Source organism: Aythya fuligula, chromosome 2, assembly GCF_009819795.1.
Source record: "Aythya fuligula isolate bAytFul2 chromosome 2, bAytFul2.pri, whole genome shotgun sequence".
Classification (NCBI taxonomy): Eukaryota; Metazoa; Chordata; class Aves; order Anseriformes; family Anatidae; genus Aythya; species Aythya fuligula.
In genome coordinates, this window is record NC_045560.1 from 109803807 (window position 1) to 109947985 (window position 144179).

General features: G+C 41.8%; 2 protein-coding genes across 4 annotated transcripts in view; both read left to right on the forward strand.

Annotated features, from left to right (window-relative positions):
* Nucleotides 1–26978: 26978 nt before the first annotated feature.
* COLEC12 (collectin subfamily member 12) lies at nucleotides 26979–120481 on the forward strand. Of its 2 annotated transcripts, none has more exons than XM_032180701.1 (10): nucleotides 26979–27123; nucleotides 37614–37664; nucleotides 104095–104217; nucleotides 110252–110350; nucleotides 112902–113948; nucleotides 115346–115834; nucleotides 116278–116414; nucleotides 117205–117314; nucleotides 119013–119158; nucleotides 120352–120481. In XM_032180701.1, the coding sequence occupies exons 1-10, from the start codon at nucleotides 27111–27113 to the stop codon at nucleotides 120369–120371; spliced, it is 2235 nt and encodes a 744-aa protein (XP_032036592.1). In that variant the 5' UTR covers nucleotides 26979–27110; the 3' UTR covers nucleotides 120372–120481. The 2 variants fall into 2 exon arrangements, with proteins under 2 accessions (XP_032036592.1, XP_032036593.1); XM_032180702.1 differs by having other exon boundaries at nucleotides 26980–27117.
* A 19369-nt stretch (nucleotides 120482–139850) lies between these two features.
* Nucleotides 139851–144179, forward strand: part of THOC1 (THO complex 1) — a 19141-nt gene continuing 14812 nt past the window's right edge. For both annotated transcript variants that reach the window (XM_032182656.1, XM_032182657.1), the window contains exons 1-8: nucleotides 139851–139923; nucleotides 140523–140596; nucleotides 140700–140760; nucleotides 141296–141362; nucleotides 142205–142323; nucleotides 143017–143065; nucleotides 143561–143656; nucleotides 143945–144027. In XM_032182656.1, the coding sequence (XP_032038547.1) occupies nucleotides 139876–139923; nucleotides 140523–140596; nucleotides 140700–140760; nucleotides 141296–141362; nucleotides 142205–142323; nucleotides 143017–143065; nucleotides 143561–143656; nucleotides 143945–144027 (597 nt within the window). In that variant the 5' untranslated portion in view covers nucleotides 139851–139875. The remainder of the gene's footprint in view (nucleotides 139924–140522; nucleotides 140597–140699; nucleotides 140761–141295; nucleotides 141363–142204; nucleotides 142324–143016; nucleotides 143066–143560; nucleotides 143657–143944; nucleotides 144028–144179) is intronic.

The following is a 144179-nucleotide window of genomic DNA, read 5'->3' on the forward strand; positions in this document are numbered from 1 at the left end:
GGTTTATTACTAGGAATGCAATCATCTCAGCTATTGGCATGTCCCTGGACCCTTCTTATTCCTACTTCCAGCCTTAAGGTTCCTTTGGAGCTTTTAAAGTCAAAAACTGCGTTTCCTTAACCCTTTTGAACTAATGTCTGTGACTGTGTGCATCATCTGGTTTATCTCCTGTGCTTTGTCTATGCCAGGAAATATACAGAGTCATGAAGAGTGCTCAGTTTTGCTTTTGATGTATGGCCACTTCTCTCAGATTTCAGCTGGATGTAGATGGGGTTGTGCTGAGCACAGGAGCCCTGCGATGGCTGGTTTGCTCCATAGGGGCTGGACCACAGGCTTGCATCCCATAGCCTCTATGTTTCTTGTTGCATTCTCCCTTTCCTTCTTTCTGTCCTCACAAGCACGCTGCTCTGCCCCATGCCTCCAGTTCCTCTTACATTGCCCATGCTTCCGACCACTGCAACACAGATAACTTCCTCCAGTGTCCTTCAGTGCCCCTAAATCTTTTGGGAAGCCAAGCTGTGGCTGGCCTGGACCTGTGTGCGTGCTATCTGGCCAGCCAACACACACAGGTGGGTGGATGAGGTGGCCCCTTCCAGACTGAACAAATGCTGAGCTCTGTCTGCCTCCCCTTGAGGAACAGATGCCCCTCCAGCTCTCATTTCTCTACAGGGACAAATGGTTTGATCAGACATTTAGGAACTAAACAATATCGAGCCCTGTGCCACTCTGTCAAATCTGACTGAAACTGGTGGACTGCATTACAAAGTTATCAAGAAAAGATTGAGAGCAGACAGATAAATGGTCATACAAATAGGCTGCAAAAGTCATGTAAGATTCATTTTCTTAGGAAGTCAGGCTGAAAATCTAAAAGCCTGGGTGGAGAATGACATCAGGGAAGCTGGACTTGGCTTCCTGATTCTTAGGCTCAGCCTGTGCATTGCCATAAATAACGCTGCTGACAGGCAGTTTTGGATTGCACAACAAATGGACCAGGGCAGGGCTACTCCATGGAGCAGAGCAAAACACAGCCTCTGTTCTTTCCTGCTCTTCTGCTCCTTGCTGCCAGATGCCTCCTCCTCCCCCTACCCTTACACAACCTGGGGTAAAGAACAGGCTTCTGAAGGAGAAATAAGTCCCGGTGGTTATTGCACCCCAGGTCCCCCAGCCCAGGAGACAGATGGCTTGTGCAAGGGGGTCTCACGCAGGCTGTGGCAGGGCTGAAATCCCCAGGTCTACAGGCGGTCCTGGTGTGGTCCTGATTCTGGGTCTTGTGTGCATTTTAGTTCTGGAGCACCTAAAACATCTTTTCCTCGAGGTGGTGTGAGTCCCCATGGTAGAAAAAGGCTACTTGCAAATTTGTAAAGATGTATACTCAAGTAACAAAAACATAAACTGGCTAAGACTAGAAAGGGATTTTTCTTGTGAAGCAAATTTCCCGGTGTATGGGCTCTTTACCACAACAGGCTTAACAGAAACTAGCAATTTTCTGGGCTCTTTGCTATATTCCATCTTCGTGGCACCTCCTTCATGTTGTGAAATGGAGCTCTTTTGGCACTGGAATTTTGTCACTCTTCAGATATTCTAATTATCTGCCCTAACAGGAGCCTCGTTTCCTAGTTCACTGTTTCTTTTTCCTCCCTTGAGACTGTTCCTGGCATCTGTTTCCACATCATTATGTGAACGCTGAGTACAAAAATGTCTTTAATGTTTTAGCAAGACTCTACCTTACTTATCGAGTAAATAAAAATCCGTAGATCTGCAGGAAAATCTACTGTCTTTTTCACTGACCCTTTTTCTCTCCAGGTTGAGTTTGAAAAACGCCTTGTAACACATATTAAAACCTTATGATTTCCTGTCTTTTTTTTTTTTTTTTTTTCTTTTTTCTTTTTCCCTCTTTGCCTGGCTCTTCTGATGTGGAGCATTGTTGGCTGCTGCTTCATTTATCTGCTCTCATCCACGTAAAGCCCAGTCCCACCTGATTGTGATGGAGGGAGAAGTGGGCGACTCAGCGTCTCACAGAATTAATCTTCAAGAGGAAAAGCAGAAATGTTAAATTTTGAAAAAAATAAACAAGATAAACTCATTGGATTACTGTAAATAGACCAGTGATTTCAAGGGCTGTATTTAGTTAATCTGAAAACTAGTGGCAAGGTCCAGAAAACTGCTTTTGTTTGCAGCCTGTCCTACAATGGATGCAGACTCCTTTCTCTGCAGAGAAAAGGGGACACGTATGCAGCAAATTAATTAAGTCATTTAAAATATTTCCTTTAGTAACCCTCCCCTGCACACTTTACTTCTATGTAAGACGACCTACATCCCACCAGACCTGCAGGACCCTCCACTGCACTCCCCAAGAGAGGGGCTGCTCCAAAGCCAGGAGCTGCAGGCAGGGGCAGGGGACTCACTGGGGCTCCCTAGAAGGGTTTTGCCATCCAAAACTGCCACCTCAGCAGCTGAAGCAGAAGCAGCAGCACGTCTGCCTGTCCAGAGCTGTGGCCCAAGTGAAGGAGGCATCCAGGCTGACATTATTTGGCTGTGCAGATGCTCTGCCCCAGGAGCTCTCTGCTTTGCTGCCTGCTTCTTGCCCTGGTACGGGCAGGGAACTGCTGCACATCTGGTTTGCTGTTGCTCTGTCAGGTTATGCTAAACCAAAACCCAGCCCCTCCATGTGTGCCTAAGAGATGTCCAAACACCCATTTTTAAACTCCTGAGTGGGCTCTGTAGCTCCTCAGCTGTCCCTTCATAAGTACAGGCTGAGCTACGTTGTGCCCACAAAGAGAAGCATGTCAATTTAGTGAAGAGGGTAATTGAGATTTTATTGAAAACACACATCAGAAAGAATGTTTGCTTAAAAACTGCCTCCCTGCACATAACTACAGGCTCTACCTTTTGCTTCCCACTTAGGAAAGAGCTAACCAAGCAGGAAGGATTTACAAGGAATGCTTATTAAGGAACAGCAGTTTCAAAGAAGAGTCAGGATCACAGCGTGCAGAAATGCTAACAGTGCCATTAAGCAGATCAGAGTTTCAGACAGACTAGCTGCCGTTTTGTGTTTGGCTATTTCACTCCTCAGAACTGATACCAGCCATTTCCCTTTTCTGCCCTGCCCAAGAGGACTATCTTGTATGTACATGTATGCATACATCAAAGTAAAAGTGAAAAAAGAAAAAAAAGAATGGAAAATATGCTGATCTTAACGTGAAAATGTCCATCCCACAGGCTTCCACATGGAGCAATTGCTATTTGCTTTTTCCTTACAAAGCATAGCCCCTTTCAAATTTAGTTACACATAAAGTAGGCCCAAACAAACCTTTAGAGAACAAATTCATTAGCTCCGTGGCACCTCATAAGACTGTGGAATCCATGAAAACCACATTCCTTGGATTCTAAAGCACTAGCCATCCCCGCTGCTCTTTCAAATAATGTTGGTTTTGCTGACTGTTCTCTCTGAGAGCCAGCAGAGTTGTCTAATTGTAAGTAAATAATCTTGAAACAAATCCGTGTTTGACATACTGTCATGCTAACATTTACTGTTTTGAAAAGGGGATTTACTTCAAGGATATTGAAAAATTCCATTGGTGTTTAAGAGGAGTAGCAACTGTGACCCTCCATAAATTAAAATGCTTGACCTTGCTATATGATATAGATGATCTGAAGTATTTCACGTGTAAAGATCAGAGAAGGCGGAAAGCAAACCCTCCTCATGAAGGTGTGGTATTATGTTCATGCAAACATCCACAAGGGATATAAAGGTTTTCAGGGGTTAGCTGTTTAAAGCTGAGACTCTTCAGCTCATGTGTAGCCCCATGAGCTTCTTTGGGAATACATAAGGTTGGTTATAAAGATCTATCCCTGAAGACTGCACTGCCAGGAGAGGACATTCAGGATAAATCCAGTGCTTAAGAAGGACACTGGTGCTACCATGATGTCAAAGTTCAAGAGCTCCATGAGCCCTTTGGACCACCTACAACCTGAGGCTGCCAAATCCGAGTCCTGTATTTTCAAGGGAAGAAGGAGTTGTGAACCCTAGGCTAAAAGTCTGGGGCAGGCAGCCTGAGCATGGCCCACCATTGCTCTTCTCACAGGGCAGGTTGGGATCATTCAGGGACTCAAGGTTCAACAGTCTTGAGTCCCTGAATGAGTCCCTCAGTCGATCATAAAGCTGTAGTAGTTGTGGCACCTGAGACAGTTGCCCGTAGCAAAGGGTTTGCTTAGCTGAGATGCCCTAACTCTGTTTCTCTGTCCCCTGTAGTATAAACCTAGCAATCTGGCATACTAGGAACTTCTGAAGAGCTCAGCAAGCTCTAGCATGAGGACACCACAGTAGCAACGCAATTACAGCAGTCTGCGTGGCCATGGTGCCTGGGGACCCTGACTCTGCACCTTGCAGAGGATCTACTAACACCCAGGATCACAGAATCACAGAATTTCTAGGTTGGAAGAGACCTCAAGATCATTGAGTCCAACACTAACACTAGACCTAACACTAACAGTACTCCACTAAACCATATCCCTAAGCTCTACATCTAAACGTCTTTTAAAGACCTCCAGGGATGGTGACTCCACCACTTCCCTGGGCAGCCCATTCCAATGTCTAACTACCCTTTTGGTAAAGAAGGATGAGACAGATGACATGGTACATCTGAATTGCAGACTCATCTCCTGCATAAACCCACACACAGGGTATTCTGAGAGTGATGCAAAGTTCCTGAATGTGTGTGCTTCAGCTTGTTAGACGTAGGCTGACACATTACTTTTCTTAAGAAGAAAGCCAGGTTGTATCAGCTCCTAGTACGAATGCTGAGTCCAACGTGCCTTTTGCTATTAGGTATAAGAAGACAAAAAAGTGACTAAATTTTGCTGCTGACTTCAGACTGAGAACAATTTAGAATATAATTTTTATATTATACTTTTACATGACTGAATACTTTTTTCATTATTACTGTGCATTTACTGTGCATAGAAGAGAGAGCTTTTGCCCATGGTATAATTTAGTTCTAACCTTTTTCATGTTGCCATTAGAAAGAAGTGACAAAAATGGCTTATTGTGAACAAATTTGATAGAAATACCCATGAGAAAAAAAAAATATATATATATATATATGTATGTTTTGTGACTAATGAAAACATTTAGGCCAACTATCCAGGTGTCTAATCCATACTATTAATAAGTTTGCCTTTATCCAAAAGCTCAAACTATTGAAATGTAGTCAGAGTGATGGGGGAATACAAAGTTTTGTTTAAATTCTTGGCTCCTTCAGGGAAAAAACTCACTTTGGATTTGTGTACCTCTGTTTCCATCTGAAAGTAAAATCCAAAGAAACAGGAGCTGGAACAGCTTTTGGTGTTGATTCAGGCGGTGCATGAAAAATCAGGTCAGTTCTCACTGGATCAGCACCAATTTCACCATTTCCAGTCAAAAAGTTATGATGCATGTTATTAAAATGCTCTCAGATGGGACTGTGTAAAACAGCTCCAGCATGTCACACCAGTTCTTCTGGAATTGCGCGCTACCCGTGGAGAGATCACTAATAAATGCTGCTAACAAATTTGCCCTTTTTGACCTCATGCTGTGAAGTTACCACAATAATTAAAAGAGTTCCTATATCAAATAACAAAGCCCCCTTTTTGACAGAGGAATGCGTAATGTTTGTAGATTTTCCTCTCCAGTAAGCTGTCAACATTTTCAAAGGCAAACAGGAAGATGTCTAGTGGTGAGATCACAAGATAGGGAGTCAGGAGGTCTAGGTTTATTCTTGGCCCTGTCACCATCACACTACATGACACACGGCTCTTCTTTGCCTTGTTTCCATCGTTCACCATGCAACAGCACTGGTACTCATGGATGTTGCAAGGCTGTGGCACTGGTAGCTCATATCCTTATTATTTAGGGAGGCTGGCGAAGGAGTTGTACAGACAAGTTGCATATGCAAAAGGCACATGCCTGTCAGGTCCCATCTCTACCCAGCATATGTGGGGAGGGGAAAACTGGGGGATCTGGGCTGTGTTATGTGCCCTGGGAGCGGGTGGCGATTAGGAAAGTGTTGGTAGCAGGATGTTTTTGCAGGCACCCACAGCTCCTGGGCATCTCCAGCAGTGCAAGTTTGCAGAAAGCTCCAATTGCCTCTGAAAAAACTGTGAAGTTTTTTGCCTCTCTGAAAAGTTGAGCTGCTTTGCCGGGAATATTAACTGCTCTCCCACAAACACATGTACTAGCCACGAAGGTGCCATCATAATAGTTGTCATTTAATCCAATGTTTGTCTTAAGCAATAAATTTTCAGCAACAATCCAATAATATTTCTGTGGGATCCCAAAAGGTTTCCTTTCTTCTTCTATTTTTTTTTTTTTTTGAAGCTGAATTAACTGTTACGTAATATAAGTTTATTTTTTTTCATTTGCTTCATAAATGATTTTTTGTTAGGCACAGTGGAAAAAGAACACCATATAACAATTCCAAATGAAGCCATCTGGCTTTGTGTTTGTCTAACAATGTTAACAAATATCCCACATTTAAAAGAAATATGAAGCACTGTTTCTGTGGTGTGTTCATTTACTTTATTTCGAGGGAGCATAACACTTACATACATATTTTCAATGAAGCACGTATTTCTTCATTTTTTTCCCATGATATTTCATGGCTCCATTGCCCGTGTTTCAGTGATCTCGTACTTCGTTGCGGTTAGCATTAATATACTCTGAAAGATGAACCAATTCTCTCAGTCATGACCTTACTGTGCAGTACCTCTGTGTGTGCTCCCAGCAGAAGGTAGCTCACCCAGCCAGGACAGCAGGTAAAACCCTTTACATCAAGAGAAAAGAGAAGGGAACTGCATTATCAAGATGCAACTATGCCATAAGCTCATGTTCTTAATTTACTTCAGAGCAACTTGTTTGTCTCTCTCATACCCTCATGGGTGTACCCTTCCAGCAAGCAAGTACAGTGGATGATGTAAGATAAAGATGCTCCCATATGGAAAATGTCTCTCTGTTGGCATTTTGATATTGCTTGTGGGAAAAAAAAAAAAAAAAAAAAAAAAAAAAAAAGAGCAGAAGGGATTTCAAGCTAAATTTGTGCTACTAGGAAAGTCTTACAGTTAGTCTACACCCAGTGTTCCTTAATGTGTGGTCTCCAAGACTTCAGAAGGGAGACTGTGAAACAATTGTAAAAAATTAAGACAACACTCACGCACACACATTCCCACAGATGCAAACAAGGGAGCAGGCAAAAGGAGTGGGGGGAATTAAAATTAATCAGTATGTTTTTGAAGCTTAGCCTTAGCCTTAGTATTTCGTTGTAGTGAAAACTATGTTGGCAATGCCATGCAAAGTGATCCTTGGACATTCCTCCCCCCAAATCATTACCTGGTACTTCAGTAAGGAGGACTGATAAACACAGGCAAGTGCCTTCAGTGAAGACACAACTTCCAGTGATAAATAGAGTTTTGTGTTTGCACAGCAAAAACACTTCATAGAGCTACATTACAAATACTCACAGTCAGAGTCTGTTGGCAAAATTTGTCAGTTTGGGAATTTCTCCTTTCTGATAAGACATATGCCAAGCACACTTCACAGCATAAGTCTTGCTGAAAGCGACGAGGAGGGAGACCAACCCTGACGAAGTAGCTCTGCTAGTAAGTAAAGATGGGCAACTCTGCACATGAAACCATGTTTTATTTTGGAGGGAATTGCATCCCTCTTGCATTCTCCCACTGGAGTTGGTGCCTGCCTGGATTATTATGCAGTGAACTGCCCCTTGTGTGAGCACGGGTGAGGATGGGCAATGTCCAAGGACTTGTGTTGCTGCAGCCCTTTTCTCCCATCTCTGAAGGAAGCTCCTGGTGCTGGATATTAGGAAATACAGGAGAGCTTCTGCAGGACACGTGTCTGTCAGGGTCTGCACCTCTTCAGGCCCAGCACTGACACAGCTGAGCAAGCAGAACTCTGTAGAAGAGCCAAGCTTTAAGACAAACAAACAAATATATAAAAGCAATGTTTATATATCCAGCTCCTAGTGTATATGTAGCACCCACCTACAGAAACCCTTCTGGAAATTATCATTTGTCCCACTTGAAGGATGAGAACAGCTTGTCATACTCATCGGCAATTGCAATTTGTTGTCCTCATTTACAAGAAAGAAGAAAGAGTCCAAGGAGCCCCTTGTCTTCAAAAGGCCAGGACCTGGGGCAGCCACCGGCAGTGGTGGGACTCCCGCAGATGTGAACGTGCTCTGTATCAAGCTACATGGTCTCATTCTGGGAATCCCAGCGTTTGCGTGTACGCACACATGTGCTTAGCTGATGCAACTTCAGTGCTGCTATCAACAACTTCGCTTCTTCTTTTTCATGGCCATCTGCAATTTTGACTCATTTCTTGCAAAACTGCCCTGCTAGCCATGCCTAGCTGTCTAAAATTAAAGATCCTAGCTGATCTTAGCTATCTTTTCCTTTCCCTTCTTTTAAACCTTACTGTGGATTCATTAATTCTGCCCTCTCTTCTGCTCTTGTGACTGCAAGGAGCTCAAATAGGTGTCCTAAAACAGGGAAGAAGAGCACAGAAAGAAGAGTACAGTACCATTTTCATGTAGGTTAAAGTGTCTGAGAGAGCACTGAAATCTTCTGTGGCTCTGCCTCAGACTTTCTCTTTTCCACAACTGCGGTGACACAAGTGTTTTCTTTGCCATTAGCTCACCATGTGGGAATCAGTGGCTTAGCATGCATAACAGTACAGCAAAAGTTTAGAATATACTACGAAGCTTAATGACAAAAATATGTGTAGAATCAAATAAATCAAAATCTTACTTTTGGACTGGTTTCTGTGGGCGGAAGGTTGTTCTTTCATTTCATTTTAAAGCCTTCGTTCGTTCTTGCAATAGTAAGCTGTTTTGTTTCTAATTTGGTCAACTTCACTGTTCTTCACATGCAATTATCTATAAAAAGCTAAAACAACACTAACCATTAGACAATGAATTTAAGATACCTCTTTGCTCTCTTGTCCCCTGATCCAAGATCTTTTCAAAAAGTATGTGATGTTTACAGTTTGATAGAAAGTGATATCTTTTACTCATCTCACAGGGCTTAGCACCCGGGGCCCCGTCAAATGTGTGTCTCTTAATCACTCAGCCAAACAGTTAAGCTGAGAAAGATGATTCTTTTTAACATAAACTCATAGAAATATGTCTTGTGGAGGCCTCTCGATATGATGTAATACAAAAAATATATATAAACATAGGAATTATTCAGTGAAGTTTTGCAGTCTTGACAAGCTATCCATTATGATGAATCTTTTTCCTGAGAGGGAATGCTAATCTTAGCATCAGAACAGAAAGAAAAGGGGGCTGCAAATATACACAAGTAGTTGAAATTTGTATAGACCTTCAAAACATTTCAGACAAAGAAAGCCCGTTGTATTTTGTATCAACACGTAGAGGACAGCAATAGGAACATCAGGGCTGGTACGAAAGGTGCAGGAGTGGGAAGGTTGAGGTGGGCAACCACTGAAGAGCTACAGGGGAAGCAGTCCATGAAGATCCCAGCAGATCTGTGGGCCACTCCTCAGGACATCAGATGGGGAAATGCAGAGACAGGATATGCTGGAGCAACTAATTATTCTCAACTCCTGGATGGTACAGAAGAAGCACATCTAAAAGCAGGTCATTGTCACCAACCCAAGAAGAAACCAGAAGATGTGGAGAGGACTTCATAGGTGGCATCCCTTGTCTTTTTGTAGGTCTCCCTGACCAACCAGGGAGTCTTGACCAGACCACCTGGATACTCACGTGTGGATCCCTGAATGCTGGATGGGCAGTTTAGGTATATGCCCTCGTCATGCTTGTCAGCATCAGCCTATAGGCACAAGAGTGAGAGTATGACTGAACTTCATTCAGTTTTCCAAATAAAATCAGCTTTCCCTCTATATGGCCTTGCCTTGATCTTTGCTACAGTGTTGCTGGTGTTATTTCCTACAGATGTATGGGATACTCTGGCTTTCAAATAGTTTTGTGTGTTGTTATGAATCAGTGATCAATCTGATGCCTGATTGCAATGATCACAGGCAGATTCCAACATAATTTGTCTCTAATACAGGTACAAAAAGGAGTTACACTTCTAAACCCATCATATATTTGTTTAACTGTATTGGACTTAAACAATTTTCAGCCAATAAAATAGAAAAAAAATTAATAATAATAATAATAAAAAATAAAATAAAAATAAATAAAGTAATCCTCTTGACATACAGTGAAATCCAGACTGTGCTGAAACCAGTGGCAAATATCCCATTGACTTCAGTAGGGCCAATATTTCAGTGACAGCTTCTGGTTTTCCAAGCTATTGAATGTGAAAGTTTAACGCAAAGGCTGTCTGTAAAGATGGTGCCTTACTAGTCTGTCTAGAACTAGGAGAGCTTCCTGATGGTAAACCACCATCAGAAGAGCAAAAGTAGTAAAAGTGCTCTAAAAGAACCTCTTCAAAGAGCAGCTGAATGTCAAGTAAATATTTAACAGCTTTTAAAGAATTAAACAATGAAGATTCCGGTAAGAGACAAAAAGCAAATAGGATCTTTTCCACTGACTTCAACAGCTGCTCACTTTGCCTCTCAGGAAACAAACAGCAATATCTGCATCTACATCTGCATGCATCCTTGAAATGTGGTCATTTCCTTCACATGCAGGTTTTAATAAATTGCCACCTTGTCTCAGAACAGTACCTAAAATACTGGCTGAGTTTTCCATCAAAATGTTTTCCAACACAGTAGTGCTCTTTTCATCAAAATTGAAACATTTTGAAATATGTTGATATAAATGAACTCCACCCCCAAAGGCTTTCAGCACAAACATTGACTATTGCAAGAAAATAAAATTCGTCATACCTTACAAAACTCATTTTGGCATTCTGAAATGATGATGCTATTTGCCTTCCATCCATTTTAAAATCACTTCTGTAACTAATGACATGTTATATACCAGTGCAGTTGGCATGACAACATAACATAATGTAGTACATACTAATATCACAGTTGAAATATTTTATTCCTTCACTGGGTGTTATCATCTTTTTAAATTATTACTGTGAAGTGCTATATGACACTGAATGAAACAGCTTTCCTTGATCACAGTGTCTCCTGTTTATTGCAAAGAACTGGTATGTCACTCCCATCCTAGTATTTCCTGTTTGTATTGGAACTGAACAATCTGATAAACAGTTTATAACCTACAGAAATAGGAGACATTTACATCTACAAGATAAAATGTTTCAATGAGCGAACAAAAACTAATACTAATGATTTTTTTTAAATCATAGAATAAAATGTAGTACCACTGAAGTCATATACTGTTTTCAAAATACTAAAACCTACATTAATAAATATCAATATAAATACGTAAAAACATAAAACAAGAAATACAGAAAATATTCTAAAAATTTAAACCACAGTTTTAAAGACAACCATGGGGATAGAGAAAATAGATTTCACATGCATTCTGTCTTTTGAGTCAAAATAAAATCATATTTGCAATGGCGAAATTTCCTGAGCACATAAATTCCATGTTTTGATCAGGACTGATACTACACAAACGAGTTAGAAGAATATTCCTCTTTACAAAGCACCACATGGCTATAAAACAGTGTGAGTCTAAGTAAGTATTCAATCAAAACTGCTTAAATTCACAATGGTATTAATAAACCATGAAGGAATTCAGTCGTCGTTCCAATATCAATTCATATTTCATCACTACATGCAGTGTAAGATTATATATAGATTTCTTAATGGCCAAATATGTTGCCCATCAGCATAATTGGGAGGTAAAACCGTGTAATTATATACAAACCATTTCAGTTCACCCTTGCCAAGAAAAACATTAACAAAAGCTTTGGCTGCATGACCAATTAATTCCCACAGAACAGTTAGCACATCAGACCATGAAGGAGGCTCTTCACCTGCCACCCTTGGGCTGGCCCTGTGGGGCCAGCTGGCCCTGCACTGGCTGCACATCTGTCTAGGTTTGAGTGTAAATGAGATCAGACATCAGCTGCTGGCAGATTATAGAACAATTAAAGATGGTCATTTACAAGAAATTCATGATCATGGGGCAATGAGGGTCTGAAGCCATTCTGCTGATTCTGCAACACCAGGGTCTACAAACAAGCAAACACTTTATGCTGCCTGAATACATCAGTCGTAAGGGTGTTTTGCCTGACCAGCATCAAGCTGCCACAAATCACCAAGAATAGAGATGTTAATGCGTAATTTCAGCTGTCACAAAATGATCCACTCAATAAGGTTCAACTGGACACATACAGAAGATTGACCTTTTCATTCTTTGCAATTATTATTTGCAGTCTCATTTTCACAAGACTTTTTTCCAATTCAAGTTACCTTTTGCTAAGAAAAAACTCATTATGACAACCACCACCACCACCCTGAAAAAGCTTCCAGTGGAATAAAACGCTGCAGCCTACTTGGTTAGCAAAGCAGATCATATCCTAGTGCTGCATTCTTCACCTTTGGATCCCACCATATAAGAAATCTACTTCAACATTTCTTGTCTGGTGATCAGATCCCCACAGCTATATCAGCGGACAAATTTATCTCCAGGATAATTACCTCCTGCAGCAGTTGTGTTTCTGAGGCAACTACCAAAGTCAGCAAAGAGCTCCAAGGTGCAGAAAATGGAGGGCTCATGGGAGAGTGTCTGCTTTTAGCTGGATAGTGGAAGCTGGATCATGGCCATCCTACGTAACACAGGACTATGTATTGTAAATGGGATCAGAGTAGAGAGAATTTTCATATTTGCTAGGTCAGAAGTTGAACTGGGACAGGCATCTATTCTGAGAAGACGTAAAAGGATTACAGTCCATATAACTTATGCAAAACACATGTTCTTGATTTAGCTTTGTTCCAGCAAGTTCCTCACAGGCACCTACTCTGCAGAGCAAGTGCATTTAAATCAGTTGAAACTGGGCTATCACTGACTTCCTTTCTAAATGCATAACTCTTCCCACTCAAATAAATACCTCAAATGCTATAACAAGATGATTTGTTTTGAATAAATGGCAAAGAGGGGCTTTACTGTAACTATTATTTTTTAAAAAAAAACTACTTCGGAACTAAGATGTTAAGGAAGTGGGTACATGAGCAAGCCCAGATAAGCACCCAAATGTATGGCTAAAAAACTGGCATTCTGGTCTTGTTGCTACTTGGGACATTTGTCAAGGCAGGGAAGTGCTGTTTTCTGAATGCTTATACACATTTAGAGCCTGGCCGTCTGTTAGTTCATCACCATTGTCACTTCTTCTGGAAGATGTTGAACATTTTTCCTAAATTGGAGGTTGTAATTCCATGTCCCTTTCCTTCTCCCCAAGAATACAAAAGGTCAAAGGCATCAGGAAGAGTTACCAGAAAGCATTGTAAGTCAGAAGGAGCTCACTCCCTCCAGGAGGAGGAAATGAGAGATGGCTACAGTTACGTCCAAGGATCACTTAGCTGACTGTACTTGCTGGCAGCAGCTCAGTTCCTCTCAGGCAAGCTAATGTTTGTTTCCATAGCCAGCAAATACAACCAGTTCTCACCCTCATCCCTAGAGGCAATGAGCTGCTGTTGAAGCAAGGCTCCACAAAGACAAATGAGCCAAAAGGGAAGGGGCAGGGAAGCAGAGACAGCTTACGTTCATAAGATGAGAAACACAGAGAAAAATTACAAAAAGGACAAAATCCATATGCACATTGGAAGGTTCTTCCATCAGCAGAGCCTGGGAAGTCTTTTCCTACCAAGTAAGTCCTCATATCTCATCCAAGCCCCAAATTTCTCTCTGGGAATGAGCATGGATGGGGCTTTTATTTCCCCGTGGTTAGTTTTGAATGACTCAAAACTTTTCCCTCCCTTTTCCCGTGGGACTGAAGGGCTACATCAACCACCAGCAAAACTTTGCATTCTGTGTTTCATTTCTGTGAAAGAAGAGGCATCTGGACCAACATGACATGGCTTACAAGGCTCAGCTTTCTTTAATTGCAAACACAAATGCTATCAATATGTAAAACAACACAATGACATAAAGTTAAGCCCTTTGGTTAGGTTGAAGGAGGCTTGCAGGGGAAAACAGAAATGCATGGTTTCATAGTAGATTCACTCTGTGCTGCCTTCACTACAGCATGTATATACTATTGCTTCTATGAGCTGGGCCAAAGCAAACTGCCTCAAAGCACCCTTTCTGAATTGCCACAAATGTCCTATACCTAATGTACATTAACATGGGCATATCTATAGTGAGTTCTTTTTTGGACATGGCTGGTAAGGTCAAGGGAGAGAAGACCACTGTCAGGAGCACCTGACAGTCTCCAAGCTGGACCCACAGCTGCATGTAGATGAGTCAATAGTAGCACATGCAATTAAGGCCAAGGAATGCCTTCTTCTTTACTAAGAAGGTTTCCCAGGCCTTTGAACCTAGCAGGTCAGGAAAATAAATAAATAAATAAACAAATAAACAAATAAAACTCTCAAAAGTGGCAAACAATTGAGTCAGTAGTCTCTTGGGAAACCTAGATGCATTCAAGCCCATGGAAGCAGATAGGGTTTCTCCAAGGGTCCCAAAGGAGATTGTCATGATGTTTCGTTGCACATCATCTTTACCATTTTTGAAAGGTCATGGAGGTAAGGAAGTACCCAATGGATGGAGAAAGACAGATGTTTCATCCAACTGTAAAAAAGGTAAGAAGGACAATCTGAGAAACTACAGGCTTGAAAGCCTTTTTCTGATCTCTGAGAAAATCCTTTAGCAAGTCTTGTTGGCTTCTGGGCAGCTAAAAGAGGGGAAGGTGACTGGGGACAAAGGATAAATCATGCCTGACCTCAGTGCCTTATGATGAAATGACCATACCTGATGATGAGGAAGCAGCAGTGGATGTCATTTACCTCAATTTTAGCAATGCTTTTGACATGGTCTCCCACAGCGTACTTATTTTAAAGTTAAGATGCTGTGGTCAAAGTGGGTGGACTGCTTAGATGGGTGAAATACTGGCTAGATATCCAGCTCAAAGAGTAGTGGTTAATGGTTCCAGCCCCTGTCTAGACATCACTTAAAAGTGAAGTCTATCCTATTTTATACTTTTATCACTGACCTGGAGGAGGTGATGGGGTGTAATTTCATAAAGTCTCCAGATGAAACCAAACTGTCTAATCACTGTGCACAGGAGCAGTGCTGGGTCCTAGGCAGATTGGAGGAATGGCTCAACCAAAATGTTTGGAAATTCAAGAACAAGTAGAATATTCTGCACATGAGATGGACTAACCCACTGCAATGGGGTGGGAACTGGTTTTCCAGGGAGCAGTTCTATGGGAAGGGCCCTGGAGGTTGTGGAGGACAGCAAGCTGAAGAGTTGCCCGCAGTGTGCTCTGGCAGCAAGAAAGGTTGTAGTGTCTTCCTGGGCTACATTAACAGGAGGACAGGCAGCAGATCAAAAGGTGCGATTTTCCTCTTTATTTGGCACTCATTAGATCATATCTGGACTACTGCAACCAGTTTGGAGCACTTTGGTACAAGAAAAGACAGTCAACTAGAGCAGTTCCAGTGGAGGGCCATCAGGATGGTCAGAATGGCCAGTCCCCTCCAACCGAAATGATTCTGTGTTCGAATTTTGTCATACACGTGAATTTTGTTCTTTGATACTTCTTTAAAACATTTCTGTGTATATTTCAAAATTTGTTTCTTGGCAAGTACTTTGACAAGATCAATTTACTGAATAGAAAAATGGGGCTTTATTGCACAGGTAAGTATCTCAAAGGGAAAAAAAAAAGAACATTGCAATCAAACCAGCTGCCGGTTACCAATTTTAAAGTACATTATAGAAAGTAATACAACACAAAAAGAGTAACCTTAAATTCAGAATATTAAATGGCAACACAAGAACCAAACTCCCCTGTACTTGAACCTGTAAATTGGCTCCAGGAACAGGAGTCAGGTGGTGCCTCTGGTGCCTTGTCTTGTTTTCATTGCCTGGGAAATGTTTATTGCTTGCACTGCGAATGGCACATGGGCTGAACACTGTCTGCTGCTGCTTCGTGCTTCACACTCCTCCCTATTCTTGTGGTTCACCATTGACCAGAAACCCCAGAGATCTCCAGATCATAAAGGAAAAGATTGAATGAACAGGTGTTCACATACTTGTTCTGCAGTTCATGCTGATTTTGGCAGGTTTTGACCAAAAATTGCTCTGTCAAGGAGTATACCTGTTCTCTTTCAGTGAAGAAAACAGTATTACAAATGGCAGAATGCAACCTCTGCCCTTAATTATTTTTTTTTATTTTATCAATGCATACCAGAACTCTTCTCTCTCTATCACAACTATCCCTGCAGTAACAACAGAGCTGGTGAGTAATAGGGAGCCAGCAGAGGCTTTGCTCTTGGTGTCTGTGCTTTTGCCTCTCTGAGATCACTCCTAAGTTCACATCCTATAGCTTTATCCCAGGCCATCCATCAGAACTGCTTGCTCAGAAAACAGTCCCTGCCAACTATAGCCACTTAAGGTTGATCTCCATCTGCTTTGGGGCTTTCTCCCAGGTCACCCAATTTCACAAGCTCTGTGCATCATCCAGGCTGGAAAGGGGCCTGCAGTGGGCAGAGAGCTCAAGTCCTCAATGTGCTCCCTGAACAGCTGCAGATGTGTTGCCAGATCATAAGGGAATTATTTTCAATCCCAGTACTCCACTGGAGCACCTGCATTGAAACGGGCTAATAACAGTGCTTGTTTGCTGAACATTAAACCAAAACGCATGGAATATCCTGTCCACATATATATGAGACTTTGCAAACCAGCTGTATGTTGAGAAGTCATCTTCCAAGTAGAGAAAAGGATGGTCTATCTTCTGTCCTGGTAGGTATGGATGGCTAACGTAAGACCAGCTGCCAAGAAAGGTGGTGTCATCTGTCATAAAGCAGTGGGTAAATAAGAGACTGGGGAGGACATGACTGGGGACCAGGAATTTCAGGGCTGCCTGTGACCAGCTGTGTCCTTAAACACTGTGACTCAAAAACAGCTCATGCAGATAATCTTTTGCTCAGGTAGGCTTGTGGGTAAGTTTAAGTGGATTTCAGAAAGATATGAGTGCACGTATGTCATTTCTCATATACTTCTCAAGTAGATGAAGCTCACTTCTCTGCTGGGGACATAGTTTTGTTGGCCTTTCAGAAAACCTGACAGCCTGGAGTGACAAGAGAAAGGTAAAAGTCAGTTTGTTCCCTCATGTCCTTTCCACAGATATCTCCAAACACATTTTGGGCTCTATCTTACCATTACAGGACTGCATGATAGATGGAAGATTAAAATCTCTGTCCACCATGGTCATTCTTTCTTCATTCCTCAACTGTTTTTGGCCTATTACTGAAAGTTACCCAATACTTTCCATTATAAGGGCCTTAGAGCTTTGCCAAAGTTCAGTCATTCTAGCTGTAATTTCTTCTGCTGGCTGGATGCCTCTGGCTGATTTTGTTTGGACCTCTTTTGATAATTTTTTTTTGGAAATTTTTCAGTCATTTCCAAGAAAGAACCTAGGGGAAAATGTATATATTGTTGCCTATGTCAAAAACTAACAGAAATTTTCTCTTAAAAACTCTTATTTCCCAGGCTTTGGAGCACAGTCCTGAAATTTGGTGAGTAGGTGATCTTTGCATCTGGAATGGCCTTTCCTCTTTCCCAGTGGAAGTCTGCAGAGCGTAGAGGCAAGATGCAAACCACAGAGTTGTATAGCAAAGAAAACGTTGAGTCTTTAAGAGCTCTGAGTCACTTGTTTTAAAGGTCGAAGAGTGTGTATGAGGGTTGAGGGAGAAAAGGCAGGGGAAAAAAGAAATTATTGTTTTCAAAGTTGGTGTCTTCAGTGCTAGAGAACAAGACTGACTCTGCCAGAGGGTTCCTGTGTGTTCCCCGGAGAGTCACTGTGTGAGTGACTGTGTGGGGTCTGCTTGGGATGGAGTTCATTTTCTTCACAGTAGCTCATGCAGTGCTGTGCTTTAAATCTGTGACCAAAACAGTGTTGATAACACCAAGGTTTTAGCAAAAGCCGAGCAGTGCTTGCACAGTGTCAAGGCCACCTCTGTTTTCCACACTGCCCCTTCAACAAGTAGGCTGGGGGTGGGCAAGAGACACAGCCAGGGCAGCTGACCCCAAATAACCAAAGAGATATTCCACACCATATGGCATCATGCTCAGCAAGAAAACAGGAAGGTTTTTTTTCCAAAGCAGTTGCTTCTCAGAGACTGACATTAGTCTGCTGGTGGGTGGTGGTGAGTGATTGCCTTTGCATCATGTTTTTTTTCTTCTTTTCTTTTTCTTTTTTTTTTTATTTTTCCCCTTCACTTACTAGACTGTCTTTATCTCAACCCACAGAGTTTTCTCACTTTTTCCCTTCCAATTCTCTCCCCCATTCCTCTGGGTGGGAGCAAGCAAGCAACTGGGTGGGTGCGGAGCTGCTGGTTGGGGTCAAGCCACCACAGCAACTCACCAACAACCAGCTCATCCTAGCTTGTCACTACCCATGTTTTTCTCTACAGTCCTGGCAGGAGTCCTATGGTGTTGTTTGTAAGTACTCACTCCTGCCATGGAAGTCAATGGGATCTAGCCTGCAAACCTGTGAAATACCATATATGACAGTAGCTGGATTGCAGAGTTTGTGTCATCTGCAGCACACAAATGTCCCAATCTCTCCATCATCCACACGTGAGACTTGGCTCAGAGTATGTCAGGATTGCTTTCTGTAGGTTTCACAAACATGGAAAGCAAGGTGAGGAAGGGCAGAAGCAACATTATGTGTAGCTGAGTTTCATGGATTCTCATGGAGTTGTGATTAGGGCTTTTAGACAGCCTTGCCAAGTGGAAGGTGGAAGGTGCCCTTGGGTCCATAGCTTAAACTTTGATTGTAACCCTGAGTACCCTGAGAAATCAAAGAGTTTCACATGAGGCACTACCTATAAGAGGACAAATTTTAATTTTAATCTTACTGTGGTTCAGTCCTATAAAATTGAGGTAATAATGCTCCTTATTGCTTGGAAAGACATTTGCAAAGTGTAATTAACATTTGTGAAATGTACAAATGCTACATTGATGATAGACATGGAGGAAATCAGTAAATTTATCTTCAGAGCAGAGCCCGAATATTAAAGTGAATGGGACCCAGAGGAACAATGAAGAGAAGATAAAATACTGAATGGGTGTTCACTAAATGGGTTTAGTCCCTTCTCTGTACTGAATAAAAGTGAGTACACTAAAGTAACCTAACATCCATATCAATACTTTTTATCAGTAGGAATAAATATGTCTTGTCAATAATCCCAAACACATTCAGGTAAATTAAGGTCACATGGGCAATCTTTCTTCTGACATTTGCTAGCTGCTGAGTGCTTGATTTCACAATCTCGGAAATGTTCTTTGACAGTAATTCTTTGTGTATGGTATTTATGAAGTTTGACAAAATGAAAAAGATATGGGATGTCTCCAAAGCTGTAATTAATAATTCAAGTGAATATCTAATGCCATGTAATCTATCTGAAATGAGACAGAAATACTTCATAGGAAGCAATTGTTGATAACACAATCTCAGAAGCTATTTATCATTACCTATCATTTGATTAATCTGTTCTCTTTGAAGACTGTTTAGCCTAAAATACAAGACCAACATAAATGCGGGGAAAAAAAAATACTTATTAGAGTGGCTATGATTTATTGTCATTTGGTGATCATTATACCCCAACAAGCAAAACGTCAAAGGTTCAACAGTCTCTATAAAAAGTAATTTACATACATTACAGATGTGTTCTACGTAGTAAGCAAAATACTTTACATTTGGAATCATGGTATTCCCAGATTTTCAAAGGTTTTTTTTTTCTGTTCTTTTTGAGCTAAACTCAGAGATGAGGAGTTGTAATTCAATATTCCCTTGGACCTACTTACACCCACTTGTTGAAGCGTCAGGGAGTCCTGGTGGGTGTAACTCACATGCTGAAGAGCCAAAGTACGTTGCAATAACATTAACTTAGTGAAGGGAGGATACACTGCCTTTTGATTTGCTTTTCTTGCTGTGTTCATCTCCTGTGGCCAAGCAGTGTACAAGGCATACACACTTAGCATCTGTGTGACTCTGAGGCCTGAGGAGAGAGGTTAGGAAGACCATAAAATTAGATGTGCTATGTGGCATTGGCATAACCAGTAAACTTTGGGAGAGGACACACAATGCAGTGTCACATTGGGGTCTGATAAAAAACTAGACTACACCAGCTCCCACTCTCTCTAGTGTCAGATGGCTTTACAAAGACACTCTGCACATCACCCTACATTTAGGAGAACTTGCACAGCTGTACAGGAGCATGCAGAACATGCCCACCCATCTGTGAACTATAGATAAAATGCATGGCGTGTAACCAGAACTGTAGGATGCTCCTCTGGGCTGAAAGAGCCAAATTCTGAGGATATTGCTGCTTGCAGGCTCCCACTGAAGATAACTAGAAGTGGAATGTCATTGGCATTTGAAGAGCCTCAAAAAAAGGCAAGATCTTTACCTCCTTCTGTCAACATGAGTCAAACCATGGCCAGTATTATTTTGATATACTCCAGCGAAAGAACTGACACAAACAGACCTTGGGCAGTGAGAAACTATTTCTGAGGAAATCAGAATTATTTTACTTTGTGTGTTGAAATAAATCAACACTATGAACAAAAAAAAATGTTATTATTAATCTATAAAAAGCTACTTCTGCAAGCATCCTAATAAAATCTAGCACTAATTATTTGGTCTTGGTTTTGCTGTCTTCAACAGTTAAGTATTCTAGCAGTAATGGAATTACTTTTTATTATATGAAATCTTGGTGCACAAAAATCAATTTTTATTGGCTTAAGTATTAAGCAGATGCAATAGCTACAGTTGTTTTCAGTAATTTTGACAAAATACTGTGCAAGGAAATTGGTCTATAAATTGCCAGAATATAATTTCCCAAACTTTCTGACCTGGAATGAATCACCCTTCATTCAAAATACAAAACAAGAAAAACAAAAACATAATGATGGTGTGTTTCATCAAATATAAAAAAATATGAAAAATAGTGGTCCATAAATATTGTCTGCAGGTAATAGTCATAACTGTACTTTTCTTTGCATTCCAGCAGTTTGTTTTTCTTTAAATGTAGGGCAATGTAACCATCTAGTCCATTTTAGAGCCCTGTCATGTTATTCCTCCAGGAATTTCAGCTTCTAAAAGAAAAAGATCACAGCAATCAACAGAATAAATAAATGAATAAAGGAAATGGCATGTGGGCCTTCACATGATCAACATTCAAACCATACCTAGAACACATACCTAGAGCAGAAGTCTGTCTCTCTGAGTAACTTTGGCATACTTAAAAGATAACCAGGTGTTTTGTTGCTTTCAGAATTTTCTTCAGCTTCCCAATTAATCAAAACAGTAAAGGAAAACAAACAAACAAACAAAAAGAAACCACTTCACTTGTCAGAGGCAAGTCTAGATAAAAAAATACTTTCAAATTATGATGCTAATTACCCAGAATAAGAAAAGGCTCATTTTGTGGATTTAACAAAATTATTAGTAAATAACTTCAGCATTTGTTCAGTATCATTTACAAACTCATTACCCAGATCCAAGGATAATATCTTTGCTCTAGGCACAGATCCAAAATGGTCATTAACAACAATATGAAACTGTTGTGGAGAAAAAGATTTATCATTAAAATATGTTATAATACTCAACTCTTACTTTTCAAATGCACATTTTGTATTGAGCCCAAATGGTATTTACTTCAGACAAATGATCTCCCACATATGGTTCCTGCATTACATGCAATTCTTTTCAATGATGCAGTCAAATTTTCTTCAGATTTTTTTTATTTAATTGTTGCCCTTCACATTGCATGTGGGCTCAGGCAATTAGAAGGCTGCCATTCAAAGAGAACGGCACACATATCTTTACATGCGTGGACCACATATTCCAGCATCTCTCTAAGATGCGCCAAATAGCTTGTGGTTTGAGAAGAAAAGAGTGATTCTGAAAAAAAATAAATAAATAAATAAAAAGGAACCATGTACATTTTGTTATTATATCACTTCAGCAAATTTTGCACAAATTGTTCAAAAATGTAAATAGAGAGATAAAATTTGCCTCTTTTCTTTTGAATCACCAACAAATTTGAACATGTTTTGCAGAGTAGAATAGAGTGTGAAATTGTATAAATGAACTTATTGTTATTCAAGAGAAGACTGTAGCAAGGAAAACAAGACCAGCTAACACCTGGTTGGCAAGCGCTTAAGGTCACACTATGCGACAGCAACTGTCAAGTTCTCACTTGGGTACCTCATTTCAGCATTCCATGAATACATTGTAATAGTTCTGTGTAACCGAGACATGTTAGATGGACATAAGATTTTCTAAACAAGGACAATTTGTTTAGATCCTCTAGATTCTGGCTGCAAAATGGGATCACTTTGTGACAGGCTGCCATGGCAGACTTGCAATAGCACAATTTTGTTAGTTTTTGCTATTGGATTAAAAAAACAGGTTTCATAGCTTTTGTCCTCAACTAGAGTAACAATAAGGTCCCTAGAATTAAGTATTTTTGTGAATGTAGATTTCCTAGGACACAGCCTAAATACATGTAGGTTCTTAAAAAGGAAAGAATAAGAAAATATGCTTGAAACTTTTTCTGAGATCAGTGGGTTTAACCAGAGAGGCAGTGGAATTGTGTTTGGCAAATGCCACGGCTTTGAATGAAATTTGAAAAACATAAAAAAGTATAAAAAGCTCAATATGCAGGACTGGGGACAATGCTCATAGGGCATAGGAAGAGAAAAGGAAAAGATGCCCACCAACAGGACCACCACACCATCTAGCTCTGAGCAGCCCCAGTAGTGCGATCTCGTTCCACCCAGAAGTGGTTCAAACCCTGGGACCTGTGATGCCACTTCCAACAAAATAATTCCTGGCAGGTTGGCTGCAGGAAGTGCCACAGGGACTGCTGTGTCTCTGTCAGCTTTTCCTGCTGCAGTACTGTCCTCCTGTACCTTCACTGTATCCAACCCTAGGGGACTCTAGCAGCCCTATAGAAAACTGCAGCCCATAACCCACTGCCCGAAGGTAGGATGGGGTATTTGTAGCCAAACTAAACATAAGAACTGTCCTTTGGAAGTACAGACCATCAATTTAAAGTGCTCATCCACCAAGAGCTGGACAATTGGGGTCATTTGGGGAGCTGCGTATGCAGGCAACTGAAACAAAAACAGTGGAAAGGAGACTGGAGAGCAGAGTCTATTTAGGGATAGAGACATGCTCTCGATGATTTTTAAAGCCAGTATTTCTAAGCAATGGTAGTAATTTTACACCAAAGGGCAGCTAAGAATCACCACACTGCTCTCTCACTCTCCCACCTCAAAAGGACAGGGGGAGAAAATATGATGAAAAAAGCTCATTGAGTTGAGATAAGGACAGGGAGATCACTCAACAAGTACTGTTATGGGTAAAACAGACTCAGTATAAAGGAGATTAATGTAATTTATTGCCTACTACTAACAGACTAGACCAGTCAGAAACTAAAAGCAAACTAAAACCACTTTCCCCCCATTCACCCTCTTCTATTTCCTCCCCCCAAGCAGTGCAGGGGAACAGGTTATGGGGGCTGTGGTCAGTCCCTGATGTTTTGCCTCCACCGCTTCTTCATGGTCCCTCTCTGCCCCTGTTCCACGTAGGGTCCCTCTCACATGATGCCATCCTTCACAAACTGAACCTGCAGGGACTGCCCACAGGCAGCAGCTCTTCAAGCACTGCTCCCACACGGCTCTGACCCACGGGGTCCATCCCCCAGGAGCAAACTGCTCCAGCACGGGTCTCCCACGGGTGGGCAGCAGCTCCTCCCAGATTCCTGCTCCTGCGTGGGCTCCTCTCCACGGGCTGCAGCTCCGGCCCCGGGCCTGCTCCTGCAGGGGCTCTTCATGGGCTGCAGCCTCCTCCAGGCCACATCCACCTGCTCCACCGGGGGCTCCTCCACCCATGGCGGGGCTGCAGCGTGGAGATCTGCTCCATGTGGGACCCATGGGCTGCAAGGGGACAGCCTGCTCCACCAGGGACCTCTCCACAGGCCACAGGGGAACTGCTGCTGCCTGCCTGGAGCACCTCCTGCCCTCCTGCTGCACTGACCTTGGGGACTGCAGGGCTGCTTCTCACTCCTCTCTCCCAGCTGCTGTTGCACAGCACGCTTTTTGTTTGTTTGTTTGTTTGTTTGTTTGTTTGTTTTTCCTATCTTCAATCTGCTCTCCCAGAGTCCCACCCAGCATCGCTCCCTGGCTCAGCTCTGGCCAGCAGCAGGTCCCTTTTGGAGCTGTCTGGAGCTGGCTCTGATCTGACATGGGGCAGCTGCTGGGCTCTGCTCACAGAGGCCACCCCTGCAGTCACCCTGCTAACAAAACCTTGCAATGTAAACCCAGTACAGTCATGCCAGTTGTTTGTTTGTTTGCTTGTTTTGATCTTCCGGAATTCCCCAGTTTCTTCAAACTGTGTTTGATGAAAGAGAGTATATGCTCCATAACATCAGCAATTCATTGCCATTAGGCTTGATCAACTTCCCCATGTCCATCAACCATCAGCAATCAGGTTTCCCTTTTTTGTGGGTTCATTAACCCTAGGGTTGATAATAAGGGTTGTGACAGTGTCTAACAGCTCTACCTTCTTCTGTCAGATGAAGATGAGTCAGTAGAAAGAAGGAACACTTCAGAAAAGAAAAAATAAATGCTTGGGTTTAGAGGAAAAATTTGACACATGAACAAGAGTGAAATGCGTCAATGAAAATGAAAACAATAGAACAGTTCACAGCTCATCTGAATTTCTTTGCTAACAGAGAGTTTAAAATTTTATCAGTAGAAGATCATCAACCATTTTAATATAGAAAGTATTTATGAGAAATTTGTTATGAAATACAAGTTATATGAATAAAAGAGGATATAGAAGCATAATTTAGAAATATGAAGTTTCTCACTATGTCTGTAATTATTAATTATTTTAAAGTCACAAGAATGGAGGTAGATTTGGGACCTAATGAATCAATCATAAATTTCTATATTAATTCAAAATACTCATAATTTTTCTTTCAGCTAGTAAAGAACACATTTTCTTCAGACACAGCAGTTCACAACTCACAGACCCATAAGTCTCCGCAATATTTGGTTGCTATTGCTTCGTTCACTAAAGCTGATCTCTGAAGAGTTAAAAGTGTTATCAGTAACTGCTTTTGAGGAATTTTCTAAATTCCTGCACATTCCTGCTCCTTGTGCGTTCCATGGTATCACAGTTTTAAAGTAATGCTCCTTTTCCTTTTCCTTTTCCTTTTCTTTTTCCTTTTCCTTTTCCTTTTCCTTTTCCTTTTCCTTTTCCTTTTCCTTTTCCTGCATTCCTTCAGCACTCGGCTTTCAATTAGAAATAGTTTTCCTTCAGAAAATGGGGCTTCATTATTGGATTCATCCAGTCCATGAAAATTAATGGAAAGATTTCTACTTGGATACATATCCATGGGCTTTGGCTCAGAGTCAGGATAGTTTTGTAGTTTGTGAAACTGAACAATATTGATTCTTCAAAACAAAAACTGTAAATTAAATTAGGATCCAAAATAAAACACATAAGTGACCAAGCATTATTTGGTCCTATAAACATTCTGAGTGCTGCTGTCCTAACCCAACACTCTGCTACAGGACATCCTTAACTACCTCATGACTACATTCAGATTTAAGTGTTGTACTAACGACATGTAGCAAAAATAGATATTTCAGTCAACTGCCAGTGTGCAAACTAAAAGCTGGGTCAAGTCTCTTTGATATCTGAGCCCTGCTTTAAAGTAGCAAATGGTTACTGCAGCTGGTGCACAAGTATTTTCAGCAACACCACACTGCAAGAGAACAGGTATCACTTCAGAGACAGCAAAACTCTCTCAAGTAATTGTCAACGCAAGGTAGCAAAAAAAATGAAGGGTCTTGAATTTCTAAATCCAGGCTTTAATTTTTGCTCTACAACGGTTACTTTTTGTGATTTTAATCTTCTGCTCCTTGCTCTGGTGAGACCCTTCCTGAGAGGTTTCCAGTGCTGTTTGACCTGGTGTTAAAGTAATGTTGGGGTACTGCACCATGACTGTTGCGGTACACATCGGAAACGTAGGCTGGCTGAAAAGACTACACAGCACAAACGCTTCTTTGGGCATCCCCCCATCCAACAGGCTGTGATACCTCTAACTGCAAAGCTGAGGTGATGTTGCCTGCATCTCCTTTCTGCAGCGGGAAAGCCTCTCTGACACCTCCACGACTTTGCTCATCCCCTGAACAAAACAGTGTGCATTGGTCGAGCTCTGCTTCATCAGCACTGACGTTAATTGTTAAAGCTGGACCATAAAGTGTTATCACTGCCTTCAAAAATCAAAAAAAGAGTAAGTTTGCCGAAAATCAGTGCGCCTCCCATGCAAACAGGAGTTGGTAGATGATCCGCTATTCCTGGCAGCATCCACAACTGGAGAAATAAAAGCCGCCTGGCCTGTCTATACCCAACCCCACAAGCATTCACACCCAACCTTCAGTCCGCACCCCGCACACGACCCCATGGAGCTCAGCAGGAGCCAGCAGGAGCTCAGCACGCCCCGCAGCCCCTTCCCAAGCGATGGGCGCTGGGGTTTCACCCAAAGGTCCCCCCTGGAGAGGGGAGACACCTCCGTGCGGGGAGGGACGTGTGACACCAGGTGACACCAGAATGACCGTCGGGAGGGCAGCAAGCCCCCCCAAAGCCCAGCACAGCCCCGCCTCGGGCTCTGCACGGCCCCGGCCGCGGCCCCTTCTCCCCGGGGCGGAGGGCGGGAGGCGGGGCCGGGCCGCGGCTCGGCGGGGCCGGGCCGGGCCGCTCGGGGCTGGCGGCGAGATCGCGGTGCCGCCGGCGGCCGAGGAGCCACGGCGGGCGGCAGGGGCAGCGGCAGCGGCAGCGGCAGCGGCCGGGCGTGTATGAGCAGCGGCACGGCGCCGCCCGGCCCCCGGCATGGCCCGGCTGTAGGCAGCCACCCCCCGCCGCGCCCCGTCCGTCCTATGCGAGCCGCCCCGGCGCCAAGATGAAAGGTAAAGGTAGGGAAAGCAGCGGGGGGAGCGCTCCGCCGCCCACACCACACCGGGAACCCAGCACCGGGAACCCAGCACCCGGCAGCGGGCACCGGGCACCGGCACCGGGCAGCCCCCGGAGCGCGGCGTCGCGGTGTCCCCTCGCCGCCCTGCTTTTATTCCCCCCTTTCCCCACCCGCCAGGAGTTTCGTTTCTCCCTCTTGTATTTCTTTATTTCCATCTATTATTATTCATTTCTTTTTATTATTATTATTATAACTTCTTCTTGCCGGCGTTGCGCGATGTTCGCGGTGTCGCTGCTGAACATCTGGCAGTGATTAGGTGCCAGCGGAGGCTTGAGCTGGCTTGTGAAATGCATTTGGCATATTTCTCCTCGACGTCCACCGACTGGAAAATATTTGGGCTTCGCTTTGCATCTGCTAAAGCTGAAACTTCGTCTCTTTTCCTATTTCCTTCATCCTCTTCCCCCCCTCCCCTTCTCCATTTAAATGGGTGAAGCGTGCCGCTGCTGCCGGCTGACCCCATCCTAAAAAGTTGTGACTGAGGTGTAGCTGGTAACAAACACGGCAAATTGCTACATCGTAGCCTAGTCAGGATATATCGGGGAGTTGCAAGGAAGCCTTCTTTTTATGAAAATTGATAGCCCTACGACAAAAGGCAGAGAGCCCTTGCACACCAGGCGATAGCTACGATGAGAACATCAAAGGACGTTACGGAAAGTTTAGGAAGTGCTGGGAAGTTTGGGAGGGTTGGGTCTCGTTTTGCTTCGGAGACAAAAATAAACTGGAAGGGTGGAAGGGAAAAAACACACACACAAGAAAATTGCTTTTGGGCACCAGTGTGCCTGTGCTTGGATTGCAGGGGTTGCTTCCAGATGCCAGGAGGGCAGTAAACATCATGATAGTTACACTGAGTTTCCAGAGCCCGGGACACCAAATGATGTGATTATTTATTCACATGCCAGAGTAGCTGCCCGAAGGGAGGAGAAGCCTTTATTTTATTTTATTTTATTTATTTTTTTTTTTGGGGGGGGGAGCTGTTTTGGGGGGTTTTAGTTTTGCAAGCCCCCCCAACCCCCTTTAAGTTACTTCTTGCCCTGTGATGTGATCTCTCCGCAAGACATTAAAAATAATGTATTTATAATGTTCTTTATAGGGGTACTCGTGCCAAAAGTTTTGTCATCAGCTTGTCATTATCAGCATAACTGTAGTGGCAGGAACAAGCCAAAACAATGGGAATCCAGGGATATAAGACCACGGGTGTTATCACTGAAAGCCTTACTTTCTGTTTTTGCTGGGGCTGAGACCCTGCTGGTTGTGTGGGGGAAGGCAAAGGGCAGAGGACAGCAATAATGTTTTTGGGTAGCCATGTGCTGTGATGCATGGCACCTGGGACCAGGGTTTGAATCCACTGAAACTAGCGAGCGTTTTGTTGTAGTTGTAAGTGGGTGTAGGACGTGGTCTGGCAAATTACAACTTCTGTCTCCTTCTGCTATGCCTCCGGTGCTCTTTGCAAAGTGAAGTGGCGTTTGGAGGGGCGATGTCACCCCTGCTGCGAGCACGTGCTGATGCCCGCGCCCTAGCGAGAGGGAGATGCTTCATTCTGCCTGCTAGCCATTGCCAGTCAGCTTCCCCGAAAGTGACCACAGCTGTCTTATTCTTCCTCCCTCACAGAATTACAAAAATCAGTAATAAAACATGCAAAAAAGAAGGTGACTGAGCTAATAACAAGAGAAGTGTAAGCCTTCAGACAAGTCATCAGGTCAAATGCTATTGCCGGTCTTATGGAAGCTATAGAGCCACAGCAAATTTTGACTCTGTGTTTTCCTTTTCTGGGTGCATATTTGGTTTTCACATTTTCTCTTTGAACTCAATGCTGGTGATAATTGTAGGACCTTAGAAGTCAGTGTAGCTACACATTTTTCTCAGTAACAAGATGATCTGTTGATTGCAGCTGTCTCTGTATCTACCCTCTCTGGAGAACAGAGGAATATCTAAATAATTACATCACTAAATATCTGTAAGGAATAAATTATATTTTCCATTGCTGGGATTTGTAAAGTGTTATGTTTTAAATCAGTAAAATAAATTGAGGTTTATGCTTAATACTCTTGCAGTTTTATTTCCAGCAAACTACACTGAGCTCACAAACTTTGTGATACATTTTAATAATAATTCATCTACTTTATAAAGGGACTCGACTGCTTTAGGGTCAGATGTATCTTTACCAAGTGATAAGTTTTCTTCAAAGTTTTAGTTATGTATTGGGGTGCGAAGCGGTATTTGTCGCCTAGGAAATAAATGAAAACAGCTTCCTCGGAGTCAAATAGCACTGCACGTTCAAAAACATTGGGCCCAATTTAAGGCAGGGATACGTGTTGTTCTTTCTATATATCCATTATGTATTTTGTAATTTGTATTGTAAACCAGATCTGCAGTCAGTGCAGGCGTGGCTGCTGTGGTTTTGCCATTTGAAATGTGGGTTTTGTTTGGGCAATGACAGACTACTGATGACACAGTTAAGGTGGTCCTTTGGGGCTCTTGCTCCGGGGTGGCAGCAGTGCTCCGCGGTTCGTGGCTAAGGCAGCCCAGCTGCTTCTTTCCACTGATCCTCCTCTGACCTCTTCCTAAGAGATCAGCCCAGAGTGCTAAAACCACCGCTTATGTCTCTTAACCCAGAGCCTGGATGTAATCTGCAGGTGGAACCTCCGCTTTCGACACTTGAACGTGCACTCAAAATTCTCCTGTTCTCTCTTGACTGCCTTGAAAATTCTTAAAGTAAATAATGCCTTTGGATGATGTCTGTCTTCTTGACAGATTTTGTCTTCTGAACCGTTTTGATGCCACTGCTATTTTAAAGAATAAAGCTAAATTTTCAAATGCTGGAGAAATGTGTCTCTCTCCCTCTCTAATCTTCTTGTGTATGAAATCAAATGAATGTTTGTCTGCAAATAGGTCTTCCCTGGATAGAAACAGCAAACTGCAAATTTCAAAAAAATCCAGTCCAGAACATTTTGCAGAAGCCAGAAGGCATCTGAAAAACAAGGATTAGAAGTGGAGTGATCCAGTAACCTCTACTTACTCCAGTTATAACAGAGTTTATATGAATATAGTGACATAAACATGAAACATATGCAAAAGCTCTGAGTGGTGTGTGTTGGACATGTCACAGGACCCTACTACAGAAGTTCAAAGGCATGAGCAGTTATAATAAATGTGTGATACAACGCAGAACAAATCCCGAGCAATGCTACTATACAGCCAGTGTATCCTGAATTGGCTGGTAGCAATAGAGGATTTTAAATGTGTGTGTGAGAAAGATGATCAGGCACGCACGTGTCAAAGGATATTCTCCTTAGCCACACAGATGAAAGAAAGCAGAGTTTTAGAAGCTGTGAAAATGCAAGGGAAATCTGTTACTGCACAAGTAGAAATATGACTGTACAACAGTAATGGCTCTTAAGCAGAATTAGCATATAAGCTATTTAGTATGGGGTTATTTTTGGTAAGAAGTTGTAACTGTGCATCTTAGCTTTCAATACTCTACTTTTCCCAGACACGTAGGACCAGGAATAGCACTGGGGAGTCGATCTGAGTGAAGAAGGCAGTTGTTTAAATCTCTCGTGGCTCTTTCTTCTGCTGCTTTGGAGAAGAGGAATTTATTCTAGGATGGTTTTGCTACAGCTGAGAGCTGAATAGAGCCCTTTTTGTCACAGCGGCTTTACGCTTGGTTTACATCCATAGCCAAAGGCCATTGTGCTCATACGTTCAAACACCTTTGCTGGCTTGGCTAGCAGGTAGGGAGGGAAACAGTCTTGCACAGAGATACAGGGCTTGCAGAGCAAAAACAAAGTCAAAGAAAGAAAGGGAGCTGGAAGAAATGTCAAGGATGAAGGCGATTCAGCACTACAAAGGATGTGTGCCCAGTTATCTTCAGATTCACAAAACACTCCTTATCCTGAGGTTCTCTCATGTCAAAACAGAGATTTCCCCGACGGAAAGCAAAATAAAGGCGCTTTTTAGCAGGCACTGAAAGTGAACATGATCCTCCTAATAATCTGAGTGTGGTCTGTGTGAGAGAGGGATCAGCGTAAGATGAATTGTCTTTGGAGTTTGACTGCTTCCACCTAAAATTGCAATCCCTTTTGGTGCATAAATTTGAGGTGAAGACTGGGACGTCGCTAGGAAACAAAGTGGATGACTTATGGGAGGCAATATAGAAGTATGTTGTTCAGGAATGCGTATGCTGTTTTAATGCTCTTGTTAATTGCCTCCTCCAACATGCAGACAGGGAGGCAAGAGTTTTCAGCGCACTAATGAGAACAGATCTGTTTGCCCTTAAATCATTACACTGAAATATGATATGATTTAAACCTTTAACTTCTAAGGTCAGCCCTCTGCACCGTGCAGCTGGTCCTGGCCCCAGCCGTGCAGCATTGCTCTGCAGCATTCATAGGCTAACAAGTTTTGTTCAGGAAAAAAAAAAAAACACTAATTATTCTCTTCATTTTGTGCCTAAAAAGCAAAACTAGAGCCATCATTCTTATACCTGAATCTCTTAATCTTCTCTTTTTTCCTTTTTTTTTTTTTCATTCTTATTGTGAGCTCTCACATTTTTTGACCTTAGGATTTGGGGTGTATACCAAGACCATAACACTGAAATGCTCCCATTTGCCATGACTGTTTTTTGTTTGTTTGTTTTGTTTATGCATGTGTTTGGTGATGGGGGATACAATCTTAGTCTTGGACTGTAAATCTCAAGGGAAGGTCTATGATCTGCAACCTCGCCTCTTGCTTTATTGTGGTATGAACAGCGGACCAGTTCCCAGATCTGAAGGACAGGGGTTGGGAAAAGCCTCAGTCTCCTTGCCAGGATCCAGGCTGAAGCGACATCCAAAAGGATGCTTGGGGATGCGTGGAGGTGGGCTTTCTTCCAGGGCTGCCTCAGCTGAACCTCTGCCTTAGCTTCTCCAAAGACCTACTGGAGCCGGCTGCTCTGCAGATGCCGAATATATATAACCCCCGTCCCAAGGAGCTCTCCCAGAGAGGAGGCAAAGGACTGGATGGAAAACATTGGTGCTGAGCTCAGAGCCAGCCATGGCAACGTGTTGGCTTGGGACTGCATCAGTAGGGAAGGGTTTTCAACATGGGTTGGGTTTTTATGAGGGAAAGCTTGTCAAAATGGAAGCAAAGAGGGAAAGATTTGAATATGAAAAGCATCCGTAAGGAAAAGGGAATGGAGAAAATCATAAGAAGAAGACAAGTGAAGTGAAGCATCTGTGAAGACAGAGAGGTTACATCCCGTTAGCAAAAGTAGGAGACTGTCCAGAGTAAAAGCTATGAAAACCAGTGCAAACCAATTAGGCTGATGAAGTCATCAACATCTGAAGGCTGCAGCTGTTTGCCGTGCTTCTGCTGGCTCAGTTTCACCTCTAGGTCAGCACTTTGAATGTAGGCTCCATTAATAGTGACCAGAAATGCATATAAATCTGGTCACTGCTCAAAAAGCTTTTGAAATGTGATATGAGAAAGATATTGGTGCTCACTGTGCTCTTCTGTCTGAACACATGTTAATATTACAGAAACCTCACAAGTGGACAAGCCTAGTGAGAGGGCTGAGATGGAGAAGGTGAGCAGAAACAGCTTTAGGATGCTCCAGAAAGTCTCTCCGGCCACCCTTTTTGCACGCACCCTTTTTGAGCAGCGTTCTGCATTGATGCTGGTTTATGGGATAAAGAGAGGAATATCATAATTTTCAACTACTGGGCATGGTGTCTTTCCAAATGGAAGGAGAGGAGAGGAGAGGAGAGGAGAGGAGAGGAGAGGAGAGGAGAGGAGAGGAGAGGAGAGGAGAGGAGAGGAGAGGAGAGGAGAGGAGAGGAGAGGAGAGGAGAGGAGAGGAGAGGAGAGGAGAGGAGAGGAGAGGAGAGGAGAGGAGAGGGAAAGGAGAGGGAAAGGAGAGGAAAGGAAAGGAGAGGAAAGGAAAGGAGAGGAAAGGAAAGGAGAGGAAAGGAAAGGAGAGGAAAGGAAAGGAGGGGAAAGGAAAGGAGGGGAAAGGAAAGGAAAGGAAAGGAAAGGAAAGGAAAGGAAAGGAAAGGAAAGGAAAGGAAAGGAAAGGAAAGGAAAGGAAAGGAAAGGAAAGGAAAGGAAAGGAAAGGAAAGGAAAGGAAAGGAAAGGAAAGGAAAGGAAAGGAAAGGAAAGGAAAGGAAAGGAAAGGAAAGGAAAGGAAAGGAAAGGAAAGGAAAGGAAAGGAAGTCTTCTTGATAATATTACGAATTTTACAGAGTTGCACTGGTATATAGCTATACAGCTCCCATTAAGCTGGTGGGAAATGCAGCACCCTTAACGATTAAAGCTCTTTGAGAACACACATTATAGAGAGATTTATTTTAAAGGAAACTCTTATACTGGATGTCATTGTTGCTGCAAATTAGTCTCACAGTCCCGAGTTCCCAGCATGGTACTTAGGGGTAAGTTGTAATGCGCTGTAAATCCAGTTTTCAGGGGGTTATAAATTAGCTTCTAAAATCTGAGGTGAAACTTGGCTCAACGATTTTCAGCCTGGATGCCTTCTTCTCTCCTGAAATATATTTCCATGGATTTTGAAATTTAGCGTGGAACATTTGTGCCTTTCCTTAATTAAAGACTTGAAACAAAGGTTCCTTTTTAAACCCGTGTTTACCACACAGAAAAGTTGTAGGAATAGATGAATACTATATGTCTGTAGCCAGCACACGACCCAGCATCTCTATAGTTCTGAGGTCCACTGAAGTTCAACATGGCTAAGTGCTGGTTCCTGCACTTTGACCACAACAACCCCATGTAGCACTACAGGTTTTGGGGCAGAGAAACACTACAGGATCTGGGGCAGAGTGGCTGGAAAGCTGTGTAGAGGAAAAGGATCTGGGGGTGCTGGTCGATGCTCGCCTGAAAATGAACCAGCAGTGTGCCCAGGTAGCCAAGAAGGCCAACGGCATCCTGGCTTCTATCAGGAATAGTGTAGCCAGTAGGACCAGGGAGGTGATCATCCCCCTGTACTCTGCTCTGGTGAGGCTGCGCCTCAAATACTGTGTTTAGCTTTGGGCACCTCACTACAAGAAGGACGTTGAGGCCCTTCGAGGCACCTTGAAGATGTCCAGAGAAGGGCTATGAAGCTGGTGAAGGGCCTGGAAGTCCGATGAGGAGCATTTGAGGGAACTGGGGTTGTTTAGTCTGAAGAAGAGGAGGCTCAGGGAGACCTTGTTGCTCTCTAAAAGTACCTGAAAGGAAGGTGTGGGGAGCTGGGGGTCAGCCTCTTCTTGCAGATAACTAGTGATAGGACAAGAAGGAATGGCCTCAAGTTGCACCAGGGGAGGTTCAGGATGGAAATGAGGAGACATTTCTTCTCAGAAAGAGTGGTCAGGCATTGGAAAGGGTAGCCCAGGGAGGTGGTGGAGTTACCATCCATGGAGGGGGTGTTTAAGGAAAGGCTGGATGTGATATTTAGGGACATGGTTTAGTGGGTGATATTGGTGGTAGGGGGATGGTTGGACCAGATGATCTTGGAGGTCCTTTCCAACCTTAATTATTCTATGATTCTATGATTCTATAAGTTAATTATCTTGAAATGGCTGAGCAGGGTGTGCTGTTAGAAGGTGACAGCTGGACATGTACATTAGCAGCTTTGCAAAACACCTCCCATATGCCAAAAAGGCACCCATTAAAGGAAAGGGATAAAATGAAAACATTTTCCCTAAAATCACACTGCACCAAAGACTCCTCAGGTCCTGTGCTGCTCCAGAAGGAGTGAGCAGTGCAGTGGTTATAGGACCTGGGTAGTCCCAGGGCCGATTTAGCATCCTTTTTGGCTCCAGGCCAGCTCTCTCTTACTTGACCTCAGCGCTGACTCAGAAGTGGCCCGTGATTAATTTATTTAAGATTTAAGAACAAGAACCAGAAATTACACAGTTCTAGTCAACAGATTTTTGCTTCGCCTCTAGCAAATTAATCAAATGAGAGTCCAATTTGTTTTAGATTAAATGAATTCCCTCTGTTCGCTGTGTTAATCCCCAGTTGAACTGCCTTCTTATAATTTCCACTCCCTTGAAGCATTGTACTGTAACTTATTTAACTCTACAACTGTATTAGAGGTGTTGCAGTAATAATTTATAACTGGAAGGCAAGCAGTATTTGGCATTTGTACTCGGTGTAGCGTGGATATTGCCAAAATATCTCAAAGCCTTTTTTAGAGGGGATCAGAGCTCTTGCTTTGTGCTGACTACCTACAATATTTGAGGTACTCCTGCTCAGCTACAGGTAGATAGCCACTTATTTCCAGCAGTTTGCTGTAAACTCCAGGTGACAATCTGTTGTAGGCCTCCAAGGAGACTCTTGTAAACCTGAGGGAACAGGAGGTCTCCAGTGGTCCTTCTCCTGTGCGGTTAAATACAGTTGGCTGTTTACATGCATTTCAGTTTCGCCCAAAGTTCACTTTTTTTAATGGGCTTCATTCTGCCAGAGCTTAGCAGAAGTCAGTGGAATAAGAAATTGCATTTTAACCAGCTTTTCTTTTTTCTTGTACTTTCCTGGTCTAGATTCTCTCTCTTTCAGCTTGCAACTCTGTAGAGCAGCCTATACCTAAACTATGGCTGGTCTTTCCAGCACCAAGGAGTAAATTCTTCTACCTGGGACATGAAAACAGATACTGCTTCATTAACTGCTTCAAAGAGGAGTCTGCCCTTCAGATTTTTCACCCAGGGAGATATTCCTTGCCTGTGTATAAATCTAAATCTATGTCGCAAAATGTTGCATTCATTCCAATCCTCTTTGGAACCAAGAAGGGTTAATTTAAAATCAAGTAAATTATTTCAAACTTAACCACTTTTGCTATGTCAAACAAAACTCTTACAGCAGTTGCAACTGTAAGTTGCCCATGCAACTGTATGGGCAGCACTGATGTAAAAAGCAAAATTTTTTGGTTTTTAATACCAGCCACAGTTGCTCACAATTCATGTATTTCTTCCACTCTGATCTCTGATACTGTCTTTAAAATCAGAAGTCATAGGCGCTTGGGGTGGAGGCACTTGATGATAGCCCAGGAGGAAAATCTTGGAGCTGTGGTGTGGGGTGAAGCCACAGGATCTAAGCACAGCCTGGCTGCATAAGTCAGATGTGGATTAGATAAACCACGTTGCCCTCCAGAGAAACGGGAGGTGATTGTGTTAGCAAGGGAAGGCAGAAAGCTGAGGGCTCTGGTGCTGTTATCTTTTTTTGTGCAGCTTTTATCTTTTGTGCAAGAAGGGAAGATTTTTACTGAGTAATTCACTGTGGGGATGAGAGGCTTGCTTGTTGGCTGTTAATAGTTGCTTGGTTTGTCAGGATTTGTCATGTTTTTTCAGGTGACTGTGTCTTCAGATAAGGTTTGGTATGATTGTGAGGTGTTGGGTTTTTTTCAAAACCAATCCTGATCAAAATGAGGATTTTGACCCTCATTTTGATCCTAAGGAGCTTCCACTGGTTCTTGCATTTCTTAAATGTACATCTGAAATGAGGGTCCAGCTGAAGACAGACAAGAGCACCTCTGACAGCGAGTGAAATGTGTAATTTCTGGTGAAGAACACAAGTTTTGAGCTGTTTTGTCAAAAGTGCTGTCTGAGCAAAGGGTGACGTTGTGTGAAATGATGCAACATCTTTCTTGGACTGCAACATGTCAGAGGGAGGCGTGGGTCAGATTTGTTCCTGGTCATACACCCAAAAATTTAGATTTTGCTGAGCCTGGATGAGGACCGTATATTTTCTTCACCTATCCTTCCAAGGCTGCAATGCAAGTGAAAGCATGGGTGCAGACGGATTTTGGAGGGCAGGGCTTGCTGTCAGCCCTTGGCATTTTCCGCAGCATCGAGGCAGGCTGGCACCCCTTGAGAAGCAGTGCCCTAGGTGTTGATTTAAGAGGGCCCTGGAGGCTTCCCCACTACATGAATAGGTGCATGCAGGAAGGGGAATGTTCTCTTCTTCTTCCCCCTAGAAATCAGGAATCTGAGGGCAACCTGGGCTTGGGTAGAACCTGGTTCAGGGAGCAGGCAGAGCTCTCACTTCCCTCTGCCTCAGCAGAAGGAAGGGTCAGGTTAGTAGAAGGAGGTTGAATGCACAAACACAAACATCCTTTTTATTAAAAAAAAAAAAAAAAAAAAAAAAAAAGTTGTGAGTGTATTTTTTCTGCTGATGCCAGCTTTTTCCTTTGTGTAATTGCTGCTGGAAGGAAGCGAAGAGAAATCGAGCTTCCGACAAAATACATTTGTGATTATTAGCATTTTACAGCTTGGTAGCTGGTGAAGATGAGAACAAAAAGGCTGAAACAGTTTTTATATTTGTCATCTGTTTGAGTTTGTCAGCTCTGTGTCCCGCCATTTAGGGGATCTTGCCTCTTTGGGCAAAGCTAGTGCACCTGTAACAAACCCTTCCCATCTTTTTCCAGTCGTAGTAGTAACCTGGTGCTGTATATTTCTTTCTTTCTCCAGACGATTTTGCAGAAGAGGAGGAGGTGCAGTCCTTTGGCTACAAGAGGTTTGGTAAGTGACAGCAGATCTTTCAGCTCACCATTGCTGAGTGCTTATGTTAAGTGAAGCAACTGCTATTAAAATCTCCCTTAGTGTCAGCATGAAAACATAGAGGTACAGGCCCATCATCAATGCCCATTCAATCTGATGTCTGCCTAGCAGCAGGTGTGATGAGAAACAAACCAATTAATTACTGGATCATTGCATGAAGTAGTGTTATGAAAAGCATGTTCACACTTCAACAGAGAAGTGTGCTGGCTGTAAAAAAAGAGTCTGAGCCTCTGAAACATCATCTGTGCCTTCCTTAGGCCCCAGACCGATGCACAGCATGGTCTGTAGGTATCTCCAGAGCAGTTGTATGGGACCTTCTGCATGCTCTCCAAAGTCATCATGACAGCTGAGCCAGGAACTATTCCAGTACTATTCGTGACAGCTGATCTCAAAAAAAAAAAGGAAGCAAAAGCATACAGTATAAATGCATTCTGATATCAAAATACAGTCCTGGTAACAAGAATCCCTTACCACAGCTCTATCTGCCCCTGATCTGGGGGATATGATGATCTGGGTGTGTTTGATTTAACCAAAACCTGGTTAAACTCTCCCATGTGGTGTTCAGGGATTGAGCATGTTCTTTGTTGTGCCTCTGTTGATGTAAGGGAACTTTTTTGCCTGTATTAACCTTTGAATGAACCCAAAGGTTGGACTTAATACGCTGCAGAATAATGTTTTATACACTACACTTTAAGCTAAAAAATTCCATATAGATAAAATCTTAAAGCAATGTTGATCAATATTTTTTTTTTCCCAATGCTTGTTCATTGAAAATGGCCTTGTTGTGGGAAGAAAGCAGGGCCATGTGTCTCTGAACAGGGATCAGCATCCTTCGAGACTGGAGCAGGAGTCACTTTCAGCAACCCCATTTGGCAAACAGATAGGAAAAGCAGGCTGAATTTAAAAAGAAAAAAGAAAAAATGTCAACAATTCCCTCCAGCCCAAGAGGAGCAGGGGGAGACACACTTGTGGCATAAGGAGTTGCAGTGGCTGGGAGGTGGGGATCACATTCGCATGACCTCTTCTACCCCCTGAACTACTCCACCACTCCCTGCTGTTGAGCTTTATTTTGGATAGGTCAGCCAACCACAGAGCCAGCATCTGTGGCTTGGAAAGTCCTGCCATACGGCTGCACATAGTTTGTTTCTTGCCTTTTTTTTTTTTTTTTTTTTTTTTTTTTTTCTGGATTAGGCCCCCGGAACAGCAAAAAAAAAATCTTGAGAAATGGGAAAAAGAATTTATCTGTTCATTTCTGTCACCTCCAGCTGAGGAGAATAAGAAATATTAGGGTTCATTAGCACCTATAAAAACAGCTTCCCTCTGTGTTGCCCACTAACTAACAGCCCCGTGTCAGCATGCTCTTGCAGTGAACTGCGAGAGGTTTCAGCAAGGAGTGTGTGTCCCACTATCCTCACAGTAAGAGTAATAGTTGTTGTGACCTGATGGGGTTTCTGGGTCTTGACTTGCTTTCCTCCCTTTCTTTTTCTTTTGCCCTGGGTAACATAGTGCTGCCCACAAGAGGTAGGTCAGATTTATCTGCACTTGTCCAGGAGTGCTGTTGCTCTTCCTAGGGCAGAGGGCAGGAGGAGAATGCCAGCATTTGTGGAGGTACCCACAGGGCACAGCCCACCTACAGGGTTATTTTCCCTCCCTTAGAAATCCTGATTTGATGCATTCCCATTTCTACAGTGACTGCTGCATCTCCAGCTACCCTCCAGGCTACATCTGGGGGGAACAGGAGCCATATGCCCTCAGCAGTGTTGGCTCCTCCATTCAGGAAGGTGACGTGCACATCTTTTGGAAACCTGAAATATGCTAACCATCAGAAAGGCATTTCATGTGGAGCACCACAGGTTGCTATTGGGCCTGAAATACAGCCAAGTAGTTTAAGACCAGTAGGAAGTGTTATGCCTGCTGTCCCAGCTTGTGTTCCTTCTTGGCCCTGTGTCCTCATTTGTAATACCAGGTAATATTGGGAGCATTCAGGTAATTAAAGATATTATTAAGGATAAAAGGAGAAGGATAAAGGAGAAACACACTATTACTAATGCTGGGGAAGAGGAAGGATGAAATATGCCTTTCATACCATTGAGAGGTTTTACATATCGCACTAAGGGATGTGGCTTGGTGATGGAACTTGGTGGGTCAGGTTGACACTTGGACTTGATCTTGAAGATCTTTTCCCACTCCCATGATTCTATGATTCTATGTTTGGAGAAGCCCAAGGCAAGAACCACGCTTTGTTATGCAAGCCTTTGACAGAAGGTCATTTTGAAAGGAGGCCTGTCCTGTCTGCTGGGTGGTGCTGTAGAAATCTCAGCACTTGTCGTATATAGCCACTGGAGTGAGCTAACAGCCGTAGCTATTTTGTTTCAGGAGCCATCACATAGCAGTTATACGAATATATTGTGACCAGAGGAGTCCCTGTCCACCCTGTTAGCACAAGACAGGGTAGGAAGACTGTGACTCAGGTGCCTTTGACTCCATCTTTTGTAAGAGGGAGGCTTTGTCTGAAGCAAAATGTGTTCCGAGAGGGAGATGGCTAAAGCACAACTTGTTCATAAAGAACATGGCTTGTGGTGAGTCACTGCTGGCAGCTGGGAACATGTGTTGGTCAGCATCTGGCACGCAAAGCCTTGACCAAACTGCTTTCCTCGAGTTCAGCTGAGGAGTTATTATTAGCTGCCTTGTTGCTGGAGCCTGTAGTTTGGTTCAAGGAAGGAAGAGATCTGTGAAGGGCAGGAAGCACTCTCAAGCAATACTCATTTTAGGGAAGAAGCTTTTGAAAAGCAGAGTGAATACTCACCATCCTGCCAGCACGCACCGCTTCCCCTTTCTCTGAACCTTTCTGTCCCTCCTCCTCAGATAAGCTGATTTGAGAGAATTTATCATGCAACTCTTTAGTCCACTGAACTCTAACTGGTTATATTAATCCAAACACACTAAGCACAACACAGTAACACATTAAATAACAATCAGCACACGTGTAGACAGCCTCGAGATCCTAGGAAAATACACACCAGCATTTTTTCGCTTTTGAGTACAGGACAAATTCACTGCAGGGGGTCAGGGAGGTGGAGGAAAACGCTCTTTCCAGCTGACTGAGGCTGTTTGCTTCTTCTCAATGGATGCTCCAGATGTGCAGGGATGCTGCCAGAAGAGCGCTGGCTGGTGGCTCGGCTGCCCATGGCTTCGGGTTGCTGCACTGAGAAAACTATGAAGCATGTTTCTTATCACTGTTACTTCATCATCAGTCACTGCTGAGGCTGCTTTGAAGTTATCTGCTCCAGATAACCAGCTGTGCCTCTCCACTGGCAAACCTCTACTGGACTGCCAGATTGCCACCAATGTTAACCTTTCCTTCAATCAGAGTTTTACACGCTCTACCCCCTCTTTGGGAAGGAATGAATGAAGAGAGGTCAAAACTTGCTCTTCCGAATTACACATTTTTGGGATGCTCAGGCTTGAGAGCTCATTTTCTAGATGGTAGGTATCAGGATGAAATCTCTTTATGTTCGGGTTTTGACTCTCTCCTCCGAGATTCTAGCTCTGATCTTAGTTGCAGGCAACGGAATTAAAGGGAACTAATGGACTTTGAGGTGGCAGGTCTGATCTTCCCAACTTCCAGCATTCCCAGATAAAAGACATATAGACAACAGTGAATTTTGTTCCTTTATGTTAATGTTTTAGAACTTAAATCCTACACTTAGAGTAATTACTGTATGAATTTCAATGTGAAGTTATTCATCAAATGTACATTGAGTAGTTTGGAGCTGTACCACAATATGAAATAAACAAAACCAAAGGGAATGGCCTTTGATCTGGTGCAAGCCCAGTTTTCATGTTCCAGAAAACAGACGTTCAAGAAATGAACTGAAAGTCCTGATGATGATGAGAAACCTCCCAAGGAAAAAAAAGATAGGGCCAGTAAGCTGCAGATAAGCAGAAGACTAAACAGTTCAAGTGAGATAATTAGCCTTTGCCCTCAAAAAACAAAGCCTGAATTGGAGGCCATAAGCCTGTCCTAAATATTAGGGCCCATCTCGTCACCTGTGCTCAGGACAACGTGTCAGGACCCTTCACCTTCCATGGGGGATGCAAGCGATGACTGAGTGGTGGTGTCCATTCCATGCAGTTACAACAAAGCTCCTGACCGTCATTCCAGCTCTGAGAATTAAATCTTAGGGATTCCTGGGCCAAGAAAGGACAAATCATCTTGCCACACATTGATGAAATCTGCTATACTAAAACGAGGCTGGAAAAAAAAAAAAAAAAAAAAAAAAAAAAAAAAAAAAAAAAAAACCAGGTTCTAAAACATAGCTAGAAAATATATTTTTTTCCCCCTATGATTGTCTTAGGGACAGCTGAACTTGATCCATGTAATAACCATTTTCTCACTTTATATTATTTATAATATTTTACACAGAGAGAAGCTGTATATCATTTGGTGTGTATTCCTTTGATAGGATACAACTGGGGAGTTTTTTAAAGAGTTTAAGGAGTTTAACTGCTGATGAAAGCCTTATGAACAGTTTACAGTGAAAAAAAATGAAAACTTTGAGATAGAAGACTTTTTCAGAAAATGATTTAAACTAATACATTTTTTTCCTGTCTATAAATAACAATTCAAACACGATCATGGTAAGCTTTTTTTAAAACTCGTGACTTGGATTTCTGTGATAGTTCAGAAATAACATTTATTCATTAACACTGCACAGACAGAATAATTTTAGTCTTTATCCCTGGATAAATCCAGGCCATTGTTCACATCTATAATAACATGCACAGAAAAATGTCTGGCATCAGTCTGGTGGTGAGCTATATCCACACAAACCTTAAGCCCCTGACGTGAAGAATAAATAAATAAATAAAAATCTAAGCTTTAGGAATTTGTCAACTTCTCTTTATGGTTTGTAAACGACCAGCAAGGGATTTCAGGTGCCACAAGCCACATACCTCTCTGGGCATTCTTCCACGTGTCTGCCTGCAGCGTGCAATTGTGTGGCTTAATAAAAAGTCAGGGGTCACCGTTACTCAGAAAGCCAGAGGAAAGCCTGGCGTGTCGCTTCCAGGTCAGCAATCTGGCCATGTGTATCAGATGAGAGGATTTTGTCTGCATGTGTCCTGGGGTAATTAAACCCACACTGTGTGGTGGTGTCGGCGTGGCTGTTCATTTTAGGCAAAAATATTTCATTTGGAGCCTCTGTTCCCATTGCAATGTCTCCTCAGGTGAGCCCAGCATCACCAGCTGCCCTGGGGCTGATGCTGGGGGCTGAGGAGTACACAGGCACTGTGTGTGCAGGAGTTTCTTTGTTTTTCTTTTCATTTTCAGGATGTATCCAGAGTACTGGGGCAGTTAGCAGGGAATTGAGCTCTAGATAAAAAAATAAAAAATAAAGAGGAACGTATGCAGGGAGCTGTTGTCAAGGTGCCTGCATACCTCTGGCTGTGTCCCTCCTCTGTCAGCAGCTTCTGTCTCTTACCATGTAGAAGGCACAGCTGATAAATAGATTGTCATTGATATATCCCAACTGCAAATACAAAACTGCCAAATCTTTCTGTGCTGGTAAAGACGGAAAGCAGTTGGCGCATCCTGACAAATCCATCAGCGTCAGGCAGTAATAGTGAGATCCAAAATGTTGACAGAGCTGTGTGTCCCAGGCTGACGTAGCCTGGAGCTGTAAGAGCTGTTGGGGTTGATGGGCATGGAGCTGCCCTTCTCCAACCTGTCCTGCTGTGCCTGGCTGAAGGCACTTCTCCTAATCCAAGCCCCTAAAGAGGCCTCTTAGCAGCAGAGTGGGTGACCAAAGTCATTCCAGCTGTGTGCTGGTCTGTAGGCAATCTAGTTTTTCTTTGTTATGGGTTTTTCCCAATCGAGTGCAATTAAAATTCTTGACGTGTTTCTTCCTATATTGCCTTTGCATGCCTGGAGTCATACCTGCTAAGTCAATCTCTGCCTTTCCCAGAGATGCATTGGAAGGTGGCATGGTCACCATTATGTGTAAATTTTGCTTTCTATTTTTCATTAGGGCTATAAAATAGGTGTGTGGGCTGAGCAGAGTGTTGTATTTACAAACAGAATGAAAGATGCTGGCTACACTGTAAGCAACACCTGGGGCTTTTGTATTTATTTTCCTGTAAACTAGCTGGACAAATAATGAAGCACTTTGCATCAGGTTGCTGCCAAAACACCTAGGCTGCATTTTGGACTGTTTAAGCTTCATAAGTAATTACCTGTGAGATTAATGTCATGGAAGGAAACTAAGAATTGTATTTTTGGCACCCAGTACGGTTTCCATGGAAAAAAGCAACACAGAAAAACTATGGAAGAAACGAAAATTTAAGATAAGAAGCCATGATAAGGAGGAAGGGGGAGATAAAATAGTTGGAGATGCCTGCTGGTGGGTTCTCCCAGTGTTGCCCTGTAGCTGTAGCACACATCAGCATTACTAATGTCCCTGGTGAACTTCCCTTGAGCTTTATTTAGAATACAAGTCTGCCTCTGTAGCCAGCAGCCGCCATACTTTGCTCTTTACAGCCCGCTGCTAACTATAAGGCTGCAAGTGCTCAGATCTGCCTAACTGATCCAAGGCTTTTCTGTACCTGCTTCAGAGCCATCCCACACCAGGAAGCTGCAGTGCTGTGCTTACTGCTGGTGTCACAGGTTTGGAGGAGGCACACTGGTGTACACTATGGCAGGGGATGAAGTTTTGCCTGGAGGATATGTTGTTAGATATACCTAGCAGCACTCAAACATAAAACCCCTACCTGTCAGGTGCTGCCTGCATTTGTGTCCCAGACGCCTTTTATTTCTTGGGATTTTCATCAAAATGTCCAGGAGGTCTAACACTGACATGCCAAACCTGATCCAGCAGGGCACTGAGCTCTTGGCAGACTCTCTTCAGCATCCCAGTGCGTCCTCAGAGCTGCAGTCGGTGTGAAGCAGTCCTGCTGCCATGACTTTGTCAGCAACTTGTGAACAGCAAGCATGCTAACAGCAAAGAGCTGGATGTTTTACTTAGCAGCTACCGAGATGAATAGTCGGCACAACTCAGCTTGACAGACGTGTCGCTAGACACGCGCACTGCCTGATTCAACAAGCTCCTAGCTGTCAGATTAGGAACAAAGGTGCCACAGAGTTTTGACATAAAATGCCATCTAATATTACGCCAAGCTTCTCTTGGACCCAGACCTGGTGGTCTCTGCCCTCTCCCACCCTCACACTCAGCAGCCCTGAGCCTGGCCAGCATCCTGGGATCGGTGACACCACCCATGCAATATGTCATGTTGTTGTACTTGGCAAATTCCATGATGATTTCAGGGAGAAAATCTTATGTGCGAGGATTGACTTCCATACAAAAACTTAATTTAGGGGATAGGCTGGGATTAATTCCACCTGCTTGGGAGCCTTTAAAGACACCCAGCCTTCAAATGGCAGTGGGAAGGAGAGACAGAGGCTATGTGAAGGGAGATCTGTGCTGAGCCAGAGCTTCTCATTCCTTGCCATTTTGAGTGACTGTACAGATCCTCATCTCCAGGTCTCTGTTTTACATGCAGAAATGCTGGGGAAAGCATACAAATGCTTCAGGAACAAAGCCCATGAGAGATAAAATGGATAGTGCAAATAGACTCAAAAAGCTTTTCGGGCTGTTTTTGCCTGTTGCAGACATTAACAAGGAACAGCACGCTGCTTCGCGAGGTTAAAAACTAAATCAAACTCCACTCTGCTGCAGCGCAACAGCTCAGCCAAAGGAAAGCTGGAATACAATATCCACCAGTCTCAATTAATCTTCTGCATATGGGTAAACCTAAGCAGAGCAGGCAGAGAGCCGACAAATTTCCGCTGGTCCCGCTTCGGCCCGGGAAGCGGGTGATGGGAGGGAGGCGCGAGCGGGAAGAGGCCTTGTTGGGTGCCTGGAGCCAACGGGGAGGCCTTGCGCAACAGGGAGCAGAGAGCTTCGTGTCCTGCTGATGCTCTTCAGCTCAGTCAGGAATGCATCTGGAAAATCCACCCGGCCAGAGCGAGAGATGGATGCCTTACGTAAATAAAACGTGCCTGGGTTTTCCATGGCGCGGCTAGTGGCTCTTAGTGGAGGCACCTGGAGGTTTTGTGGGAGCTCAAGTGCAAGACCAAAGGGGTCCACTTCTCTTCAGCCTGGCTAGGGCTCATTAGGAGATTTTGTTTTAACAGTCTTATCCAGACGTTTAGGTCCAGCTTAACTCAACCTAGGAGCAACTGATTTTTTCTGCAAGCCATCCTGTGATGCCACAAACAGGCAAGGCAGGCAGGTTTTCTTTTAAGGACGTGAGGGCACTAGGATCTGCTCAGCAGGGCTTCACCACATATGTTTCAAAACACGGCGTTTTAAAAGTTTGGAAAATGCCTATTGATTTTCTTCACGTAGGGTATTTCTGCGTGCTTGTTACCAGGGTCTTGGCCAGGAGCACGGAAAATTCCACCAAGTTTTATATTCTGAGTTAGCCTGGGAATGGGCATGCAAGCTTTCACTTGCCAGGCTTGTTAAGGTCAGTGGAGTCTACTCGGTCATGTTCAAAGGCAGAAAAAACACTAGCCTTGTATATTTTGTTAAGAGGCTAAGGCATGATTTCAGACCATCTGTGTGTATAGGGACAACTGGTAACTGGAAGATTTCTTATATACATTTCTGCTTTATTGTTTAACAAAGAGCAATCTCGTTACAAAAACTTAAGTAATACACGGAGCCAAGGGATATTTTTCTTCCTTCCTCCCTTCTCCCTGGAAGTTAATTGCTTTGGGTGGAAATACGACATATAATGCCCCATGTAACTAATGATTTCATTTTAAATCTGGCCTGGAAGACTCAAGTTTGGAGGGGAAGAGCTCTTGTCCTTAATTAACATTTTGCACAGGCTGAAGCCAGAGTAATCTGAACACCCACTGTCAAGTTTCAATGTAGCATCTGTGCACAGCTAAAGTCACTTCTCCCCAGAAGTTATTGCATATCACCGTTTGTGTGCGCGGATGTTTATATTTAAATGTATGTGCTCAGTTTCGTATGAATACATCCAGATTGGATTTGGGTCATTGTGTTGGACTACCTGGCAGCACAACTTCAAATATACAAAACCCAGACCCGCGGACATTTAGCTGTCGTGTAGGTTCCATCTGGAAACGTGTTCCGAGTGTGTTTCTGGGCGTGCTGTTCCCATGGTCAGGAAGGCCAAAAACCTGAGAGGTTGGTTCTCCTTCTCACCCTGTTCCAAGACCCCAGTTGAGAGTTTAGAAATCATCTTGCCACGCCAAAGAATGATGCTGCATGTATGCATTCCTAAAATGGGCCAGCTAAGCATTGCTCCATAACTTATTTGTCTCCTTCGGAAAACAGGTTTCTGCTTGATTAATGGTACTATGTGTTTAACCTCTTTCACAGATGTGTAAAAATGACCATATGTGTATTTTGGTGCTAGGGGAAGTTTCTTTATTAAGTGGACTAAAGGATATACAGCATGGCTCACTTCTAAGGAAAGGAGAAGCAAACAAACCAACATCTGGTTCTTCTGCTTATTGCAGAGGATTTGAAAAATCTTTCCTGACTATTAAAATATCTAAAACTGGTGCATTTTTTAAATAGTTGGTCACCGTTAGCTAAAATTAGGAGAACACTTTAAGGTGTCAAAATAATGACTTGAATGTGTGTGAGGACTTGAACCAACCAAAATAGCGGAGGAAACGGAGGAGGAACAGACACGTCTGTCTGGGTCATCAAACAGAACCAAATACAGACCATTTTTCAGGGGTCTGTAATTCAGCCCCTCTTTGTTCCATCCCTGCTGGTCTTTCCTCTGTCACGGATCACCCTCCATGCAGGTTCCAAATCTGCACGTGAAACCATCTCTGGGGGAGATCCCTTCATTTCTGTGGCATTCACAGCTCAAGGTGTGGTGCTTTGCAGAGATGCTGCTCTGGGGTGCCAAAAGGGAACCCCACATTCTGCTGTTTCTTCTCTAGCCACAGCAGGAGCAGAGCAGAGGTGACTCCTGTCCTTCTGCTCTGCCCATGGCCTGGAGTAGGCCAGCAGAAAGTAGAAAGCAGATCTCAGCCCTAGGCTCAGTGCTGAGCCCACCAAGACGATGCAGCAGGGAAATTTGGTAGCAGGAGGAAATGCCTGCCAGTGTCAGAGTAGCCTGAAAAACCCATAAACTTCACAGCTGGCCTCTTGCTTGAGCAGACCCTGACTCTGGGCTGGGATCGGAGAAGGGAGCTCAAGTTTTAACCCCTCTGCCCAGCACGTTTCTGCTCCACTCACTGCCACGTGGGATGGGGGCAGTTAGCCGGTGTTTTGCCTTTGCAGCAGTGGCCACATCTGTGGCTCTGCTGCAGCTTTGCATCCCAGCTCCTGAGCAGCTCGTATTCGTGGCAGATGGCTTTGGGAAAAGCGGCGTTGTGGGGCTGTATTTTGTTCTCAGCCATCTATGCGAGAGGTTACTGTGAGCGGTTCTGTGATTTATTAGAGAGAAACGGGGCTGTGTTCACCACAACAAACCCTTTCTATTGCACTTGGTTTGAATAGCAATTGAGCTTCTAATCATGTCTCCAATGGAAAGAGGACTCCTTGTGAAGTCCGTCATTTATTGCAAAGAAAGAAATTTCACATGCCTGAAACCAGATGACCTAAAAAAAAATATAAATCAAAATTCAGAATAATCATAAGAGCTTCAAGAATAAGTATTTGTCCAGCAGGAGTTCAAGGTGGCCTAGGAGAGATTTAGGGGAAGTCTCTTTGTAAAGGGAAGCAGAAGAGCTGACAGTGAAATTAAAAGGCAGCCTATGTCAAAGCAGTACTTACGTCACTGCAGTTCTCTCGATTTGGAGCTTGCTGGTTGCGCTGATGTGGCACTATAATTTAATCACTTTATTTTATTTTTCCCCCTTCTGGGAGGTTTCTAAAACACTCTTTTAGAAAGAAAAATAAATAATCTCTAATGTCTTTTCAGTTGTTCTTCTGGGAAGACTTGTGGTGAGTTAAAAGAAAATACTCAGTGAAGCTGTGAATGGGAGACATTTCCAGGGTGGGTGTGTTTTGAGGTTTGTTTGGGTTTTCATAATACTCTACTCCTATGTTTTTTTTTTTTTTTTTTTTTTTTTTTTTTTTTTTTTAATAGCTTTCAGATGCTTTTAATACAGTGGAAATTCAATTAAGAAACTCCTCCAAATTCCACAAGTTATGGGAGCTTTGTGGAGCGACGTGTTATAGGACCATCTCAGCCACTGTGGCTGATCCCTGAGGACAGTTCTCTGGTCCTGCAGCCTTTACTTGGGTGAATTCACAGCAAGGAGTTCTTTTGCGGACATTTTCTTCTCCTTTTGCTTACAGATCCATATTCAAAATGGATTTGTAATCTCAAAATTGTCGTAGGCAATTGGACACTGGAGTTAGGAAAGCTGAATGGGGTCAGATTGGGTCTCTCTCCTGCCCTGTGCTGAAGCGCGGTGCTGACAGCAGCAAAGAACAGAGGAAGATGCTGCAATGTGTGTGAGATGCTCTGGGACTGCAGTATCCATCGTGAGAGTGTATCCACAATTTTTTGGATGCCACTCGGCACAGTTCATATTTCCGAGCCCATTCATCCAAAGCAATGCAAATTGCTCCAACTGCTCCCGCACTGCTTGGAATTGCTTTTATTTTACATGCTGTGCTTTACTTCATCAGCGCAGGGCAGGCACGCTGCAGGACGGGGTTAAAAACATCTGCAGCTTGGAAACCAGCGGCGTTCCCGGGAGAAGGCGTGAAGCTTGGGCAGTGCTGACCTGTTTCCTGCTTTTGTTATTATTTCTGCTCCGTAACCGAATCTCGGCCGGAGCTGGCACGGACGGGTGTGAGCCCGGTGCAGCTGTGTCAGCAGGGCAAGGGCCGCCGCCGCCGCTCATGTCTGTGGGGCCAGCCACCCAAATACCAGCAGAGAGTTTGCTCATTTGCAGGTCATGCCACCTAAATCGGTGGGTGCTGGCTGCCCTTGCTTGCAAGCTCCAGGGAGTAGCACAGCAAGTAGGAGAGTGGGTAGCGAGGGTCAGCTGCAGCTGTCCCCATCCAGAAGGGATGTACAGGGCTATAAACATAACTCCTTGCTGCTTATATAGCTCCCAGCACAGCCCTTTAGGAAAATCCCATAGCAAATACGTATGGCATTTAAAACACTGGGTGGGGATGCTTTTTTTCCGCGTTGAACTCCAAAGCTGTTAATAGGCTTTGTGTTCCCAAAGAGAAAAAGCACATTACCCACACATTTCCGTACCACACAGTCTGCGTGGCATCACAAGCTCAAGTGAATAAAACGGCATGTGGGGGACGGGGAGATGTGTAGCATTTGCTCAGTGCTCACCCCTGGCACAGCCCCGTGCCTCTCCCGGGCAGCATCACCTTTCCAGGTGCATCTGCTGTGATGCCCTCTGGCTTTTTTCCTCATCTCCCCAGCTCACCAGGGCCACAAAAAGTCATCTTCACTTTCTGTTTGTTTTTTCTTCTTCCTTGTGAGACTGATGTGAGCTGGTCCTGCCGTCGGGTCAGTGTTTGATCTTTTTTCTAGCGCGGGCTGTGTGTTTTTCAAAGGGTTTTGCTGCCAGAGCTGACCACTACTAAGAGAGAGGGAAAGCAGTCAGCAAACTTCCTCGTTTACAAATGTGCTGCTTGAAAGATTTGCAGATTACATTGCTTGTTTTTCAAACCAACTCACAAGGATGTTGCCAGCAGATTTCCAGTAAACTAGACATTTAAGTCAGAGTGGCTTCTTTGAAATATTTGAATAGTGGTGTATGGAAAGTTATGGTGAAAAAAAAGAACACAAGGGAGAGGAACTGCAATCTATATGCAGCTCTTCCTAGGGCAGATAAACAAACCGTCGTTCTCTTCAGCTTGTCATCTGTTATGAGGATTTTGCATTTTCCGCACAGATTACCCAGGCCTTAAAATACAGATTAGGCAGTTCAGCTGTAGTACACTAGGCAGAGAACGGGTTCTCTAGGGGATTTCTTGCTTCAAACTCTTTTGGAAATTCATGGGAGCTGTCTATAACACAATTTTCTCATAATCATTTTAAATGACTTTTAGGAACGTGTGGAGAGTCTTCTGACTAGTCCTCATGAGCTACCTGCTTAGGTCACAGGTAAATCTACTGTAAATAGGTAGGGCTCCACTGACTGAAGTAGCGTGGTCCCTACTGGTGTCTAAGTGTGAAATGATTTGTTTGGATTCATGTCATCCTGATCTGTGGTACAGGGAGTTAAATGATGTTCATGCAGAAAGGTCTAAATAAGTACGTTGCTTTAAATCACAGTAAGATTGATCGTATACTTTCATGGTATTTTGTGAGATGGGGTCAGGCTCTCAGTGAACAGGATTCATTTCATCTACGACAGCATATGCCATGCTGTCCATTAGCACCTGTCAGGGGAGTCTCCTGGTTCCTCCTGCAGAAAATAAGGTGTTGAAGTATGTTTTAAGATCCTAAATATCCATGTGGATCTGTACCTGGCCATGACTGAGCACTAGCACAGGTTGCCCAAAGAGGTTGTGCAGTCTCCTCCATGGAGATCTTCAAAAGCTGCCTGGACGTGGTCCTGGGCACCCTGCTCTGGGTGGCTCTGCTTGAGCAGGGGTTGGACCAGATGACCTCCACAAGTCCTTTCACACCTCAGCCACCTTGTGATCCTGTGATTTTAATTTTGCACCTTTATATTTAGTTATACGTATTGTAAAAATGAGCATAGCTTAACATAATTATGATATCTAGTACATAACATAGGGTTCTCTCTCCCCATCCCCAGTTCAAGAACATTATATGAATAAATAAACAAGTGTTTGATAAGACTGGTATAGTGTCAAAATATTTTTGTGTCTCACTGTGAATGTATTAGAGTTTTGCAATAGTAAAGTTAATCCTATAGGATTTACTAAAAATAAATAACATTTTTAAAAAAAAATCCAGTTCTAGATCTTCTCACTGAGCAATAGTAATATTTCCTTTTATTTATTTTGAGATTTACTACAAGCTGTTTCGAGGTGGATGTTCCTACATCCACATTGCTGTTTCAGTAATTTTTAATGAGTAAAAGAGGTGCTGAATGTGGCCCTAGATGACTGGGTGATAAAATGGCCAGCAGTTGAACTTGGTTTTAGGACATTTTATGCTTCAAAACTGTATCAATCTTCATCTCTATTTGTTAATATGTATTATCCCACTTTGTATGTTTCTGATATTTTTTGAGCTTTTACTGGGGAAAAGGTTAAAAGAAACCAGATGGATAACTGGAGAGTTTACCACCTTGCAGCTCTGTTCTCTATCTGCATTTCTTGCTGTGCATAGAAGAACCATATTAGTTACTTCTAGTTACACTCCAGCTTTCTTTCAAATACATGCTGAAGGAGAAGTAGCAAGGACCAGGCTTATCTGGCTTGATCTATTTTGCTCCAAAAAGCATCAATATTCTCTCAGCTCCCTTGAGGCAGTCCTCTGCATTTAATCCTCTAGATTTAAGAGGGGAGTTTGGTGCTACTTTAACATAGCTATTCCTCCAGGCCACGTGCATGTCCCTGCTCAGTCCATGACCTGAGAGAGCCTTGCTTTTAAGACAAAACATGGTTATGAGCATGAGCAGCATCATGATCTCATCCGAGCTCATGCTTCCAGCCGTTCACTAGATGGCATCTCCACTGCAACTGCAGGGAGTGTGCTGGGAAGAGGCCATAGGAGAGAGCACCTGCTTTGTTCTCGTTGCTGCTCGTTGCAGGATCAGCGTGATCTGGGCTAACCAGCACTGACAGCAATTAAGAGTAATTGAGGTTGTCTTTCTAACTCAGTGATTTCTCCGTAGCTTTTAATAAGGAGAAATCAGAAGGAAAAACAAATGCTGTTGTTCCCTAAGCTCTCACGAGCCATTTCTGATTGTCTCGGGATTCAGCAACTCATTAGATGGAGAATTGGCAGTGTTCAGATTGAGTAACACCAGTTTTCTGCATGTCTCTATGATGACATTTTTGTTTACATTCTTTCAACATGTGGAATGTTAATTGTTTTTTTTTCTTTCTTTCTTTTTTTTTTTTCCTTGGTACAGGGCTCTGGGGTTATTTTGAGTCTGAGCTTGTTTTCCTCCATTATGTAAGAATTCAAGATAATAGGAAGTGTGATGTGCTTTCCTCTCATGATACTGCACTTAAAGGAACTGCAGAGGCAGGGCTGGCCAAACAGGATCCTTGTCACAATAAATCACTGGCTTGGAAAACATAGCACTAATAAGATTTTTTTCATGGGGGGGTAGGGATTAGAGTATTATCTGTGTTTAGCGTGATGAGGACAAATAAATACCATATAGACTACAAAGGGGAACCATGCTTGTGGTGGTGACAGCCCTGGCTGCCTCACCTGCAGCTTTTGCACTGGGCAGTCTCCTCTGGGACAGTGTCTGAAATACCAGACCTGTGAGCAGTGGCCGGTGGCTGCCAATGAAAAGAAAAAATGTCTAGAGAAATATTTCTGTTTTATCCCCCTGTCCCAAAACGTGTTGCTTTTTTTTTTTTTTTTCTTCCCATTTATTTTGGCCTAACTTCAGGACCCCAGAGCAAGGATCACAAATGGTTGGTGAGATGGGGAAAATAAGGAGCCATGTCAACTGCTTGTCCTGCTGCCCATGCAGTGGGGAGCCCCTCATGCCCCCCAGGCAGAGGATGCCCTTGTCACCCCATACCTGTAGGCGGATTTTCATATTCATGCATATCTAAGAATGTGGGTCTTCAATAGCCTCTCTTCAGAGAGCACAACCAAAATAATGAATTCTCTGCCATGTTCTCCTCTTATACACAAGACGTCTTTTACAATAAAGCCATTCCAACATTGCTTGGCATCAGTGATAAGCTGTGGTGGACTGATAAGCCTCAAAGGGGAAGATTGTTGGGAAAATTTTACTTGTAAATGCATAGGCTTTTTCAGATACAAGGAGGCAGATGCTGATAAATTCTTCTAGTTTACTACAGTTTCTCCTAGAAAATTTGCATTTTTCGCTTTCTGGACATCAAGACTTCGCAAAAAAGGCTTACAGGCTGGGTACTCCTTTAGGTACCCACCAGGTAACTCAGATATTATTTTGGAGACTCTATCCTCTCAGTCTATCTGTAAACAAAAAACATATGTATTTATCACATCATAGAAGAAGCAAAGAGAATGAAATGCCTTAATCTCTGCTTAGCTACAACTTTGAAAATACTTTTTCAAAACACAGTTTCCATGTTTAAATAACAAACTGACATGTTCTTCCTTCTTATGCACCAGCTGCCTCGCCCAGATGTTCGTGTGCAGTACTCCTGTCATCTGTGCAGAAGCAGTCATATTGAAGTTTGCTTTTCCAAAGCCTGATTAAACCAGGTCCATAGACCAGAGCCTTTGCCATCAAGGGCAGAATCCTTTTGTTGGCTGTGGCTGTCACCGGTGGCACTGCAAAAAGGTGTGAGGAACTTTGCACTGGCAAAACATCAAATAACTTGCCCCTTCTTTGGGCTTCTGTGACTTAGAGGATGGCCTTCATGCAAAAGGATGAAGATCCAGAATTTCACCCTGGTTGTTACAATAAACACTTTTATATGTCACCACTTTTAGGAGTGAATCTGGGAGCTTAATGAAAGACAGGATAGAAAATATATTTTTTCTGTCTGTTTTCGGCATGGTTAATGGCTCATGTATTTCACAGAATCACAGAATTTTCTAGGTTGGAAGAGACCTCAAGGTCATCGAGTCCAACCTCCAACCTAACGCTAACAGCCCTCCACTAAACCATATCCCTAAGCTCTACATCTAAACGTCTTTTGAAGACTTCCAGGGATGGTGACTCCACCACTTCCCTGGGCAGCCTGTTCCAGTGCCTCACAACCCTTTCAGTGAAGAAGTTCTTCCTAACATCTAACCTAAAACTCCCCTGGCTCAACTTAAGCCCATTCCCCCTCGTCCTGTCACCAGGCACGTGGGAGAACAGGCCAACCCCCACCTCACTACAGCCTCCCTTGAGGTACCTAAAAAGAGCGATAAGGTCACCCCTGAGCCTCCTCTTCTCCAGGCTGAACAAGCCCAGCTCCCTCAGCCGCTCCTCGTAGGACTTGTTCTCCAGGCCCCTCACCAGCTTCGTCGCCCTTCTCTGCACCCGCTCAAGCACCTCGATGTCCTTCTTGTAGCGAGGGGCCCAAAACTGAACACAGTACTCCAGGTGCGGCCTCACCAGAGCTGAGTACAGGGGGACGATCACCTCCCTAGCCCTGCTGGTCACACTGTTCCTGATACAAGCCAGGATGCTGTTGGCCTTCTTGGCCACCTGAGCACACTGCTGGCTCATATTCAGCCGACTATCCACCATCACTCCCAGGTCCTTCTCTGCCTGGCAGCTTTCCAACCATTCCTCTCCCAGCCTGTAGCTCTGCTTGGGGTTATTGCGCCCCAGGTGCAGGACCCGGCACTTGGCCTTGTTAAACTTCATGCAGTTGACCTCAGCCCATCGGTGCAGCCTATCCAGATCCTCCTGCAGAGCTTTCCTACCCTCAAGCAGATCGACACACGCACCTAACTTGGTGTCATCTGCGAACTTACTGAGGGTACACTCGATGCCCTCGTCCAGATCATCGATGAAGATATTAAAGAGGACCGGCCCCAGCACCGAGCCCTGTGGAAGTTTCTAAGCACCAGCTACCTCTACCATTCAGGTCTCATTTTTGGGGTAACATACAACAAATGTGATTGCATTGCACACAGCTGAAATTTGTTTTGAATTCCAAGTATATTCATTTGTTTTTATATCCAAATACTTCTGTTCAAAGAGAATGCGGTGTTGGCATATTGCTCCAAAACTAGACTTTGCCAAAAACTTTGATTCTTTTGTCAAAAACTTTGATTCTTTTGTCATAGAAAAAAACTCTGTTATTTTAATGTTTTTTATTGCTGCCCTGAGTAAAGACAACATAATTTGCTCCCTCTTCTCCCACCAACACGGGGCAGCTGTAGAAGGGATCATCTAGGAAGATCCCAGAATGCTTTATTTCAAAGTCTTCAATTGAACTGAAATTTCAAAATTTCTGAACTACTGAGCTATTCCACTTTATTTTGCTTTGGTATTAAATTCTGTTTCTTTGTTTCATGGGGAAAATGGATTAGATGAACTATGTCTCAGTTTTCACCAGGAGGCTGGGCTCCTCAGCCAGAGATGCATGGAGTCTCGCAGCGATTTAGTAAGAAATCCTGTCCAACTGTTTCCCTTTTTCGTCACCTCAAAATAAACACATTTCAATTCAGTAAACCAATTTTTCGGTTTTACAGAATGTTTTGATGCTTGTTCATTGTAATTGCTTTCTCCAGAAATCTAAACACGGACAGCTTATTCTAGCTTTCCTAAAAGATTTGAAAATGTTTGTAAAATTAAATCTTTTGAAGTGGAACTGCCTTATTCCATCGACACAATATTCTACTGCAAACTTCCACTGGGTTTAGTTTCCAAAAAAAGGTGTCACATTCTTCACTACGGTTTAATCAGCAGCACACTGCTCTAAAAATATTGCAGCCTGCTGCTCCATTTGTAGAAACTATACATTGCATATGTGCAGAAAAGCTGAGAAGTGGCTAAAACACTTCATGCTTGCAGTGAACAACTGTTCATTTCCTGGTGTCTAAATGATGGGCTCTTGCTTTTACTAATGGTGCTGGTTTTGGTAGTATCTGTTGCTGAGTAAACCTTATGCTAAGAACTGTGCAGGTATCAAAGTGCTTGTGGTCTCAGGAGCTGGGATAGCAAATAGTGGGTAATAACCTGTGGGCCAAGGGGATGATGTGGCAGCATTGGTCAGCACAGTAGATCTGCAGGCTTCCAAGCTGGAGGCCTAAATGGAGTAGAAGTAGAGGACCGAAGGGTGCAAGTGGACACTGAGGCAGCATTTTGTGAGCATCTGTGATTCCAGAGAGCCTCCCCACTACTTGAGGGCTGAGTCCTCAAGTCTGAAGAAGTAGTAAATAAAGGAGTTTTTCTGTTCACTCTCATACAAAAACAATGGTGCCCAGTGATGTAACAAGAGGTGACGGGCACAAACTGAAACACAAGGGTCCCCATGAACATCAGGAAGCACTTCCTTGCTGTGCAAGTGGTGGAGCACTGACACAAGCTCCCCAGAGAGGTTGTGGAGTATGCTCCTTGGGGATTTTCAAAAGACACCTGCACAGGGTCCTGGGCACCCTGCTCTGGGTGGCCCTGCTTGAGCAGGGGTTGGAGCAGGTGACCTCCAGAGGTCCCTTCCCACCTCAGTCATTCTGCAATTCTGTGATAGTGTTTTCCACAAACATTATTTTGAACAGCCAACTGCTTCTAGATCTGTTTGTAAACATCTAGTAAACAGAAGGTCGAAGTATTAACCAAGAAAATTCATAAAGTTTTTGTTGTTTTTTTTTTTACCTTTTGAGGTTCTGTGTCATCTAACACATCTACATCTGTTGCTGCAGGCCAAGGAGAGTCTTTATATGTTGGTCATCTTCATCTCATACAAACTTTGTAACCTGGAACCCACACAGGGACATTTTTTTTTTTTTTTCTGAGAGGTTTCTGGTCACTTCTTTATATATATATATATATATTTATATATATATTTATTTATTATATATTTTTGGAGTGACAGTTTTTTATATCAGAATATAATGTGAGTCTGTTGTGCACAGTCAAAAATCCCTGAGAGGATATCTAGTAGAGCTCAAAGTAGTTCCTGGTTGCAGCCAAGGTATGCCTTAGAAAATAAATAACTCTAAAACTTGAAGGAGAGGACATGGGAGTGGACGATGGGGAGACGTGTAGCGTTCCCATTTCTTCTGATCAGATCAGCAACTGTTTAGCATCAAGCACTCTGGTTGTGGCTGCAAAACTGCTGAGCTTCCCACACAGATCATGGCTGCATTGGCCCTGAGCACTGTGTGCTGTAAGAGAACTTGTTGACAGCCTCCTTGCTGCAGCAGCATCACAGACAGTATTACAGCTAATTCAGCCTCTCTGGCAGGGGTGAGGCAAGTTTGAGGCTTCTGCGGTGTCCCTTTGCTTCCACATCAGTGTTTCTGAGAGCTTACTCAACTCCTTGTAAGCAAATATAAACAAACTAGTTCAAGTTGTACAAATTCCAGAGGTGGTACCAGGGCTCGCAGCTGTGGCAAAGCAGGAGCGTAACCTGTCCTGAACAGTGGGATAGTGTTTTTCCTGAAAGCCTCTCAAAGCAGAAATGGAACCTGCTGAAAACATATTTTTACTCCGATGAAAAATCAACTGTTAAGTTAGTGGATTTTCTGATATTTAACTTTTTCTGTTCGCCACCTGAGAGGATGGCAGAGGCCGCTTATTATTTCTGTAGAATATTTTCCTAACAAAGAACCAAATTTCATGTGGTTAGACCATTTTCAGCAAAAATAAACAAACTGAATTTTATTATGAAGGAAGAGAACAGCAAGAGCTGACTCTCATGCAGTTTTTTCCAGACAAAAATCTATGGCATTCAATTATATCTTTGTTTTGGGACTGTGTAAACAGACAAAGTGCCTGCTGAACCTGATGAAAGTCTTCCCTTGGATTACTCAGGCAGTCAAATCCATCAGCTCTGCCTAGTTTTTCAGCTGAATTAGGTTGAATGCAATGGAGCCAGGTATAGCAAAGCAAGCTGGACAGATCATGCTTCTGTACGATGCATAGCTTATTGTACTGATATTCAACATTTTTTTGAAGGCTCGCAGCCCGTTCTGCTGGATGTTTGTAGGTGGATGCTGGCTGTGTTTGCCTTCTCTGAGTGACTGCCATGAAATGTTCAGCTCGCAGCGGGAGGTCAGCATTGAGGGCTCCCATGGTCTGTTATGGAGCAGTCCAGGAGCTGGCTGCAAATATTTTATGATCTGCAGCATTACAGCTGAAGTCCTCTGTGCCCTAGCTCCCAAGATGTGTAATGCAAACAAGATAAGCATTCTGTTTTTTCTGGTGAGGACTGCAAGTTTTCCTGACCTGCTATGTTTCTCTCCAAAAGGTTTTGGACAACTCACAGGAGCTAGGGAACAGCCAGGGGGTTGAGGTATTAAGTTGTGAGGAAGCTTTTTAAGGATCAGTTTCAGGTGTGCTCATTGCTGAGGGCTAGTGAAGTATAGCTGCCTTTGGCTCAGCATGCAGCAGTAAAGGAGGGGCTGACTCCCTTGTGCATCACTCTGGGTGGTGGAGGTCTTCAGGGGACAGGAGTTCCCCTGAGCTGTCTGGGCTGCTCAAACCTTTGCACCCTGTTTTCTGCCAGCTGCAGGCTTGTGCTGGTGGGGAAGAAGCCTCCATACCTGGTGTGAGCACCCTCAGCTCACTCTGGCCTCTCCCTCCCTCTCATCTCCTCCCCAGGCTGCAGTGGGCTTTTTATGGAAACTCCTGGCTCCAGTGCTCCTCGGGTGACCCTGTGACATCTCCCTCTGTTCTCAAAGGATAATACTGAGATGTTCAGCCCGTGGGCCAATTCGGTATAAATTAAACCCCTGGTGCCTTTCCATGTGGGGGATTTGGGATTGCACCATTCCTTCTTCTATTCAGAGCACTTTTGGGGTGGTCTTCATACTTCTGAGACTCGCACAGCTGTACAAAGCGTATATCCCAGGCAGCGCTCAGCATGCAGGCCTCTTCTTCAGTCCACGGTCTCCATCTCTGGATGAAGCACCAACAGGGGGTCAGAGGACCAACCACCACCAGCTCACCCCCTCCCCGTGCCTGCAGTCATGCTCCTGGATGTGCCTCTGCGTTTGGCAACGGGAAGGGCTGGTTAGGCCTCAACCTGAGCTGGGAGGAGGCGTTTGGAAGAAATGCCAGCAAGCCATCAGATAGATGTGTCTCCTGGCAGCACTGACCTCTAGCCCTGTCAAACTGGGGAACTGGCACTTGGTCTGTCTCACCAGTCTAACTTGTCCAGCCTCAATTTTTTTTATTTTTTAATTTTTTTCCTATTGAAAACATTTCATCATGGCTAAGTGAATTAAGGAGGCATTGGTGTGAGAGAATTTTGTGTCCTGTACCGTCCATTAACTATTGCTTACACAGGACTGTGAGCTGCAGGCTTTTTCTGCTTCTCTTCCCCCCTGTCTTCACAGGCTATTTCCATGACAAGATTAAACAGCCTTCCTCAGGATGCAGGAATTAGGGTGAAGGAAACAGTCATTTGCAGGAAGGATGGAGCAGCATGGAAAGATATGTTAACCTGGGCACTGAAATAAATTCTGGATTCTTGAAAATGTTTTGCGGGGGCCATCCCAAAGCTCATGTAGTCTCAGTAATCCATGATCTCTTCCAGCTGTTAGCATGAGCACCACAGCATAATAATCACCTCAGCGTGCATTACTCATTCTTCGTTTAATGGTATGTCTCTTTACTTATTAGATCATTGACAGAGGCAATAAGCCATCCGTTGAAGGAGACCTGGATGTAATTATGCATAGTTCGACTGGATCCTATTAGTGCTAAACAACAAAAGATGTTACACGTAATGCAAGTTAGTAAGCTACACGGAGGAGTATGGCATAGTCAGGAAGACAGGGACTGACGCTCAGCAGAGACTGCTGCTTGCAGCGATGCAGTCCCGATGAAATATTAGCCACAGTGCATGTTAGCAATGGGTCATTAATTTTGGCTTAAAATTCTCTCCAGGTATGAGAAAGAAACACTGAGATTACACAGGAGGAGTTGACTAATGACAACCAAAACCTTGCCTGGCTCAGGAGAGCAGGAGTCTTTCACAGTCTATACTGAGCATACGTCCAGGACGTGTGAAGACAGGAAACGTTTCAGGCTGGTGCCTCTGCTTTGTCACAGGAATAGGTGTGAAATGCCTGGGGAATCCTCTGACCCTCTGAAACAAACCAGTAAGAGCCAGACAGACCGCTGTCAGCCGCCCACAGCACAGACATCAGGTGGTGCAATGCAGGGACACGCAAACATGTTTGAGCATTCAGGGCCAGGGCTTCTCAATCCCTGCCGTAGGGCCTGAGCAGGCTAATTAATCCCCAGCCCTGTAAAGTACCAAGATTGTTTTCTGATTTACTTGCTTCCAATGTGCTGTTTGCACCTGGGCTCAGATCACTAGGAGATTTAAGGGACCAGTTTCAGGCTCTGGCTAGATGCTAGTCTTGCCAGTGTAATTGCGCTCAAGCACTCAGTTTTGGACAGCTTTCCTCTTAGCACTTGGAGACCCATAAATGTTTAAATGAAAAGGTTAGGGGAAAAAATCCCTCAAAAGTGAATCACTTGATTTACCACTTAATGTTCTTGGTATCAGTGCAATACTGTTGGCTGACCGTAACAGTGTTAATCCACCATAAAAATGATAAAAAGAACACAAATTTTCAGTCAATTGTGCAGGCTTTCCCTGTTGGTATAGCTGTCAAAAGAATCTTCCTGATTTTTTGATAGGAAATAAAATAGCTGCAGTGTTTAGTTTACAAGTGTTCCAACACAGTGAAATAACATCGGAGTTAGGGCCAATGGGCACAAGTGCTGAATGTAATGATGATGAAAACAATACTAGTAGAATTAGGGAAATATCCTGGTCATTATTATTTTTGTTATTATTATTTCATCAGAGGCCATTAGCCTACAATTTTTCTTTCAGAACCAGATTCCAAAACTCATGAAAGGATTTTCTTTACCCCGTCATATTTCAGGAAATATCATTCTCACAGGATATATTTACAGAGGAAGATGCTTGGTTACATCTTTCACATCAGTTTGACCTATTAAAGACATCTGAAGCAAGGAAGATGTTTACTAGCCACTCCTCCTTTTTATTAGAAAAAAAGAAATCAGTCTGTCTCCAGCACAGATCTTCTGGTTTCTCATATATCATATCATGGAAAACTGCATATTCATCAGCAAGGTGAGGAGAGATGAAGAGTTTTTATGAAAATCTTTTTTTCACCAACAGTAGGAATTCACTGCTCATCTCATAGTGATCACTAATGTTTTCAACAGGGAGGCAAGGCCTCCAAGCAGAGTTTCTTGGTTGCACCTTAAATATATTATGCAGGACAATGTATTTTAATTACATATATAATAGCTTCTCTAGCATACATCCTTTAGGAATGCCTTCCTCTTCCCCATCTGGTATTTAATACATAATTCAGTCCCATGTCTCAGCTGATAGCACATTCAGAGGGAGCAGATGCCAGTTGTACCACTGTTCAAGACGAGTTGCATCCAGTCGGAACTGGTAGGAATCCAAGCTCAGTTGCATTGCAGGAAGGAGAGATCAGATCTCAATTTTAGATCAAGTTTGACTTTGTGATCTTTGTTATGAAGTGGTTTCATATCTGGGAGAGATCTGTAGTTTGCACAAAGTTCAGACCTTAAAATGCTATTTTTTCTAAAGAGGTTTCTGCCATTCAAAATAAGCATAATGTTTTGTTACATTCAAACAAGAACCTAATATATTTTCCCATGTACCAAGCTCTCTGATCATCTGTGGTAGCTGTGTTTGTCTCAGGTGAAGGAATTTTTCAACTGCAGGAACCGAGCATTGTCCAGTTTTCTGTTTTTGTTTTTAAATGAAACTGCAGAAGTACTGCATGTCCTGTACTGACTACAAAAAGTCATTAAAGAAATCACCTGAGAGAACTTTGCTGTTGTTTTCAGAAAATCCATGACACCATTTTCAGGTAAGACATTAAACTGGAGAAAATAAATACAAACCTCCCAAGTCCTACATTTGACAGGTATCATCCAGATTACACATCTGTGAAAAGACAGACTTTTAGACCCACAGACTTTGTCCCGGATTTGTGTGTTGTTTCACTTGTAGATGGAGACAACTGGTGGTCCACCAAGGCCCTCTGTTTTGTTTCCAAGCCATGTTGTAGTAGGCAAGTGAGCGCTTGTAGAGACTGAGTTAGGAGCAGCTCTCAGCTGGCATTAGTACTTGCTGACAGGCAGAAAATTTCATTTGCATAGGTTTTATCAACACTATTTTTACACAGAACTTTTGGTAACAATAACAGTAGCATATCTTCTTGTTTACTGCAACGCTGAGTTATTGACACACCACTTTCCCTCCTAACCATCAAGCAACGCAGGGATTTGGAGAGGTGGCTGAGTTCAGTGGAGTCAAGCAGGCTTTTTTTGAACTGCACACTTACTGTAACTATGGGAGAGACAGAAACAAAGTTTGGTAACCCATCTTGAAGACCACCAGTTTGTTCTGTACCCCAGTGTCTAGAATCACTAGAGTGTGGGTCTCAAGATCAGTGGAACGAGCCAGCTGCCAGGTGTATACTAGCAGTAGTATGGAAAAGTAGTCACTTGAGGCAGCAAGTAAAGTGCAACTCTTCTACTGCTGAGAGAATGGAAAGTAAAATCAGTCTTTAGACTGGCAAGGATGATATCCAAGCTCTTTGGCTCCCCTTTGACAAGGGTAATCCCCTTGTTTGTTAGCATGTATGACTCTCCTTGACCCTCAAGAAGTAAAAAGAAACTTTGGAGGAGGTTTTCATCAGATGCTTGCTGAGCAGGCTGAGCAACATTTCTCATTTTTTGAGATCAAGATATATCTTAGCATTTCATGAATTGCTGAAAAAAATCCCTTACTGACATTCAGCCAGGATAGCCGTAGAAAGGCAGCATGGCTTGAATGTCTGTTGTAATTCCTAAAGTCACTTTAAGTACCCTGTGCTACTGTGGGAGAAGTAACTCCTGAAACAATGCGGCTCCTTCATGGCCATGTAATCTGTGCTGCAAGATGGTTTGGTGGCTACATTTCTGCAGGACAGGACCCTACTATGGTCTGCCAAGGCTTGGAGCTGCAGTTAGCTACATGGCAATCACTTCATGCAATGCCAACAGTGTGATGAAGCTCTCTGTCGTCTTCTTCAAACTGAGATGCCCAGAGCAGAGTTCCTGGTTACACAATAAAATAATAAAAATGCTAGTTTAAATTTTGAATTAGTAAAGGACTATTTTTGGCTTTCTCAGAGACAGCATCTGTAAATAATCAGGCAGAAGCCTTTCCATAAAACAACACAGAAAAACCTCAAAGAGCATTTAGATTCTGCAACATTTAAACAAGATTTTTAACCCATGGGGAAGCCAAAATCAACACAATGCTTCCTGCACATAAAAGCATGGAATTTCTTAGCAGTGTGGGGGCAATAAATGACTATCACATTTCCCTCCTTTCTAAAAACTAAATATTTTTCAATGGAAATAGTAATATCGATGGAAAAAGAAAAGAGGGCTATGAGTTATGTAAGAATTGATTTAAGGTCTGAACCCCCATACATTGCAGACTGGAGGCTAGTTAAAGAAAAACTTAAGCTGCTCAGTTTTGCTCTAATTGTCCTCCAAACTCAAGAGATCAAATATGCTAGCTGAGATCCTTCTTGTAATCATCCAAATTCATGACCCAAGTTTCAAGTTCATTCCTGCTGCTCCCAGCCAAGTCCATCTGTAATGCAAACAAAAGAAGTGAATAATATACTCTTAATTATGTTCCCTACAAAGAGGGGGGAGCATGATGACTAACAGCTCTACATATGTATGCTCCTAGCAACCCCTGACCACAGCACTTGCCCACAGTGTGTGTGAAATCAGAAATTTGACCATAACCAAGTGCATATGGATGGGTTATTTGCTAAGGAAAAATGTAAACGTTGTCCAGTGTAAAAAAATAATACTTTATGCAAGATGCTGATACCTTGATTTCCTGGCTCTTGCAGGAGGAATGCTGTTGGCTTAAGGGGCTACTGAATCAAGCTCTTGTGTGTTGAGTAGAAAATTGTTTATTTCTGTATAATTTCAGTAGACTGGCTACATTTCTGGTCATTAGGTTGACCTGACTAAAACCTATATATCTTCAAGCTGTGGATGAATCAACATGTAAATATGATTTTTGGGGGTACAACTGGTGCAGGCAAACAAAAATGATACATTTTATGATTTAATACAGCTTCGTGAGCAAGTTGTGTGGTTCCATGAACCATCCCTGGTTTGTGAACTGCTGCTAAAGAAGGGCTGAATTAAAAATTTATTTCAGCTGTGTGAAACTGAGTAAAGAAGCAAAAATCACAGCCTTGCGATTCCTGTTTACCAGTCTGGTTAGTTTTTAGCTCTAGTTCATAAGTTGTCATTTAGAGTGACTAATTGTGTAGCTTCCCACAAACAGTGGATTTGTGTCTTTTCCCAGATGAGGCGTAGTTATGAGAAGTTATATAGTACAAGAGTCAAGCTAATGGCATGGCCAAAGTGTGCCTAAATCTGTTTTTCTCTGCTAAATGATTTTGCTCATTTTGATATTCCAAGAGATGCCAAGGCAATTCCAAAAACAAACAAAAGAAAGCAGTGTTTTGCCTCATCAGCAGCTTTCAGACTTAAAAAAAAAAAAAAAAAAAAAAAAGTTGTGGCTCAGACATAGGAAAAGATCATCACAGAGATATTGAGTTACCAAAGCACATCCACTGTAATAAATCCCCAGAGCCCTCAGTAATGTGTCATGCACAGTGGGTGAGACCTGGGAGCCCAGCACAGCCATAACTCTTGGCAGAACCGTGTCTCCTGGCCATCTCCTGCTTTTTGGCTCCTCTGGGCACGTAGTGCTGGAGCACAAGGAGCTGCCCCTTCCCAGCTCATGGGTGGTCTCTGGACTTGACGCTGATATTTTCAAAGGGACAAAGAGCATCTAAACTGATCCACACCTTTGAAAATACTGATGGACTAGTTGGGCCTACCACATCACAAAAATGCTTTGATTAAAACACAACATGAATGACGAGAAACTTCATCTTTTGGAGACAGAAAGGTTTTACTCTGTCGCACAATGTCGTGCCCTAAGTATTGCCTGTACATTAGTTTGCTTGCTTGTTAACGCAAGTTGTGGCTTTATGCATTTCTTTTTGACTATAGCACTTAATGATTTATGGAAGATACAGCGTAATTGGAAAGCATGCTGAACAAAGGAACTAGCACAAGAGTTAACTAACAAAGTAGGGCAAGCCTTCAAGTGCAATAAGAAAATGTCACCTGTAATATGGGTGATGGAAAGGTTTTTTAACTTGTTCAACATACATGTCTTTGATATACAATTATTCCGGTTGTATAAGCCAATGAGAATAGATTTTTAGTACCAAAATTACCAAGACATAAGAAGCAGACATATTTCCCTCTAACTTGACCACAATGGTCTTACACTGCTACATTTTAATACAGGCATTCAAACTTTTTCACATTAAATGCAGAGCCTAGGCTCTGCCCAGGCACAGTTGTGCCCAGGCACAACTTTTCACAGTGCTTTTCATGAGTATGAAAAGTCAAGGTAGGAACAGAGTTGAGGAAGTCTTGTAAATAAATAAAAAAAAAAAAAAAAAAAAAAAAAAAAACACCAATATCGTACTATTCAGGTATTATGAAACATTTTTCACTCTCAACTCAATAGTTAATATGTGCAGCATGATAAACACAGAAGTAATAGTGCACAATATGGTTTTGAGTTTTTTTTTTCATATCTTACCCATTCAGGCTCTTCATACCATGCGGGTAGCAAACAGATGTATTACATTACACTACATTAAATCCTGTGGAGGCAATAGTCTTAAGTGCTGCGTCAAATATTTATAATGTGGAATTATTTTAGGACAGGAGCCAAGTGCAATATGGCATCCTTCATAGCGTCTCTCTTGTTTTTGTAAGAACCGGAAGCTTAGCTACTGCCTTACAATCATGCTTCTTCTCTGACTTCCAACATCCCTTTTCATTTGTCACCATCTGAATGTGTTTTAATTATTATCATTTACTAGCGCCTCTATTGTTTCATAAGCTTTCTCACTTAATCTGGGAAAAGCCAAGTTTTCAGGAGTTCCATCCTAGCCCTAACACTCAACTGGGTGGGCAAGACCCCGCTCTCTCGTGTCTGTAAGAACATCCTGTGCCTACAGCTACAGGTGAGGTGCTCATGTATCATCTGTGTGGTTGGGTGCAGGGTGACCCACGCCATAGCCCTGGCCACAACAGGGGTCCTAGGACACATTTGGCGCTTCTGGTGGCCCAGGGGAGATGAGTAAGGGCAAATAAGCTTGGTACATCTTACCAAGCTGTGTTACGATTGAGTCGCTCAAAAGAAGCTACATGGTGGCTTTTCAAGACTGTATTCTCTTTTGTTCATGAGACAATAATAATTTCAATAGAGTAATTTCCACCCTTAAATATACGTTATCTGCAGAGTGTTGCATTTCTAGGTGTCATCTTACTTTTCTTTTACTTTGCAAAAATTAAGATCCTAACCACAGGAGCCTATTCTGAAAACACGCAACATATCTTTAGCTATTCTCTCATTAGAAAATTGGCGTGTTAAAGGAGTTTGTTGTTCATCTATGGCCATGTGTCTTCTATTTATGAGTCTATTTAAATGCCAACATTTTGCATGCTTCTTTTCCTTCCCTTTGACTTCCAAGTTTAGCCAAATCACCTTTTTATGGAATTAATTTACATGTCAAGTTAGTCATTAGAAATTCTTTACTCAAAATTTTTGGTAATATGTTCATTCTTTACTCAGTTATTTCTTTCCAAATGCCTTTGTTGCACAACTAGCCATAGGACTGACTTCATAAATGAACTGTTCAATTCCATTGATCATTTTAATAATTTACCCACAAATACAGGTTCCCACCTCCCAGCTTCACAGCAGGTGAACTTCCCTTTGTTTTTAGATGACTTTCTGAAGACTTTGAATGTCCTTTTGTCATGCACATGATAGTTTTGGAGCATGATCTGTGCCTGCTGCCAGCCTAGCACCCCAGCTGGCCTTGGTTGGGCTCTGGCAGCTGTAGGGTGAGGGTGCACCTCAGGTAGGTCCCCCCAAAGCCCAGGTGCTCAGGATTAGATGCTGATCAGCATGGTCCCACAGATTTCACATAGAGTCTACAAGAAGCCCACAGACTAAAGCCTGTGGGGGGCAAGTGCAGCCTGCCTTACTCACACACAGTTTTCTTTGCCGTAAAGATGCAGCTTCATGTAACCTAAGTTACACAAGGCTGGTTTGTCTCCCTCTTACCTCCTCTTTGTGGTTAGAATATTTAACATATTGGCAGATGCATGAGAGCCTGTGGGTCAAAGCTGCCAGAACAAGAACATTGCTCTTCATAGTGTGCTGCCTGAGCCTGCTGGAAGGATTGGTCTTTCCCTCTGTGTGTGGCTAACGTAGCATGGAGGATGCCTGCACATTTCCACAGGGTTATAGTGTACCGCCTCAGTCTCACGAGGGGATACATAAACAGGACTCCTGGCTATCGCCTGAAGTAAGCCTTTACACTGATCAGCCGTTGCAATACATGGCATGCTGCCCCCACCACCCACCCCACAAAAATGTGATCAGATAGGGAGCATGCAGAGCTGAGCAAAGAGATATGTGGCTTTGTCTTCTACAACAAATGTTTGGCCTCTCCCAGCTTTTGTCTAAGCAGAACCAGTGCTTAAATCTGCAAAAGAGGACATGCATTCCTTTCAATGCTATCAGTCTGTTGGGCATTTTTCTCCACATTTGAGAATTTGGAGAATGTATTCAACTATGTAGTGGTGTTTTATTGATATTTGCTTGCCTTAGAGCTTATTTCCAAACTAAAATCAATACCTTCTTTATTCTAATGCTTACTGTGGTATGAAGAGGGGCAGCTATGAGCAAGTATATAGCAGGGAAAATGAGGACAGCCTCCAAGTTTCTCTCTTTGTCAGGGCCCTCTTTCAATACTTCCAATCCCAAATCCTAATGTGAAAGCACCATAATTCTTATCATGGCATCTTGACAACATTAATCCTTTTTTGCTGGCACAGGCTGTAACTCACTCTTCAACCCCTTTCTCCTGTTTGAAAATGTCTCCAAGGAAAATGGAAACCACTATCTGCTGTTACTTTAAAAAAAGCAATTGAAACATAAATATCTTGCCACAGAAGTCCAAGTCAATCTATTTTTTAGTTTCTCAAATTCAGCACAGAATTTTCTCATTTCATCAGAAAGGAACATTGTCTGAGGTTTCCAGTTCCTCTGGGTGGGCTCATGAGGCAGTGAAATGGAGGGGTGGTTTTTTTACCAAACTTGGCTCAGTTTTGTGCGGCAGCTCGTAAATACAGTGATTTGCATAACCTCTCCAGCATCTGAGGGAAAGAGGCTGTCAGTCAACACTTCTGGTATGTCAGGGTCATTCTTAACAGATTCGATCTGAAAGAGCACCACCAGAGTGAACTTCATGTCTTCCCACTGATGTGACCCACATACTATCTGAGACGGGGAATGATACCTTCAGTCAAGTCAAAATGAAGATGATTACCTGATGAGACCATTCAATCTCTGAGCCTTTTATCAGTCAAATTTCCTATGTGATATTCTTGAAACTATCTAAATTTGAGGTCTCATTGAGACATAAAATACCCCGAGTGTCAGTCTGGTTTTCATTTGCACTCCTTCCAGATATGATGTAATTGAGAGCAGACCTAATACAGTTTATCTATAGCTTCCATATAACTCTTTTAGGCCTGTTTGATTCCTGGTTTCATACAGGTTCTGCAAGCATGGCAATGAAAAATAACTTCAAGAAAAGAATAGAAAGTGTACAGAACGTATTTTGCACTGACTATTTGACTAGATGATCCTGAAAAAAATGTATATTTTTAATTCATGCTTGACTTCAATGTAACAAGGTGATATTTTTTGCTTGTCTTCTAAGGCCTCTTTGATTTCAGGAGGATTTAATTGTTAAGGCACTTTTGAAAGTTACAGAAGGTTTGTATTGGCATCTTTAGGTGATACTGTGCTTGTAAGATGTTATGCCTGTGTGATTTACTCTGAGGCCCAGTGGAAACTAATGGAAGGACGTTGTTCTGTACCATCATGTGTGATGTACAAGAGGACAACAAGGAAAATTTAAATTAAATTACTTTTTTTTTTTTTTTTTTTTTTTTTAATTAAGGCAAATGGCTTTGTGAAAATGGCTACATCTGGGTCTGAATCCTTCCTTAAACCGTCCATCATTTCCTAGGACAAGTAAGAGGAGTTGCAATCCTTGACTATCTGGAAGTCTTGCTTTCACACTGTGCAGGTAGTTAAGTGCTATTCCTCTCCCCCTCTGAGCAGGCTTGGAAGAGGGAATTCTTTTAGTCAGGACTTCTGAAGGCTTATCCACTGCCCTATTAATCGCCTGTTATGGCAAACTAATCAGCTTCATTCTTCACATATTTCCTCAACATTTGCTTGGAGCTGTTCATTAGTTGTTGGGTTTTTTTGTTGTTTGTTTTGTTTTGTTTTGTTTTGTTTTTGTTTTTGTTTTTCTGTTTCACTTTAGATATAAAGAGTTGTTGGATGTTCTGGTATATGGTGGTATGCCTTCCTCCTAAAGTCCACTTAATGGCTAATATTTTTCTGAAGTAAATATTTTAAAAGCAGTCAGACTCTGCATATATCTGTGATAGCTTTCCATCTTTTACATCCAAGTATGATGATAAAAATAATACCTGAGTTGTAGATTTGTACGTTGTTCTTTTGGCATTAGATGTTTCTGACCACATATTGCTTAAAGTGGTAAATGCAGCTGTTGTCTTCCTAATTTGTGGCCTCATCTCCTTTTCTCCGTGTCCAGGGGAACTGTATCTTATTATCAAGGTATGAAAATTAATTGTGTGCATTGATTCTTCCTTCCAAGTAATATTTATACTGGCCTCAGGGTTCTCATTCAATTTTTCTTTGGGGGGTAGGGGGGGAGGAATTGGGGCGGAGATGACAAACTAGTCATAATTTATTTTTGTGATGCTGAATGCTACTTAGATATTTGAATTTTGTCTGGGTTGTCACTTAAAAGAGCAGAGCTATCAGCAAAACATAGCTTACTGTTGATAAACTCAGTGATAACTGTATTGTAGACTGCTACACGTTTTTCCCCAAAAGTGAAGTGCTAGTCAACTAATAGAGCTGGATGTGGGGATATTACTATGGTGTGGGAAGCATACGGTTAGTATGAGTAAAAGAACCTGGGAAGAAATATAATTTTTGAAAATATAATTTTTGAAAATAATAATAAAATAAAAATATATTTTTTGAAATTTGACAGACTGGTGAATTCAAACCATAAAAGTGTCTTTGGAATTTTTCTAGATTTTTTTTATAGAGAGAGATATTTTTTATCTCAGGGAGATCTTAGCTGGGAGTTTTTGAACTTATTCAGGATGACAACTATAAGTACCTTCTTTTATGTAGAGAGACTAATGAACAAATGTTTTCCCACTCAGTTTCCACAAAAAGGGATTTGGATTTATTTTTACCAAAATGAAAAATCTATAAACTGTCAATGAACATAGGAATTAGCCTGTTTCAAAGTTAAAAATCAACTTTGCTCTCGTGAGCCGAGTACACGGGAGAACAGCAATGCATTCTGTTTTGATTTTCAGCCATGAGCCTTGTAGGCTCTGAGGAGCCAGAGAAATTGGAGAACATGGAGGAGCTCTTCCTTGATAAGCTGGTGGTTTACTGGGCTGACACAGTCTCTTTTGGGCATTGGAAATGCCTCAGGAATGGGTTTGGGAAAGTTAGGGAGGGTGTGCACCCTTGGGGTAGCACCATGTGGTACTGAAAGCATGAATTCATCATGATTTTATTGGAGCAAAATGGTTACCCCAAAACATTTAGCATGATTAATAAAAAACATTGTATTGGATGTAAGGAGAAGAATGTGCTTATAAAATTAAAGACAGATCCTCCTTACAGTCTATTATAATGCCTGCCTTTTGTAGACCTGACTATTAATCAACTTTAAAAAGGGACCGAAACATCATCATGCTGAACCTCATTTGAAGAGTAACAGTTAAAGTAGAAGGGAATTCAGATGGAGATCCTTCTTCTTCTTCATTTTAAATAACTTATTTTGAATAAGGTCCAAATGCAAAATCAGAGTAGTTTTCTGATGCTTTTTGTCAATTGATTTTACTTCTTTTTGACAGATTCATCCCTGTGCAAATGTCAAATATGAACTCCCCGTGGAGTCTAGAGTTTGGAATAATTCAAGCTTTGTCTGAAAATCTTTTTCCAAGCACCAGTACTGCCATCCTTTGTGTATATATGAAGTGCAAGCCTTTTTGTTACATGAAAATGATTGAAAGAATTTTTTTCTTAACTGAAGACTGGTTGAGTAATGTTTAATGCATTTAATTCCAAACAGTCAGTTCCACGTGTTATTATAAAATGCTTTGCTCTGCAAAAAAAGTAATCTCTTCATTACAATTTTATAATGCCAATACATCCTTCTTTCTCATGAGTCTACTAAGAGTGCTATAAAAAGATCCACTTATACAATATGCCTGTTTCTGCATGTACAAACACATAAAACATACATGAGCATTACACAAGTCTGTGTAAGTAGTATCATATAGAGCTGCAGGTTTATCTTTTGCCACATTTATGTTGTTTAAGATGATGGTAAGTTTCCAATCATATTTTGCATATGTTACACTGAGAAACAATGAGAGCTTTCCAAAATAGTTTGGATGCCATATAATTATTTTAGCAGCTGTGGTTTCAGTTACCTTTAATTAGTTCCCCCTGCAGCTCTAAATAAAGAGAGGCTTCTGTTAAATGCAGTTACTTTCTTCTGCAGATGGCGTGGTAAAGCGTGGCTACTCATAAAAGGAGGCTACTGAACATTGCACGGCAAACCTGGGGGCTTTGATCAAATATGATTATTAATTAAGGACCAGTTCTATGTGGATTATTCATGATTTCCAGTAATCATGATTTAATATCAGAATGGTCAGCCTAAGGTCTTATGCCAGCTGACATTGCTAAAACAGTTAGCTTAAATGCTAAAGAGCTGGTGAGACAACCCTCCACCACGTAAGCAAATGGTGTTTTGACATTGCAGTGTGTTTTCCTAAATCATTTACTTGGTTCACTGACCCTGTCATTCCTAGAGAATGTGGTTCTGTCTCTATGAACACATGTTAAGCAGACGAAAAAGCCTCCTATAGAGTATTTCTTTCTCTTACATATAGGGCAAATTCTCAGATCCCACTGAGGCCAATATGGTTTTAAAATGCTTCAGATAGGAACTGTAGGACCACATTCTGTTTCCATGGGACTTAATGGTACATGCCAACTGGCATCCATAGGATCAAATGTAGGCACTACTTCCTTCCAACAAAGATTTCATACAATCCTTTCTTGTAGTGTCCTTCAGATACTTCAAGTCTGTCGACTCTATGATTCTTCAGTCATAGTTATAAACAAGACTCACATGAAACACAGTAAGGGTTGACAAAAGCACAACTTGATATTTAAGAATTATTGTTTCTCAATGTTTACTTTTCTTTTTAAGTTCTGAAGGATCAGGCCACTAAGATAAACATATCTGACTCTTATGGCTGCTGACTGACTGCACATCAGTAAAGGAGTGTCTGCCATAAACATTATCATTTCACTGAGCAACTCTAGCTAGCTTCAGCCAGGAATTCTCGGAAAGATGAACTGTCAGAATACATAAGTATTTCTATTCAAGTACTATCACTCTGCAGGGGGATGCAGATTTGGGATGGGTATGCCTGTTAGGTGTGTAGTGCTGGTCATAACTACAGCAGCTTGTGGGGGCACATCCCGAAGAAATTTCTGTATCACATTAGCAGCATTGGTGTGATTTTGCTAATAAAATTAATCACTGTCAATAGGAAACTAGTTGTTTTGATGGGTAAATTACAGCTCTAAGCGTGCTTGGATAAGTGAGAAAGCTGACCAGAACAGGTAAGAGTCCCATGAAGTCTCCGGTTTTCCCAAAGAGGCTGAATATGTTGTAGTCCCTTGGCACCAATAAAAGTGAAATGCAGAGAAAAAGGAGAATGGTACAAGAGTCATGACTTATTCCCTGAGCTTCAGCTGGGAAGGCACTGTAAAATTTAGTGCAGTAGGTCTCACTAAGTAGGAGAGCTCTGCTGGCTTCTTGCTGTCATTTCTGGATCATCTAATTAATTAAAGAATCATTTCTGTTGCAACCACAAATGTTCCAGTTTGCACTATTACCCAGGGTCAGAACTTGCCTGACCTCCCTGGCAGAGGAAGAGAAGAGTAAGGAAATTGGAAAAAAGAGAGTAAGTAAATCTCTTCAAGGAAGCCTTGTTTCCCTCACTCCCAAACCCAGAAGAGCAGAAAAGGCTGAATTGAAAGAAAAAAGGGCTAAAACTAAGGCTGATTAAGAGAGGTCCAGCCTGAAGAAAAGGCAAAGAATGAAACAAGTAAGACAGAGAAAAATAAACTTCATTAAGAGTAAGCTTGGATGAGAGAGTCGGCTGGCAGCCAGGAGGGAGCAGCTGCAGCAGGAAGGCCCGGATCCCATTGAAACAGAAAAGAGGCCATCTCTCTGCTGGAATGAAAGGGAAACAAAAAAATAATTCACCTTTAAAGACACAAGAATGGGATTTAAGGCAAGGGGAAGGGCAGAGGGGAATGAGAACTTGTGAATGAGATGAGTTATTTTTTCGAAGAGCAGTGCAATGACTGTTAAAATCCTTCCAGAGAGCTGCGTGATGGTGCAGATAAATCAGAGTGGCCAGAACGGATAAGCCACTCTGAGCAGTTTCATGTTGCATTAGGACTTTCAAATGAATGCTAAGCATCAAGCAAATTTCCTCATTTTTACCAGGGGAGATGAGGCAGATGACATACCGTACTGATGACATCATGCCTCGTTCCAGATGTGAACAAAGAGGGAAGAAAGTGTAAGATAGATATTTCACCACAAGCCAGAGCAGTCCTCAATATTGAGGGGGAACACGAGGCTGCAAATCTCAGCACATTGAGGTTCAACAAAATAGAAGACAAGAAGAAGCAGGGTGAAACCCTGGGCGATCCTGAGAGGAAATTTCAGGTTAAGGCAACAGAGAACTTGTATCTTGAGTTAAATACTTATACCTCCTTGAAAATACACCATGCATAGTCGTAGAAGCATAGAATGGTTCGGGTTGGAAGGGACCATAAAGATCATCTAACTCCAATCCCCAGGCCATAGGCAGGGATGCCGCCCACTAGATCAGGTTGGCCAAGTTCCCATTTAGCCTGGCCTTGAACACCTCCAGGGATGGGGCATCCACAGCTTCTCTGGGCAACCTGTGCCAGTGCCTCACCGCCCTTAAAGTGAAGAATTTCCTCCTAATGTCTAGTCGAAATCTATCCCCTTTTAGTTTAAGACCATTCCCCCTTGTCCTGTCATTATCTACCCAAGAATGCTTCTCCATCTTTTTATAAGCCCCCTTTAAGTACTAGAAGGCTGCAATGAGGTCTCCCCGGAGCCTTCTCTTCTCTAGGCTGAACATCCTCAGCTCTCTCAGCCCGTCTTCACAGGAGAGGTGCTCCAGCCCTCTGATCATCCTTGAGGTCCTCCTCTGGATCTCCTCTAACAGCCCCACATCCCTGTTGTGCTAGGGACCCCAAACCTGGGCACAGTACTTCAGGTGGGGCCTCACAAGGGTAGAGCAGAGGAGTAAGCGAATGTCATCAAAGTTTCAACTGGCTGTCATTTAGAAAGACCTGGACAGGCTAGAGGAATGGAGGAATGCAATTTTCAAAAAGTTCAACAGAGAAATACACAAAGTCCTGCCTCTGAGAAGGAAGAGCATCTGGCAGTGAAACAGGCTGGGCCCTGGCTGGTTCAGGAGCAGATGGACAAAAGAGGACCTGGGGCCATGGGCATTAACAGGCAGACAGGCAGCAGATCAAAGGGAGTGACTTTCCTCTTTACTTGGCACTTGTTAGATCATATCTGGACTAGTGCAACCAGTTTTGAGCCCTTTGGTACAAGAAAAGAAAGTCAGCTAGAGCAATTTCAGTGGAGGGCCATCAGGATGGTCAGGGGCTCTGGGAAGAGAGATAGTGGGACCAGGGCTGAGACAAGAGGGCATAAGGGGCCCCTATCAGCAACCCCTGGTACCTGTGGGGAGGTAATGGAGAAGATGAAGCTGGGCTTTCCATCATGGTGCATGGTGGGAGAACAGGAGACAACGGACATGAGTTGAAACAAGAGACGTTCACGTGGGATATAAGCAGAAATGGTTTCACTCTGAGGACAGCCAGGCAGCAGCACAGGTTGCCCAGGGAGGCTGTGCAGTCCCCATCCATGAAGGCTTTCAAGACCCAGCTGGGCAAAGCCCTGAGCGACCTGGTCTGATCTCACAGCTGGTCCTGCTTGGAGCAGGAGGCTGGACCAGAGACCTCCTGAAGTCCCCTCCAACCACAATGATTCTGTGTTAGAATTTTGTTTTCAGAGTGATTTTTGTCCTCTAAGGTGAAAATAGAAAGGGTCTTGAAGATGGCTAAAAAAAATAGTGACAGATGATTGCTTTCATTTGGAAGTGACAAGATGGAAGTTCTACTCCCTAAGACACTCTTCTTAGTAAGGAACTAATTAAATTAGACACTAATATAGCTGTTCAGCTAAAACTTCTTGTAGAGATGAGATGAGGACTGAAAGAGTATGTTCAACAACCAGCTTCCTGAGGTGACTCTCCTTTTTGTTCTACATTCCTTCCTTCCCAGTTTATGAAGTGCACATAAAACTGGACATTTTTTGAAAAGTCCTACAATAAAAAAATAATAATAATAATAAATAAAATATAAAAAAATAATAATTTTTAAAAAGCTTATTTAATTCTGGGGGAGGAATGGAAATAATTAATGCATCTGTTTTATTTTTCACTTCTTTTTCTTGATCTTATAACTTTTTTTTTATGATGGTAGAAGTTAATTAATAATGAACTGATGTGAATCTCTTGGTAGTGTGGCTGTCATCTTTGAATAGGTGATGTCTTGTGTGCCAGATACTAAAACATCTCACAACTCTACCAGAAGTAACTGTTTCCCAGCACTGCACGAATTGTCCCAGATTTATACTGACAAACTGTGCAAAGACATTCCGGAGTTTTACAATATTGCAATGCATGTTAAAGCTCTCCTGTAAACATTAGCTTAAAGAATAACCACCATTGTGGCTATTTGAATCTTTTGCAACATTTTCCCAAACTCCCAAGTACTATTGTAAACAAACAAACAAAGCCACAGGAATGATTACAATTAAGCCGTGTAAACAGGCTGCATCCAGATCAAAACAAGGGCTAGCTAAATTCAAACAGTTATGGTTGCGTTCTTATGCAAAAGAGGTTGGTCTGTAGTCCCAAGGCCCCCATCCTTGCTTATTTATATCAGTCTTTCCATTATGTTGTTTACTGCTAGAATCTGCACTTGGATGAACTGGAGGCTAGAGGACAGCCCTGAGAGGCTGTGTCTCAGCCTTGGCTCTCCAGTGTCTGGCACATCTCTCACATAACCATGGCCTAGTGCCGACCTTCCACCTTTTAAAGCTTTCAGGGGTAATTCAGTACAATCACACCCACACTCCTGGTGGCTTCTCTGAGACGTGGTTTCTCAAGGTGAGCAATGTACATGCAGCCTGAGTTACGGATCACCCATTCCTGCTCAGTGCAATGGTGCACAACACAGCAGAGCCCAGCCCAAGCAGAGCCCCCAGCTCTGCAGGGAGGTTGGCTTGCATTTCATCCTTATCTGGCACAGGCCCAGTAAGAAGAGATGGTGGGAAGTCAAAGGGGCATTGAAAGAGCCTGAGGAGGACGTCTGTGCAGAAGGAGACACAAGGATGATCCTGGACTAAACAAAGAGCAAGAGGAGAGGAGAAGGCAGAAGCAGTGAGGGCCATCTCTAGATGAGATGGGAAGATTTGGGAATCAGTGTATGTAGCAGCATACCCAAAAGCGAGATGCTGCCTAAACTTTGTGTGGATCAACCCCTGGCTGTCCAACCTAAGCAAGCTAGCTTCTTCCAGCATCTTCCCAGCATCTCAGCTATTTCAGCTTAATGCAATGTCGAACACGAGAGATGTGAATCTGTGCAGTGTGTTGAAAGAGTTGTTGTGACGTGTTGCCTGTGGTGAGCAATTCCTAGCAAGTGGGAAGCCAGTGTGAGGCAGCTGTTGCCTCTGAGTGATCCTCAGGGGTAGATCCAAGCTTGAGTACATTGCGGTTGTTACATCTTGAAGAAAAAATAAATAAGTAGAAAGCTTTGGTTAACTACGGCAGGACGTGGGCCTGAAGAAAGGGTTGTAAAGCCTTCAGTGAAGTAAATCTTCCAATGATGCAAATACATGTACTCTGGCAACATAACCAAGAGGGTGGCGCCAATTCCAAATCATGAGCTTCTTACATGGAAGAAGAATGAGCAGTGGAAACAACCCCTTCCAGTCCACAACTTATCTTTCAGTCCTGTCTCTGGAGCTTCATTCCAGGCCAAGCTGAGCTTCAGCAAAAACTGTCAGCCCAAGCCCAAACCAGAAAGTGAGAAGCAAAGAAAACTGTATTGCACAGCTTTATTGAAGGCAGGTTTGACATACACATTTTGCCTCTGAATAATGTGGAAGCCACATAGCACTTGCTGAACAGGACCATTGGCGCTGGGATGGGCAAAATAAATTGCATACACATTTTTAATTTCTAGTTTGATTTCTTCAAAGTCTACTTTGTCAAACCACTGTGGAATGTTAACTAAACTTTTACTATCTCTTTATATGGCAGAACAGATATTTTGTATATGCTTATTGTCTCTAGTTGAAGCATTTTTTTAATCCAATCCCAGGTTTCCTTGGTTTTCTCAAGATAAAGCCAGAAATGTTAATTGTTGTCAAATGTTTTACACTACTTTGGTAATAGGAACATAAGAATTTAGGCACAGTTAGACTTAGCTTCAGTTTTGACCTATCTGTACCCAAGTGCTTTCTCTCTAAACTCTTCCAGTTCTCTATATTATGCTTTAAAGAACATAACTCTTGTGAGTGGATATATAAACATCCCCCCCACAGTGTGAAACGAGGCGGCGTGCAGAACGTGTGGTTGAAGTTGTCAGCTACAGATATTTCTCCACATGAAGAAATGGATATCTCAGTGACATTCAGCTGTTTTCAATCTGCTGAAGTATTTTTTTTTTCTTTTGGGGTACTAATTCTTTTAGGTTTTTGGTTAAATTAAAAAGATGGCAGGCACCTTATAACTTCTCTGCAGAATTTATAGTGGATGTCTCTCTCTGTAGTTGGTACATCACACAGATATGCTGCAGTAAACAGCTTCAGATGAGATCTCATGTGCTTGCTGTAAGACTTGGAGTCTAGCACTGTAGGTCCCTTCTCTGTATGCCCTCTCACAGAGACATTCTCTGAAAGCTGTGAGAGCTACACCATCCCTGCCTGATGCTGTTATCTTTTTAAAACTTTCTTTAGCAAAATAGGACAAGGAGATGGTCTTGGGATTCTTGATGTTTCTGGATGAAAGAAAAAAAAAGGCTAGAGGTAGATCACTGCTAAAGGTATTCAAAGGACAGAAAAAAAAAAAAAAAAAAAAAAAAAGGCTTTATCTTGACTCAAAATCATTTTAAAAAAAAAAAAAAAAAAAGATATGGTTAGCCCTCTACAGACTTTCAAGATGGTTAGGAAAAATAATATGAAGAGATTTCCCCTCTTTGTGCAAGGACAAACTAATAGCCTTAGCCTTTTGCTCCAGAATGGCAAAAGTCTGGATTCAATGATGGGAATTTTCTTTTTGGTGTAAGGAGCAGTTACAAGTTGAATACTGGCTGTAAGACCAGACCTTTAAATGGCTTTTCTGAGTATCAAAAGTACTGAGAGCAAAGCTGCTGACCCTGCACAGTTATCACATGGCCTGAGCTAGATCTGAGGCTTTGAATGTCAGTGGAAGCTTAGCCTGGTATCAAACTTTGTGTCCCACAATGAGTAGGCTTATTCTCAGCATCCCATAGTGATATAGGTATTTGTCCTTGTGCAGAGGAATACAAGGCTCATCTGTCTATCTGAACACAAATGCCCGTGAGGGGTTTGTGTGCACAGTGTTTTGTGAGAAGCAAACTTTGGCTTCAAGAGGACATATCATCCTTTCACAGCACTAATCAATCAACATTTTTAATTTTACATATAAATGCTTTTACACAAGAACATCGGCATCTCTTCCTGGCCCCTCATTGCTTTTCATTGCAAATCACAACTGTAAAATGGCTCAGCTTTGAAGCTGGAAAGTGAAAGCCTTTTTATTCTCCCAGATAAGAGCAACCACATGAGGACCTAACTTGCTTCGATTCACGTGCAACATGCTTCATATGTCTAATTGATTTATCTTAGCTTTCCCACAAGTCCTCACACAGACATGCCTCAGTGCAGCTTGAAAGGAGGGAGTACAACCTTATGGCTGAAAAGCTGGTGGTAAGTAATTAAACCTAGCAGCAGCAAGAACCCCTGAGACAAAATCTTTGGCAGTTTTCTACACCATGTAGTGAGCTTGGGTCACCAAGGGCCTGTAAATAGCATCATAATGACTGGTTCCTCAGCAGGGATAAACATGTGCTTTGAGTTTTCTAAATGATTCAGAGGCGTGCTGTGAGATAACTACTGATAACAAGCAGATGTGAAGTTTGCTTTTCAAGACAGGGAGGCAGAGGAGGAAAGTCAAGTAGATTTTTCGCTTATGGTCCACTCAGAAAGCCTGATATTTGAACATCATTAAGGCTTTTTTTTTTTTTTTTTTTTCCCAGAAAAGCCACTCAGCTGTATCCAATGAAGGTAATGCTTCAGTTCTTGTGAGGGCTAGTGAGATAACGTAGGCAAAGCTTTCTGAGAGTCTGTACCTGAAGACAAGACTAGAACTTTATTTTGCAAGATTAGGAATTTGTATACTTTCTAAATGCATTTTACATTATGCTAGTGTCTTCCCAAAATCTTTCTCAAAACTTACGTATGCAAAATGTTTTTTATTGGATTTTTTTTGTTTGGTTTGATTTTGTTGCTTTTTTTAACATACTTAAGCACTGAAGGATGCGTTTCATCACACCAGTCAGTGGGACGCAAAATTGTTACACCAATGTGAACAACAGATCTGTGCTGGTGCACTGATGGTACTCAGCAGCATTACTTCTGTGGTGCTGTAAGCACAGGGATGGGGTCAGTGTTAATGTGGGGCTCTCAGCACTGTGTTTGGTGTTAGCAGGATAGATGTGGAAGTAGCATTCCTGTAGGATGGTGTGTTTGCAGGGTCTCAGAGGAAATCTGTTGGAGCCTCCCAAATCAAAGGCTCTTACCAACAGGTCACTTGCTGTTTCTCAGGGAGATCTGGAGTTTCACTAATAATATAAAAATGAATTAAAAGAAAGAAATTGCGTTTTGTGCATTATTAAAAAAGCTAAAGTACATGGCAATACTTTTCTCAGTTGCAAAGATCCCTGGCAAAGTGAAAGCTGGGATAAAAGCTGTTACAGGGCCCAAAAACAGAATGTGGACCATTCACTAAGAAAAGAGTCTGTTATCCACAGTGATTTTTCTGAAACATACTGAAATATTTTCAGGATAAATTTTTAAATAATCAATTTCATGTGAATTTTTTAGGATTTCCCTTCTAAATAGAGTACCCTAATGTCTTACAATACTTAAAAAAAAAAAAAGGTAGAATTTCCCTAAAATAGCAAATGAAGGGAAGGGTTTCCACTTGCTTGTTTGTGGTGGGAGGGGATTAGAAATGAAAAGCCTCCTTTGGGTCATCAGTTGCCTTATACCTATCTGTGTTGGCCTCTTCGGTTTCTGCTTTGTCCCAGATTTCCCAACAGAACTGTACTGACCTGTTGGGTATGGGTTTCCTACCCAGCAATGGCTCCCTGTGTACTGTGACATCAGTGCACTGTCACAGAGCCACAGAATGGTTTGGGTTGGAAGGGACCTGAAAGCTTACCCAGTTCCAACCCCCTGCCATGGGCAGGGACACCTCCTGCCACACCAGGTTGCCCAAAGCCCCATCCAGCCTGGCCTCGAACACCTCCAGGGATGGGGTATCCACAGCTATTTGAATGCTGAGCCCCACAGTGCCATGGTGATGCACAATGCCTGTGCAGGGAATCGCCCCTGGTCTGAGTGTGGAAAGAGCCAACTGGGCCTTCAGGCTGGCAGCCCTCACGCAGTGGGGTTGTGGTGACACTCAAGTCCTTTGTGTCCTGCCAATCTGAATGTGACCAGTCTGACCCACACAGCTCTTCCAGCACCAGTCCCAGCACAGTTACTACAAATGAGAGGGAGGTAGCCAGGGTCACTACTGGTGCACCAGGAAAACTGAGTTTTTATAAAAATTTCCCCCAAATGCACAAAAGGGAAGAGCATGACACAATATTAATCGTTTCCTTTCCGATCTCCTTCATCCCAAAGAAGAGTCTAGCACGGCTCAGGAGGCCTCTGGGAGTCTTTTGTACGAACATCCATGTGGCATCTGAATGTTCACTGTTTGCAGTTGAGTCCATTTCCTATATGCATTGCAGCTGGTTACTAGCTGTTGTGAGATACCCTTTTCTCCATCTAGACAGTGACTCATTTTTATAATCATATAGGCTGTTGCTATTAACTATTTTCAAGAGCTTAGAGTGCTTTAAAAATGCAAAGGCTCATAACTTTACAACCAGAGGGGACCATTATGACCATGTCATCTGACCTTTTACAGAACAGAAGACAGATTAATTGCTGAATGATGCCCATAAATTTTTTTCTGGATGTAAGGCATGTCTTTTAAAAGACATCCAGTCTTAATTTTAAAACTTAATGTGACAGAGAATCCATTAAATGTCTTTTCTACTGCTTCCCCATTGTTAATCATCATCTCTGATAAAAAAAAAAAAAAAAAAAAAAAAAAAGGCTTGTGTTTGCTAGGAAAATGTTTAACTTCTCTGCCCACTACATTAGCTTTTGTTGTGACTTTGTGTACTAGAAAGCCCCGTGTTATCAGAAAGGGTTTCGTCTATGAACAACACATGAATGTCAGCTTAGCCTCATCTTTGATTAACTGTATGAAAAGAGGTTGTTCAGTCCCTCATTTTAAAGCATTTTTTTATCCTCTTTTCTCCTGTACTGTTCAAGCCATTGCTGCATTTTAGGTTTTCAATGAGTGAATGCAAAAATTACGTACATTATTCCAGAAGTGTCACCAGACACAGTTATACCAGATCTCTAAATCTTGGTTATACAAACAGCCATTGCATTTGTCCTCTCCTCAAATAATGGGTTTCCTGCTGACAGGCTCTGGTGGTTACCCCCTCTGCCACCACCCTCTTGTTGAAACACTCTCTCTCCAACCTGACTGGGCTTTTAGTTTTTATATTTAGTTAAAAATATTTTTTTTTAAATAGCGGCCAAGTTAAATAATTTGCCCCACAGCCCAATTGCTTTGTAGATTTGTCTCGTCCATATTTTTTTAAGTTTACCTCCTCTGCTGGGGTTTCCAACCCTGACCATACATTCAAGACCCACAGGCCATGCTGATCCCTTCTGAGTGTCCTTGGCAGTTGCCAGGTATTTTATGCTGTACAGACATAATTGCCCGTATCCTCACAAGTCCTGTTAGAGGTTATATTGCCATCTGAAAGGATGAATACAGATTTTGCATCAGGCTCTTTCTGGCTTAGCACCTCTTTGATGTGTCCTATTTCAACAGCCAGGTAGGCTGCCAGCTTAATACAAAAGAAAAAGGTAATGTTCAGACAACGTGTTTCTCAATGCAGTGATAACTGTCTTTTGATACACCATCAACATATATTTATGTCACAGACGTCTTACATGAGCTGGTTCTGTGATTTTGGTAAGGCATATATTCCCCTGAGTCTTTGTTGAAGTGATGTTGCCATGGGAATAGGTGGATTATTTATCTCCTGCTCTTTTGGGGGTTGAGGGGGCAAGAGGGAAAGATGTTAAAGGGTTTGGGGCTTTGTTTTGTTTTGCTTACGAATTTTGTTCTGCAGTATTTAAAAGGCCCTCACTGTCAGGACTCCAGACAGAGTATCTATAACACTGCATTCACCAAGTCATTCATAATGCACTTGGGGTTACGCCATTCAAACTGGAACACATTCCAGGTTGACTGTAGAGCCCCTGCCCAGAATTTCTTCCAGGTTAAGCACAGGGATGTATGTGACACAAGGGAAAATTCAGAAGAAATCCAGGCCACCGACACGTGTGCAGTGCAGCCGCTGGGTCTCGATGGCACCAGGGACTCCTGCAGAGGAACAGAGAGCAGGAGGTGATGGAGCGGGGCTGGGGCTCTCCTGGTGCACAAGGACCAGGAGACAGAGAGCAGACCCAACATCTCACTGCATGTCTGCAATTTTGCAAGGGAAAGGATGAGAAGAAAGAACAGGGTTTGAGAAGAGAGACTTCAGGAGTCAGAAGATGGGTATAAATTGACCTCTGGAGCTACCAATAGGTCCATTTATGTGTTACGGAGATGGAGAATTGAAGGTGAGAAGAACAGACACATAGCAGAGGAATGCAGAAAAAGCAAAAGAGTCAGATGGAAGAAAAGGAGTTAGCAGTGCTCTGCTGGAGGAGGTCAGAAAGCAATGTAAAGAATCTGGTGTCAAGGGGATTTTAATCATTGAATCAAGAGGTGGCCAACGTGGGGTCCAAAATTTTAGTAGAAAGAATGTGGAGAAAGCATATTGTAGAAACTTCTAAAGAAATAACCTATAGGACTTAATGACAGCTTCAGCCTGAGTTAAAAACCTCAGATTTATTCACAAACCAGCAAGGAATGAGCCATTGATATGCTCCCCTTTGAAACAACATGGAAAATTAATACATTCTTGTGGATACTTATAAGGAGGGATTTCTGGCAGCTTTAATCTTGTGTTGTGCAAAGCTTTAGCTATCACAGGGAGAGCTGAAATTCCTGAACAGAGGAGAAACATCCTGCAGAGGTAGACAGGGTACCAAAAGAAGCGGTGTGTAATATCTAGCTGTCTATGTGTTCGTACGGGGGAAATTAGCTGTGTGACAGGTACTGTCAATGGAGTGTCAGAGACCTGCAGAGCTCTCAGGATGTTTGTAAGGGAAAAGATAGGGATGTGTGAAGTAGACTGAAGTGACTATTCAGTGAATGACACCACATCAGTCACTCTGTTTTTACCTCCTCTGGCTAAAATTCAAAGTCTGGTTACAGAGGGCTAATTTATCCGAGTCCTGTTCTCATTTCTCCAGTACCTACCAAGCTGGCTAGCTAAATTAGAAGAGAGACCTGGGACTGGAGCAGCAGGAAAGCTAGGTAAGGATGGAGGGATGAAAGCTGGGATCACACTATTCCTCAGTCTCTCATAAATACTCACTTGACTGAGTGATGTGCTATTAATTGTGAAGCATTCTGAATGCAGGTCATTGCTGAAGCTGTTAAGTGAGCCTTTATATTTTTCTCATATACAACACATATAAAGGAGGAAGTACAGGAGGCATTACAATCATGCACAGTGACCATGTAGACAGGCTTTACTTTGCAGTAATTCTCCTAATAAAATTATTCCCTATGGCCCAGGCTAGATCTTGTGCATTTGCACAGTCCCCAGTGGTGTTGATGGAGGCACTGCCTCAACAGAGAACCAGGAAGGGCTACTGAAAGATTTGATCCTGCAAAGAGAGAAGCTGATTTTGAGCATTATTTTTGTTCTGAATCAATGGCCTTTCTTCACTTTTCAAGCCCATTTGGGCATCCCAGAAAATATCTTAAAATACACAACCAGAGCTATTGGACATGGCTTCTACAGTTTACTTCAACAAGTAATATCTTAAATACTTCAGGTGCTGTTCTGTTTTTGCTTGTACCAATTTAGATCTAGAGTTACAACTCTGGAGTCATTCTGGATTTGTGCTGATGTAAAAGAGTTGAGAATCCAGTTCAGCAGAAACAATTTGTTCAGAAAGGCAGGAATTTCCAAGAAAACCTGTGGCTATGGCTTTGCTTGTTGTACCTCTGCAGTAGAGGGACCAGATGTTTCAAACTCTACCTGCTGGGGGTCAATTTTTGTTCCTGTGCTGTTTAGGGAAGACAGTCTGTATTTAAAGTCAAAGGAGTAAATACAGAAAAGTACACTTAAAAATCCTCTATCAAATGTAACAGAATACTGCAGACCTGATCAATGTAACATATTTTAGGGTTGAAAATTGGCTTAAGCTAAATATCTAAATTTGGGGCAAAATTTTTGTGACCAAAGTAAAGAATTTTTGGTTAGAAAAATGTTAAAATTATAGAAAAAAAAAAAATTTCTTCTCCTTTAGTTCTTCAGTCATTGAATCATAGATTTTCCCATGAATTCATTGTCTGTACCAAGTATGTAGGTTTCTTTGTCTAGAGCTGTTGTTTTGTTCTGCCTGCTCTGCCTAAATCAGGAACTCCAGTCACTTTTAGATTGACAGAAATAAGTAAGGAAGTGGGATTAATCCATAGTCTTCAAAACAGAGACCTTGGCTATGAAGGAACTAACTAAACAGTAATAATAGACTAAATTTTAGAAGAGTGGAACCACCAGCAACTTCAGTTAACCTCCTACTCGTGTATTTAATGCTAAACTGTTTCTTTGATGAGTGGTCCCAGTTTCAGTAGGAGCTCCTAGGTAAATTTTAAATGCAGGCTGTTTCATCAGTTACTCTCAAGAGCATCCATTTTTCATATTCCAAGTAGATCTGAATGGCATGTCACACTGAAGAAATGTTTGTTTTGCTAACTAGCATGTAGAGGCAGAGGAAGATACACTTGAAAAACTGCAGTAAGGTCAGAACTAGAAAACCCACTAATTTCCACTTTCTCCTCATTTTTAACAACGATGACGTTTTATGCTAGATATCCTGAAACTCTTTATTACAAAACATCTTTAAATACTCTGTTCACTTGGCAGTCATAATACTTTAATTGTGTTATCAAACAATTGCAGAGTTAGGGACAAATTCTGTAGATTTCTGAACGCCTACAGCTGCAAGTGAGTTGGCACATCTGCAAGGCCATATGAATACCAGACTTGATTTACAAGGTGAATTTACAGTACAGAAAGTTACCCTAATTCATTATAATAATATTTTAGAGCTGAGTTTCAGCCTCTAATAGCTGCTAAACAAATTCAATCTGTTTAAAGAAATATACAATCACCAAGAAGAGTGTTGATCAAGCAAAGTGAAAATACAAATTTTAGAAGCCATATGTTTTGTAGCATTCTGTGTCCTACAAAACTGGAGGACAGTTCATCCTCTTTCAAAAAAAAAAAAAAAAAAAAAAAAAAAAAGAGCTGAAAAGCAGGGAATGGACAGCAATCAGCATGCCAAATTTTGTGTTAAGTTTTATCTGTGAGATGGTAATGACTATGTGAAGCTCCAGGGAGCAAGTACAAAGAGAATTTGGCCTTGCTACTATAAGAAAGTGAAACAGATTAATCTGAGACTTAGCTTGAAGATGGAGTGAGCCAATGGGAACTGGCAATGAATCCGAAGACTAAAAGTTAATGAAAATTCAAGGCAATGTTTTCTACTTTGTAAGGTTGCCAGGTACTATTCAGATAACTTAAGAAGACACAGGCCCTTGGTATTTTGTTTTGCAACACATTAAGCAACTTTGTTGAAATGCCACTCTGTTAATTTAAGGCACCCTCAGTATTACAGTGGCATTTTATCAGTCAGTAGGTGTCAGACACACTATATAATCCATTTGCCAGCAGTGGATGCTCAGCTTGCCACATTTGGATGCCTACTAGACCAAAATGGCGCAAAAAACAGCGGTACATCTACAGGATGCCGAAAAACTCAGCATGAATGTGAACTCCCCCGGCTGTGGCGAACACGGTGAATAATGGAAGTTGCAGCTCGAAGGGAGGCACTTTTCTTGACTGCGAAATGCTGATGCACTGAGTATTCGTTACACCATGAAAAGCTGACAAGAAACCTCATCAGTCTCTGTTCTCCTTGCAAGTTGAGGGAACCATCCCAACAGAAAGTTTGCAAGAAAACAGGTTTTAATGCTTACACCTGTGTGCACAGTTGCCCGGTAGCCCTAGAAATTTTCCAGTACTCAATGTATATCATTCATTCTGCCTTCTTTGGATGTAATCAAATTGTCCTGAAATGCAGCATTGACTTTTTTTGCTGTAACTAAGGGGTGCAAATACAGCAGGCACTATGTTTAGGGTAGGGACTCTAGGGACTGGCTGGATCACAGTGTTTTCTTGTGAATACCAGGTGAACTCAATCTTAAATAGTACTTCAGTAAATAGATTCTAGAAGCCTGCAGTTAGCACTTTCCAGTTTTCCAGAGGATGCTACTGTTTCCCATCCTGGTCCTAAATCTTTACTTCCCATATTGTGCCATTCAGTAGTCACTAGCATTATCAGCAACTTTTCATTGATTTGTATAGTCATGGTACATGTGGTTTAATACTATATCTTTTCACGTTGTGTATTAATTGACTGAGACATTCTTCTTCTCTCATAATTTTCCATATACTTTGAGTGCTTTTCAAGGAAGAAGTTACACATTGATAGAAAAAGCTTCCCTCCAGAATTTGGTGAGCTACTCTGAAATAGTTCTTGCAGACTGGAAGGGTCAGCTTCAGGACTTGGATTCTGTACATTTATTTTAAAAATAAATACATGAATAAAAATAAAAAAGGAAAAAGATCAGAAATGTGTCCTTTCACCACTAGCTGAGAGATACATACTTGCTTTAGTTGTTGTCCCTCTAGTTACCTGTGTGACTGGAGATCCTGCCTGAGAATGGCCAGGTCTCATGCTGAAAAGGGTGCCCAGTCTCAGGGCAAAATAACTGGGAATGTGTTAAGAAAATGGGACCAAAAATCTCTCTCCAAAGCTCTCAACATCTTCTGGTAATATCACAGGCCCATGATTCAACATAATGGACTGTCCCCAGAGAGTTTCTCCCATTGTATTAATAGCTAAAAGGCTTTTAATTAGCTTCCAGCCTTTATTCTTTTTGATTCACATTCTTTTGTTTCTTCATCAAACAGACTTAACACATGCTTTATAAGAAAAAAAAAATAAAATGCTATGGTGTTCCAGCGTACAGAGAGCTATGCTGACCCTCATCATCTGCTCTCCCCATCCAGTGCCATAAAACATCTGGGAGAGTTATCTGCTCGCTCCCCGTTTTCATTCTGGGCTAAGTTATATGCAGGGGCACGTCTCCCTTAGGGCAGTGAGACACCTTGTCAGCACCACTGATTTCCCCTAAATACATAAGCTTTCTGTGCAGCAGGCCAAAGCAAAGACACACCTATTTCCATTTGTAGGGATTAGAGCCAAAGCACTTAACTGCTCTGACCTCTTGTGTATGATAGGCCGTACAATCATATCCAGTTACTTCTGTACTAGGTCCAATGAATTGTTTTCTGGCTAAAGCATATCTTTTAAATGAGGAGACAGGCTTGATCTAAGGACATTAAAATACAGGGAATCCCCAGTGATGGTAATTTGTTCCAGTTGTAATCACCCCCACTGCCTGAATTTTTGCTTCATTTCCAACAGGCATCTTTTAACCTCCAACTTGTAACCAGGGGTTCACGTTATGCCTTCTCTTCACAGAACTGCCCTTTAGTGCCAGTGCTTCATTAAAGCACCCAGAGACTTCAGGCAAATCCTTTTTTTTTTTCTTTAAAGTGTTTTCTTCTGAGCAGAAAAGGCATTTGGATCAATTTAGGCTTCTCACTGCAAACCCTGTTCCCCTGATAAGACTCATAGCAAGGTAAGACTTTGAGACTCCATCCTATGGATGTAGTTGTCATCCATCCTATGGATGTAGGGGTCATGGGCATCCATGGCTCGATGGCAGCCCCCTCCCATATGTGCTCCCTTGGAGTTTTCAGCTCTGGAGGCTCCTGACCTCACCAGGAGCTGCCTTTGGCCACCAACTCCAGCAGGCCTTTTCTTATGGCCTATGCACAACGTACCTGGCCCACAGCCACCAAAGCTGTCCAGGCTGCAGATGTTGTCTCCAGCAGGAGAAGCCTGGAGAGCTGCAGCGATGGGTCAGATTTTTTGGGTCCCTGTGTCAAGCTGGCTGTCCATCAGTGACGTGTTCCCCAAAGCCTGTCCAACTTCCAGCTCCTTGCAGCAGGCCAGAAAGCTGGATCTGCCCTCTTTTGTACTAACGTTGTGGTGGGAACCCTTTGTTAGTCTTCTTGTCTTCTCACCTGTCGTTATCCTTCTTGGAGCCACTGCTCTCCAAGCACACACAGCACACAAGGCTTATACTTTTTTTTCCTAACATGCCTTAGCCATGCAGACAGTCATTTTCTGTAAGTGGTCCCAGCTTATCCCGCAGTTCAGCTAGCTTGAATGGCTGCCCTGTATGGCTCATTAGTTACACGTTAAGTTTTGTGGTCCTTTGGAAACCTTACCAAGTTTGTGTCCACAGCCGAGAGAGGCCAAAGAAGGATCTCCCACAAAGCTGGATGCTGTTTTCAGACAGTGCAAAACATTACGGAGCAGCTAAGCAGTTTAGTAACTAATGAAATAATGATTAAAAATAAAGTGCTCTTCTGTCCTCTGGCTTCTGTCCATGTACAGCAAAATTCTGACCTGAGGTTGCTCATGCACCTTGGCAAAAGACCTAGAGGAAATTTCTGTAAGTGCCTTTAACTTGTGCTTAATAAAGCTCTCAATAAAACTAGGAGTGGAAGAGAGAAGAACCTGCCTAATAAATTGTACTACCCTTAAAATTTCTACAGGATTGCAGTGCCTTCACTGGGTGTATCCTCTCTTATCTTTTGACACAAGAGCTACCAGGATATTTATCAAGCAGTTTAATCTGTTATATTTGCATTGTGTGTGCAACCGTGAGCTCTAATTACACTGCATTCATCTTGTAAAACTGTAGAGACTTTACCTTTGATCTTGCCAGTAAGCAACAGTATTCACGTGGCAGGATATGAAGGAGCTGGATCCATTCATTCACCTTAATAGTTTTAAAAGTTTGTTTTCAAGCATTAAAGAAAGTCTTACTTAAGCTATTTAAAGAGGAATGCATCTTTCAAGTGAGCAAACAGGATGCTGTCTTTTCTTGTGGATCAGGCCAGTAGTGCAGAACAAGAGCAAGCAGAGTGGTAAAAACCATTATACCCTTGTGTGGCAAGGCTACATCTTCTGTGTACAAATATTGCTTCTTTGTGGAGGCTTGAGTAAGATTGTCAGAGTACAAGGAGGTGATGTGGGACACATGCTTAGCAAACAAAATGCGGCTTTCATCAAATTCACGCTAATGGTTCTGCTCACACTGAAAGCTCTGCTTTTCATGATCTTGTCTGTGACGTGAGCCTTTAGCTATAGTTTATGGCTTTCAACATTTCCAGCTCTGCTTTTCAGGAGTATATAGTTCAACCATGGAAAAATTAATATTGGGCTGGAACTTGGCATACAAAGAACCAGCCAAGAAGTAAATGCTCAAAGTCAAATAAAACTGCTGAGAAACAGATATTTTTAGAAATACTTTCACTTTTAAACATGAAAATTATTTTTCAGCCTATTATTTAGAAGGCTTAGAGCAGTACAGGGACTTTTTGTCTGTGGGCTCTGAAGACACAAAGAAGAGTTAAAGTTCATCAGACTTTTCTTAAATAGGTTATAGTGCTATGTGTTGTTTTTTTTTTATTCCAAAGTTTCCACTGAGTTGCCAGTCTGGCAGCTTCACCTGCTCTTCTTGGTCTATGTTTTTAGCTTGGTGTGGAAGAAAAGCCATTTTCCAGCTCCCTGGTTTGAGTAATGCACCTGCACTGCTATAAATTGTGTGCAACTCTGTGGAAGCAAGAGAGGTTACACTTGTGTAAGTGCAACCATGATAAGAAACAAGAGTGTTTAGTGCAGTGATCTACTGAAAACATTTGACACTTGCATTGAGCAAATAAATTATAGTATCTCCCCACTTAGGTTGAAAGAGTGTGGGTCAAGGGTGCAATGTATTTCTCTGTTGGAGTTCCAAAGAGCAGCTGCAGAGTATGGCATAAATAACAGCAGATATTGACTTCTTTTGGAGTGAAAAAGCAGGATGTATTGACCCTGAAGTTAGATATTGACCCCAGATTTGCTTCAGTCTGTTTTTGCTTGAAGGAACAATAAATCTTGGAGTTTGGCAAAAAAATAAGAGTTGAAAAACAAATTCAGGCTTGACATAGTTGTGTACAAATTTGATACCTTTCCAAGTATAGAAAGGGTCCATTTCCCTTCTATTTCCAGTGGTATATCACATCAAAATAAGGAAACTTGATTATTGCAACAATTATTTGAAGACTACAACATTTTTTAACAAGGTAAAACGTATGATTTAAAAATGCTGGAAACCAATGAGTAAGTTATAAGGCAGACATTTAGGTTTGCAGTCTAAAACACTTTGGCACTAGCTTCAGGAAGAATATTTTTTCAAAATCAAAAAACGTACACATCTCATCATTCTCAGTTCACTCCGTTCCTTTTCTCCTTCTTGCCTGAACTGTTTCCTTCCAAAGAAGTAAACGTTCCTTTCACTTGCCTTTGGCTTGCTTTCACAGAAGCACAGGCTAAGATTTGGGTTTTTATTTTGTTGTTGTTGTTTTCTACTTTAATGTATAGGATTATACATTTCTCAAGAACTTATATATTTGCAAATTAGCTGAGAAAAAAAAAAATCAGGTCTTACAAATTCAACTCTAATTAAAGCACATACAGTTGGTAGCAAAATCTGATTTCTGTATTTGTCCTTCTGAATAAGAAAAACATTTGGTTCAGTTTAAGCCTTTCTCCATAAGTCTCAATTCCCTGATTCCTCAGCAATGAGCCTGAAACGCCTGGTTAACACCTGAGGCCTCTGCCTGCAGATGTGGGAGTCACAGGAGTCCATGGCTGCTCCCCTACATGCTGCTCTGAAGCCAGAGACCCTAAAATTCCCTGGCTCCATTCAGAATATTTTGCAAATACTTAGTTTTCCATGATTTCATAAGGTCCCTAGCAAAGGATTAAAGATGTTCTTTTTAGCAAATTCAGCAAGGGGTATATGTTTCAGGAAGATTATTATTATTGCAGGCATTATTATTGCTATTATAATTGTTACTGTAGCAACACATCTACTAGTTTGTTAGGGGGTGGTCTAACAAATTTCCCATGATACCTAAAAATGGCAGGTTGTTACAAGGCAGGCATGTACAGAACAGATTTAGTAGGTTAATGCTTCTGATGGGTTTGTCATCTTTTGTGTTTCTGTGTTTGCAGTAGAGTTTTCATCTCTTTAATGTGGTGACTGCATTGGCATTAGGAAGACGGTAGATTGGTGCTACATGGATGGGTAGTATGTTCCTTATACTCCTGGCTAACCACTTACCTTGTCTGTGACAAGTGCTCTGGATGCCATTTGGCATAGCTTTTCCTCACTTGGAATGAGCAAATTTAATTATTCTATTTTCAGTGACTGTCAAGACAGTGTAAATTTGCTTGTTTCTTTATTTGGAGGGAAAACCAGAACTGCATTTATCAGCCATGCTAATCCTGCACTACCTTTGTGCAGGAAGTTATAGTAATGTATGGAAGAATAAATTTTCCTCTCTAAATACAGAGAAGAACACTAAGCAGGGAAAAATCACAGGAACTGTGATGGTATTAGGTGGAAACACCCCATTTATCAGGGCTGTTGCTCCTTACATTGCACAGCCATTGCACATTGGCTCAACTGTGAAAAATGTTCTGATCACATCAGGAATTCACTCTTAGTCTGCTTTTTATCCAGGAAATTGGATGCTGGTGAAATTGAATGAGCCGGGACACGGGGAGAGCTCAGGAGCTGGAGACAGTGCAGGGCATGGAGAAGAGAGGAGAGGGGGGAGAAAGGGGGAAGTGAATGAGAAAACTGAAAGGTGGTAGCTGAAATGGGTCACAGTCCTTTCTTTTAGCCCAGAAATCTAGCTTTATGGAGAAAAACACATCTTTGGAAAATATAAGATTCAGGAAAAGGATATAGAGACTGAGGTTGGTTGGGGGAGGTTGGTTAGGTTGAAGATGGAAACAGGGTTTTTTTTTGACTCTACTATCAAGACCACAATATTTCTGAAGAAAAAGCCATACCTTAGGTGGCTTTATAAGAACAGTAAGGTGAAAAATAAGTCCTACCCCTGTCAGCCTTTGGAGGTGATATAACACCTTGTTCTCCATTCAGATGAGAGGAGTAAGGCAGCACCATTCCAGAGGAACACTGTGCCTGGATATATTCTCACTCCTGTAATTGAACATGTAGCCTTAGGAGATGAGGTATGAATTTACAGTCATTGGATTTGTGACCTCAAGCTGTGTTCATTGCAGTGCCTGCGTTCTTCTCCATTCAGGTACTTCAGCCATGCAGTCTTGATATTTTCATGGAAAAGGTCAGTCAGAAGTGGCAATTCACATTCACAGCCATAATTAAATAAACCAGTAGAGCATGCCTCCATAAATGTGCTGTTTTCTGCACCCGCATTCCTCTATGAGGTCCTACTGTGTTCTTCCTCATGACCCTCTCTGTCTTTGGGACCCAAATTCAGTTGCTTGGTCATGTTCCACTCAGGAGCCTGTTTCACTGTCAAGCACCCAGCACCAGTAGGAACAACTTCACCTCATTTTTTACACATATAAGTCTTCCAAATAATGTCCTCAGACACACTTTTTAGTTGGAAAGAGGCAATTCCTGTACTAGAGGATGCTTCTTAATGAAGGCAAAAGAAGCCTTGCCACTAGGTCCAGTGAAGGCTGGATAAAGGCCTGCATTTCAGCTTGAGACATTTGATTAACTTTTTTCAGTTCTGTTCATTTCAGTTGTTCATCACAAAATTCCAGTTGGAACATGTAACAACATGTAAATTTGTAGATAAAGATATATCTGCAATTTAGTGCTAACTAATTACAGTCTTTATAACTTTTTCAAACTTTTGCTTTTCTGCATGAAGTTGGATATACTTGCTCATAGCCTGCAGGCAATTATTTTTTTCCTCCTGAAAGCCTCATCAAAAGCAGCTCTGTATTTTCCATAACGGAAAAAGAGAAATACATTTTTATGACATCAAGTATCGTTGAAAGTCTATTTTGTTCTGCTCCAGCAGGTAGTGGAGAAGAGAAAAAAGCTTGATGAATGAGAAGGGCATCCAGCATGCTTCTTCCTGCCTAGTGAAAATTGGTTTAGATTCATATGTGTTGCAGGAGTTTAAAAGCACTTTACAGAGACACATGGGATTTTATAATACGCTTGAATGAACGACCTGCCGCGACGGCATTAGAAGTGCACATGTGCACATGCACACGCTCGTAGAAACTTTCACAGAACAGATGGGCTCCAAGTATTCCCATTTGACTTGTGCAGGCACATAAAAAAGTTTAATTTCTGTAGATAGCTGGAATAGTGTGTGTGGCAGCATCAGTGAATACAGAGCTGTTGCCTCGTCACCTATGACTGGAGTGTTCATTTGGAGAAGGCAAGCTCTTCTTTGGACTGTAAAACAGTGATCTGACCTATCACTCCTCAGCATTGTCCTCAAAATGATGATAAAATTTGCAGAAGAAGTTAGTAAAACCAACAGTGGGAGCTTCCTGCAAAGAGAATGTGTTTTGCACCTGTGCCCTGGCTGACTTCACCACAAACTGACAAGCCACATTTGCAGCCCCAACTGAGATCGTGTTGCCCTCTTAAAGAAATGTATCTTAACATCCAGAAATCACAGAGTTGTTATTTTTTTCTACCTACCAGTTAATGTAACATCATTACTACAGTTCCTACACCTAAATGTTGTGTTATAAAAATATAGAATATTAGGGAAAATAGATACTTAGAGTCAGTTACCTTGTTTCCTTCTTTCAGTCTAATGTAATTTGAATTAAGGCTAAAAACTATGTACATTAATCATCAAATTATACCACGTTAATTAAGAGCTAAGTTTCATAAGGAAGCTTGCTTAGTTAAGAACAGAGGGCCCAGATGTAGACAGAAATGGCATTACTTTGCCATCTGGCTAAATGCTGTAACTCTGAAGGACACATCCCTTCTGTGATTTTGCTAAGGCTTTGTTCAATCTAGTTTTAATTAACTCATTGGATGGAATATCCTCAGATTGTCTTAGGAGACTATTGAACAAGCCAAAGATCTGGCTTTGATCTCCCTATAGCTCTGGCTGTATATCTTTTTGCGAGTCAATCTAAAACTCTCTTGTTTGGGCTACACCTTGAGAAGGGCTTTTTGCTGTGATGTATTGTGGCTGTCTTCCTGTCATTGAACAGGTCTTTAATTCACACATGATTTTTATCTTCTTTTAACTGTGATATTTTTTCTATAATTTTCTGAAAAGCTTAATTAGATTTTTGGGGTTAGATCCAGAGGCATGCACTGAGTGATCTCCTGCTTGATTTTCATTAACCGAGGGCAGACACATCTCTCTTGTTCCAGACAGTTATTTAAAAATAAAATCACTTACTGTTTTTTGTTCTGGTTTGAGTTAAGCTCTAGATGTGTCTTTAAATCTAATAGTCTATGGGATGTTGGACTCTTTGGTAGTGTGATATCTTTACCACATTGCTATGGCTGGACCTTAAACTACTGCAAATCTGTGATTGTTCTTAAACTCTACTACACTAGTTCTTTAGTTCTGCTCATAATATTTGCATAACATACAGTTCAGATATTCAGCAGTCTTTGTTCACTCTGTGTTGTGGTTGGGCTTTTTGTATCCTTTCAATTAAGATATTTGGTGTTTAATCACAGTAGGACATTGTTTAGTAATGGTATATAATTAAATGGTGATGGTTGTTGAAGTGTATAATTAGGATTTTTGACAATTCATTGTGAATCTCTGGTCTGCTGTGAAGAGGAACAAAGCCAGAGAGAAATGCTGGCTGGGTTATATAAATAAGTGGGAGATGATGGTCAGGCTGAAAATGAGGGTTCTCCCCTCCTGTAATGAAAGGCTTTGTGTACATTACATAGAATAAAGTATTTCTTAGGCTGAAAGCTTTCCAGAGATAACAGTGTTGGCCCTCTGAGACTCTTTATTATGTCAGATGTGGGATTATGGATTTACGGGAAGTGGCTGCTACCTCTGACAGACTTGGTCTCATGGAGGAGACTTTGTCTCTCCTGCCTGCAGAATTTCAGGCTGCAACCTGCACATCATCACAGCTGGGGGCTTTCCAAGTCCTCCAAGAGAAGAAAACCCCTCTCCACTGAAATACCCCAGGCTTTTTGGGCAAACTGCCATCTCATGTCTGCCTCCAGTTTCAGGGGACAAGGGACATGGATGGTGAGCTCTGCTGGCCCCAGCCCAAGCATTGTGCCCACAGTGGTGACGATGGCTCTTTGAGGGCAAGATTATGAAAAAGCCCTGTCAATGGTGGATTCTTTTATTGTCTTCTGGCCTTCAGCCTTATGGAAAGACTTCTTTTCTTTTCTTTTCTTTTCTTTTCTTTTCTTTTCTTTTCTTTTCTTTTCTTTTCTTTTCTTTTCTTTTCTTTTCTTTTCTTTTCTTTTCTTTTCTTTTCTTTTCTTTTAAGAGTCTGAGAACATGCTGTTCTAAAATGCAATCTGAAAGCCTCTCATCACTATATAGCTGCAAGAAAGGGATATTCAGGTGAAAAAGAAAATACCCCAGTGTGAAGCTCATGATAAAATCAGAGGAACCAACATGACTGTCCCCAGGAGGAATTGCACAGTTCTTTCAAGAAATGAACCCCCATTCACAGAGCAGGCTTTGGAGGTGTGCTTTTTTCCCTCCAGAGGTTATTCATGCAATCAGGTTGTGCGAGACCCTGTAGAAACCTGTAAGGACAGAGTGGTTTGGGTTTGGTCTGTTGATTTATTAATTTAAGAAGAAAGAGGCACTGTGTCTTGCAGTGTTTACTTGAAATATCAAGTGGCTGTTTCAGCCACGGCCTTGCTGCCATATTTCATGATTTTCCACCTGGCACAGGAAAGCTGGCACAAGTGAAGTGAGTACATACCCACTGCTTAGGTTTCAAGTTTAGCTGCTTTAAGTGCTTCCTAGTAAATAACCACAAACCTTTCCAAAATAAACAAAGCTTTCTTTTATCCCTATTTGATTAGAAAAACAGAAGCGAAACTACTGAATTCCAGAACAAATGACAGCATGTTTGTGCTTAGTATTTTTACCAATAGCACAGTAAAAATCTGAGCATGGAGTCAAGCAGGTCGTTCCCATTCACCTAGCCATAAGCCAGCATCGCACCCCCTGGGCTAGCAGGACCACTGTGATCATGAAGACTGTAGATGTGGGAGGAAGGCTGGCACCCATGGGCCCCTCAGGGTCTAGCAGAAAGGAAATTGTGGCAAGAGACTGAGCAAGGAGTGAAGCAGAGGGTAGCAGCTGGGACAATTTGGTAAACTCACTACTCTTCTATTAGGTCTAATAAACTGAGAGTCTTGGTTTTGCTGGCTGATAGCTCTCTTCAGCAAAGCCCCAGAGATGGGTTTGTAACTTAAGGACTCCTGCAGACCTGTCCTGCAATAACCACAAAGTTTGCTCATTCACCCACACGTAGCCCTAGGATGGGGTTGTCAGGAAGCATTTAGGTCACAGAGAGGGGCAGTGGCACCATGCGGTCAAGGGGCAGCTGCTCGGAGAATCCTCAGTCCATGCTGTGCTTACCAGGGCAGCAGCCTCATGCTAAACTCTCCCCATCCCATAACCTGGTGTTGCATGGCCTTACATATGGGGTTGGATCATCAGTAAGGGGGAAAAAAGAGTGTTTATTTGCTTTTAGCTCAAGTTACAGCCTTTATAGTGCAAGGACATACTCCAAACTAAGGGAAGGAGATTTTTACTCAGGTAAAAAAAAGGGAGGGGGGGAGGGGAATGGGGGAGAAGGAAAGAAAAAAAAAAAAAAAAAAAAGTATGAACCAGTCTGAGCTTTTGCCGTTTATAACCATTATAAAGAATGATTGCTTTCTGAGGTAAGTTAGTCATATGGAGCCATCAAATCATCTGTTTTGCTGACTGCAGCTAAACCATTCATGGAGGATCACAGGAATTGTTTCCACGAAGAGTAGGTTAATAACCTGTAAAACCACACAGAAAAGAAGACAAAAACTTCAGTTTGAGTTTTGTGGCTGGCTGGATCCAGTAATATCAAAGCTACATGAGGTTTATTGTTGGCAAAGATGTATCTGCTTTTCATTTGAGTGTGCTAAAGTAGTATGCTGAGTTTGTGTCTGTACAAAAGCTTATTTCTAAAAAACATATACATACACAAATATGTATATATGTGAACATAAGAATGTGTAAGTATATATACTTATGTAATATATATGTGTGTATGTATGTGTTCATTCACATGACAGAATTTTAAAATCCTCTCAGTCCTGTAAGACAGGTTTCCTTTCCTAATGCCTACTCATGTTTATTTGTATAAACAACAACAACAAAAACTGCTTTTGCACTTAGGTATGTGAATTTAAACACTTAGAGTTTTTAAAGGGTTTTAGTTATCTAAACCTAGAGATAGATTCTTCCTGGGATCATCTACTTTTACTAGTGAGTTCAGCACCCACTGAGAGCTTGTTAAGTGCCTCTCAGTATTTGGTTCCTACCTACATGTTGCATGTACTCAATAGTTTATTCAGGCCCCTTTAAATATAGCTGTTAGATCTACTGCTCATCAGTTTTGAGAACATTATGCTGGAGAAATTTATCATCTGAAGGCTGCAAACCAGGCTTGAAGTCTTCCTTCCGAACTGCAATGGATGTTATCTCTTCACAATGAATCACACTGGGGAAAACCCCTCCTAACTAATGTACTTATTTTCGTTTCCTGTGCTGTATTTCTTCAATCATCTTATCAGCACATTTTTTGTCAGGATTGCAAAGGGAACCTTGCATCTTTGTCAAAACTAATCTGCTAGCAGAAATATTATGGGGCCACCTAAGATCCTGCAGCAAGAGCCAAGAAAAGAACACAGAGGAAAAGACTTCTAAAAGAATTATTCAGCAAGAAAATGTGTGTGCATAATCATCCTCAAGTGTTCAGAGATGTGCTCCTGAAGCGCAATATAGTTGAGGAGTTAGGTATTTTATAAGGTAGCTGCTGCATGTCAAAGAGCAAAGATATTTGGTCTGCCATTAAAAAACACAGAACAACAATGAAAAAAAATAAAAGCAAACAAACAAAAAGCTCCTCCCCCAGCAAAATCTCTGCTTATCTGGAGCCCAAAAGGCATCTGCAGATGTATACCCCCTGCGTGAGAACAAAGTCTTCAGTCACTGGAATGCAATGCTATAAAAACAAATACTACAAAGCCTGGTAACAGGGGGATGTCTCACTTGCATATTTTTTTGTGACCATCTTGGTTTGCAGAGAAGGGGGTCCCCAAAGCATGTGAGCCAGCAGGATCTCTTTGTACTGGGTCGCTGTCTGTTTGGCCAGATGTCTTCCCAACAGTGAGATAGAAAAACCAGAGATCTTATTAAAATAAGTCAGGGAAGGGAATGGAAAAAAGCATGTGTCCAGCGAAACAAGGCACATCATGTCCCATCTGATATTTATTAAACGTTGATCAAATCAGCAGTGAGAAATGCACATCGTGCGGAAGTGACCTTGGCTCCCTGGGTTTTGAAGTTAGTGACAAATGTCTGGGAGCAGACCAGCATTAAAACCATGTGTACAGGACACAGAGAGGAGTATGCTGGGCTAGAAGCAATGACAAGGAACCAAGAAGAGCGACTGGAGCTGAGAACCCAGTTTTGGAGGTTTTATGTATGTTCTACCAATGGAATGGGCATGCATAATCTCCCTGTACATTTACTATATGGCTTTCTGTATGAGCTGTTACACATCTCCTGGAAGAACACAACATTATGTGTGAGCCATGAAAACAAGCAGTCAAGTGGGTAAAAGTGCAATTGATTCCGGTGGAAGTTTTGTCAAATTAAAGCCCAAGAGTGGCTTGCTTCAAGACTTGGCTCTGAGCTGTTGTGATAAACCTGTAGGCTTTTATGCCAACCTGCTGGCTGTTGTGTAATCACAGTGAACATTTCAAACCACCTTCTATCTGTTCTTGCATAATGTTTTGGCTATCATGTCTTTTCAGAGCAGCCCTTCAATAAATAAATGAGTGTCCTGAGAGTGTGGACTAAATGTTTCTCCTGAACCAGAACAATCTTATTTGGGATTGGTCCTAAAACAGGGAACAGGGAAGAACAATAGGGCAAGTTGAAGCCAGGTTCCTTGCTTGGGGAGGCTATAGAGCCCTGATTACGTTATAATTCATCCCTATACTGAGAAGGTTGCACTCCTGGCTTTTACCTTTACTCATAGTCTCTTTTGTTTAACTGCACAAAAAGACATCAGAAAGAGTCTTCCAAAACTTTTCTTCGAGGTACCTCTATCTTCAGTAATTTTTAAATGTTTAGTAAGCTACAGAAGCAACTGGGATTAGCAGCAGAGGACTATGCATTTGCAATAAAGAATACCTGTGATGGCTCTAGATGCCTTTACTGTGTCCATCTCTAGTGAAGGGAAAACAACAGAGCCTGTCAGAGCTCCCTGGCTTTTCACTGCAGCCCTGGACCTGGGGCACATTAGATGAGGGTTGGGGGGTTTGCTGACAGTCAAACACAGTTTTAAGCTGACAGGCAGAAAGCACCAGCAGGCACTGCTATACGCTGTTCCAGCCCCGGTTAGTTAATGGAATTGCTCTAGCCTGTGCTATCGCTTTAGTACACGGTGTTTATGTTATTAATACCAACAGCGCCAGATTGCTAAGGGATGGAAAGATCTGGCTTTTGTTGGGGTGCTGTTCTGCCGTCTGTTTGAAATACACTGAAAGTAAAAGTTCCAAAAAGCCAAAGTGCTCTTTTATTGAACCAGCGATAGAGAGGACTGAGACAAGTGAAACGAGATCTTTATGGTGCACTGGAGCATGCACGATACTAGGTGTGGGACTGCGATATATCCAATGACATCAGCACTGCTTCAGCTCCTTACACTACCCAGGAAGTTGGAGTACAGTGACAGAAAGCAGGTCAAGTCATAAAATGAGTAATCTTAATATGAGACTGCCATCAAGTGAAACTTTTCTACGTGTAGTCGCTGTCAAAGGTTTTGTTTTGATTTCTGCCTCTCTCTGGGCTTTGTACCTCTGCAGTCTATCAGTCTTCCCGGTTATGGATTTGATCCTGCTTCCATTAACATGGAAATAATGAGGATCAAGCTTTCTGTTATCTGTACAGCTTAGAAGGTGAGTCTGATGTGCTTTGTGCTGCAGGCTTCCAGTGTTTTTTGACATGGGGATGTTCAAAGTGTTAGAAATGGCTCAGTCTTCAAAATAGGATTAAATAAAAAATTAGGATTTATTAAAAGAATAGAGGTAAGCAAACAGCACTGGGTGCACCAGGAGTCTCCACTTAAAGACTTAAAGTTTGGGAATATGAATTTTAAACCCTTCAGAGGAGGAACCTTGCATTCAGCACACAGTACGCAGCCCTCAATGAGCCCATCAGTACCATCTAACAGCAAAATGGTGCTCCTTTACTTTGTTTACTGCAAAACTTTAGAAAATTGTTCTTTCCTTCTTCAGCTTTTTCAGCAAGCAGAGCTTCCCCACTTGCAAACTCCTTCAGACTATCAACCGGACAAAGAAAACCAGCTCACACACCAGAACCCATAAGCAAACTTGACTATCAAATTATGGACTCCTCACTTTTCTTTTTCAGGAGTTACCAGTCTTCCAAGTCCAAGCACCGATAAATGGGCTCTCCAACTGCCCATGTGGGCACCAGCTCCTCTCCTTCTCAGCCTCACAGGGAGGAGTGAAGCTTTTCTCCTCCAGTTTCTCTTCTGTGGCTTTGTCTTACTTTTCCCTACCATTCCTGACAGAACCACTTGTTCCCAACTGGCCTTATGCTGAAACCTCAAGTATCCCAAATCTATGACATCGCATTCATCACATGGCAGAAGAACGCATCGTCACAGATGAAAGGTTTAGGAAACATGAGATAACGTAATGTGGAAAGCAGGCTGACCTGTGAGAGAGGCATTTCTGCCTTGTCCATGGTTTGTATATGTGCAAAGGGAATTGAGAAAAATGCCTAGTCAAATAAACTGTGTGCAAACCCTCCTCCTGAGTTGCTCCAGTTTGTTCATTCCTCCTTCACATACCGTAGGCCCAAGGAAGTCAGTAGACATTATTCTTTGAGAGAAGTACAGTTGACTTAACATGCTGTGTTGGTCACCAGTCCTCAGTGACCCCAGGGGAAGAGGCCTGTGCTTTTTTCTTAAGAAACACAAAATAAAAACAGCTCTGCAGAGGGGCATCAGCTGGGAAAAGTAAAATCAGCTGTGGGCCAGGCCTCAGGGGAAATGTAAGTTACTCATAAAAAGCTACAGAGCAAGTCTTGATTAGTTAAGTAATCTGGTACACAGAATTTATTAGAACTTAAAGCTTTCCTGTGGGACTCCCCTAATAGTTCACAAATAGAGTAAAATATCAAAGAGATGCATATTTTGACAGACACAGAGAGCTGCATTTATCCTGGCCTATTAATGCATGTCATAAGGAGGAATAAATCCAACCCTTTCATTTCAGTGCATTTTGCATGTTTTTACACATTCATGTTTCTCCCAAATTTCTTGGTAACTTAATGCCTCCAAAACTCTCAACCTGTTCCTGAGGAATACATTAAGAAAAGAGAAGTAATAGCTCCATGATATACTTAAAAATATCAAAACATTCTGCAAAAAAAGCTCGAATTTAGAATAGTGAGGGTTTGTTTTCTGTCATTGGTTTGAGGCCCTTTTTCTTAATCATGTCTACAAGGGAAAATTCACCAGCATTCTTCTGCTGATATGGATCTGCCACTAGCTTTACCAGTGTAACAGCCCTTGTTCTCTTTGGAAATAGCACTCTCCAAAGATAAAATAAAAGTGAAAATAAAAATATAAAATTAAAAATAAAAGTAAAAATAAAAAATAAAATAAATCTCTCCCATTATGGAAAGAAAGTGTTCACACAGCAGGCATTAGTGGTAATGGTTGCAAGGCAGGGCCTGTACCCCTATCATACTTCCAAAATGCTATTTTATTTCTGTGTTTTCCTTCTGCCAGAGCATCTACTGTCTCATGTTGCTTCTGTCGGTTGACTGAATGCTGAGAAAAAGCTGCCGTGGTGTGATGTCTGACAGAGGATATGCTGATAAACATCTGACTTCCAAAGCTCATCACAGTCTTGTTAGCAGAGTTGAAAAATAGTCTGGTGTCCCAGGAAAGCTCCAGTTTTTCCAGCAAAGAACCTACTTCTTTTCCACAGCCTAAAACCCAAAGTGACTGTATCACAGAGCTGATGCTTTAACCACTGTGGAGGTTATCCTGGAAGGATAGGCAGAGAGACACCCACTTATCATCTGCTTGTATAAGTATTTTGTTTGTTAGAACACAGAGGAAAGGAAAAGGGAAGATAAAACCAGCAAAGTGTTCTTTTCCCTTGTTTTAAAATTCTTTAAATCTTCTTTTGCAGGTATTCAGGAGGGGACTCAATGTACCAAGTGTAAAAATAACTGGGCACTGAAGTTTTCCATCATCTTATTATATATTTTATGTGCCCTGTTAACAATTACAGTAGCCATTCTGGGATATAAAGGTATGTATGAATTGAGTGCAACACTTCTCTTTCAGTCAAACATCCAAGAGCATTTCCATGTACCTGATAAGCAATTTATCACACTCTCACCTTGAACATTCACCTTTGGCAATGTGGTTTGTTGTACACACATGGCAACAAACCTCAGCCTTATATTTTCATTTTCAAACAATTGTGATGTTTTCAAATTAGATTAGAAATTTGAAAAGAGGAAAAAGCTTAGAACAAATTGGTCGTCCTTCTACCTTGAAGGAGTAGCTGGAAGACTCAAAGCTCTGCAGTATTTGCTATGCCTTAATTTCACTGACTTAATTTCACCGTTTTACATGTATCAGCACCTTTCCAGAACAAATGCCCTTCTTAGTGGGAGAGCCAGGAATAGTCTTATTAAGATAATTATAATATTTATCACAGCAATAAAGTGTAGGATCAATATTACTTTGAAAAATCTGGAAGAAGGATTGAAGCGAGAGATGCCAATTTATTGAGTTGCCTACAATTATTTTGATGAACAAAGATGCTTAGAAGCTTTTGACAGTAATTTCAAAGATTCCAACAGTTTGGCAACCCAGTAATGAAGGAAAGTTCATATTTACAAGTCCACAGTAGGGCACATTGGAAAGCACAGCTTAAAATTCCCATACCTAAAGGGGACTAGTGAATTGTAGCAACGTAGACATTCTTATGAATGAATCAATGTAAATGTTTGCTTCTTGTGTAGTCACAGCTATAATAAGTTAAATAAATTAGATGTGAAGTCCTTGAAAGAAAAAGAAAGTGAATAACATGATTTTGAGCATTATAGTAGGACACTGAAGCATGTTGTGGAGAAAACTAGGCTAGCTCTAATCTAGCTGCTTCAATACAACTCTCAGTTATAGTTTCAAAACCCCTCCAAGAAGCTGGGTCAAATATTCATGTGATTAGCATGCAGTGTGTCCTGTGCCGCCAACAGCTGTGCTCGTAGCATAACTGACATCATCTCTGGTCCTTTGCCAGCAAAAGAAAAGGAAATTGTAGAAATAGAAAGGGATAAATACTTATTTGAGAGGATTCACTGGAGTTTTGAGTGGGAAAAAAATGAAAACTGCTTGCTTTAGGTGCAAAATTTAACAAGGGAGATGAGAGAATGTGAAGGACAAATATTCTAACAGGATATATATATTCTTTTTTTACTATAAAGCAGACAGAATGTGGTAAATTAAAATAAATTGTAAAGAAAAGCAGTATAGTTGCTCAGGTATTCTCCTGAAGAATGTGTAAGTGGTTTCTGAAAGTAAGATTCTGAGGATAAAGATTCTTCAGGATTCGAGAAATTGTTCTTGATCTGTGAGGATAAGATTGGTATACTGACTAGGGGAGGACAAACTTAGGCCTTTTGCAGGTATAAATCTGCAGAGCTCTGCTTCCAGTGAGTAAGGATGTGATCTTTCCAGGCTATAACCCAGACACTAAACGCCTGGGATTTAGTGGAATTTTCCTCAAGAGCGTTTTATTACATGGTTGTCAGTTCTGGGGCTTACTAGGAGAATCAGACCTCACTTGGCATCAGAAACAGCACATCAGGTTGCAGGGACCATTGCTCTGCATCTTGCTTTGGCAAGCATTTGCTCCTATATATGTAGGAAGCAATAGCAATAAAGAAACTGTCCAAAAAAAAATCTCTTTGGGAGTTTGTCTTCCTCATTTCAGTCGACAGCTTTCCAGCTTCTTTCTCCATGGGCCTGCAGCACAGTCTTTTCTACAAGCCTTGCTCTCATCTTGAGGCCCCTTCCTTGCTACACTCAGTTCTGGACTTGCTTCTTGCTCTGACTAGTTATTTGTGCCTGACCAGGGACTAGTCTTTCTGTTACAGCCTCATTTATTCAGGGTAAGGACAAAATAATTTCCTTGCCCATAGAAATGGGAAAAAGAGTACTGGAACATGGATAATGCACATCTACACTGACCCTAAGACATCTTGGTAACTGCTCCACCTGAATTCCAAGAGAAAGGCATGCATTGAAAAAAAAGTCCTTTTTGGTCCAAAGAATCCCTTCAGAACCTCCGAAGCAGCAAGCAGACGTATGTCAGGTATTAATTTCACCCTTTGTACCTTGCAGTTTAAGAGCTTTGTGGCCACAGTGCCTAAAGCGCTAATTTGCAGGGAAAACATGAGTTAGACAAAGCCCCAGCTGATGGTATGTATTCAAAGGAATTGCTGCAATATTTTTCTTAGTTGGAAAGGAATTAGGCCTTAAAGGAAGAACAAAACTCAAAATAAAATTTTGTAAAGCTCTTGAACTCTCCCCTCTGCATCAGAGTTTGGCTTGTCTCTTTTATTGCAGTATTACACTGAGAGAAGGAATTCTGCTGGCATCAGGGATTCTTGCAGTCTCTTAGCTAAGTTTCCATTAAATTTGCCTCCCACACTTATGTTTATAAAGCCCCAAACTACTTTTAAAACTTTCATTTCCTACATAGTATTTAGATATCCTTTGTGATTTAAAATGTTAAAACTACTAATCAGTGGATTAAATATGGCAGACAAAAAATAACTCAATGGGAGGCAAAGTCAACATAGAACAAACCTCCAAATTGGTGGTAAAAATTACATAGTAGGTTGGAGAAACCTGAAACCAAAACATGAATTAAATACCCAGGTCTTGAAGGAATAAAAAAAAAAAAATGAGTTTACTATTCGTTTGGTTTGGAAGAAATATTAAATTATTGTTTTAAAACATTAATAAAGGAATCTGTAATTTTTTAACATACTTTCTTAAATTAAATGTGAAAATACAAAGCTATAATTTTTCTGGCATCAGGCAGTGTCAGGTTAAGGTGAATGGTTTTTCTGTGACTCACTCCATTAAGGGAAGCTACCATGCTCTCAGTTTGAATGTCTGGTAGCTTTCAGTCGCTGGTCAGCTTGGTGGTTGGAGGTAATGCCAGGCAGGAAAGGCATTCCCAATAATAGGATGCCCGTCCATGCTACTGCTTTTGAATGCAAGAACACCAAAAGCAGCTTTGACCATGGGCCTGTACTCATTCTCTCCACAGGGCAGTAGCAGGAAGGGCTGCAAGAAGGTAAATAAGCCACAGCTTATGCTTGGGGAGAGAGTGTGGGCAGGAGACAGGTCAAGACCCCCAGGACCACAATTTGCTTGACAGTGGAAGCTAAGATCCTGCCCCTGTGCAAAGGAAATACATACAGACTTGCCCTCTGAGGGGAAACAATTAAAATAAATGAAACGGTTTGCCTGATAAAAGCTAATTCTGTACTCAATATCAGTTAATCTGGGTAAGAAATCAGCAGCCTCATGTCATGTAGACAAAAATCACCACCTTGTGAGCAGCCTTCTCTTTGCAGCCTCTCTAAACTAACATCTTCCTGCTAAGCATCATGTCAGCCCCTCCTGCTGCCTGGTCGCCAGATACACAGCAGAATTAAAAGCCCCTACCTTCTGCAAGGTGCTGGGGACTGAAAAACCCTTTAACAGTGATCCTTTGTGGTCTTAGACAAAGTCCAGGCATGGTCTTCCACACATGCTACAGCCAGTTGTCAACAATACCAGTAAGGCGTCTGAATTGCTGCTTCAACAAAATTTGGGGCTGTTTTACACAAAGAACATTCATGCTACAGAACACCTTCAGTCTTTTTAGTGTGGGCTTTTTTTCTTTTTTTTTTTTTTTTGGCAATGCAAATACCATATGCTGTTGTATCTGCAATTCCATCCACTCTCACCACCTGCCAGTGCAGGCTACTACATATTGATAGGATTTCTACTACTCTCATTTACTTTGGACTCTTCAGGGGAATACTTTAATGTAAGTTTCCAGTGTTAGATTTCATTCAGCCATGACAACATTCTTGTTGTTATAGGACGGCATAAAGCCTCTGGTTTACAAACTTTAGATCTGAAATACAGGCTGTCACTCACTTGAACTGCAAAAGGAAGTAACTATATTTTCCTGTCATTGCTGTTACATATATTCATTTGCCATCTCCAAGTGTACTGCATAACTGGAGCAAACAGGTGAGTATTACACTGAATTTAATTAACATAGGCAGTCTGACATCGGTAGTCAAGGCAAAGATTCAGCAAAAACATTTGGAGTGGCACTGCTTTTTAAATCCAGATGCTTTCACTGGGTTCTTTGTAAGTGCCCAGAGTGAGCCATGTCCTTCACAGTGACTATCCATAAACAAAGCAGAACATCACAGACTGAACAAGGAGTTGCCTAGAGCTGGCCAGAAAGAAACACTAAGTATGGTCCACGCACTCATCATACATCTATGTGATGCACAGGTGCATATGTGCATCAGTGGAGCAGGAGAAGCAACTGAAGGACCTCTGCTGATCTGAGCTCCAGCCTGTAAGACAGTCAGGTAGAACAAAGAGAGGACCAGCTCTGGCTTCATTTAGGAAAAATGGCACAGAGTAATTTGAAAAGTACCTTTAACAGGCAGAAGAACAGGTGAAACTTTAGTGCTATACTGGGAGGAAAAATTCTTTCTAAAGCAGATGGTATTGAGCAATCATCCCCCTGAAAAAGCAAACCATTATTGTAGCCTGATGGTTAGCAGGACAGCTGCCATCACCTCAAAGACTGAAATCTTCACCTTGACTGTATGTTAGTGCACACATAGAGCTGCTCTTTTACCGGGTGTTGTTAGCAGTATAGAAAGGAGAAGGAAGGTAATTCACTGTAGGATGTTTGGTCACTGAAAATCTTGAGACTTTTTCTCAATCTCAACTCCAATTACCTCAGTAGAGTTACACCAGAGATAATCTTGGTCTGCTGTTTGTCCTGTTGGTTTGGGGAAGCATTAGAAGCCTGCTGTGTATCTGTGGTACCCATAGTCAGAAAAACAAGGGCAAAAGTTAATGAAGAAGGAGCCTATTGAAATGATCCTATTTCATGGCTGCAGATTACCTCACAAACAGAAAGAGTTAGTGGAATCCCCCACCCCACACAGGCCTACAGAATTGGTTTTGCTAAATAAAAATGTGGGAGACACCTTCCTTCTGTCTGAAGGGAGGGCTGGCACAATACTGCATGCAGCCTCTCCCAGGGTTGGTACAGATTCGTTCTGCTCCCAGTGTAACCAAAGCGCCAAATAATCAGGGGATGAGAAGTTTCTTCTCTGGTTGTGGTTTGAATGCAAAAGCATGTTAGCATAGGTTTGGTGTGGAAGCTGAAGGGAGCTCCTAGCCTTACAAACACTTCACTACATACTTTTCATCACTAGAAGCCACTCCATTTTTATTTGTTGTATTTGCTCTTTATTTGTTTTTCTTTTCCCATTTCTATATCAATTCCATCAGATCATCAGATTGTCTCAGTGACAAGAAAATGACTCAGACATTACAAAATAAAGAGCTCATCGGCGGAAGCCATAAATCTGCACTTGCTGACTGGCCACCATTTCAATCTTAATGAGTCAGAATGGTTTCAAGACCATTTTGAGTGATCCGTACCATTATCAAGATGTTTAAAAGTTTGTCCCAGCAGTACTTAATAATTATGTCTTCCAACTGCTATCTCAGACCAGAGTTTGCTAGCCAGGAGGCAATTCTTAATGATTAAAAGGCTCAGGAAAGAAAAAAAAAAAAAAAAGTCTCTTCATAGAGAGATGGCTCATAACAAAATAAAAGGAAGCCTTTTCGCATGTCTAAGCCTTTAGCAACCAGTCTATGTTTACCACACAACACTGTGCTTGTAAACATGGAAATACCATAAAAAGACTTGGTTCATGAGAAAAACTCATGAAGAGGGATTTTCTCATTCATAAGGAAGATTGCTCCTCAGCAAACAAATGCATGGTGACTGTCGTCAGAGTGAAGAACTGGAGGACTGCTGGGTTCCACCAGCAGACAGGAGTTCATCTTCCAGCATTTCACAGAACAGCAGAAGTGTAGTGGCAAGCAAATCAATTTTGAGGCTTTTATTGTGTTTGATGTTAGTGGTGTTCTTCTGGTTTGCTTTATAGTTTACTAGACTTTTTCATAATTGTACTTCTTTCCTTAACATACTGTTCTCTTTTCCCTAGTTGTAGAAAAAATGGACAATGTGACAGGTGGCCTGGAAACATCCCACAGAAGATATACAGAAAAGCTCACAGAGGTGGAGAGTGGTCTGAAGAAATTAGGTAATCTACATGCTATCAAAGCCCCTTTGTATTCTGTCTTTGAGGTGGTCTGCTGGAAGATTGTGGCCAGAAATTTGTCAGAAAAAAACTCTGGCTATGACAAGATACAGCACTTCTATTCCAATTTCTCAAGTACTTGGGAAAACACTTAATAAAATTAAGACCACCTCTACCCAGGACATCATTTTAAGAATACTTTAATATTTATAGTTCCCACTGAAATCACTCTGAAATCATCTATACTTAAATACACACTTAAAAGTTGTCCTCAGGAGAGAGTCTTCTCTGAGTTAGAAATGCAAAATCTAGCAGAAGCTGTTCCACAAAACAAGACATTCTGCATAAAATGAGTATGTTACCTAATTATCTTGATGCTGTTTTAGCCCTTAAGATTCAAAACTCATGGCCATTGTAAGGGGTGCACAAATAGTCATCTATTCAAAAATCTTATGTCTGAGGCAAGTTGATAACTTCCATAAAGTGTGTCTTAATCATCTCAGGGAATTCAAAACACAAAATTGTTATGAGTTCATGTCTCTCAAATGTTACTACAGTTCTCAAATTTCAGGAAGATGGAAAAAGATCATGAGTAAGGATTCTACTCAATATATTTACATTTCTACCTTTCTTATTTGTCTAGAAAAGCAGCAGAGCTGTTTATTAACAACTTATAGGTACATAGAGTTTATAAAATTAGTTTTTATATAAATATTGATATGCACACACGTGTGTGCTTATGGAAATAAATTTTGTTTAGCTTCATAAACCATATATTGAGATATGTAGCTCTTCTAAAATTGACTAACTTGCAGCTTGATTATAATTTTTACATCTTTTTTTCTCAAAAAATAAAATAAAAAAAAAAAGCCTGTATTCTGAAGTGCTGTATTCACACTGCATTTACTTCAAAGACACGGGATAATTCAGTGGCGTGTAGTTTTGCTGATACATAGAAGTAAACGTTACACCTTAAAGCACATGCAACCTTTTGTGTTTTTTCTTCTGATTAAATTAATCTCAACTTGGAGCACCTTTGATTCAGTTCATCCCAGACATTTTTACACACTGCTGGATGGATGGCCAGTGAGATGTTCAGGACAGTCAGTTCCCAAATAAGTGGACTTGCTATTGAGGAAATTAAAAAAGTTACAGGGCAGTTTTGTGGGTGGCATAAAGGTAAGAGAACTGTAGTAGGGTTAAAGGGATACCAGCATGTGGTAAATGAAAGACAGGCCTTCAGGGATTAGCTGTATGTGGACCTGGCAGTTGTCAGATCTGTGTGAGGAACACAATATAATTTGAGCTGCAACTGAGAGGTAAACATAGAGTCAGAGCTGAGAAGATCCTGGAGCGAGACAAACGGCAGGGAAAGGAACTGTGCTTGGGAACATGTCCATCCATGAAAGGCTCCATAAACACTTCAGACTGAAGTCTCTCTCACAAGTCACCATTTGCTGTTAGCCATCAGGACTCTCACAAACACAGAAGAAAGCTCCATACAGAGCCATATTCATAGTTTATGAAAACCATCCTACCCGCTCTTGGAGACATCGGAAATGACAAACTTCAGGCTGTAATTCATAAATACAGCTATACTTAGATGGGACAAAAATATATGGTCTGTGTGTAGCAGAGGGAAGTGATTGAGGTCAAGAAAGGGAATCTTCCCTCAAAGTGAGTGTTGACTGCTTATTTCTTTGGTTTCTGTGTCCTGGATGATGAGCTGTGCAGCCTCAAAAGCTTAATCACATTCAGACAAGCTCCCAAAAGAATACTGTAGAGCACTGCAAGCAAGAGCTGAGATGTTCCTCAGTGATTAGAGTTTTGCCTTCCTGAAAGACAGAACATGAGGAAACAATAACAGCAAAAGAAATGTCATTAGAAGCAATAGTGGTATGTTTGAGAGAGAAAAAAAAAAAAGGAAATCTATCATATCCTGTCATGTCTGGAGTACCCTGCTGGCAAAGCTTTTGTTTCTAGCCAGACTGTTTTAAAATAGGTATTAGAACTATTTTAAAACTAAACCCAAAATTAAAAAAAAAAAAAAAAAAAAAAAAAAAAGAAATATATGTACTAAATCACTATGAAGATGCTTCACCTGGCAGAAAAAGGAGGAAGAAAATATGAAGTGCTCGAATTTACTTGTGAGGTTTCAGCAAAAGCCATCTGTGACTTCAAAATATAAACCTTCTGATCCCTCTTTAGTATTTTGAATTCTGTTTACCATTCAGTTTTCATTCAAAATGCAAGCACTGTTTGACTGTATATATTCATCATAGTTTCTAACAGTAGGTTTTCCCATATATGACAATAAAATTGTCATTTTGCTCTCCTCAGCAAGACACAAGGTCTTCGTCTATTTGACTTCTACTCTGTCTAATGACAAAACTTTGTTTAGTGTTTTTTCTTGTCTGGAAAATGTATTGTAGAAGTTCTATTGACAGAACATTGGATAGCCCTACCGTACTTAAAATATATTGTAATTCTTAATACTGTGTTGTAAAAAAATCATCCTAAAGCTTTTTTTTTTTTTTTTCCCCCTGTACAACAGATGACCAAGCTGGACAAAAAGCCATGAATACTAACACTGAACTGTCTAGCTTCAGATCTGACATTCTGGCTCTTCGTCAGCAGCTGCATGACATTGCAGAGAAAACTACCAGAAACAAAGATACACTGGAGAAGCTGCAAGAGTCTGGAAATGTTCTAGATGATAGACAGAGCCAAATGAGAAGTGCCTTAGATAGTAACTCTTTCATGATCATCAGTGTCAATAAGACTCTTCAGGCATATACTGGCTATATCAACAATCTTCAACAAGACACAAGTGATATCCAAACAAATTTGCAAAACCAAGTGCATTCTCATAATGTGGTCATCATGAACCTCAACAACTTAAACCTGACACAAATACAGCAAAGAAATCTTATCAGTGTCCTTCAGAAGTCAATGGAAGATACGAGTTTGGCTATTCTAAGAATAAAGAATGACTTTCAAAATCTACAGCAGGTTGTCCTTCAGGCCCGGAAGGACAATGACTGGCTTAAGGAAAAAATACAAAATTTACAGACTTTGGCTGCCAACAACTCAGCATTGGCAAAAGCTAACAATGATACACTTGAAGACATGAACAATCAGCTCAGCTCTTTTAGTGGACAAATGGAAAACATCACCACAATTGCCCAAGCCAACGAACAAAATCTGAAGGATCTCCAGGAACAGCATAAAGAATATGAAAACAGAACTGCTGCCAAATTCAACCAGCTAGAAGAGAGGCTCCAGGTCTTTGAGACTGACATAGTTAGCATCATTAGTAACATCAGCTACACTGCTCACCATCTACGGACACTGACTAGCAATCTCAATGAGGTCAGGACAACTTGTACAGACACCTTAAGTAAACATTCAGATGAGCTGATTTTTATGAACAGCACACTAGCCAATATTCGTTTAGACTCTGCATCTCTGAAGATGCAACAGGATTTGATGAGGTCAAGGTTAGATGTTGAAGTTGCCAATTTGTCGGTAATCATGGAAGAAATGAAGCTGGTAGATTCCAAACACGGCCAGCTCATCAAGAACTTCACTATCCTACAAGGTATGCAGGTTCTCTAGTGATGCCCATAACAGTCTTTGATGAATTCCTATTTGCAATACAGTAGTTCTGTGGAAGTTAGTGCATGTTGGTACACAGTCCTGGGGTTTTCCATTGTCTAATACTAAATTTTGGAAATGTATATGTAGCCTGAATTTTCCTTACTAATTTTCCTATGACTTCTTTACATGCCTAGAATGGGGATGTTATGAAAGAAGGTTCTGACTTAGCAAAATTTTTTTCTGACTGACTACATGGATCTGCTTTTCATTTAGTTTCTAAAATAAGCTAGTGAAGGTGTGGAACCTCAAAAAACCAATCCCTGCTAAGAAGGAAATGGCTTAAAAATATATATTGGACTATTCCCAGAAAGGTCCACCCTTACTGAAAAACAAGTTGCTATTTTACTTTAAGCCAGTTTTTAGTCTGCCAGAAAACATCCTACTTTGCTTAGTTTTTAATCCTGGGATACTTTATTTTCTTCAGAAAGAAATAGCATCAAGTTTAGGAGGTTTCTCCCAGCTAAATGAAAAGATTGCTCATATTGCCAACCTGATGGGAACCAGCCAGGCTTAAAATTCTAATCATAAACAAAAATTTGTTGTTCCAAATAGACTACGCCTGAATTAGAGCCAAGATTGCAAGTTAGTAACCTTAAGCTTTTTCATTTAAACCAGGTCTAAATGACTCTAGTTGAAGAATTTTGAATCTTTTTAAATGATGTTGAAAATATGTATATATATGCAAAGTATTTACTCATCCATGAATAGAATCCAGAATTATTGTTTATAAATGAAAAACTGCCACAATATTACTATTTCCTACCATGTATTGTTCTGTTTCCTGTTATAACCTAACAACTAATGAATTGTACTGGCCTTTCCCATAGTTGTCCTATTGCACACTTTCCACCTTTTTTGTCTCTTTTTGACAACCCATTATTGACAGAGTAAGAAAGAAGGCATTACAGGAGTGATGTTGTAGTCCTGTAGTCTAAGAGAAGAATGAGGAAAAAGGAGTGTAGAGGAATGGGAGAATGGGAGCATCAACACACAGTACTGCATGAATAACCAGCACAGACCATGTGTTGTAGGGATTGGTACCTCAGCTGGTCACCTGGGGCATCATGGCACTGTCCAGTTCACAGGACAAGGTGCATCAGATGATTTTCCTCTGAATCTTGTATTTCATGTAGGCTTAGGAAAGAGAAATTGCGTATAATGCCTGAGAAGCAGATGTATTTTTACAACTACTGTTCAAAGTAGATGTTAGCATAGTTTTCACAGTGCTGCATGTCCAGTGTTGCTGGTCTGAGGTATTATATCAAACAAGGCCCCCGAATGGTGTTTTTGTTTTGTTGTCTGTTTGTATCCCCACTTTGACTGCTTACATTATTTCAGGCCCTCCTGGTCCAAGGGGACCTAAAGGTGACAGAGGCCCACAAGGTCCTCTTGGCCCTGCTGGCCTAAAAGGACAAAAAGGAGAAAAAGGAGAGCCTGGACCACCAGGACCTGCAGGTGAAAAGGGTCCACCTGGGCCAATTGGGCCACCAGGAGAAAAAGGAGGGAAAGGTTCAAGAGGATCACCGGGCTCCAAAGGTCAGAGAGGTTCTCCTGGCAAGACGGGTCTGCCTGGACCAAGCGGGGACCCAGGACCACCAGGACCACAAGGCAAAGATGGTCCACCTGGGCCACAAGGCCCACCAGGATTTCAAGGCCTCCAAGGAACTGTGGGAGAGCCAGGAGTACCAGGACCTCGAGGACTACCTGGGCTACCTGGAGTCCCTGGGCTGCCTGGTCCAAAGGGCCCACCTGGCCCACCAGGGCCACCAGGTCCTGGGATGCCAATGGCACTACAGAGTGAACCTACATCGGTGCCTGAGGCTAATGGTAAGCTATCGAAACACTGCATGCATATTTTACTGAGATCCGAATATATCTAGCAGAGGGTGGACACCAGAGTTAGTGGTTCAAATAACCTCTGCTACATTAGACTTAATCTTTGAGATTCATCATAAGGAGCCCTGTCAAATGAAGCTATGCTTGTTGATCTTCATAGGCGTGACCTGAATCTGATTTAAGTTAATATTTACAGCTAAAGAAAAATCAGTTGTATGAGTAATAAATAATTGCCTTGGCCACACAGTTTAACCTTGATTTCACAGTGTCAGGACCTTGTTAAATAAATTCTCAAATGATATCTAAGTATTTTATATGGCAGCACATTGTAGATGGGTGTGGGATCCTCCATTTATTATCGGCCAAATGCAGAAAATTACCACTGGCTCATTGATTTCAGTAACTGGTTTAACACAGAAAAATTCACATCATAGGTTGTTCTCCTCATTGGAAGAACTATACAGAAAAGTGCTACTACATTTCAAATGAAAGAGAAATCTTCGAAGAGGCAAAGTTATTCTGTGAAGAGAGGGCATCACACTTGGTTATTATAAACAACAAAGAAGAACAGGTAACTAGGTTTTGGTTTTGTTTCTCGAGGAGAGTCTGAGATTTAACAGGTGGAAGCCACAGGGCAAGTGGGAAGCTGAAAGTGTCATGAATTCATATAGTGAAGGAGACGCGGTGGTTGACTCCAGTTAGCATTTTATCCACCTTCTGCCTGCTCAGCAGCTATTCCATGTACAGGACAGCATGAGCAGAGCAACTCATGCTGATGGTTGTGGGCACAGAGCACACAGAAAGGCTGGTGAGAATTGGAGTTTTGAACCTTTGGAGATGCAGTCCAGTTTGGCTTGCGTATTATCCAAAATTGGGGGGTAAGGTCTGCAGTGTTGAAAATCATTTATTTTTAAATTTCCTTTAAATATATGCAGCCTAAGACTTCTGTGACACAAGTGTTTTAACTATATAAATCTAGCTGTACTTTTAGTACCGTTCAACATAATTATTCAGTGGTTATGTGGCAGTGGGAATGTCAAGATACAATTGCTTACTGTCTGGGTTTTTTGGTGTTTTTGTTTGTTTTTTTTTTTTTTTTCAATTTATAGCCATAAGAAGTTGGCTGTGACTTTATGTCAATCTAATTTTGATGACTAGCCCTCTCTACTGCACCTGCAGGTAGCAGTATGGATTCTAGGCAGGGGGTCACAAGGCAAACTCCTAAAACCTATCTTCAGCTTATAAAAATTCCTCTGGCCATTCCTTGTCTGACAGCAAAGATGCTCATGAAGCCAGAGTATCTTACTAGCTCCAAAGACTGTTGTGTTTGCATGTTATGGACTAAGATCTTCCTTCCACAGCAATGGATAAAAAGGCAGATTGCAGGGAAAGGCAGCTTCTGGATTGGACTTACAGATTCAGAGAAGGAAAATGAATGGAGATGGGTGGATGGATCCTTACCAGATTACACGTACGTAAATAAAAACAATAGTGTTTATTTTCTGCAGATGCTACCACTCTTGCTGACACTTCTGAAAACAGCATCTAGAAATTATCCAATGGATCCAGAGTTTTGTAGATGCCAATGAAATAATTCTTCACTGAGGGTGCTGTTGAACTGTTTTTTTTTTCTCTCTGCCTTCTTCATGCACACAGCTTTATTTCCTTGCCAGGAGGAAAACTGAACACTGAATGAAAGAATCACATAACTACACACACAGTGTTTCTTGCCAAAACATTTGCTCCTGACTTTTATTACAAAGTTGAGATGGAAAGCACAGACTTTTTTCTGTCTTGGTTTGATTTTTCCTTATTTGCATTACAACTGGCTATAAATAGAGTGCTCGTTCTGATAAAAAATGACCAGCTTTCAGATAAAGCCCAAATCCAAGTGGAAAGCATTAAACATAAGGAAAATGCATGAAATTAGGGTGTCTAAGCTTTGGCCAGCTGAGGACTGAATTGGCAGCTCTCCAGGAATCCTAGGGCTACACCTAATTTGTCCTAAATGGAACAGATTGCAACCACCCAAATTTTTAATACCGAGGAGCGGACTGAAGAGTTTACAGATCTGAGCATGCTGTGCAGCAGAAAAACAGGCTCAGTCAGTCAGATGTTACGAAATGATTAGCTGTGATTTCATTGGTGTTCATTTTGATGAGAAACATGGAAAAAGTCAGATGCATTTCAAATGAGACATAATATTTTTCCCTTTTTCTCCCTCCCTGTTTTCATTTTTCTTCCTCTTTATGGCAGCACTGTGCCCAATTTCCACTTCAGCCACTGCTTTCAACAGATTTCCACCACCCCATGGTTTTAGGTGCCCTGTAATAAACTCAGAGCTGTCAGTTACTGATTTTCAAAGTATTTCATTATTTCTGGAAAGCCATGTGTCCTCCCAGGTGCCTGGTAAGACACTGTGTGTCAGGCAGGCGTGTTTTCTAGCTGAGCATGGACCATATCAGCCAGCAATCACAAGCTCCAGTCAATAACCTGTTCCTTCAGGAAAATGGAGTTTTTAAGTCCCAAGGCTGGAAGTGTTTCTCACTTGTCAAACAAAAACAGGATGAGGAAACACTTGCTGTAAGCTCTTTACATGCTGAGTTAAGTTTCACCATCAAGGCTAATAATCTCAAAAGACATGTGGATACATATTTTGTACATTCTTTATAGGCTCAAAAGTTCACTTCCTGTTGAAACACCAATCTGTAAAACAAATAAATCCTAGCTGTGCCTTCTGAGAGGCCCGTCTCGGTGTAGACATTGAAGAAGGCACCGTGCTGCCATGGTTTGCAGTGCTAGCAAGCTGCCGGCTCGTCGCAGTACCGTCTGCTGGCAGGAATGAAGTGCACAGACTTTGCAGGTTTGGAACGATGCACACGGAGCACAGAGCACACTCCCACTGTATGTGCATGTACATTCAGAAACTAAAATAAAGTTCATCGGTCTAATTTTAGGTCTTTGAGTTTTGGCAGCCCGAGGCCGAATAGATTCCCTTCTCTGTTATACATCTGTTTTCCATTTCCAACAAGAGCCATGTATTGTTTGTCTCAATGTGTATTTCCCGTTCGGAACAGATCTCATGATGTTTTTGTTAATTTCTTGTGGTTGAAAAACTGTCATGTGTGCTGCGTTGTGCAATAATATCTATTGCTTTTTTTGTTGAAAGAAACTGGAAAAATGGGCAACCTGATAACTGGAGCCATGGGCATGGGCCAGGGGAAGATTGTGCCGGGTTAATCTATGCTGGGCTCTGGAATGACTTCTACTGTGAAGATGTTAACAATTTCATTTGTGAAAAAGACATGGACAAAGGTAAGTCAGGCACTTGGTTTGGTTATTTCACCCTACTGACAGCCGAATTCAAGTAAATTTTGCACAGGTAGGGGGGACATGATCCAGCCATAAAGCTAGTTGCAATGGCAGTGCTAAGACTTTGTGTAAAATGGATGATGGATTGATCACACTCTGGAAAAGCAGCCTCCAGACTGAGCGCAGGCATGACATGTTCTATATCTTGGCCATCTCCTGCAGACTTGAAATGTGCCTAAAATTTCAGGCATGATTTGGCACATGTGTTCCAGACCCTGGCCACAATGGGAGCTGTTTTTATAAACTCAGCAGCTAAGCAGGGGGGAAAGCTGGCCATTAGGGTGGCCCAGAAACCAGCCTTCAAAAAACAAATAGACTCTGTTTTGAGAGTTTGTGCAATACAAGGCACTTGGTGACTGCTAAGGAGGTCTTAAAATTCCCACCAGCAATGCTGCCAAGAGATGTCCTATAGTGCAAGGAGGCTGGGTCCATTTGCCATGCAACTGCTCTGTTGCAAATAATGGCAGTTGAAGTGGAGGGCTCATAAACGGACAACATGTCCAAGCAGTCACCCAGGTGGTTTCCACAGGGGTTCTCTTTCTGGGTGTGCAGGCACTTCTGCAAACGGCAGAGTGCAGGTGGTTCACGTGGCTTCTTAGAGCCCAGCCCTGCCATCACAGAGCAAGGTGGTAGCCGTGTTCATGGTGGTGCTCTGCTTAGATGTTATCGCCTACATACAGCCTGGTGTAGCATTGCTTTGCCAAGAGTGCCTGGCTGCTCTGGTTGCAAACGTGTAGGCTGAATTTCAGTGAAGGTAGATGGAAATGTCAGCTACTGCCAAAAATACATCCCATCTACAAAAACATCCCCTTAAAGCAAAGCAAAACAAAACAAAGTGCTGAACAAGCTTTGTCTGTGTATAACCCTGTTCTAGTGTCCAGAGTGAAGGACTGTATGTAAGTGACAACATAATGTGCCCTCATCTTCCTACATACATTTGTTATTTTAGCAAAGCTTCATAGTTTACAAATATTTATCCACCAGGATTTACATATACTGCATATGAATCCACTTAAATTTTTAACATACCTTGATCTCAGTAAGCTTTCTTTTTGGAAATGTGTTTAATCTTCACAAGCCTTTTATGTGATGATTTTCTTTTTCTGTTTGTTTTTCTTTTTTCTCTCGTCCTGTAGGGCAAATAGTTGGAGTGTAACAGGCTGTGACTTTACAGATACCTACATATTATGGAAATTTACTTCAAGAAAAAGAAAATCCGGGGAGAGAGCAACATTGCCTACAAAAATTCAAAACAAAAAAAAAAAACAAAAGCAAGCACTGAAAACTGGTTTAAATGCATAAAGGAATTCAGCAGCAACTCTTCTTCAGCATCCTACAATTGTTTGAGGCCTTTCTACCCACAGCATCAGGAAATACTGTTGGACTAATATTGTTCTAGATTTTCTTCCCAACCAGTAACCACATACATAAGCAACTTTTGTCTTCTGGAAGAAGACATTCTGTCAATCTGAGTAAGACTGTTGGCCACTCATCTATAGAAAAAAACATAAAACAACTGTGTACACAGTGTGTTTCATTTGCTAAAATCCCAAATGTAGGAAAATTATACAGATACACGAATATATAGATTTATATAAATATATATATATAGTCCAACTCTTATCAATAATATGGAATATACTTTTAAGAGCTTTTAAAACTTTGTATTTTTGTACAAAATATTTGCTTTTTACAATTGTTCTCTTTTTTACTGACTTTTTTTTTTTTTTAATAAATATAGTGCACAGGGGCCAAAGAAAAAAAAAATAAGGTACTAATAAATCATTAAGGTTTGCTACCAGGCCTAGTTCAGCTATAGAGAAATATTTTTCCAGTTAGAAATATTTGTACTTTCCCAGATGACTTGTTCTGGATAAATAACTTTTTAAACAGATTTTAGGTAGTGTTTTTCTTATTTTACGCAATCTAGTCTGCGTGTGTAACAATTGAATTGACTAAGGACTAGATACTCATTGTAGCTCTGATTTCAGCCAGTGTTCCATCAGGGTTCTCCGCAAAGACCATGTTAATAAAAGTTTTTTCCTTCCTTCTTTCTTGCCTTCCTGCCTAGCTGTCAGCCTTCTTCCACTCATGAGGAAATGCCACAGAAGTTGAAATGTTTTCATTCCTTCTTCCTGTTTGTGAGGAATCCTGCCCTAATAGGTGCTACCCACATTGTAAGTCAAGCCCAGGGGACAGATTCTATGGAAACAGAAACGAAAGAGCTGCACATACTAAATCAAATATGTTTCTTTTCAAGACAGATTTCAAAATTTGGTAATAAAAACATGCCATACTCAGAGAAGTCTTGCATTTCTCCAAAATACTTTGTAAAGTGATCTCTCTATTTTCTTGGACCAGTACTTCTCTCCCAAACAAACTGGAAAATAAAATATGCTACAAACAGAAAGCAGTGTGGCTAAATGAGATGATATCATCAACCAGACAGTTTCCTCCACAGTCCCATGAGCCGTTGTCTAGGCAGCAGTGCTGCTTATCAGGAATTAAACAAATTAGCGACCCGTTGAAGTTCATTAGCAGAAACCCTGGTTTTGGTTCACAGTTTTTATACTCTTCATATGGCCACACTCTGTACCACAAGGGAAGTTGTTTTGGCTTCTTCTGCTGGAGAGTTGTTTTTCCTTTGCCTCCTGACCTGCCATTTACCTTGGCTGAATGCAGATGAGGTTGTTGAAATACTCCAGCTCTGTTGGAAAGAGACAAGGTTTTGTACTTCAGATTTTCAAATATTGCTCCTAAGAACATCCAATTAAAGGTTGCTGCTTTCCGAAATCCCACACTCCCTCCAGTGTTCATTTTTTGGGGGATGAGGGTGGGGAGAGAATGACTTTTAAAGTACAATTTACTTAAAGAAAATGCACAAAATATTACATTTGGGAATCTGTCCTGTGGCATATACTAGATGTGAGACAGGAACAAAATGAAAATTGCACATATTTAATTAAAAGCGAAAGGTCTGTGTATTGCAGCTACACAGACCATGTGTCTCCATCTTGGAGGCAGAGCCTTTCTTGAGATGCACTGCTTTTCCTGAGGCTTTTCTGTTGGCTTTCTCATCACATTTCATGCCAAACGCCCTGTCATGTTGGCCCTAGGAGCTGTATGTAGGTGCATGCTGTAGTGTTTACCTATATATTGTACATTGTCTATGGAGATTATGTTAAGCTGCTATTTTTGGATAACGAGGTACAAAACTATTGCTTTGCATGCTCAGATAGCTTCACAAACCATGGGGAATGAAGCTTTCCAGAGCAACACTGGATTAGAGGAGCACCTCCATCTTCATTATGGATGTCAGTGTATTTAGGTAAAATAAGCCCATCTGAGCATCTACCATATTAGATGAAGCTCTTTATGCTTTTTGCTGATGTGATGAACCTATATCCACCCAAGAAGTTCACAACAAACCTCTGTGTAAGTCCCAGATACACTGTTTTCTCGCCCTGATACCATCCTTCTCTTCCTTGAGCAATAGGGGTGATGGTACATTTCAAGGTAGGGTAATCCAAGAGTCAGCTTGTGCCCTCCACTCCCTCTAAAGCGGTTTTCCGTGCAGTGACGATCAACACTGTAAGGTTACAGGAATGGCTGTTCATCAGCCAGAGCTGCTTAGCTAGTTGAAATCTAGCACAGCAGCTAAGCTAAATCACAGGCAGTTGGGTGGTCTTAGCATGGAAATACCCATTGAACTAGGACAATTTAAAGATGCAACATGTTTATAAATTAAATACTTATTTCAAAGTGAATTTCAATGCTGGGTTGTAATTATCTGTAATAATGCTCTAATTACCCACCTCTAACTGAGAAACAAAATGTGCCTGCTCTAAACCCTCTGTGTATTTGAAGCAAAGACTGTAGCTGTTAGTCAAAACTGGCTGGAGATGGATGCCACATTTGCATGCCTAGTGTATTCAGTCATCCTTAAAATCTGGCTTGAGCAGCCAGGAGGGCTGAGACAGACCATCCTTCTGACCTGGTGATCCTGCAAGGGGGAAATGGAGGTGTCAAATGGCAATGAAGGCTGAAATCACTGGGAGAACTGGGAGAGCGTTAAGGCAGCTCAAGAACCTGTCACAGACAGAAGAGATTGGCAAGGATGCAAGCAGGACACTAGAAAGGGCCAAGAAATTGTCATGAAAGTCAGAGCTGCCACATGGGGTCTGGAAAACATCCCTGTTAAATCTGCTTTCTGTATGGTCTGAGTGATAGCGCAGGTTGTATGGAAAGTTTTAAGTGATAGGAAATCATTTTGTCCCAGCTAGAGTTTTGGCTTTCCTCCTTAGGTGCGAGTACTGTAACTTGGCATACTGAGTACACATTTCCATCGTTCTTTTTCTCATTTTACATCGAACTAAATGCAAGTTCATATCCCCTGGCAAGCACTCTGAGCGTTGCAGGAAAGGGAGAGGAAGGCAGAGGGGGTGCAAAATCATTTGTGATTTACATCCAGTGCTGGATCTCTTAAGTCCATTCCTGACATTTCATTAATTTATTTTGAATCACCTTCAGCTGATTGGAGCTTATACATCTCGGAATTTTCATCCTCTTCGATGTCTATAAATAACACCTGCAGTTGTTCCAATAAAGAAAGCACTGAGTGGAAATGTAGAACCGAATGTTGTTTACTCCTGCACGTGCTTTTGTAACCAAGAGACACATGGAGAGCTGTGTCTACAAACAGCCAGAAGCATTCATAGGCATTAAAAATCAAATTGGTGACCATTATTCGAATTAAAGCCTTTCTTCTCACTTACACCTTCCTGGTTCCAAGCATGACTGTGGCTATTTTATCCTTTAGTTGCAGTTTTAGTGCATTGCTCCTGCAGTACATTAGATGCTAAAGACTTGGTTTTGAAGCTGAACAAGGCAAAATGCATCTAAGCTCCCTCTGGCTGTTCCCTGTCCTGATGGAAGAAGGCAACAAGAAGGGCCCCTTGTCCTTGATCGAGCAGGATCAGACCGTAGATGAGCCATTATCGGGTCTGCTTTAAACAGGCTGTTTGTAACAGCTAATCTGATCCTGCTACTTCCCTCTCTCTCAAGCGGCTGACCTCCTCTTTTAATTTTCTGTTCTTGGCAGATGGCTCCTCTGTTTTTAGCAAGTAGCAGGAATTGGTTTCTGCTCACTGGCAAGGAGAGGAGCTGGTTGGAGCGCGGATGCTGGCTGTCAAAGGAAACAGCTCCGCAGCCAGTAGGGGAAAGGCTGCTGAGGAGGCTGAGCTGATCCTCTTGTGAGAAAACAAAACCGCTTTTCCCCAGAGCAGCTTCCTTGGTTAGAAGCACAGCATCTCAGGCAGATGCAGGATCCAAAGGGAACAAAATGTCTCCGGCCCCAGCCTCCAGATTTTCTTTGCTTTTCTTCCCACCCCCATTCTGCTGAGGTCTCCGTGCACCTGGGGATGTTTGCTCCTCTGTGGACACCAGGCTGCACCAGGAGCAGGATGTGTCAGCATCCAAGCTTACTCCTAATCTGCTGGTAAGGAGCAGCAGTGGGACACAGCCACCTTCACCTGGCACTGCCTCAAGGCCGGGATATACAACAGCCCAGGCTGGAAGGGACCTGTCCAACCACATCTTGAAAACCTCCAGTGATGGGGACTCTACCACATCCCTGGAGAGGTTGTTCCAGTGATTGATTGTTCTCTCTGGGAAAAAAATCTTTTTTATATCAAGAAACCTCTCCAACTTGTACTCTTCATGTGGCTCCTTGAGAGGAAAGGGCCTCCATCCCCTTTCTAGCCACTCTTTGAGTACTGGAAAACCATGGTGGGGTCACTGCTGAGCCTTCACAGAAAGAGAATAACAGTGGGACAACTCGCTTCACCCATGGCCCAGCTAGGAGTGAGACAAGGAGGCAGTCATACAGCTCCTGGTGTGTACCCAATGTTCACTCAAAGGTCATTTGGGTGTTTATAGGCCAAAAAGCGTTGTGCCTGACAGACAGGATCCTTGTTCCCTAGAAACTAGGCCTTCCTAAAGCCAGAGTCTATTTGTTCATTTATCATCTCCACCTCCTTTTTTTTCCATGTTGTTTAATAAATAAAGAAATAAATAAAATACTTGGCTAAATTTTTTTGAAAGTTCTCATGTGTTTCCTTTCTTAGGATGGAATACATTTGTTTGTTCTTTCCATCTGGCTCAGAGATGAAAAAAAAACATTCTTTGATTTCTTTTTCAAAATAAACTCTGTGTAGTGCTCCAAAATTTGTGTCAAGATTTTTTTTTTCTTTTTTAATATCAGAACAATAAGGATGAATCACTAGGCAAATAATGCTCTTTCTGGAGAATATTTTGCATGTGGATAGGATTTTCTTATCCAAAGGGCTTCCCAGAGGCATGTAAGTATTGCCACCCTTGTTCTGTGACCGAGGGAAGAAGATTTTCAAGCAGTCAATTCATTTTGATATCTTGGTTTGGAGAGTCTGTTTCCATATGCTGGGGAGGTGATTTCTAAAGGCAATTTCTCCGATGAAACCAATATGGGCATAGACCACATTAATTTTCACACACCTCAATTGAGAGGAAGGGGTTTAATGCTAAATTAGTCAAAGAGGCATCGCTCCCACATCACCATGCATATGGGAGGCTGCCGTTTCTGCTCTTGTTTTGGAGAGCAGACCTCAGTGTGATCCCAGCAGAGCAGCATCAGCCCAGCAGAGAGCAATGCCTTGCAGGGATAAGATGGCTCTAAATTACCAAGAGACCCCTTGATCACAGGAAAGCAGGTTAAGGGACTGCTGAGACTACTGACTCCTCTGCAGACCAACATCAATAACTCATCCAGAAAATGTGACAAGTCCTATTTTAAAAATAATTGGGGGGTGAGGTTTTTCTTTGCCCCTCTAATACTTTTGGCTGCTCTTCAAAAGCTTTATTAGGAACCTTCTTTTAATAGCCAGCGTGAATGCAATTATGTCCAGTTTAGACACATTTGTTCTTGTTCCAGCGTTGTCCTTTAACTTAAATAGCTTCTCTCCTGGGACTACCATGCAATTGTAGTGGTCAGTCTGGAGCCATTCATCTTGGGATGCAGCAAGGGGTGGTTGGGAACGAACACGTCCTCCTGACCAACCCGGGAGCCCTGATGACAGAACCTGGCGCTGATTCCACCACCCAGACCCAAGAGGGATTATCTGAGGACATGTCACACTTCTCACTGAGGGGTGGAAGTTTTTGTGCTCTTGTCTTGTTGGTAATGCTAGAGGATAGAGAGCAGCAAAATGGGAGCAGGGGATGGTCTCCTGCTGAACTGGAGCAGATTAGAAGTACCCGTGTTTTGTTTTGTTTTGTTTTTAACAAGATAATGACATTTTATAAAGCGTTTGAAAAATTTATCAGTCTGAGCTTCAGAGCACTTACTCTGGTTATACACCAGAGCAGAATTCAGGTTTAGGTCATACTTTGGCCCTTGATGTTAAAGGGATTAAAATCTCCAGTTGAGAGTTTAACAGGATTCTCTTGGTTAGCTTCTCTGATCTATCTGTCTTGCCGAGGCACAAATCCGAGGCTCAGACATCTGCGTGGTTCCAGGCAGCGAGAGTTGCTTCCAAACGCCCTGCGTTTGCAGTCATGCTCTTGCCAGCCTTGCCAGAGGTCCTACTGGTGGAAGCTGCACATCTGAAATGCGACTTTGGAAGAAGTTTGTTCGGGAATCCCTCTCATTCAGAAGTCTGGGCATATTGCAGATGACATTTCCTTAATTCCAGCTCTATTACCCACATTCATATAAAACAGATGATGAATTATTGTTCTGAATAGTAACAATGTATTTCTGTCCTTTTTTTTTTTTTTTTTTTTTTTTGTGTGTGTGTGTGTGTGTGTGTGTGTCAGAATAAAAGCCTGGAGGTGGAAATTGGACAAAACATCTTTGGCATTGCAGTGTCCCACTGCAGCAAGCAAATAATGTTCCTGGATTAATGCCTGTGAGAACAGCACGAACAGCAGGGAACATCTGAACAGCAGACAGCTTAGTGCTATCTGCTCATGGAAGCAAACTTAACTCCAGGTACAGCCTTATTGCAAAAATAAAACTGCCAGAGATGAGGGAAAAAAGTTAAAGAGAGAAGAGTTAAAGACAGAAACGGAACAGAGGAAAACAGAAAGAGACAGAAAAGAGAAATAGCTGGAGAATGACTGAGGCATAAAACAAACCCAAATGTTCTCATAGTGGTTTCTAGTAAGATCAACCACAGAGGAGTTCTCTTCTCAGAAACAATATAACCGGGCATTGTCATGGTTCTCATAATTCCCATTCTCGGCTGGGAAAAGAAAACACCCTTGCCTTGCGAGAGAAGCATGTCATTCAGTTGGTGCCCGAAGTCATGCACTACTTTCCCAGCACAAACAAAAATTCCTGTTGGCTCCAAGTCCCCAAGGAGCTGGGTTGGGACTTTTGTTTTGGTGGTTGGTTGGTTTTTTCCTACGCGTCCTTTTTCCTCCTACACTAGTTTTGAAACACAGACTATTTTCTAGTTTTCCAGCTGAATTAGAAGTACAGAGCTAGGCTTTGGAAGAAAGATTAAAGCAAGAATATACAGCAGGTCTCCAAGCAACAAAACAATGTGTGCAGTGGGAAATAGGTCCACAATGGTATTTGGACCCATAACTCCTATTTTAGTACCAAACTCTCATTGGTATCTGCATTTGAACAGGTGCATTTAATGAACAGTCAAACATGCGTCTTTAATAATGGTAATAAACAGCAGTATAAATGCACAGATGTTGAAAAAGGGGAATTACTGAAACATAAAGAAGGTACTTTGGCTTTGAAAAACAGATAGCTGATTGTTGAATGGAAAAGCAGGGACAGTTCAACTTGAAATGTCCGAAAGCTTTTCTTGGGTAAGGATTTTAAGTGTGTCATTTTTAAATGAGCGACCACCAGCTTTTCCCAATTTCTAATTTCAAGGAGCAAAACTTGGAGCCCTCAGGTGAGTCTCAGCAGTCACCAGCTGGTGATATCAAGCAAAAAGCTAATGCCAAATGCAGCTAAGACCTGTGTATTGCATTTTATCTAGCTTAGCCATGTTAGGAGTGGAAAGTTGGTCAAAAGTCCTGATCAGAGCTGTTGAACAGCTGAAATCAACTCTTTCTTTCTGTGTGTTGCGCAACGTTAAATCAGGGAGAAAACATTTTAAGCATTGTTCCACTCAAGTATCACTGGGAGCACTTTATTTATTTTGCAGACATCACCACGAGGTTTCCCAGTCTGCATTTATCTGGCATTTTACATATGAGAAGTCTAAAAATAAAATAAAACAAGAAAAGAAAAGAAAAAAAAAAACACAGGCAGAACAGCTGTTGTTCTATCCAGACAATGCTCTGAATGAAAGCCATTATGATGGAGCAGACTCTGCAATTGAAAATCCATTTACATTTTCAAGTCTGATTCCAACTGTAAATCTTAGGTTATATATATGACAGATTAAAAGACTCTGGCCCCACTACACTTCTCCCTGGCAAGAGAAAAACCATCTGCACAGCATCACTCGTGGTTGCTTCAACTCTGTAGGTACACATTTTTAAATGACATGGTGGTATATTTTTTCATTTCCTTTCCCTTCATTTTCACATGCAGCAAAATCATGTGCGCTGCATTTTCCTCAGCTCTGTGGTAGTTGGCACTCTGGCTAAGGAGACTGATGTGTGTTTTGATTTGCTTTTTTCCCCTCAATTTGAGGGGCTACTGCACTATTTCCTTTGTAATCACACAAGCCAGGGTGAAAACACTGAATGAACATATGGCTGTGAAACTGGGCAAAAAAAGCCAAGAATATTGCTCACTTTTCAAGCACAGAGAGAGAAAAAAAAAAGATTGTAGACCATGTAACAGGCTACACAAACCCATCTGGAGCTGACTCCTCAACACTCTGATCAGACGCTGGGCTCTGAGCTCCTCGAGCCATGGGTAATGGGTGAGGGATGACTCCATTGCTCTTCTCCTCAGCAAGGGATGGCACATCCAAGGAGTCACAGTGGTGTAAAACTTGAGGGGGAGAGAAGAATCAGACACTTTTTCAAACATATTTTGTTTAAAGGAGAGTTCTGCCTGAGAGACCAAACCCAGAAAGGAAGGGATTTGTTCAGGCAGTTACTCATAGGTGCTGACTGCTCAGGGCCATCGTCTCCAGCTGCCAGTTCAAAAGGTCTTGGTCTCAAGCTGTGTCATATACACCACCCCTGTATGAACATCTCAGATACCCAGGGAAGTTCTGCACCTACAATTTGGTGACATCAGAGGGTGCCTGGCACACACCACAAATGCCGTGGAGCACCAGAAACCACCTTGGTCTGGTTTAGTGTGGTTCATAACATAATGAGATAAAAAGGCACAACACTGCAGCTCTTGAATTTGCTGGAGAAGCTGTTGTTTTTAGGGGTGCTCACGCAGTGACTGGGAGGTGGGCATTGCACTTTGTAGGGCAGAGCCTTGGCTGCCACAGACAAAAAAACTTGCCAAGAACATTTGCTTCATTGGTCCTTCTCATTACCACTTATGTGTGTTTTTTTTCCTACCAAACTACCGTAGAACAATCTTGCATTAAACATAGACTTTAATTGAACTAAATATTGATTTTAAAACAGGCTGTACCATGTCTAAAAGGGATTTGCTGAATGTTACTGCATTCACTGTAGAATTAGGGGCAGGCAACAGAATCAAGAGATATGTTAATATTCATCACCTTTTAGAAAACCAGGCAAAATTCACCTGTTAATTTAAAAATTGTACAGCTTGGCAATAGAGGATTTACCCAGAAGACATCCATCCCCCCTACTTCACAGAATCCCCTCAAACACACTCAGTCTATAGGATCCTTCCTTCATAGGAGTGAGCGAGACTGAGTGTCATCTTGTAATGTTGTCACAGAAGCTTTCCATGTGTAGCAGTCTGCCACAAAACCAGCTCATTTTCTTCCCAATTTATCTGAATTTCATACTAAATTAAACAGTAGTTTCCTATAATAATTAAAGCCTGAGCCTGGCAAAGCTATAGGATCTACAGGTGCTACCATTAATTTTCTGGATGACATTTGGCAAAGATTTGAAGGCCTGGTGTGGTAAATCACTTAAACTTGTGCTTGGCTTTAAACATATCACCGAACCTATTGATCAATGTCTAAACGACTCTTCACCCCGGTTTTGCTGGCTATTCACTACAGATGTTGATGAAATACGCCTGCCAAAGAAAGGTTTTGTGAGTTCCTGCAGAACACCTGCAAATGACCTTAGGAAAGGTGACTGGAAGATGGACTAGACATTAAAAAAAAAAAAAAAAAAAAAAGAAAAATTCCTCTAGTTCACCAGATATTTATAATCAAATGACTCTTTGCCTCATTTACCCAATCGATAGCAGCTGACTAAAGCAGTTACATATTTTCCTTAGATAAGGCAACGAATGAAAAGCCCACCCTGAGCAGGCAGACAGAAGTTTTGAGGCTGGATTTAGAAGAAGGGCTATTTGAGGTAGGTCCTACCCCTCCTTTTGCAAATGCAGAAAAAATAAACATATAAATAATTAAAAAATAAAACCTATGTTATCTACAGAGGAAAAACTGAGAAAATTACAAACTCTCAATATTGCTATACATATACTGTAGAATTAAGGCCAGCTCTACTAGCCTGTACCTTCTGGCTATGTGAAGGAGGCACAGGAGCAGTGAGGCTACAGCAGCCTTGACTGGCTGCAAAAAGCATCCCACTGTTCTGGGAAGGACAATGATCTCTCACCAGCACCTCTTGAGTTCCCTTGTGCCAAAAATGCTCAAAAAGCTCTAATAAGATGTGTGTTCTGTTTGCTCTGCTTCAAATTGTGCAGTGCCCCTCTCCCTCACTTACTTTTTCCTCATGAAGAAAAGACCAAGATCTTAAAACACATTCACATGCAGAATTGCAGCAAGAGGTTGGTTCCACTGGCTGCTGCTGAAATAGAAATTCCTCTTCCAGTTCTGGATCTGAACGAAAGGCCCCCTGGGGCTATATTTAGTCAATTCAGAGTCTAATAGATAGCTGAATAATCTTGGGAACCTTCAGGTGAATGCTTTGAAAATGTTATTAATGTTCCCTTGGGTACCCCAGAAAAGTCATTTGCATGTGAAATTTAAGTTGGCAAGTTCTATATAACAAGAAAAGATGTGATTGGTAGAAAGCTGTAGCCAGATTTTATTTTGTTGTTGTTTAGATATTTTTTCTTCGAGGTAGAAACTACACTGTTATCACTGCTGTTGTGAAGCATGGGGGCACCTCACTTTATTAATCATACTTTAAAGAAATTAGACAAACATGTTTTTTTGCTTTTCTTCAGTTGAATTACTTTGCACGTTTGTCAGCTTTTTGCTTGTCTTTCTCCTTGTAACAAGTTCCCCATTTTCTACTCCCACCTGCCCTGAAGTGAGAGAAAAACAACTTGAAAACAAGGAAAAATATGCCACAAATTCATTGAAATTGACAGAGTCAAGGGCAAGTAAAGTGCTTGCACTTGTTTTGTGCATCTTCCCCCCCAGTTTTGTATGTTTTAACTTGCCCATCTCCCAGGAGCTAGAGAAACCCTTTCAGGTGCTAGCAAATGCTCCCCTTCAGCTGCTTTCCCCAGTCCAGCAAAGCACAGAATTGCCTATGAATGGTTTTTTGGACCTACCTGCTTGGTTCAGATGGTGCTTAAATGTTTGCTGCTTTGGGAGCTTCAGAGTCTTAGCTGGGGGCTTTAGCTTTTCAGCTTATTCAGTGTATTTCAAGTTAAGCAAAAAACAGTAGACTTTGTGTTATTAACAGTGACCTAGTGAAACCTTGTTTCTGAATAGCTGTTATGAATTTGTTGCTGTTACAGCCCCAAGCACAAGCTCAAATGACTGGTCTAAAATCCAAAACCATAGCTTAGTGGCTCGGTTTGTTATGCCACCATACAAACACTCTCATTTTAGTTACTCAATTGACAAATTCCTCCACAATAAAAAAGCCAGTGGTTGGTAGCTATTCCCAAATAAGAGAATGGTTAGAGGACCTAAGTGTCATCATGAAGAAGAATACAATTAATACAATTAATAACAAATGTGAGGAAACTGAAATTCTGAATGATATGATAATGAATGAATTCAGAAAGAACCCAAGGCTGTAAGAGAGACTGGGGAACCTTCTAAGCAAGGAGACAAATCACAACACTCCAAGTGCTACAGAGTTAGATATATTCTCATTACATGCTGTTTACTGTCAGTTTTCCTAAGAAATTCTATGTCTTGAGACCATGACCAAGCCCCAGAAGAAGTGGGTAGGCTGATCAGATTTTTCTTTAGTTTTGTAAGAAGCTGTCTAGAAAAGAGGCAGACGTGATTGTGTCTTGAGCAAGTCTGTTTAGCTGCTATTCCTAGGCTACAGCCTGAAGGAGGGGTGGATGTGTGCAATGAATTAAACTGTTGTGCCAGTAAGCTGGTCTACTCCCATTGCTGGCTAGAAATATGGCACAAAAGGAATTGGGGAGATCTTTAACTTATTTCTGTCATTCACATCCATCCCATCCAATTTATGGCACTCAACAAAGTGCGTAAGAGAGAAACCTACTTGCCCTAAGTTCTCTGCATAGACAATGAGCCACCATAGTATCACTCATCTCAACCAAAACCTAAATCACCCTTGGTTTTATCAGAAGAGATGCTCAGGAAGGCTGCGATCTTAACTTAGGCCCCAGATGACAGGGATCTTGGCCTTACTGAAGGAATTGGGCTGGCTACAAGGCGTACATGTAAGTAGAAATTAGTAGGTCTTTTACCCCTTACTTTCTTCTTGGTCTGTCTGGAGCTGCCATTCACACAACTTTTGTAGGAGGGATGCGCAAGAGCTTATCTTCTAGGCTCTTTATCTAAGAGGGACACCAGAGGAAAACAACTTCTTTCCCAGTCCGCCCCAGTAATGAGTAGGGAGATCATTAAAGAAGTCTTGGAGCCAAAGAGAGCTCTGCAATCAGCCAGTGCCAGTTTGCCATTGTGGGTCTTAGCACTCACTTTGGTCATTTGTTACCACTTAGCCAGATTCACCGGATGGGAGACAAGGGAGAATTTTCCACAACAGTGTCCCAACGATTGTGTCATGTCATAGGGACTGTGAGGAACACCATCCCTTGGAAAGGGCTCGGGTTGCACCACCACAGTGGGTTGTACAATTGCAGTAATACCTGCTCTTCTGGGCCTGCACGTTTCTCTACATCTAGAGGGCATTGTGTATCTGTGATAGAGAGAAAGAGTAAACAGCTTTAGGTTTGCTACCATTTTCAGTGCCAAAGGACAGAGGGTTGTGTGAGCTTTCTCCGGTAATGCGTGACATGTAAGGCTGCCTGGAAAAAGACTTGTGCTGGCAGCAAGCACTTTGAGATAACTGACAAAAATGTAAATACTGTCCTGCTTCCAAGTTTGTTCAGACACTCTCTGACTGCACAGGCTATGCTTCCAAATGCTCCTCCATGCTGCAGTAGGTGAACTGTGCTTTAGTAGTTAGAGAGACATTTGAATAAAGACAACAATCAAAAGAGGAAATCCTATCTCCATTTCATGGAGAGGCATGTTGCTGTTGCAGGGATTTTAACATGATTGGATTATCTGAAGCAAATATGAGTGACTAATTTCCCATTCAGTGAATCCGCATATGTTCGGCTTTCACGTACTGAAAGGCAGCCAAAGCAACATTCTTTCAGGCTTTAGGTTGATATAAATAAAGTATAGCAGAAAGTCCCGATAGCAAAGTTTATCAACGATACATGCCTTAGTTAGAATTTACACGTGGACAGGGCTGGGTTTTCTACTTTGTCTTTAACTGGCTCTTAATGAATGTCACCAGTTGCCATAATGTGGCAGTTTCCAGCTATGATCAGCCTGAGAGGGTGAAACGAGAGCTCCGTGCACAGATGATCTAGAATGACATTTAGACAGCAGCAGGGCAAGGTGAAATGCAGGTCCAGAAAGTGCAAGGTACCTCACAGACTTCATTTTGGGCACTGATTCCTTACGGTCTTCAATATAAAAATAAATAAATAAGATGTGGTAGAAAGGGATGTCGTAGTGAAGTGAGCCAGGAGATGCAGCACACACAGTCTGCTAATTCCCCTTCTGGCCCTATGTTTTTTTGTGCATCTTAATAAAATTGTTAGCTATAGACCTTACCTATTTTAACACATTTAACTGAATCTCATTACAGTTTTTAGCACCTTTTTTTTTTTTCCTGTTCTTTCTTCTCTTCGTTCTTCACTAAGGAAACCAACACATGTGAGCAGTCCATAGAGATGATGCAGCATCCAGGCAAGGGTATCCCTTCTCCTAAAATGTGTCATGTTCTTAAGCATCTTCTTCTGATCTCAAGACTTTTCCCAGAAAGTTTGTCTTGGTTTGGGGAGATTTTTGCATGGATTTCTGCCATAAAGCCTAAGCAGAGCTTTTTCTGACTGTATCTCTGTAGCTTGAACTATGAGAGCTGATTCCTTCTTTCCCTCTTTTTTATGCATATAACAGTGAGACGTTATTTGGACTGGATGAATCTCTGGGTAGGGACAATTTCCTCATTACCCAGGCTCCCACACAGAGTTGCCAAAGAACAAACATTTGCAGCATGGTGGATTTCTTCCACTTCTGGGCAAGGAAGACTGATTGCTTGCACTAAGATCAAGTGCATTTAGCTTCTCTTTTATTCCTCCAAGAGCCTATTCTCCCCTTCCCCATGGGGCCAACCTCTTCCTCCAGATCTTCAAGGCTCTGATTCTGCTTCCTCACATCTTACTAGCTCCCATTCTCTTCCTCAATAGTTTTTTGGGATTCTCACTTTCCTGTCTTCTACCATCTCCACCCCAAGGCTGTTGTGCCAAGCAGTTTTGTTTTCTAACTACAAATTCATCCTCAAAGAAAAGTTCATTTGCAAAATCTTATAATCAGTATTAGTAGCTTACTTCTGCCATGTTTTTTTTTTTAGTCTTGGGTTTTTTAATGTTTTTGTTTGAACTAGACTTCTCGGAGCAGAGCTGTATTTAACTAAATACTGGCAAGAACTGTCAAAAAGAGGATGACAAGAGAGAGGGAATGAGTTTCAGTAGTGCAATCCACAGGATCTGAATCTGCAAAAATAGTATCACTTTTCAGCTGCACAATCACAAAACAACATGGTATTTCAGAATTTATACCAACAACATGTAAAAGAAGTAACTCTAGGCACATGTGGTACAGAAACATAGGTAAGTGGTCTAGAAAATGCCTTCCTGCATTCTTTCATAACTGAGGCTGAAATTATGAGGCACTTATGAATAAAATTAAAAAGGTCCATACCAGAGTATGCTCAAAATGAGACAGATTTTCCAAGGAAATTCTAGCTACAAAAGTCAGGCTAGTCCAAGTCCTCTGCTGAACTTACAGTAGTTTTATTAGGTTATAATCCAAAAGATATTACTGACTGAGGGAACGAGCTGCTGATACCACGATTATTGTGAATAGCAGCCAGATGTGTGACACCTTGCTTTTGAAAAAAGCCAGATTTCTGTAGTATTAGTGGCACAGAGATATAAAGTTCAGTAAATTCTTTTGGCAACAAAAAATGACACACATTCTCTGCACTGAAATATAAATATACGGAAACCACTTTTGCAAACTGAGACTCAAGACACACAGATGATGATGATAAATAAGCCAAATTCAAGGAAGACTATTAAAGATAGCAAACAATACGACTTGAAAACATTTAATGGACATTTATTTTGAAGACTAATAATTATGTAAAAAAAAAAAAAAAAGTATGTTAATAATTATTATGATGAAAATAAAATGTAGAGAAATAGTTTTAGAAACAGACCAAACACTAGTCAACAAGAATAAATTCCTCTCTGTTTTCCTATCTTACCATGCAGAATGAGTGACAAACAAGAGTGCAATTCAGCTCCAGTTTGGGGGGCAATTGCAAGTATCTAGCTACCGTGAGTTGTCCAGTCGTCATCTCTGGTTAGAACAGGACAGTTTATTTGTATCGGGGTCAATGCAGATGTTGGACTCAAGTTTGGGCAGAACCTACCCACAAGCACCTTTAGCATGCTGCAGGAGCATCACTCCATGCTGTCAGCTTTCCCTGACTCCCATTTTTATTCTACTGTAAGGTCAAACCCTAGTCTTGAGCATTAAGGCCGTTAATGGGTCAGCTCACTTCCATTTGTGACCATATTTCACCTACATACAGAGTGGCAGTATTCTTGGACAACTGTGCTAGTAAGTCCCATGTCCCAGATGAAAGACATGGGTGAAACACTAAAACAGAAGGTTCATGTGTGGAACAGACTTCTAGGTGAGTTCAGATAAATGAAGCCTTTCTAGATACCCTGAACAAGTTATTTGAAAAGTGCTATCAAAGTATATCAGTGAATTTTTTGTGCTGTAACTAGGATGATAGAATAGGGTCACATGGCATATATTCTCCAGCGATTTATTCAGGAAATTGTGTAGAAAAATAGAAAGAATTACACGCAGCGGAATATTATCACGAGATTTAGAAATATAAAAGTTGTGTGTATGCTCTGGAGAAAATTATTGCATACTAATAAAATGTAGAAAGATTCTCTGCTAAGCACTTTTTAAAAATGTAACTTAAATTTTCCTGAGGGGCTATTTTCTTTTTTGTTTCTCCCTCATCCGTCTATTAGTTGTATCTCAGTCAGTAACAAACTAAAGTGGCTGGCAGGATGCCACCTAAAAACTAACTACCCAAGGTAATACAGCTTGTGTATTCTGGTGTTCATTCATTGCTTTAAAGACAAAAGGCTCTGTCTTGTGCAACTTCCCATGACTGGTTCAGGAATACCAGGTAAGCTACTTAAACCAGGCTAATAAGGGAATGTATCCATTTTTCATGCTGATCCTTGTGCACTGGATGTTGGGTGTTCTTGTCCAGGGAATAAAAGTGTTGAAAAGAAGAGCTCCTTGAGCACAAGGAAGGGCAACCAAGGAGGGAGAACTAAGCACCGAGCACTACTGCCACCAGAGACAGAGGCTTCAGAGGCTTCCGAGTATGTTGTTCTGCAGGAATGTTGGCAGAAATTAAAATAAAAACCCATTTTGGTCTTAGAAAAGGATTGTATCCAGAAAGATAGTGTCTGGTTTAGGTGAAGCTTTTTGTAATTCCAACTACACAACCTATTGACATAAGGTAATGCGATATCTGTTCTATCAATTGCCCTCTGAGCACAGAGATGTTCTGAGATACTGGTTTTGTTAATTGCTTTCATCCAACTGGACTTTCAGCTGGAAATAGTTTTTAATTCTGGGCTGAAAACTGATTTGGCTTGCACTAGTTTTAAAGAAAGTAGTGTTAACTCTTTTCTTCCCCCCTTAGCTTTCTACCTAGTACATACCAGAAGACAGCCTACATGATGGTGTACATTTCTAACATATTGCTAGTCAATTTAGGACGTTGACTCCTCTTCATGTTTTAATTTGTTACTGCCTTTACTGCTCCACTGAGTTTCTGATCCCCAAAGCAGAGCAATTTTGTCTGCCAGCCCAGGGCATTGTTTGGCATCTGTGCTTAAATGGTGGAAGATGCCTTTAAACCATCAGTTGTCAGTGTCTGTGCTATGGCAAAGCCAAGTGACAAGCAGAAATGTCATGCTGTTGACTTTGCTGTGGAAAGAGTAGTCTCTCTCAGGGATGCACAACTGCTGGAGCACAAACATCTTCAATCACAGCAGCCAGCTTGCTGGACTCTTGTCAATAGCCCAACACGAGTACTAACAGCTCAGCATCAGTGCCCACTCTGCATAAGATCTATAGGAAAGTGACAAACAGCATCCTAAACAGAGGAAAAAATCATGGCCTGTATCAAGCAAAAAATGGCTATTAAGTCAAAACAGTAATATTTTTCTTCTTTGTCTGTTCCTACACCAAGAAAAAAAAAAATATCTTCTATTCTGTACTCACTACCAAGTTACATTGTACTTCAGGCTGGCAGCCCTCTATAACATCAGCCTTGGCTTAAGGAATACTTATATTCTACAAAGACACAATTTACTTTGTCAGTATCTCCTTAGGACACTTGCAAATGGCTTTCTACTGTTCTTTAAAAGTATAAATGCTTTTTTTACCCTATTCAGAGAGCTCTTTGTTTCTCTTTCGTACAGCTCTGGAGGTGGGGGACAACATCAGAATAATCTCAACATAATACAGTGCCTTATTCATCTGAAAATGTGCTTTAATTTATCAAAATAAGAGATGAGAAATATCAGAAAGACGTTGCAGAAAGCCAAGCAAACTTTCTTGCAAGCCTGAACGGGTAATATTCAGTATGTCTCGCAGCGTATGCAGGTGACTCATTCAAAACGATTAATCATGCCTATATTCAATGTTATGAAGCCCTTTCCCCCCATGGTTTTGAAATGAATTAAAACGACCCTGGCATACCCAGACTTTTTTTTTTTTAAGGAAGTGTCACACAGTGGTTTCATTTATAGACGAAGGGCCAAACCTACAGCTGGCAGTGCCACCAGAACCAGGCGTCCATCCGCACCTCTGTTTTCTGGGTAAACGCTTCCCTCTGCCGGCAGAAAAACGAAGGAGCCACACAATAAAACAGGCTTCTAGCTGATCTTTGAAGTTTTAAATATTTGCTTTTAGAATAGTGAATGCAATTAATAAAATGCAAGCAATTACTTGTATTTTCCAGAAGCAGGGGAAAAAAAAAAAAAAAAAAAAAAAAAAAAAAAAAAAAAGGTATCCTAGTTTTTCCTGCCTGCATAAAAGGAATCAGGCAGCACCTGTACTTTTCAACCAGGTACTGAACTGTGGTGAACTGTGTGCCTTGGAGACCTGGGAAAGTGCCCTGGGGCTCTGCTTTCTTTGAGGTGTCTGAATTATTATAATAATAGAATTATAGAATGGTTTGGGTTGGAAGGGACCTCAAAGCCCACCCGGTTTCAGCCCCCTGCCATGGGCAGGGTCACCACCCACCAGACCAGGTTGCCCAAAGCCCCATCCAGCCTGGCCTCAAACACCTCCAGGGATGGGGCAGCCACAGCTTCTCTAGGCAGCCTGTGCCAGAGCCTCACCACCCTCAAAGTTCAAAGCAATATCAAAGTTCAGTAACTGCGACACTTTCGTTTCCAGACACTCATGCTTTCTGAGAAACATTTAGAAGATGTGTAAGCCAGTGTGTTCTAACGTGTTACTTCAGTAATATGCTACATCAGGAGTAGCGCTTAAATTCCACGTCCGGGTCAAGACCTCCTGAACTATACGCTGTATGAACAGTACGTTGCTGTATAGGCTGTATGAACAGTATATTGATTTTCTGGGCATGAAAATAAATAAATAAATAAATAGATAGGTAAATAAATAAATAAATAAATGTTGTGTTGTTGCTGAAATAATGATGGAGAAATTTTAAAAACAGGGAGCTGTATTTGAAACTGGCTGGCAGAGGAGGCGGAGGTCTTCAGAGCTGCTAGACACAGGTCTTTCCCTTCCACCTGCACAACCCAAAGAAACAGAAATTAAAGCACAGGGTAGGGAAAAATCAGCTTTTTTTCCACCATGAGGGCGGGGGGGGGAGCAGCACCTCACTAACGGCCCGCCCTCAGCGCCAACGGCCGCCCGGCCGCCATTGCGTCATCGCGGAGCGCCGCGGGCCGGAGCCCAGCCATGTCGCCGCCGCTCTTCAGCCTGCCCGAGGCGCGGCTCCGCTTCACCGTGAGCAGCCCGGGGGGCACCGGGGGGACGGGACGGGACCGGGGGGACGGCGACGGGGCCGGGGGGACGCGGGGCTGCCGCCATCTCGCGATGGGCCGTGCTGAGGGGGGCCGCGCCTGGCTGTGGGGAGGGCCCGGCTGGGTGCTGAGGTGCCCGTAACGCGCCGCGAAAAGCGGGGAGTGGGGCTCGCACCCCCATCCCAAACCGCCCCAAAAACCCCTGCTGAGACGGGGAGGCTGTGGGGGGCTTGGGGGTGTGGTAGGTGAAACAGCGGGCACAACGCAGCGCGCCCCTTTGTGCTTCGCTTCCCCCATGCAGCCCTCGGGTAGCTCGGGTGTGAGGCGTGATCTGCTCCCTCACATGCCTAATTTGCTACATATTTCGTGTTACTTACCCGATTTGTTTCCAAAGGCTCCTTTGTAAGTCGATACGCGGTGTGTGTTTACATGTAAATCAACACACGGGGTGCGGTACGCACGGTTCCCTCGCATTTCTGACCATCAGGTGGCAGAAAACAAAAGTGATCTGGCAGAAACAACCTTGGTACCATTCCAGCTTCATACTGCTCTTGTAACTTTTGTCTGTTCGCACTTTGATAGTCTTCCACCAGAGAGGCCCTGCATAACAAAACTATCAAACCGCTGCTGAACGCATTTAACCAGATTCCTGGGAGGTAAGTGGCTGCCATTTGCTTTAAAAACTGCCCTTTTTCAGATCTTTTTTGTGTGTTCCTAATAATAACATTATTAACTGATGTGAGATGTTTGTGTTTGCAGTGAAAATGAAAAGAAGTGTACCTTGGATCAAGCTTTTAGAGTTATTGTAGAAGAAGAAATAGTAAGTACTTCAAACTGCTACGGCATGCCTTTTAGTATAAATCCAACTTTAATCTACTAGTTAGGATATTAGTTTAACAGCAACTTATTGCAGTATTGGGAAATACTGATTATTAAAAAAAAACAGTCTGAAAATTCGAGTTCATAAATACAGATTATTCTGCATTATACTTCAAGAGTAGGGTGGAGTGGGTTATCTGTTACTAGCATGTAACAAAGCTGCCTGACAGTAAACAAAAGGAAACAGAGGGTGTTTTTGTTGGTATTACTTGAGTGTAGGTGGAATGGAGGGTAGTTACATTCAGAGGTGAATGACACAGTCTGCAGGGTAAATATTGTAGGGTCTTCAAAAGCTGGAACTGGTCAAGAAATGTTGCTCATTCAATAAATCTGTATACAGTTAACTGATGAGTAACAGGTTGAAATTTCAATGTCAATATCTGTTATAAATACCCCTGCTTAGAAACAAGAATTTTGGTTTCATTAAATATATTAAAGTCAGAATAAAGAAGTTTAAAACTGTTCTTTTTGCTTAGATAAATAAAGCTCCGTGTGAAAATCTCCTGGCAATTATTTCTCTTGCTATTAATGGAGTCACAGAAGGTGAGCATCTTTTTCTCAAACCTGTTGGCAGTTTGGGGGGCTGTAGGATTGTTTCTGTTTTTAATACTTTGATTTTTGTAAGTAGTATTCAGCAGTTGGCTTTGATAATATGTGGTGTTTACGGTAGTGGTTAACTCTGTTTAATGAGAGGAGTGAAATAAGAATTAAATTCAGTTACTCGTGTGACCTTTGTGTACTGAATGTCTCTGCTCTCCTCCCACATACTGACCTGCCAGGACACTGGTGTTTTTTAGATACTTGGATCTGTTTTGATAACTGTCATCTTCTGTGTCAGAAATCATTGTGCTAATCTCTTTTGAAGAGTCTTTCACATACTTCTATTTATTTACTTGTTCACATTACCTATCAAATACTTGTTTTATTAAGTATAGCTCAATTACGTATGTGTCTTAACAACTGTAGAATAACATGATCTATGATTACGATGCATGCAGACATTAGCAAGGTACAGAGCGTGGATATACATGCTTGAGGAAAAGACTCTCAGACTTCTTATGTGTATGCAGTAGAACTATGGATTTAGAAGTCTGAAGGAGTTTAATTGTGAGATGCAAGGCTAGCTGTTTGAGTCTTCTGAGATTTTTAAAACAGTTCTTGTTTAGTGTTTTCTGCACATTAACACAAAGCTCTCATCTGCATGTGTACACGCATACAAAAATATCTTCAGTGGGAGTTCATACTTCAGCCAAAGCTTTTTGTTAGGCTATGTAGAAACTCAGGAGAACTTTTTTGCTTCTTTGGGAACATGTCCATCAACTGCCATGCATCTTACTGCATTCCAGTTCAAATTTGCTGAACAAAACACTCGCTGTTCCTCATAGGTATCTGCACTGCATCAACCCCTTTTGTGCTTCTGGGAGATGTTCTGGATTGCTTGCCTTTGGATCAGTGTGACAAAATTTTCACTTTTGTGGAGAAGAATGTTGCTACATGGAAATCAGTAAGTATTTTTCCAAAATGTATGTTATGCCAAAGCTTTTGTCTACCCAAACCATTTTTATGAACAGATTTTAATTCTCTGTGCAGCTGTCTGTGTTAGAGTTGTAACATTAAGCATGTTTTGTTTTCCTTCTCTTCTTTTCTTTCCTAGACTTCTTCCCATAGACATTCAGGCTGTTCTATTTGAGATAATGTAGTCTTCTCCAATGTATTCACAAACTGCTTCTTATCATTCATTCAAGCATTCTCATTTTCTTACTGCCAAACTACTATTACTGTCAATGCACTAAATCTTCTGTGTGTTGCTCTTTATATATGTATAGAAATAATGCACGGAAGGATAAGGGAAATGAGTGTAAAAATTAGTGTGGTCCAGGAAAAACAAAGAGGATCCTACTCATACAGTTCATTGTTATGTGTGGGGATTTTTAGTGGTTTGTTTGGGGTTTTGTTTTTTCCTTTTTACTTGAGGAGGGGGAACTGGATTTAAGTGTTGTGGTTTATGCTTTCTTGAAATTTGTGGGGCTGTTTGTTTTATGTTTGCCTTTCATGAAAACAGTTTCTTATTTAAGGGAAAACTGAAATTTAGAGTTAAGAGTAGGAATGACTTATACTTGCATGTGATTTAATTAAAATTGCTCAAAAACACTTTTGCTGTCTCTTAATGATCTCAGTACTTTTTACTCTGTTTCAGAATACGTTTTACTCTGCAGGGAAAAATTACTTGCTACGAATGTGCAATGGTGAGTTCTAGTTCTTCACAGGTTGTGGTGGGGGATTAAGGAACAGCAGATTAAAGTGAGTTTAATAATTTGATCAGAGGCATTCAATAAGTAATAAAAGCAGGTCATGTATCTTAGTGCATGTTCATGAGTCTTGCAGATTAATGTAAAAGTTATTCTGACCGTAGGGAAATCTCTTCAGCAGTGGAGGTACTTACAGAAGAACATCTGAAAAGTATTTATCTCTCAGCAATGACAAGGCCCCAGTCAGAGGCAGTATCTGATTTGGATTTGTTTGAACTAATCTTTTCTTGCCACTGTAGGAATTCAGAGAATAAATAGAATACATTTGGGAAAACTGTGGCTGATCTGAGGAAGTTACTGGCATTTAAATTTACAAACCGTAGCATCTTTTCATGAGTTACGTGGGATGTGATTAGCAAGTCTTAAAGTCTAGCGTGTAAGAAATTGAAAGAGGGACAAATACTAATATTCTGTACTTTTTGCAATATTTAGATCTCCTAAGAAGGCTATCAAAGTCACAAAACACAGTCTTCTGTGGAAGAATTCAGCTGTTCTTGGCTAGGTTATTTCCGCTTTCTGAAAAATCAGGTAAGGTTTTTCCATTTCATCACACCTAACACATGGCAAAGACTAAATAGGTTGCATCTTTTAAGCTTGTGAAGGTTGCAGATGAAATCCAGTTGGAGAAAAGCACTTTGTATCTTATTTCTTGTCTCTGTTGTTAGTGTTGTAGGTGGCTTTAATTTGTTGTGATTTCAAGCACAGGTTTTGAATGCTGTTTCTGAGAATTTAATAGCAGTATCTCATAAATAATGAACTGAACTAACGGACTTATGAACTTCACAGCTTTGGAGACTGACCTTCTATTTTCTGCAGGACTCAATTTGCAGAGTCAGTTCAACCTGGAAAATGTCACTGTTTTCAATACCAATGAACATGAGAGCACATTAGGACAGAAGGTGAGAATCCTGTGTCATTTTTCACTCATTCTGCAGAAACCTATTCTGTAACCACCTAAGATTGCTACTGTGAACATTCTACATTCAGAACTGTACGTTCATAATTTGGTTCTCCCTCTTCCAGACCAGCTGGCTGATTCTGGAAATGGGCA

What these genes read in the sequence shown, in the direction of transcription:
- COLEC12 (XM_032180701.1), top strand. An exon ending in GAACTTCACTATCCTACAAG is followed by an intron (nt 113,949 to 115,345) that starts GTATGCAGGTTC and finishes ACATTATTTCAG; the next exon opens with GCCCTCCTGGTCCAAGGGGA. An exon ending in GGATCCTTACCAGATTACAC is followed by an intron (nt 117,315 to 119,012) that starts GTACGTAAATAA and finishes TTTTGTTGAAAG; the next exon opens with AAACTGGAAAAATGGGCAAC.